General features: G+C 39.3%; 2 protein-coding genes across 19 annotated transcripts; one reads left to right on the top strand and one right to left on the bottom strand.

Moving 5' to 3' along the window:
* Positions 1–1,130: 1,130 nt before the first annotated feature.
* DDIAS (DNA damage induced apoptosis suppressor) lies at positions 1,131–36,436 on the bottom strand. 11 transcript variants are annotated; one of them, XR_010946216.1, is made up of 10 exons: positions 36,082–36,436; positions 30,569–30,639; positions 29,974–30,098; positions 29,033–29,079; positions 28,567–28,695; positions 21,673–21,834; positions 20,031–20,148; positions 16,269–18,904; positions 12,702–12,985; positions 1,131–1,427 (listed from the first exon to the last, which is right to left on the bottom strand). XR_010946216.1 is itself a non-coding variant. In XM_067750508.1 (9 exons), the coding sequence occupies exons 5-8, from the start codon at positions 28,677–28,679 to the stop codon at positions 16,304–16,306; spliced, it is 2,994 nt and encodes a 997-aa protein (XP_067606609.1). In that variant the 5' UTR covers positions 28,680–28,695; positions 29,033–29,079; positions 29,974–30,098; positions 30,569–30,639; positions 36,082–36,436; the 3' UTR covers positions 1,134–1,427; positions 16,269–16,303. The 11 variants fall into 11 exon arrangements, 10 of the variants coding, with proteins under 10 accessions (XP_067606609.1, XP_067606605.1, XP_067606610.1 ...); XM_067750508.1 differs by lacking the exon at positions 12,702–12,985 and having other exon boundaries at positions 1,134–1,427; XM_067750504.1 differs by lacking the exons at positions 1,131–1,427; positions 12,702–12,985 and having other exon boundaries at positions 15,996–18,904.
* PRCP (prolylcarboxypeptidase) lies at positions 36,206–109,168 on the top strand. Of its 8 annotated transcripts, none has more exons than XM_067750522.1 (11): positions 36,206–36,273; positions 37,779–37,958; positions 75,458–75,598; positions 78,708–78,809; positions 81,892–82,073; positions 82,310–82,467; positions 83,150–83,322; positions 98,502–98,666; positions 99,609–99,796; positions 108,420–108,636; positions 108,738–109,168. In XM_067750522.1, the coding sequence occupies exons 2-10, from the start codon at positions 37,791–37,793 to the stop codon at positions 108,634–108,636; spliced, it is 1,494 nt and encodes a 497-aa protein (XP_067606623.1). In that variant the 5' UTR covers positions 36,206–36,273; positions 37,779–37,790; the 3' UTR covers positions 108,738–109,168. The 8 variants fall into 8 exon arrangements, with proteins under 8 accessions (XP_067606623.1, XP_067606621.1, XP_067606616.1 ...); XM_067750520.1 differs by having other exon boundaries at positions 108,420–108,641; XM_067750519.1 differs by adding an exon at positions 37,366–37,427 and having other exon boundaries at positions 36,251–36,273; positions 37,783–37,958; positions 108,420–109,168.
* Positions 109,169–121,896: the final 12,728 nt, after the last annotated feature.

The following is a 121,896-nucleotide window of genomic DNA, read 5'->3' as shown; positions in this document are numbered from 1 at the left end:
TAGCAGTGAACAAAGTTTAAAAAAACAAAACAAACACAACTTAATTTCATGGAATTGATTTAGCATGGGAGGGGTAGAATATATGAACCTGGGCAAGGAGAGAAGCAGTGATGGTAGAGTATTGATATGTCATATAAGGTGGTTAAGGGAGGCCCTCATTGATAATATGTCATTTAATAGTAGACCTGAAAGAAGTGACAGAGTGAATGGTGTATGCATTTTGGTGAAAAGTGTTCTAGGCAGAGGGAACAGAATGTACAAAGGCCTCAAGGCAAAGGGATGCAAACAAGGCTAAAACGAAATGAAAAAGTGAGGGGCAAAGGTTTGAGGGGAGTGGTGGCATGGATCATTGCACCTTGGAGTCCACTGCAAAGACTTTGGTTTTTAGACTTAGAGTGAGCTGGAGCCTTTGGAGGGTTTTGAGTAGAGGAGTGACTTTACTTACATTTTAACAAGATCACCCTGATGCCCTGTTGAGGGTAGATTATAAACAGGCAAAGGCAGTACCAGGGAGACTACTTAAGGAGATCACTGCTATAATCCAGGTGAAAGAAAGTGACTTGGGACATGGGAGTAGGTGTGGAGATTGTGGGAAGTGCTCCTATTCTGGCTCTATTTTATTTACCTTTTTAAATTTTTTAAATTTTTTTAAATTGAGCTGGGGCTTCCCTGGTGGCGCAGTGGTTAAGAATCCACCTGCCAATGCAGGGGAAATGGGTTCGAGCCCTGGTCCGGGAAGATCCCACACGCCGCGGAGCAACTAAGCCAGTGCACCACAACTACTGAGCCTGTGCTCTAGAGCCTGCAAACCACAACTACCGAGCCCACATGCCACAACTGCTAAAGCCTGTATGCCTAGAGCCCGTGCTCCGCAACAAGAGAAGCCACTGCAATGAGAAGCCCCGTGCACTCAACGAAGAGCATCCCCCGCTCACTGCAACGCCCATGCGCAGCACTGAAGACCCAACACAGCCAAAAGTAAAATAAATTAAAAAAAATAATTTTTTTAAAAAAATTAAAAATAAAATACTAAAAAATAGAGCTACTCATATTTTTAAAAAATTGAGCTATAATTGACATATAACATTGTATTAGTTTCAGGTGTGCAACATGATTTGACATATGTATATATTGCAAAATGATTGCCACAATAATGCTAGTTAACATCCATCACCGCACACAGAAACAATTTTTTGTGTGTGATGAGAACTATTTAACTTTTTATTATAGAAAATGTCAAACATAGGTAAAACATAGTAGACTAGTATTGATATAATGAACCTCCATGTACACATCACTCACCTTCAACAATTACCAACTCATGATCAATCTTGTTTCTTCTATATTCCCATTTTCTCCATTCTGTAGTTTTGCAGCAAGGCCCACGTATCATGTAATTTCATCTAAAAATACTTCAGAATGTATCACTAAAAGAATTTAAAAGACAACAATATTATAATCATGTCTAAAAAGTTTTAAATAATTTTTAATGCCCTCAAACATGGATTCTGTATATATTTTAAAGATAGAGCCTACAGGTCTTGCTCATGGTTTATTTATTTTTTTGGCTGCCCTGCACAGCAGTTTGTGGGATCTTAGTTCCCTGACCAGGGATTGAACCCGGGCCCTCGGCAGTGAAAACACTGAGTCCTAACTGCTGGACCACCAGGGAATTCCCATTGCTCATGGTTTAGATGTAGAGAAAGAGGAGCCAAGGATGACACTGAAGTTTTTGGCTTGAGCAACTGGTAGTGTTTTACTGACATTTATAAGGAAAACACTGTTGGAGGAGTAGTTATGGCGGGCAGGGTGAACCAGGAGTTTGGTTTAGGACCTGTCCAGTTTGAGATGTCTATTCGATATCCAAATAGAGATATTGAGTTGGCAGCTATATATATGTTTCTGAAATTTGGGAAGATCAGGCTGGAGGTAGAAATTTGGGAGCTGATACCACAATGATGGTACTGAAAGTCATAAAACTGTTTGATGTCACCAAAGAAGTGAATGTAAGTGGAAAAGAGGACTGAGGACTGAACCCTGGAGCACTCCCAACACTTAGTCAGGGATAAGAAAGAACCAGCAAGGGATAGAACACATGACCAGTGAAACAGGAAGAAAACAGAGTGGTATTCTGAAAGCCTAGTGAAGAAAGTATTTCAAGGAGGATGCAATCACCTGTGTCAAATGCTGCTAATATATTAAGAGAGGCAAGGACTAAGAGATGACCGTGGAGTTAGCAAGGGTGAAGGTCATGGATGATGCTGAAAGAGTTATTTTATCAGAGTGACGGGGATGAGAGAATGCCTTGCTTGGGTTCAGGAGAATCAGAAGAGAGATGAACAGTGGCTATAATATAAATCTTTTAAGGAGTTTTTGCTGATAAGGGGTGTTGAGAGGAATATGAAGTCAAAAAAGAGTTTTGGGGGCTTCCCTGGTGGCACAGTGGTTGAGAGTCCATCTGCTGATGCAGGGGACACGGGTTCGTGCCCCGGTCCAGGAAGATTCCACATGCCGCGGAGCGGCTGGGCCCGTGAGCCACGGCCGCTGAGCCTGCGCGTCCGGAGCCTGTGCTCCGCAACGGGAGAGGCCACAGCAGTGAGAGGCCCGCGTACCGCCAAAAAAAAAAAAGAGTTTTGTTTTTAAAGCAGGATATATTAGCACTGATGGGAATGATCATGGAATGAGACAGTGAGAATGTTAAATAATATATATGGGTACCTAACACATAGAAGGCATACAAATGTTAGTTCTTTTCTCTTCGGGCCTTTTTAATAAAGAGTTAAACAAGCTGGAGCCACAGACAGCTATTTTACTAATTAGTGGGCATCGAGAGCAGAATTATTTAGCTTTAGATAATTGTGCAAGGCAAAATGTGGGTGAAATACAGATATATGTGGCATATTTGGTTACATATAATAATAAACCCGAGAAAACAAGGCAGGGTTTCTTTTTCTCATGTGAAAGAAGTCTAGAGGTTGGAAGCCTGGAATGGGTAATACTGTGGTTTCATGGTGTTATCAGTGACTTGGGCTCTCTCTCATTCTGGCCTCTATTTTCAAGACCACCTTCCTGTCCAGGATAGCTGCTAGAGGCCTAGCCATCACGTCCCAGTCTCCACAGCAGGAAGGAAGAAAGAGAAAGGAAGGAGGAAGAAGGGCTTGATCCCTTCATTCTAAGGAAACTTCTTGGAAGTTCCACACAACATTTCCATTTATATCTTTCTGACCAGAACTTGACTTGCCAGGGAGGCAGGGAAATACAGTCTTTCAATAGGGCATATTTCTCTCCTGAATAAAATAGGGGTTTTATTACAAAGGAAGAAGCAGAGAATGGATATTAGGGTAGGCTGTTAGCAATCTTTGCCTTAGTATTTGTGGGAAGAGCATGGACAAAAGACCTATGTTTGAACCCTAGCTCTACCATATACTGGTTATGGCCTTGAACAAGTTATTTTATCTCTGTGCCTCAATTTTCTCTTCTTTAAAATTGAGCTAATACTAGTGCTCAGAATACTAGTGCTACTCTGAGGATTAAATGAAATAATACAAGTAAAGTGCCATTGTGTCTGGCATATAATAGGCACATAATAAATAACACTACATATATGAAATAAAAATTAGTCATCTAGCAGGCCATTGAGAGATGGTGTCTTAGTCTCTTCAGGCTGCTATACCAAAATTCCATAGATTGGATGGCTTATAAACATCAGAAATTTACTTCTCACAGTTCTGGAAGCTGGGAAGTCCAAGATCGAGGTGCCTGCAGATTTGGTATCTGGTGAGGGTATGTTTCCTGGTTCATAGATGGCCATCTTTTCACTGTGTTCTCACATGGTACAAGGGGTGAGGGAGCTCTCTGTGACCTCTTTAATAAGGGCTTTTCCCTCATGACCTAATCACCTCCCAAAGACCCTACCTCCAAACATCATCACTTTGGGGATTAGGTTTCAACATAGGAATTTCGGGGATGGGGGGGACACAAACATTCAATCTACAGCAGATTGTATTAGTTAATTGGGCTGACTGGCTGCTTAGTCACAGGTTCAATATGAGAGTTACCATATCCACTTCCCCTTTGTTACATAAGAAATACCCCAAGATCTAGGAGAGTTGTAACATACTGTCAATGGCATTTATTGACTCCAGTTAACTTAATCATGTCCCTTAAGCTTATGCTTTCAATGAATCCCTTTATCTGATACCCACCAAGCTGCAAGCTCTGAGACAAGTAATCTGGTTAAGGCCTGCTGAAAAAATGCCTGTTTTACCAAACACATGTATCTTAAGCTTAGATCTTCAAAGAGTGGGAAAATGCTTCTCCAGCTCCTGCTGATTTTTAGGTCTCTGTTTTAGCCATCTTTGATAACATCTATTTTGGTTGGTTGACTTTGTAATTATTGGAGTCATAGTCAATGGCCAGTGTATACAGCACCTGGATCTAATTATAGGTGCTATTGTGTCCATCAACCCAGGCCCTGAGCCCCTGTATTTGCTGTATACAAAATGAGAAAGCTGCTGGTCAGCCCTGGGTTTTGCAATGTCATGAGTTATCATTTCCCACCCAAGGCAGGCAAGGGATGGACAAACACTTGGCTCTTGGCAGAGCTGGTAGCTCGAGTTAGCAGAAAATTCTTCAGCCGGTGAAGGAATTGTGATGAAGGGAGATAGGCCAAGCGGTCATACACTTCAGCTTGGCACCTAAAGGGAACTGCAGGAAACAGATTGAATCCTATTAGGGAAAAGGCAATATTTTTATAGGTGAGTTCATTTCTCTCCCATGGAGATAATTTTCTCTTATCACATAACAAATTAATTTAGGCTGAAAGTGCAAGTGATGGATCAGATAAAAACAGTGCAGAATACTTCACCTGCCTTCAACCTTAAATTATTCAAGTGGCTGCAGCCACTGGTCAACAAGAAGGCAGAAGTTGTCTCACAGAGAAATGCCTGGCCTAAGAGGTGAGGGATCTTGCAGCATTCCCCTTAAGGCCTGAGAGGCGGTGCAGTGCACTGGAAAAATCAGAGCTTTGGCTCTGCCACTTAGTGATGTGGCCTTGGCCTTGAGTGAGTTACCTGACTTCTGTAAATGACAAAGTATGTAAAATAACTATGAGGACTGGCCCAAAGAGAGATGCTCCACCTGTCTGTGCCTTTTGTTTCCCTCGTTACAATGCACCTACTTACATTCAATTATTTTTAAAACATTAAAAAATATAAACTAAAACATAAATGCAGGAAAACAAGTGTATCATTTAGTAAACTATTATAAGGTAAACACACTTGTATTTGAGTCAAGAAATAGAACTTTGCCAACCATTCCTGAATCTCCTCTCCTTCTCAAAGAAACTATCTTGACTTCATAGTGATCAAGGAATTGACATACACAAGTGTGCATCTCAAGGCACTGGAGTTTAGTCTTGCCCATTAAAAAAAATTTCATGCGCCTTTTAAATGATTTACAGGCTCCTCCACCATCTTTTTCTTTTCCTTAAAATCATCTGTTGAAGAACATGCATTGTCTGATATGCAGTTTCCTAGTCTGGATTTTGCTGATTTCATTTTTATTGGTGTAGGTCTGCATGTTCTTTTGTCAGTTGTGTATTTTGCAAATTGACAGCTAGATACAGAGGTGAGATTAGACTCAGGTTCAATACTTTTGGCAAGATTAAAGGAAGTGATATATTCTTTCATCTGGAAGCATATAATATCTTGTCTTTTTGGTTTTTTTGAAGATCTAATTGACTTTATTGAATGATTCATGAATCAGGCAGCAAGTCATCTAGTAAATAGACAGATGCTCCTTGTCTCTTTTTGGAATATTAGCAGCCATTGATGCTCAATGAGCACATCCATTATTCATTGGGGATTGCAAAATGGTCATATTCCATTTCTATCATTTATGAAATGTATTAGTTGGAGTCTTTATAAGCAGAATTCCCTACAGCTATTTGGTTATCCAATGGTACAGTTTATATAAGAAAATTAAGATAAATGTTTAATTCTTTCCCTTTGTTTTTATAAGTTTTCAAGACAATGAACTGGTTCTCTATCATCATTTGAAGGCACCTAGTGTTTAAAGTATCATTATACTCATGAAAGATATATACATATATATGTCTATATGTGTATATATGTGTACGTGTATACATATAATGCCATACACTCTGATTTTCACTTTTTAAAAAAATTTTCACTGGTTTTTTTGTATCCTTCCAGTAATATTCTACACATATAAAACCATTTATAAATGTTGATGATTATTTGTTTCACTATTTTGCTATTAAAAACAATGCGATATGGAATATCTTTCTTTAATACTTCTTTATATATGAATATAATTGTGGGGTAACTTTTTACAAGTGGAAATGCTTTTATAATTTTCATAGATAATGCCAAATTATCTTACACAGAATTCATACCAATTACATTGCCATCAACAATGAATCAGTGATAAGGGATCATTTCCAAAAATACTTTGAGTTGCAAGGGGGAAGCAAGGGGTCAGAAAAGGATTGGATTTTAATAAAGGGAGAAAGATGGGAAGAAGCCATGGTGGAGGTGAGGAATTGGAATTGGTTAAAGGTATTACAACCATAGAGCAGATGCTAATTCAAAATGGTATCTGAAGAATAAAGGGGTAGGTGAAAGCAAACAGAAAATTCTGGTATTGGAAGGTGTGGTGGTGTAGAAAGAACACTGAATTTGATGGCAGGAACCATGTTCCACACTTATTGTCTTATTTAACTCTCACAGTAGCTTTAAGAGGTATTATTTCTGTTTTACAGATAAGATAGTAGAGGCTATGGGGATAACAATATTTTATAGGATTGAATGAAAGCTAAATGATATAATGTATGTGACATCATGTATTAGAGTGTGAGCTTCTTGATAGCAGTTATCTTAAGCCTAGCACGGTGCCAGGTACATTCTGGAACACAACAAACAATTTGCTGAATACTTTTAATGAATGATAGAACCTAACAAAGGTCTGCCACATAAGTTATGGTTATCAAGAAATGGTTATCGACTCTTTAAAGACCAGCAGCTAAAAGAAAAGTCTGGCTGGCCGTGGTATCACATTAGATTCTGGTACGTATGCATACATAATCAGTCATCTAATAGGTATAGATATGACTTTCACAACTGATAATTATCAAAGAAATCTATAAAATGAATAATGCTGATTGAGAAAACCATGTATCTAAAATTTCTCTCTTAGATAAATTTAGAAGTCTATATTTTATGTTTTCCTTGGTAAACACTCTAGGGAAATAAAAAACAGCAGTTTACATATATTTTACTCATTAAATGGTAACAATCTATTAATGAATTGAGGTTGGTTTTTAAATTTAAAAATTTACTTCACCACTTCCTTTCAAAACTAATAAAGGCATTTTTATAATAAAGGGCACTTATGCCATAATGTTAATAAAAATGGAAATAAAATTCAGATCACTTAAAAGGAGGGAGCAAACCATAAGACCCAGTACAGTGGCTATAACTGAGCATCATGTTTGGTTTGGAATTCTTTACAAGAAAAAGGAAAAACAGTCAAGGATGCAGTTCTCATTATTAGAAAATAATTAAACGTATCAGTTTTAATGGGAAGACAGGTTCTTTTGCCCCTGGTATTAAATTATAACCAAAACATTTCGTTGCACTTTAGGTAGAAGATCCAGACTAGGCAGTGACTTTAAAGAACAAATGCTAACTAGATAATCCTTCTAGTTTTCCATCAGCTTTTCTCTAACCTTAAGTTTCCAGAGTGTTTTTCTATTTAATAATCCTATCATTAGTGCCAAGTACCCAGAAAACACATGATGTTTGAATTCTTGAATTAAAAGAAATGTTGTTGCCAATCTTTATTTAGTATTCAATAATAAAGGAGGCAGAATGGGGCAATAGAGTCCTGGAGTAAGAGTTAGGGTACTTCACGTTCTAACCTCCACCTTATGTAAACGTGAATTTTGGGAAGACTTTTAGCATCTTTGGGTCTCAGTTTCCTCATCTATGAGGTTTAGACCAGTGCTTTGTAACCCTGGATTCACATTAGAATCACCTGGAGAGTTTAAAAAAACTACTGATATGTGAGATTTACCCTCACAAATTCTGATAAATCTGGTCTGGGATGAGATCTAGGCATCAATATGGTTTTAAAAGGCCCCAAGTGATTTAAATGAGCAGCCTATGGATGAGAACCACTGATTCAGATGTTTTCCAAGATCCCCTCCAGGTCTAAAATGCTAAGAACTGATGAGATCCAATATTTAGAAATTTAATAACTGTTTAACAGTCTAATAAGGTAGCTGCAACTTTGAGGGTAGTTTTTTTTTAATCATCTAAAAGGAGTAAAAATCCTGGGACGTTTATTATTAAATGATAATTCATGGCAGGTCAAATACTGTAATACAGTCACAAATAATTCAGCCATAAAAGATGGACAAAATGCTTTGGGGACAATCTTAACTCAGTTTTCATTGTTGTGTGAGGTATGGGGAACAGAAGATAACTTGCTCATGGTAAGGAATCTAATAGGATTAGGAATTGCCCATTAAGGCAGGACCTCAGAAGGTCTTCAGTGTAGGGGGAATCAGATATAAACCCTCAGCAGTGGAGGAAAGAAACAGTCCCTAAGAAGTTATAGTCATAATCTGACCCCTGTATGATTTAGCAACCCAAATTCAACTCATTTGGTGGATCTAAAAAACTCTCACAGTAGAAATTAACACAACATTATAAATCAATTATACTTCATAAAATAAATTAAAAAAATAAAAAGCCCTCAAATATGAATTTAGTTTAAGTTGTTTTACACTGGTAGTGATTCCAGGCACTTGGCAGAAGCAAATGGAAATCCTTCCCCAGAAAACATTTTCTTAGGCCTCAGAATTCTTATAAATAATTTTCCAAAGAAAACAAGTAGCTCCAGCTAAACTAGGCCTCAAGGAAACATGGCACTATGAGTGAGAACCAGCAGAAAAAAAATATGACAATAGGGACCTATCAAGACTTTAGTTACTGAAACTGTCAAACACAGAATATAAAACAACTATGCTTACTGTGTCTAAAGTGGTAACAGACAAACCTGAAAATGTCTAGAGGAAAAAGAAGACTTTAAAATGTGATCTAGCAAATTCGAAAAAAAAAAATCCAGCTTTCAGAAAATATATAATTTTTGAAAGAAAAACTCAATGGGTAGGTAGAAAAGTAGATTAGACACAGATGAAGAGGTCAGAAGAAATTGTATAGAATGCAGCACAAACAGATATAAAGAGGAAAACAATCAAGGAAAGGTTAAGAGAAATGAAAGATAGAGTGAGAATGCATAACATGTTTAATTGGAATTCTCAAATGAGAGTGAATGGAGTAGAGGCAATATTTTAAGATTATGGCTGAGAAATCTTTAGAACCGTTGAAAGGCACTAATGCACAGGTTCAGTAAACTTAATGAATCTCAAGAAGAATTAAAAGAAGAAATCCGAGGCTTCCCTGGTGGCACAGTGGTTGAGAGTCCGCCTGCCGATGCAGGGGACGCGGGTTCGTGCCCCGGTCCGGGAAGATCCCACGTGCTGCGGAGCGGCTGGGCCCGTGAGCCACGGCCGCTGAGCCTGCGCGTCCGGAGCCTGTGCTCCGCAACGGGAGAGGCCACAACAGTGAGAGGCCCGCGTACCGCAAAAAAAAAAAAAAAAAAAAAAAAGAAGAAATCCATATCTCAACACATCATTAATAGAACTGAGGAACACTAAAGGCAGAATAAAAATATCCAGAAAGAAAAATATCAGATTACTTAAAAAAAAAAAAAGGCAGTTAGCTGATTTCTCAACAGCAATGAGAGCCAGGGACAGTTGAATGGCGTTGTGAGTGGAAAGAGAATAACTCCTACCCTAGAATTCTACACTCAGAGAAAATATCTTTCAAGATTGAGAGTGAAAAATTGGGAATTCCCTGGTGATCCAGTGGTGAGGACTTGGTGCTTTCACTGCTGTGGCCTAGGTTCAGTCCCTGGTTGGGAAACTAAGATCCTGCAAGCTGTGTGGAGTGGCCAAAAAAAGAAAAAGATTGAGAGTGAAAATAAAGACATCTTCAAACAAATAAATAAATATGCAAAATCAAAAAACCTGAGTTTTCCATCAAGAAAATCTCAACAGAAGAAATAATTTTGGGGACTTCCCTGGTGGCACAGTCATTAACACTCTATGCTCCTGATGCAGGGGGCCTGGGTTTGATTGCTGGTGATCCCACATGCATACCACACACAACTAAGGAGCCCGCCTGCCCCAACTAAAGACCTGGTGCAACCAAATAAATAAATAAACAGTAAACTGCCAAAGCTAGGACACTCAAAACTCAAAAAACAACTCTGGATTAAAAGAAAAAACTACATAGATAAAAGTTAAAAAAAAAAATTCTGAAGGTTTTATTTCAGACCAAAGGAAAGTGATATAAGATCTAGGATAAAACATAAATTGAAGAGCAAAGAGAATGGTAAATATGTGGGTAAATCTAAAACAAAAACAAAAAAAAATATAAAAAACTGACTATAGAAACTATATCTTGTGGAGTTAAAAATATAGAATTAAAACTTATGACAAACATAATTAAAAGAAATAGTAAATGGATTAAAAAGATTTAAGGTCTTTGGGAAAGGATTATAAGAAAAAGAAGAAGTCACAAAACATTGAATAGACAGGATAAACAGGAAGCATGAAATATGATAAACTCAAATATATTTAAATTATTACATTAATTGTTAATGGATGAAATATTCCAGCTAGAGGACAAAGATTGTCAAACTGGACAATAAAACAAAACCAAACTATATGAGGTTTACAGGAAACATTTCTATGATGTAAAGCTACAGAAAGATTTAAAAGAGAAATGAGGGACTTCCCTGGTAGCACAGTGGTTAAGAATCCGCCTGCCAATGCAGGGGACATGGGTTCGATCCCTTGTCCAGGAGGATCCCATATGCCACGGAGCAACTAAGCCTGTGGGCCACAACTACTGAGCCTGCTCTCTAGAGCCCACGAGCCACAACTACTGAAACCTGCACGCCCTAGAGGCCACGCTCCGCAACAAGAGAAGCCACTGCAATGAGAAGCCTGCGCACCACAATGAAGAGTAGCCCTGCTTGCCACAACTAGAGAAAAGCCTGTGCACAACAACTAAGACCTAATGCAGCCAATAAATAAACAAACAAATAAAAGAGAAATGAAAAACAAAACCCACTAACCAAGACAAAACTAATGTAGTACAGTAATAACAATTAGATTTTAGGACAAAAAGCATTAATAGCAATGAAACGGGACTTTCCCCATGTCCATCAGGAAGACACAAGATTGAATTTGTGTCTAATAACATAGCCTCAAAATGAAATAAAAATTGACAGAACTAAAAGGAGAAATATACATATTCATAATCATAGAGGGAGATTTAAAAATCCCTCTTTCAATAATTAATAAAACAAGGGAAAAGTTGGTACAGATATAGATAATTTGAACATGATTAATATATTTAATATACACATATAAAATTCTGTGCCCAGTAACTGCAGAATATATGTTCTTTTCAAGCACACCTAGAACATTTACAATCTGGCTATAGATTGGGCCAGAAAATGTCTCAACAAATTTCAAAGGACTGAAATAATATAGAATAATTTTTCTGACCACAGTGTAATTCAGGTAGAAATCATTCATAAAGAGATAGCTAGGGAAAGAATCCTTTCTGTTTGGAAATGAAGAAATACATTTGTAAAAAAATTCAGGGGTCAAAGAACCCACATGGAAATTATAAAACATTTTGAGCTGAATAATAAAACACTAACATACAAGTTTGGTCTCAGGAGAGTCTAGATAAAAGACAGACTTTGAATTAAACAGCTTATGGGTGGTAACTACAGATGAGTGGATAAATTCAACCAAAGAGTACATGTATTGGGTTGGCCAAAAAGTTCATTCGGGTTTACAACAGAAGGGCCAATAACAGAACACTAAGAGGCACCATCTTTTAAAAGGCAGGCAAATGAAGCAGTCAAGGATAATAAGAGGGGATGATCAGACAGTACCTCTAAGAGCTGAGTAAGAAAGGACCCTGCCCAGCCCCATGCTTCAGGGAGACTGATGCTTTGGAGTGTCTTCCTCAAGATTTTCTGAATTCACCTCCAGTTCCTGGGACTAAGGAAGGCACCCTGAGCCTGGATCTGGTCCCCATGTAGACTTGGTCGCCAGAATGCCTCTCTTGAGATTTTCAAGTCCCACTTTGGTGCTGGGACACGTGCCATTTCTCCCATCTGAGGTACTCTCTGACCTTCTAACCCACTCACCTACTCTTCATGTGGAACAAATGCTCTAAGGAGCTCTGGGTCTTGTGCCTATGGAATTTCCCTGGATCTGAAGAGTGGACCATTTCTACTGGCCGAAGCAATATTTCCTTCACACAATAGTAGGAAACTGAGCTGCCAGAATGGTGCTTTTAGGTGACTCTCATATTAGACACAGAATGAATTCAGGGTTTTGGGTTACCAAACTACTGACCCTTGAGATTGAGTTGTATGTGTGGGTCTGTGCATTGGCTCCCACTGGTCTGTGTTCCAACTATGGGACTGTCTTTGGTCTGTAGACCACCAAGTTTGTGAGGATGGTGACATTGTTCTTAAATTCTGTCCACCTCCCACCACTGGCACCAGGGAGGTCCCCTTACCCTCTCTGCAGGTTCTGCACTGTGTGTCAGGACAGGCCCATCTAATCTGAGGCCTTTTAAGACTGCTGCTCTGCTATGCCAACTGGCTCTTCCAATCAACGTCCTCTCATTTCCAATTGACAGCGACCTTGTGCCCTCTAGGTATGGGCTTAAGCCATGCTGATGGAGGAATGGGCATTCCTTGCACAAATGAAACTATTCTTCTTGCTCCATCCGTGGGCCTCTTGACTATTCTTCCTGGGTGTGGCTAAGAGATCACAGTTTGGGAATGCAGTAATTACAGCCTAAAAAGTTCAAGAGAAGACACGGTTAGAATATGTGCTCTACGTTTATGCTAGAAAAGTCCAAATGCTAAATATAACCAGAAAATGAATTATTATTCACATTTTCCTGCATACTCTGTGTAAGATCTGCATTTTTGGTAATCATCAGTGAAGCAGAGTAACATTTGAGAGAGTTACTGGAAGCCAGTACTCACGGTGGCACAATGGATGCAGCATCATGAGTAAAGATGTAACCAGCATTAAATAAATGACATTAGGGAACTGTAGAGGTAAGATCTACATAGTTCAATACAATAGTAACTACATTACTACTCTTTAATCACAGTGGGAGATATGAAATTAGCCAGGAATGGCACATTTGACAATAAAGAACATGAAGAGACTATATCCTTGGCCTGAGAAAGGGGTGCTGCCTGTATACTATAAAGAATCTTCACATGCACTGACTGGTCAATAAATGCACATCTTTTTCTTATCCATTATTCTAAATCTTCATTGATGAACTCTACCTTACATGGGACCATGAATTTTGTAATACATCTTAAAATCAAATTGTTTATATAGCGCCCAGCAAAAAAAAAAAAAAATTGCCCTGCAGGCATACTTGATCAGAGACTAGGAGAAACCAGAAACCATGAAAATGTTACCTGTATATAGAGTGCAAAGAGATCAAATAAAATAAGGAATGACAAATCCATTGGATTTGAGGGTTAGAAAACTACCAACACCGTAGCCACTGGAGGTGGGGGAGAGAGAATAGATTGCAGCAGGTTGAATAGTGAGTGATGTGAAAGCTGACAGTGACTATTTTTTGATGGAGACTGGCTATAAACAACAGTAGCTGGAAGTGAGGGAGCAAGTATTACATGGAGTATCAAAAAGAATGCGTGAAACCGACTGTACATCACTGAGTAAGTAAAAATTCTTGAGCACATAGTGATAGAGAGCAGGAAATGGAAACTCATTGACACCACTGGTAGGCAACTATAATACTGACTCTTTACTCTTAAAAAAAGGAAAAAAAAGAAAAAAAGTACCTGTAGACTAGAGAGATCTGGTGGGCAACATCTTAAGCAAGCAATCTCACTTAGCATCATTAATAGTGGGATAACTTGATACTGTGTCTCCACTGATACAATATGAAGTGCACAACATAAATCCATGAAATATCTCTGCCCAAACCCTAAATCTAATCAAGTCTTTAGACCTTATTTACAGGAAATACTGGAGACAGAGAGACAAGGTAGTGATACTACAAAGAAGCAAATACAAAAATCTGTATGTGGGACATTCTACAAAACAATGGTCTGATATTTTCATAAACCCAATGTTGTGGGAAAAAAGAGGTGAACTTCTAGAAAAAGACATAGGAGACGTAACCAAACCCCATGGAGTCACCTTAATGAAATCCTGGTTAAACAACATCGACAACAATTACAACTTAGGGACAAGTAGAAAAACTTAAATATGGGCTAAACATTAGACAATGTTGTAGAACTACTGTTATAGTTTTTAGTGTGATAATGATATTGTACCAATAATTATGTAGAAGAAAGTCCTTATTTTAAGAAAACTCATGTTGAAGTATTTCAATGTAAAATGTCATATCTGCAGCTTACCTTAAAAAGGTTCAGTAAAGGGACTTCCCTGGTGGCGCAGTGGTTAAGAATCTTCCTGCCAATGCAGGGGTCACGGGTTTGAGCCCTGGTCCAGGAAGATCCCACATGCCGCGGAGCAACTAAGCCACATGCCACAACTACTGAGCCTGAGCTCTAGAGCCCGTGAGCCACAACTACTGAGCCCGCGTGCCACAACTACTGAAGCCCACGTGCCTAAAGCCCATGCTCTGCAACAAGAGAAGCCACCACAATGAGAAGCCCATGCACCACAATGGAGAGAAGCCCCCACTCACCGCAACTAGAGAAAGCTCGTGCACAGCAACGAAGACCGAATGCAGCCAAAAATAAATAAGCTAATTAAAAAAGGTTCAGCAGAAACAACTATATATATCTATAGACACAATGGAAAAAATACACCCATACACAAAAGGCAAAATGTTAAATGATTGAATCTAGGTCGTATGTATAGATGCTGTAACATTGTATCATTCTTTCAACTTTTTTGCAAGTTTTCAAAATTAAAAGTGGGGGAAGGGGAGAGAGCCAGTAGAGCAAGACGATAAAGATGGGTATAATGGATCAACAGCCCAAAAAGAAAGATTAGCACTAAATAGGAGGTGTGCATTATTTTTGAGGTTAGAGGAAGAAGAGTTGTGGGTGAGTCGATACAGACAAGTGGGTAAGTATGGGTGTGGGAAGGTAAGGGAATACAGGTGATCTCCGTGAAGTACGAGGCAAGAGTAGGTAGGTCAGTGGCACGAAGAATGGTGAGTATCTGGAATAGTTGCTGTGGGGAATGGCAAAGGGAGCTGACCAGAGACGCACAAATATTTTATAGGGTGCAGCTGAGGTGCTGCTAAGGACGTGAATGTCTAGAAACTATTCTTCATTTTTGCTCCTTATTAGCCCTTTGAGCTTATCTCCCTATCAGAGACCTGTTTACTCTTCTAGACCATGAGTTTCTGAGGTAAGAGCTTGACTTTCATTTTTGAATTCCCAGCATCTAGCATAGTGCCTGGCATGTAGTAAGCATTCAACAAATAATTACTGGATAAAATAGTGACAGTTTCACATTTACCTCTAAATTGTAAGGTTTTATTGACCTTTCTTCTTATCCCCAGCCCATAGATGCTGCTGGGTTAACTGATTCTCTGCCATGCTCCCAGAGCAACATAAATTTAATATCCGTTAAAAACTTCTATCATCGCATTTACTGCATTGTATTGAAATTGTCCATTGTATTTCTGTCTTACCCAGTAGACTAAAATCTTTTAAGATCAGTGGCGTTGTAGCTTTGTATCACAAACTCAGAACAGTAGTTGGCTTAATACATGGTAGACATTTTCTGATCTAAGCTGAACAATTAAGAAAGACTTTAAGTTTTGGTTTGCAAAGGTTTTATTTCTGAATGTATGTGTGATTTTAACAAATACTTTCAATAAGCAAAACTGACAATATTACATAAGTACAATCAATAATATAAGATAAAGTGCCAAATTATCTGAAATCAAAGTATTCTGGATAAAACACTGGGAAGAACAATGGCTTCCCCCCATATAAAAAGGCACAACAGCACCTCTTTTCTATTTGCTTCTCTTCAAGTGTTCAAAATGGTAAGAATGCTTTCCATGACACTGGAGGCAAGAGTTTCCAAACAGACTTACCTTTAAAAGCTCAGAAATTGGGTTCAGGTGACATTTTATGAGAACAATTCAGGAGACCAAGCACTTTTAGTTTCAGGCACTGAAGGTGACCAACCTTCTGAAAATGGAAGGCAACATTTGACTTCTGAATGCGAAGCAAGTCCCAAAACCGACTCCTTGAAAATCCAGCCTAACCCTGTACTGTTATAGTCAGGAGATTTCTGTTCTGCTGCTGTAAGCATATTCTTCAAATTTAACTTTTTCTTAATTAAGCATTTATCAGTTCTTTGTTTGACATATTTCAGTTTTTTTCTTGGTAACTCTTTTTGATCAGGAGAATTATAAGCAGCTGGGCATTTCCTTAGACCCATGGCCTGGAATCCAAGCATTTCTGAAGGAAATACTTTTTGTGTGGTAGGAGGGACCCATTCATCAAAATCAGTTTCAAGGTACTTAGCAACAGGACAGTTGTTGGAGATCTCTGGTTGTGTAATACTAGATATAGTAGGGCTTCTGGATTTCTGGCTGGTTGTCTTTATATTTTTTGGACAGCTTGGGGTGGTTTGCTGTGCATCATTTACAGTGGAAATCCTTGTCTTTTTATAGTTAGCATCAAGGTCCAAATAAAAGGCAGGTAATTTTTTGAAAGCTCCTGTCATTCCATGAATTCTAGTTTGGTGGAATCCTATAACTGGAGTTGACTGTGAACATGGAACAAAGTCTTGGCTATCTTCAAAATCATATTCTGAATCTGACTGAAAATGAGGTGGAGAGGGACATGTTTTTAGATACAGAGAGGCAGATGTGTTTTGCAAGGATAATTTTTGTGAAGACTGGCTGGAGTTCTCAGAGAATGATCTCAATGAAAAATCAGATTCTGTATGATGACTTTCTGCCAAAGACTTTCCCCACTGTAACAAAATATCCTGTGACTTTTGGGTCATTTCCGTTGCCATGTCCATTTCTTTAGGACTATCATCAAAGAGATCAGCAGAAGCATTGTAGCCACCTTCATGACCAGCAGAACAGTTTGCTGTTAGGTTATTACCAGTGTGCTCATAAGACATTTCTTTCAATGCGTTCGTACTTCTATTTGGCATACTGCAAAGAGCTTCTAAAGGATATGTGAGTTTCCTGCAAATTGTCAAACTGTCACCCTGGTTCTTTGGCCGCCTACAGTATTGTTTATTTTCTAAGTTGTGAAGGTTGGAAACATCATTATATCTCCTAGAACTCAAAGTTGTCAACTTTTCACTCATTTCGGATAGTGATTTTTCTCCACATCCATTAAAATATTTGCTATTGAGACAAGAATGGTCAGTCTCTGAAGTATCGTGCTTAATTGAAATTTCAGCCTCATGTGGTGGAATTCTGGTAGACTTAAAAGTAACTGTTGTGCCTGAGCCTTTTGAAGATGGAAACAGAACTGACAGATAAACATTTGGTAGAAGATTTTCAGAAATGCCTCTTTCACTACTACTTATAGAGATAGTCTCTACTGTGTTCTCTGGTTGTGACTCCTTATGAACGCTAGGACTTGGATTTGCTTCACAGTTGGAAAGGAAGTTATTTTTGCTGGAGTTTGCTTTGACTGTTGCTTGTGGTGATCTTAAGCCTACAGGTGGTGCATGCAAGGATCTAGTAGTTCTCTGTGGAGTCACGGATATCCTGCTGTGGTCTGCATGTAATTTACTGACGTCATTATCTAGATGACATTTCCTGCTACTGCCATCTGTCTGGGTTATAGCAATCTCACTTTCGATAGCTGCCAGAAATTTGTTTAGGCTTTCAGAGAGTGGAAGGTCAGCCCAGATCTCAGGGTCACAGTCCTGAGAACCCCCAGCTATCTCTTCAAGTCTGAGTGATGAAGGTGGACAACACACAGATCTCTCCTGAAAGCTAGCGGGGGTATCTACATCATGATACTGGTGACATGTTAGCTCACGCTGGGAATATATATTTTTAACTTCCACTGCACTGTGGAAGGATTTTGTATTACTTGGCTCAAGGGGCTCTTGCACTTTCAAAGGGAATAAATTAGAACCAGGAACTCCAATTTCATGATGATTGCTATGAACCGCACTTGGCTGATCAGCTTGTAAGCCAAGTTCTTCACCCAGCTTTTGTGCTGCACTATTTTGATCCATATAAGAAACAGGGCTCCATAAACCCTGAATGGTATCATGGCAGCTATTGGAACCAGTGGCCTCTGCAGAGGAGATGCACATTCTGTTCTGGTGAAGAGTATCAATGGCCTCGCTTTGTTCTGAAGCTGAAAAATCATCATCATCTGTTAGTTGTGAAACAACGGAAGTCAGTTCAAGTGATAGCTGCCAGAATCCTGAAAAATCATCGCTGCCATGGGACTCAAAACAACAAGAACTGCTGTCAGGGCCACATATGCTGCTGACATCGCTATTTGAATTTTCTAAAGCAAGTAGGTGGCTATTAGGTGCCTGGGAGCCACAGCGAAGTTTCCTGATATCAGAAAGCTGCAAAAGCCGATGGAAATAGTCAATGACAGTGAAGCCTACGACACCTGGGTCTGGTAGAACAATCTGGCAAGCTACTAGCGCTTTAACTTCTCTCTTGTGGTCTGAGCACTGCTCTAAGAGGTTACTGGAACCTGAACCTTGTCGATGTTGGCTTTCAAAATTCTGTGAAAGAAGTAAATGAATTTAAATCAGAATAATATTTTCTTCCTTTGACTCAAATGTGAAACAGGGTTTTAAAAGGTTAAAAACAGATGCAACTATAACCCCCACCCCTGTAATTTCAATTCCTCTAGAGTTATAGGGTTTAACGCTAGAGGAATTGAAATTATGGGGAAGTAAACCTTGGAGTAAAGAGACTTGTCTTTAAATTTTGGTTCTAAAATTTCCGAGTGTTGGGACTTTGGACAAGTTATTAGGAGCCTTAGTTTTCTCATTTATAAAATAAGGATAAAAATGCAGGATTACTGTATTAGCAATAACACACAAAAAACTATACTGCTTAGCAAATAGTAGTTGCTCAATAAATGGTAACTACTATTATATTTCTCATTAGCTTCCATAAGCTTTCAGTGTTTAAAGGAATGTTCTCACTTTAAAAAAAAAAAAAGAAGAAAAAGAGCCATCTGAGATTTTAAGAAAGAAAACCTCTGTAGCTTCTGATTTCATCTTCCCTTTGGGTTTTCTCACTGTTCAGCTGTGAAGTGCTGTATTCCGCTTTTTAAAACACTGACTGCAGTGTAGGCAAAATACTGATTTTGTTCCCTTTAGCATACAAGAGACAGATAACGATTACTCCTTCAGTCAGCACATTCTCTGGACTTTTTCTATAGTCACTTTTATAATTATTTAAGATGATCCTTCCTAACCTATTCTTACAGTTATCAACACTCAGTTACTTTGCCTTCAAGGTTAGTTCCCTCTTTCTCCTTTCATAGATAAGATTAAAAAGCTAGAGTTGACGAAAGTTTTACTACAGAACCTGAACTGAATTTAGAGGGTACAGTAAATACCAAATATCAAAACAAAATATCTAACACTTGTGAATTTATAATAAATTTAGATTTTTAAAGTTCTGAATGCATTTGAATGGGGCTCTTCTAACTTTTGAAAGAGGAAGTTGTCATACATGGTATTTTAACAGATCACCTATAGCCTATTTTTACAAAGCTTAAAGTGCTTCCACAGGCTCTCACACTTATGACTCCTAAAAACTATTTAGAAAATTAAAATCATTTCATTACAATGGAAATGTTAGCATAATAATAAAAAGAAAGCTAGTCTCAATTACCGTCACTCCAAAAATAAAGCTTTGTCCAACAAAGCAAGTTTCAACTGCTTTAGTTAATAGGGTCTGAGCTGCATCACTGTCCAGTGTTTCTGGAATTTCATTACGATCTTGAATGTACCTTGATTGGAAAGAAAATAAAAAATGGGAAGAGATAAGCTTTGAAATTTTAACTTTCCACAAAGACGACACAATTAGTTTGAAAATACAGCATGAAACTTTTGAGTTACATATAGGGGGAAAAAAAAAGTGACTTTAAGAGCTAAGCATTTTGTTCCCTCTAGGTTCTTATAGCCTAGAAAGACAAAAACAACTGATCAAATGTGAATAAAGTAGATGCCTGCCTAGTAATCAGGCCCAGCAATTATTCTAAAAGTGTCAGTGGGAGTAGTGCTGGGATCTTTAACCCTTCTCCTCAAAGCAGAGGGGGAAGTCTTTCCTCGTCGCTGGCAATCCTCGCTGTGGTCCCTTGGCCCTCCCTTTCTTCAAATCGCTTTGCTCTCAACTATAAGGAGATGAACAGAGATTTCCTCTATTAAGTATTAGGGGAGGAGGGCAGAAGATTGAAGGGGAGAAAAAGCTTCAGTTGCTTACATATCTCCTTACATTCTCAGAACATCTTAACAGGTCAAACTATGCAGATGAACTTGCAATGCAAATGAAATAAATGACAAAATTCAATTTCTGATATGCAAATATTCCTTCAAATAGCTTCTTCCACCTCAAAAGACCTTAGCCACTTGATTTGAAAAATCCTTCAGTTTGAAACAATTTTACTTTCTTTTTTTCTTTTTTCTTTTTTGCGGTATGAGGGCCTCTCACCACTGTGGTCTCTCCCGTCGCGGAGCACAGGCTCCGGACGCACAGGCCCAGCCGCTCCGCGGCACGTGGGATCCTTCCGGACCGGGGCACGAACCCGCGCCCCCCGCATCGGCAGGCGGACTCCCAACCACTGCGCCACCAGGGAAGCCCTACTTTCTTATTATATATTTCTCTAACTTGGATTAGAGTTTTGTAATTTAATAGTCTAATTACAGTTTGGTTGGAGCATGGTTTAACATCATCACAATAGGTATTCAGTAAATAAACATCTTTCTATTTCTCACTTGATTATCTTTTAAATGAACTGATGATCTGAGGTCGAGTGATCATCTGTTTTTACTAAATGCATATTACCTTAAAAACACATATCTTTGGGGGCTTCCCTGGTAGCGCAGTGGTTAAGAATCCGCCTGCCAATGCAGGGGACACGGGTTCGAGACCTGGTCCGGGAAGATCCCTCTACCGCGGAGCAACTAAGCCCGTGCGCCACAACTATTGAGCCTGCGCTCTAGAGCCCGTGAGCCACAACTACTGAAGCCTGCGCGCCACAACTACTGAATCCCGTGCGCCACAACTACTGAATCCCGTGCGCCTAGAGCCTGTGCTCCGTAACAAGAGAGAAGCCACCACAGTGAGAAGCCCGCATGCTGCCACGAAGAGTAGCCCCCACTCACCACAACTAGAGAAAGTCCACAAGCAGCAACAAAGACCCCACACAGCCAAAAATAAATAAAACAAAAAAACCCAAAAAAACCCCACGTCTTCAAATTCTATTGATGTACTAAAGTAGTAGCTAGGAAAAAGAATGTTTAAATATTCTTACCTGTGCAAACCAGTGGCTGTAAGACCAAAAAATGCATCTAAGCAGCTTCCAAATACAGTAATACCAAATAATTTGTTTGATTCTGCAACTTTTAAGGCAAGCTTATATCTGTAACTGGCATTTTCAGCTTCACCAGTAGAGCCACATTTTGGACAATTAGACCTGGAAAAGTGGAGGAAAAAAAGCATAGAGACGTTCACTTACTTTTTTTTAATATGATGTAAAACAAATCTGGAAAAGTAAAGATTAAAAATAATATTTTATGTACAAAATGTACAAGTTACATCCTTCTTAAACGATTTCAGATCAAGCTCTTTTGAATTTTCTCTACTCATAACAGTTACTTTACTGATTTAAATTAAGTAGCACCAAATTGATAGAAATTGAAGGAAAACTGTGTGTGTGTATGTGGGGAGAGAGAGGGGTGTGGGGAGGGAGGGTGGCTGGTTGGTTGTTACTGGGTAGCTAAGTCATCATTAACAAATGAGGCATATTATAGTCTGTGGTTGGGGGTGGGGGCAAACTAGATATAATGAAGCAAGCACCACACCAACAGAAGACCTGAGTCTATCTTCTGTTAAAAGGACAATGAATAATCTCAAAACATTTAATAAATATTTATACACAAAGTACCTAGTCATATTTTTCTCACTATTATAAGAATAACTTTACTTTCTTTAATTTAGTTCATTGAAATATGCTCAGAATTTATTAGATTACAAAAAATAGGTACAAAACATCTTGTTTAACTTGTTTGTAAGGCAATTATGGCCAAAGGCATTCTTTTTTTTGGGGGGTGGTGGTGGTGGTTCATGTTTAATAGTGAAGATGGCCTAGGTCATGTTTAGACATTAGTTGGTTTTCTTTTTTTCAAGTTTGAATTCTATCAAACACTTTTTTTTTTTTTGGGCCAAATTCTTTCTTATCAAAAATTACTGTGTATGGGCTTCCCTGGTGGCACGGTGGTTGAGAATCTGCCTGCAAATGCAGGGGACACAGGTTCGAGACCTGGTCTGGGAAGATCCCTCTACCGCGGAGCAAATAAGCCTGTGTGCCACAACTACTGAGCCTGTGCTCTAGAGCCCGCGAGCCACAGCTACTGAAGCCCGCAGGCCTAGAGGCTGTGCTCTGCAACAAGAGAAGCCACGGCAATGAGAAGCCCGTGCACTGCAATGAAGAGTAGCCCCCGCTCGCCACAACTAGAGAAAAGCCCACGCACAGCAATGAAGACCCAACACAGCCAAAAATAAAAATAAATAAATAAATTTATAAAAAAACAAAACTACTGTGTGTCAAGTATAACACTACTGTTATGTACTAGCAGTCTGGTCTTAGGATAGATACTAAATCCCTTAAATTTAGATTTCCTCACCTGTGAAATCCAGGATTGAAGAAGGATAAAATGAGACAAAGTATAAGAAAAGAAAGTAAAGAAAGAATCTAGTACAGATCTTGTCAAATTAATGTGTTTAGCCTGCTTCTCCCTCATAATTATATTAAGTATTGTGATGGTTACCGTCACTTCTACTTATGCTTCCCCTCTTTTCTAGTTGTTTGCAATATCTTAGAACTCTGCTATCCATTTTTCACATTCTTAATTTAACAAATTGACCCCTTAAAACATCTTATGGTAATGGTTAATCCTAGAACTGTTTTTTCTTCATGTCGCTAATGATCTGGCTTAAAAATGTGCATAGAAAATGTTAGAGACAGTTGTATAAATTTGATTGCTCCCAGACAGCCACTAGGGGGAGCCTGAATTCCATGGCTCACAAGGTGACTCTTGAACAAAGGTTAATCCTTCATATAAGAAGTTACTGGGGCTTCCCTGGTGGTACAGTGGTTAAGAATCCGCCTGCCAATGCAGGGGACACGGGTTCGAGCCCTGGTCTGGCTAGATCCCACATGCCGCGGAGAAACTAAGCCCGTGGAGAAACTAAGCCCATGTGCCACGACTGCTGAGCCTGCACTCTAGAGCCTGCAAACCACAACCACTGAGCCCGCATGCCACAACTACTGAAGCCCATGCGTCTAGAGTCTGTGCTCCGCAACGAGAAGCCACCGCAGTGAGAAGCCCGTGTAGCCCCCGCTCGCTGCAACTAGAGAAAGCCCGCGCGCAGCAATGAAGACCCAACGCAGCCAAAAAAATAAATAAATAAAAACAATAAATAAATTAAAAAAAGAAGTTACTGATTCATCATCATTACATCTGCGCTAATTATTAATTTTTTCTTCCACACTGATGATGGATCTGTGCCAATCCATTCATAGAATCTTAACCAAATTGGCTGGAGTTTGTGTTGTAGTCTGGCCATAGAAGGAAGTGAAGGTAATCGACTTACTGGGGCATAAAACCTCATTAGTACCAAGCTCTAGTGAAATGAATTAAGTGTTTTAAATATATATTAGAACTTCTTTAAAAATTATGTACTAATAACGCATTCAGATCTAATGTAAAATTCTTAGCAAATCTTACAATTAATGTGCATCAGTGTTTTACAGTTTACAAATGTTTTCAACATACATTATTTCCTTCTGATACATAAACAAGGCATTTACTCCCATTCACAAACTGGGAAATTGGGGTGAATTTTTGCCCAATGTGACAAAGTTAGTGATTTTTATGACCAAATCCAAGGCTTTGGATTCCTTGCCTGGAGTTCTTTCTTGTATAACTGTAAGAACAGTATGGTTAATAATGAACTACCTTACAAATACAGAGTATCAATGATAGCCTAAGAAAGACTAGTATTAATGCATTATTAGCATTAATGCATATATACACTAAATTATTTATACTTTTATGTTATATATAAAATGAAGATATTTATGTAGTTTCCTTTAATCCTTTTGGGAATAAGTCTGAATTGAAATAAATGTTAGTATGGAGTAATACAGATCACAGCTTTTCAAACTTCAGTATGTATACCAATCACCTAGGGATCTTCTTAAAATGAAGATACTGATTCACTAAGTCTGGGACAAGGCCCAAGATTCTGCATTTCTAACAAGCTCCCAGGTGATGCCGATGCAGCTGCTCCTCAGACCACATTTTGAGAAGCAAGGGTAGAGACAACACATTGAAATCACAGTCCTCTGATTTAACTTCTAGAGGCACCCCTATTTCCAAAATGTCATTTGTTATGGAATAGCAGTTTTCAAACATATTTGGTCTCAGGGACCCTTTATACTCCTAAAAATTATTGAGAATACCAAAGAGCTTTTGCTTATGTGGGTAATATCTATCTATATTTCCAATTGAAAATGAGAAGTTAAATGAAAGTGAGAATTCTAAAAAATACTTATTAATACCTTAAAAAATAGATCCATTGCATAGTTAACAAAAAGAACATATTTTTACAAAAAATAACTATGTGTTCCAAAATAAATCAGTGAGAAGAGAGTGGCATTGCTTTATATTTTGCAAACCTATTTAATGTCTGTCTTAATAGACAGCTGGATTCTCATACCTCCTTCTCTGCTCACTCTGCTGTGATATCACATGTCATGGAGCCTCTGGAAAATTCCACTATGCACTTTTACGAGAATGAGAGTGAAAAGGCAAATTATGCCTTAGAATTATTATGAAAAGTTTTGACCCCAAGAAGCCTCTGAAAGGATCTATCTAAAATAATACTTATATTTGCTACCTTTTTTGTTTGATACCAGTTAAAACATTCTTTCATTCATTTATTTTTCTAGGTTAGTGTACTTATATTTAGCCCCAAAGTAGAAAAATTGATGAGATTAGTAACTCTTTGAAAATCTGATGAAAGCAATGGACTCTCTTCTCTCCCAGAAAACTGCACACATAACCATAACACACAATATTTTACATATTTCACAGGTAAAGGTAATGAAAAATATTAAAAAATAACAGGAAAAGAAAGTTCTTAGTGCAGAGACAGATTTCTAGACCAAAGGGATAATGGGTTCCTTTAAGTGAATCAGAAGGGCAATTTACATGTTTGGCCTGGCCAGATTGCTTATATGGACAAATGAATCCCCTTTCTTGCTCATAATTTTTGGGAGTACATACACCTCCCCCATACATATATAAAACCATATATATATGTTTGTTCCTTCATATGAGATTACCATATTCACATATACAAATGTGTACATATATATATATACATATTCACATATATATGAATATGATAATGAAGGACCAAACTAACTTTTATACAGCTGACCCTTGAACAACACAGGTCTGAACTGTAACAGGTTCACTTATACATGGATCTTTTCAAGAGTAAATACTATATAGTACTATATATTCTGTGGTTGGTTGAATTCTTGGATGTGGAACTGTGCATATGGAGGAACCACAGGTATGGAGGACCTGCATAAATGGAGGAACTGCACATATGGAGGGCCAACTATAAGTTATACTGTGTAGAGGGTTGGCGCCCCGTGTTGTTCAAGGGTCAACTGTACATATAGTTTTTACATTTTTATTTCTTTATCTGTATCTTTATGTCATGGAATCTTTTTTGAAAAGAAATCTAATTTGGAACCCTAATTCAAGGCTGAGAATGGAGCTGTTGTTGAAACTAAAGTGGGGGCCCTAAAGCCCTACCTACTAGTCAGCACAATCCACTATTACTTCTCTTATCCTATCTCCTTCTAGAAGCATAGAACCCTAAGGCTCTGCAGAACAGTAATTTGAAAACCACCACTGCTCTAATCTTGGAGGTTAAGAGAAAAAAGTTAATCCCATAAAACACAAAACGTATTATGGTGGTTGTCACTAAGGATTTGGGGTTCAAGAAAAACTTTTAGGGAGCAGTCTTTTTGTTCTTCACTGTCTCTAAAATCTTCTGCAAAGGCTACAGTGTGGAATTCCTCTGTCATAAACTTGCTGTGCTGCAGCAGTGAGGAATTTCTGTTTCCTGTGCTGGCTTACAACTGACTCCAGGTAAGAAAAAAGGAAAGCAGAGATAACAGTAGAAAAGATAAGCACTGGAAATTATGGGAATAGACTTTGTGTAGCACTGTTAATGTAATATCTGTAGAGGAGAGGCTATATTTTTGTGGACTACATTTCCACAGGCAAGGACAAAGTGCTGTGGATTTTATGTGACTAAATGGTCCAATTAGAGCTCAGTTTTCTGAGGGCATCTTAAACTCTGGGAAAGAGAGCGGGAGGTATCATTCTGGATACAAATTTCACTGCTAATTTAGAGGTAATATAGTAATTATGGATCTAGATAGCAGTCAGACTGTTTAGGCTTGAATATGTTTCTGCCACTAACTATCTGGCTTTGTGATTTGGGGCAATTTATTTTACTTTTCTAAGCTTTAATTTTCTCCTTTGAAAGTTGGCATTAACAGTAGCATCACCTCACAGGGCTGTTGTATTAAAAGATATAATGCTTACAAAGTTCCTAGTACCATGTGTAGCATATAGTAAACATTCATTAATGTTATCTATTGTTATTACCAGTCTAAAGAGGTAAAAATGGCAGTATTGTTCAACCTAAATGGTTGTTATAGATTATCTTTAAAAGAAATGACTTGGGGGAAAAAACTCAGTTTTAAAAATGTTTCACATTTATATATTACTTATTATGTATCACACAATGTTTGAAGCATTTATTAATTCACAACAATCCTATGAAGCAGATATTATTAGTTTCCCCATTTTGAGATCCAGATAATTTAAGTGACTTGCCCAAGGCTACAAAGCTTTAAGTGGCAGGGTTGAGAGTTGAACCCAGGCAGTCTGGCTCCAGAGAACTGTGCTTTTTAATCACCAGGATATAATGCAATAGGTAAAGTATACTTGCCCAAGATCATACAACTATCAAGTGCCAGAGCCTATCTACAACCCTGTTGTGTTTTCCGAAGCTTGAAATCGTTCCATTTTACCACACTGCTTCTAAGAATAGGTCCTGATCAAAGGAAAACAGTCCCTGTGTTTTAGTTTTTTCAGAAAATAGGTAGGAACCTGAAAATGAGTGAAGCTAAGTCTAGATCGAAGACAACCTAGACACTATCACATTGTCATTTATTCATTCATTTAACATTTATTGTGTATTTTCTATGAACTAAACCATAGGCTGAATGCTGAGGATTTAATGATGAATAACACAAATAGGTTCTTTCTCTCAATTTACAAATGAGTACTTGAAAGAATAGCTTAATAAAGAAATAGTGAAAACTACTGGAAGGATGACTTAAGAGTCCAGGTGTGGGTTGGAACTGTCAATTCCTCCCCATACAATGCTAACTAGACAAAAAAGACTAGTTAAGCATATTGCTGGCCTACTACTCTACTTACATACTACTAGGTACTTACTAGATATTCTCACCCCTAGGAAGAGAGAATGTATTCTTAAGGAACTCCAACCCTAACCTCTCACCTGTACTCTATAAAGATCAGAGAAGAATCCTAGGCTCTCAGGTCTAGTTGGCCTGAATCTGGGCACCATAATAAAGTATTATGTGCCAAGCACAGTTCTAGGTGCTGAAGGATACAGAGGTTACAATAACAAAGTCCCTGTTCTCAGGGAGTTTATTCATTTATTAAAAAATAATCTGGAGATTATGCAAAAATAAGCAAACAATGAACAAACAAAAAACCCCTACACTATTTCCAGGGATATCCCAGAAGTGTATTAAGTTTTTGCATCAGGCTCGTGACTTCCTCTCTGAGAAATTAGTTTTCTTCTCTGAAGCAGGTACTTAGTAAAGACTTGGAGATAATGTGAAACATCCCTCTAGTAATAGAGGATTACCAGCCAATTCTATTCCAGGATTTACAGAAGAACCAATCTAAGAGAATCTTACGTCCTGATACAAATTTAATCCTTACTTGCCTTTGAGCCATAGGAAATCTACAGTGTACACTTGCATTTTCTTTCTCACACTTTCAGGCTTTATTTTTACCTTTTGGAGACCAGGAGTATTCGAGAGCAGCACTTTTGACATGAAGGATATATAAAACTAGAATTCTGGAGAGCAAGAACGGAGGCAAGAAGAAATTTTCTTCTTCTATTCATGTGTCCTCACAGTGGTCTGAAAAACAAAATAACCATGGGATGAATGGCAAATCTTTAATTGCATGTGTGTAATTCATTTCTTAGGAAAATCACTTAAACTTCACTGCAAAGTCAATAGATGTTTTTTTTTTGTAGTAAATGTTAGTGTATCGGAAAACTAATTTTCTTTTTCTGTTTAATTAAGAAAATAAGATTTAAAACAGAGTAGTTCAAGCAAATATTCTGTTTTTGAATAAATGCTCCACCCCAGTAATTCAAGAAAGGTATCATTTAATTTCTTTCAACATCTTTATAAGAAGAGCTATATAGAACTTGTTTCCACTATTAATAGAAAGGAACTTAAATGAACTTACAGGAATGTTTAAAAGAAACGAAATTGGTGGGAAATAGTTCTTTTCAGCTGGAAAAAAAAATCACTTCATTAGATTTCAGTATGTACATTTCTACACAGCTTGAAGAGGGAAAAAAAGACAATTTAGAGTGTACAGATAGAAAAATAAAAATGTTGCATGGTCAAATGAGAGTTCAAAGTGCTTTATGAGCCTTGTATAAAACACGTCAGAGAAGTAAAACAATAAAATAGCAGTTCGCCTCTTTTATACTTTCCTTTTAAAAACTCAAATGTTGGTTTATCAAAATTTTTAAAATTGATTAGCTTATTTATAGCATAATATAAATGCTCTGAAATAAAAATCTCTGTACATGTTAAAGATAAAGCTATACCAATAAATTTTCATTTGTAAACACATGGCAAAAGCTTTCAATTTCTGCAAATGGGTGAAACTGTTTCTGAGACTGGCATCAGCAAATTTTGACAAAGTGTAAGTCATCAGTTTCAAAATCATAAAAGAATCTTTTAGGTATAGCTCCTCCTGAGGATGATCACGAATTTAGAAATGTGATTATGGAATGGGTATCTTAAAATGTTTCTAATCCTGTCTACCAATCAAAATATTCCTGTGAAAATAAAATCTTGCCACCTAAGGCAGTAAGATGGAAACGTACAAAGATTATAGATAAATGGATTTACATAAATCACCGATCTATGTTATTAAAGCGGGCATAGAAAAAAAAATCTAACTCTGCTTAATTCTTGTTGTTATCCTTGTTTTTGAACCCTTAGGTATACATGACTCATAAGGTTCTACCAAAAGCAGATATGTCTTCCTAGATTTGGCTGTCACTTTAGGCTACATGGCAATCTCTAAGGACAAGGTAGAGAAGGTGATACAGGATACAAGGAAAAGGCAGAAAGAAAAGGCCAGAGAACACTGCTATTTTTAGTGCTACTTACCTCAAGTTCCTTTTACCAATGCAACAAATGATGGAATGTATGTCAGCAAAGGCATCCTCCCTCTACACTTCCTCTAAAATCCAGTTTGGGGTAGGGTGTAACAAGGTGGTACACCTGCCTATGAGCTAGGAGAGATAAAACAGGGCAAAACTCCCTCCTGAAAATGTCGTCTTTTACCTGATTAAAATCTTGCAGTTTAGAATGAAGCCTCAATTCCTCACAATGCCTGTCAGGCCCTAGCTCATCTAGCCCCACCTCCTTGACCTCACCTTGTACCACTCACCCCCTTAATCACTGCACTTCAAGCCATGCTAGCTTTCTTTCTGCTCCTCAAACACACCAAATAATCTTTCTTAGGCTTCTGTGCTTACCTTTCTCTTTGTCTAAAATGCTCTTCCCTCAGTACTTCAAATAGCTGGCTCATTCTCATCCTTCAATCTTTAATGTTACCCCTTAGAGAGCCCCATTTCATCTCAGGTAAATACTTCCTTCCTCTTAGTTTCTATGATATCACACAGTTTACTCCTTCATGGTACTAATCGTGCTCGTGATATATGCAATCATGAAAATTATATATCAGATGATACATGCTTACTTGTTTTTGTTGGTTCTACCCCCATTAATCTTAAAGTTTCATGAAGATGGAGACCTGGTCTATCATGTCACCTATAAATGAAAAACATATATAAGCAGAAATATTTGCGAATTAATTTCTAAATTAATTGTGCAAGCACTAACTGCTGTTATTTTTAAAGGAAGGAAGGTTAAATTGTCATTATTTAAGGGTTTACTGCCCTCTAGTGGAGAAATAAATAAATTTGAGAACTGAAATGAAAAAGGTCATTGAAGTATTTTTACTATTTGCGTTTCACTTGGTAAATTCCAGCAAATGGCTAAAAGACTTTCCATTCATTGGCTGGTGAAAAAAATGCAATAAGATCCTTTTAGACAGTCACTATTAGTTATTCCTTTTGTTATTTTCATAGTATTTCCTTATGATTCTTGTCATCTAGTTTGTTTTGCCTCTCTCTCTACTGCCTGACTTAAAGTATGTTGAATTAATGTTTGATGGATAACTGAATGAAGCATCAGGAATGAGCGAATATTAAAGTTAGGAAAACATGATCACAGACTTAGGAACAATTCCATATGTGGTATCTATTGCAGTTTATCTTTCTTCTTGATTTTGTTGGGAAGGATGGTGATATTGCATTACATTACTTTCAGTTCCATCACAGTCAGCAAACCATATTCCAATTTAATAAGTCCAATATATTTACTTATGTATCAATCATTTATTGTACAGCTGATAAATACCAGGTGATGGGAATAATATAAGAGATGGACAAAATATACAAGGTCCCTACCTGGTCACTAGACTTATAGTGACCAATAATCACACCAAAAAACTGAAATTGTGGAAAATTCTATAAAGAAAAAGTACAGAATACCATGAGAAAATACAACAAGGGGACTGATCTAGTCTTAGCTTGGCGGGGATGGGGAGAAAGAGAATAGTTAGGCACACAGATAACCTTCTTTTAAAAAGTACTTTCTCTCAGAGTTGTCAGATTAAAGGTGATTTTTATTTCCATTTTAAATATTTCTTATTTAAATATTTTAAATATTTCATAAATGTATTACTTTTTAAATTAGAAAAATCAATAAATATAATAAAAACCTTGGGTCCTCTTAATCTCTCACATATAGAAGTAGAAACAGGAGAATGAGATGGAGAGAGAGGGAGAAAAGTATAAATGTTAGGGAATTAATTAGGACCTCAGTTGGCTGTTTTGACGGCCAGAGATTGCTCAAGTCAATGTCCAGGACTGAAGACTCTGATAGACTTATGCTTATGAAAATATGCTGGGTCCAGGTGGACATATTATAGTGCATTTTTAATTTAACATGGAATACTCTGGACTACTTGCTTTCTCTGTTTCTAGCCATGGGAGATGAACTATAATCCAAGATGCTTTACTAATTTATCACAAAAAATTACTGTCACAAGGAAGGAACTCATCTTAAGCCCATATCTTCTTTTGGATAAAACTAGATGTTAAAAAAAAACATACTAAGCTAAATTATAAACAAAGTTACTTGAAGAAGGGGCATTAGGTGAAGCAAATATTTAATGGAATCATGCTAACACAGGTGATGCACCCTTTTCACACTAGAGATGCTTTGGGTTCTCAAACTTTAGTGTGCATCAAAATGACCTGGAGGGACTGCTAAACCACAGATTTATGGGCCCCAATGTCAGAGTCTGATTTCATTAAGTCTGGGATGAGGGCCTGAGAATTTGCATGTCTCACAAGTTTCCAAATAAGGCTTACGTTGCCTACACGTGAAAACTACTATTAAGGCTTTTCAGCTTAATTCCCTCATTACCAAGTTTTTAGAAGGTAACTTAATAGCCTATAAAAAAATCACGCTCATATATGCACACACACTGATACAGTTTTTTCCTCCTTTGGACTAGATTAGAAAATCCAAAATAATTGGTCTACTAGAATAATTCTTCTTAAATGTTAGATCATGGAGAAAAAATTTAATTAAGTATTTAATGTGAATTAGCCTATGGGGAGGGTGGTGAAAAGAAGTGTAAGATGTGGATTCTATTTTAATGAAGTTTATAACCTGGTTGGGCTCATAAATTCTTCTGAATGCTTTACAGTTCTCTCTCTTATACGATTATCTGATCCACTCAGAGAAATTAAGTAACTAATTAAAGGTCAAGAAGCAGGTAGCATCAGGTCTGGAATTCATACCTTCTGATGAGTAGCTCACCAGTCTTTCTAGTCCATTACATTGTTTGCTCAAGCTTCACACAAACTATTTGTATTTGTTTCAAGGCTGTGACCAAAGGATGAAATCACTCCTTTAAAAAACTACTCCCCACTTCTAATGGCATACAGAAAAGGAGATATGACTAACTCTTCTCCCTTTCTTCATTCCTTCCCAAACTGTTCTTGCTTTGCAAGAAAATCTTTGTCACTTTGCTGCTCTCAGATTTCCCGTTTCACATTTTACAGGACAGAGTCCTCAGCTATGGAAAGGGTGGGTATTCTGAATTGCTTTATTAAGACTAACTAATGGTCTCCTCAAAGGGTACATACTTTGTCTAATTTTCTAAAGGCAGTCATAACAAGTCCCTGAGAAATGATTTTCTGACGTTAACATGAAAAATCTGGAAAGGGGAGAGGCAGGCAGGAGATAAGAAAATTAAATAAGCAAAAATCAGACAAAACCTCTTTTATTTGGAGAAATACTGGTGAAAAATATTTTTAAAACATTAGCCAGGAAAATCTTAGTGAGTATAATGCACAGTTTGTCCACTGCATTTATGATAGGTAAAGTACTATTCTAGGGATGGGGAAGGGAACAGGGTTACAGATAGAAAAAACAGGTTCTCTGTTCAAAGAATTTATAATCTATTGGCTAAGACAGACAATGTAGAACTACCAACAAAGTGACACAAAGGTACACAATATGTGTAAGTTCCAGACTTCCATATCTCAACTGCTTATCTGACAGCCAAATGTATTTGGATATCTCATAGTCAACTCAGGGCTTAATAGGCTAAAAAAAAAAAAAATCTGAATTGTTAGTTTCCTTTCAAACCTCTTTAATAGTAATTTTCTCCATCTCAGTAAATGGCAGTACTCTCCAACTAGTAATTCAAGCCAGATACCCAGGAGTCAAGTCATCTTTCATTCCTTTCTTTCCCTCAAGTCCCACATCACATTCATCAGTCTTTTTTGACACCCTTCAGTCTATTTCCGCATCTAAAAACCATCATTCTGGGACTTCCCTGGTGGCACAGTGGTTAGGAATCCGCCTGCCAATGCAGGGGACACGGGTTCGAGTCCTGGCCCGGGAAGATCCCACATGCCGCGGAGCAACTAAGCCCGTGCGCCACAACTACTGAGCCTGCACTCTAGAGCCCGTGTGCCGCAACTGCTGAGCCCACGTGCCACAACTACTGAGGCCCGCATGTTCTTGGGTCCATGCTCAACAAGAGAAGCCACTGCAATGAGAAGCCCGCACACCGCAACAAAGAGTAGCCCCTGCTCGCCGCAACTAGAGAAAGCCCACGCAAAGCAAGGAAGACCCAACGCAGCATAAATAAATAAATAAATAAATAAGAACCGTCATTCACTCTTCCCCTAATATATTCTACCACCAGCTTAATCCAAACCACCATCATCTCCTGCTTATGCTGCTGTATTAGAATCCTAACTGTGTGATCTGGTCCCTGAACATTTCTCCAGACTCATCTCATAAAACTGTTCTTTCTGAACATGATCCAGCCACACTGGTCTTTTTTTAGGTTCTTGAACACTAAGATGCCAAGCTCTTTCCTGCTTTAAGGTCTTGGCATAACCTATTCACTCTAGAATGTTCTTCCTTTCTTCTGTTGCATGGCTGTCTTTTAGGTCTCAATTTAACTGTCAACTCCTCAGAGAGGCCTTCTCAGACCAACCCAAATCAAACAAATTCCACTTTACTCTTCTTAAGTCCACCCATAAAAGGTTTAAGTTCCATTAGAACAGGAATCTAGGACTGCCCTGGTGGCATAGTGGTTAAGAATCCGCCTGCCAATGCAGGGGACATGGGTTCGATCCCTGGTCTGGGAAGATCCCACATGCTGCGGAGCAACTAAGCCCGTGCGCCACAACTACTGAGCCCGCGCACCTAGAGCCTGTGCTCCACAACAAGAGAAGCCACCGCAATAAGCCCGTGCACTGCAATGAAGAGTAGCCCCCACTGCCCACAACTGGAGAAAGTCTGTGTGCAGCAACGAAGACCCAATGCAACCAAAAATAAAAATAAAATTAAAAAAAAAAAGAAAGAACAGGAATCTCACATCTTGGTCACCATTGTAATCCTAGTACCTAGCAGTTCTTGGAACAGAGAAGGGAGGCATTTAAAAACTATCTGTAGAATGAGTAACTAACTACTGGGTGCTTTGTGACCCAATCTTGCAGGGTTAGGAAAGGCTTCTTAACTTAGAAGGCTTCATAAACGGAGACCCAAGGAATGAGTAAGAATTAGCTGTGTTGGTGATGGGATTTAGAAGAGGTCTGGAGGTGAGGGATAATGGTGCATTTGAGGAACTCAGAAAGACAAGAAGAGCCCTGTGAACCATGTTAAACTCAAACCTGAGGGCAAATAGGAGGGGCTGAAGGAAAGGTTTTTAATGGGGCATGCCAGATCAGATTTGTGCTTTATCAGCCTCCAATGTGGTGTCTGGATTGAAATGTAACAGGATTGAAAGAAGAAGAACCAGCTGGGAGGCTACTGGCATAGTTATGTAGTAGTCGTGCTGAACCAAAGTAATGACAGTAAAAGTGGCGAGAAGTGTATGGATCTGAGATATTCAAGAGGCTGGTATGACTGGCTGGATGTGAGAGATAAGAAAGGCACCTAGAAAACTTTCAAGTTTCCCAAGGGGGAGGGGGAATAGGGGAGAAAAGGATTGCGAGTTTGGGATTAGCAGAGGCAAACTATTATATATAGAATGGATAAACAACAAGGTCCTACTGTACAGCACAGGGAACGATATTCAATATCTTGTGATAATCCATAATGGAAAAGAATATGAAAAAGAATATATGTGTATAACTGAGTCACTGTGCTGTACAGAAGAAATCAACACAACATTGTAAATCAAGTATACTTGAATAAAATTTTTTTTTTTAAAAAGTAAACTTTCAAGTTTCTGGTTTGAGCACACTGCTCAGTTAAGCTCTTTCCCTCTGGGTCGTCAAAGCAGTTTGGAAAAGCCAGCTGCCTACTTATCTCCGAGCAACTCAAAAGTCGCAAGTAGCACCTTTTCCTCCCTGTATGTCCGGTTCCAGACGCTCACCCGTGTCCACCTGATGGCACATACAAAAGCTAGCTGAGTGACTGCAGCAGCACCATCTCAAATTAAAATAATTGACCTTCTTACTCTTTTACGCTCATAACCGCCCTTTTCTAGAAGAGACTGACTCCTGAAAAAACAACATAGAATGCACTGAGTCTCACTCAGAACGACGTTAAGGGTCTCGTTAGGAGTCTCCGGCCCTTGCTCCCCGAGAACCACCTCTCCCAGCTCCTCACCTGAGGCACAGGACGGGGATCCTTGCCCGGGCGAAGCACAGTGACGCAGATCCACAAGACTCAGCGGAAAACGAGCGCCCTCCAATCGAATCTCCCGCGCTTCCTTCCGCCGGAAGTGACGCTATAGCCGTCCTTCCTCAGAGCCAATCAGAAGAAGGAGCCGCCGATGGTGGAGATTTAGCACAACAGCCTGTGAGCTTTTGCGGATGACCGTTTTTGTCAGACAGGGTTTGACGAAGGTTCTTTACCGACTGGGGGAGCACTAGTACAGTCTGTAAAGTTGGTTTTCGGGTAGCGTTGAGCCAGCTGGGCGTAGGGACCCCAGGAAGGGGTGGGGGTGGGCGGGAGCGCCCCTTGGACCGCGGTTCAGCGGGCTGACTGGAAGGAGAAGCGGACGTGGGTGCTGGGGGAGCCGCGAAGACAAAAGGGGCCTCTGCCGGCCAGGGATGGCACTGCCGGGGGGCGGGGGGAGGGGAAGGCGGGGCTTGAAGCGGTTGCGGGTTGCCGGAAGAAGAAAGGAGGCGTAACGTGGAAGAAGGGCCCTGGATCTAGTGGGATTCCCGGGCGACCTCCGTTGTCGGTGAGGGATGGCCTGTGTGGGCTACACGGAGGTTTGGGGTGACCCACCAACAGAGTACCATAGGAGGTGGTTAGGCTGACATCATGGAGGTGGGGTGCAAAGGAGCCACACTCAGCGGTCTGCGAAGCCAGTGCTCCACCGCCTCCTGAGTGACCCTAGTGCAAGTCCCAGCACCTCTCGAGTTTCCTCAGTTTCCTCAGCTATAAATGGGAATAACAATCATACAGGACCCACAAAATAGGTGGGATGGTTGAGTTAGATGAGATGGTGTGCCACGAAGCCTAGTGCTGTAGTGAACCATCAATATATTGTCATGGTACTGCCCACTGGGAAAAAAAGAAAAAGCACACAGTGAGAGTTGTGAGTTAACTTTTATTGGGGACAAAATGAGGACTAGAGCCCGAGAGACAGCATCTCAGATAGCTCTGTGGAGCTGCTCCAAAGAGGTAGGGGGGAAGGTCAGTGTTACATATGATTTTAGTGAAAGGGGGTATGCACAGTCAAGCACACATTTTGGCAGAGGCTAGCTGCTAGTCACAAGGAGCAGATGTCACCATTGATGATCTTAGTGCTTTTCTAGATATGAGAAGATGCAAGAATTTGGGCTCATAAAACCTCCTGAAACTATATCTGAAAGGCCTGACCTGCTAGTTTTTCCCAGAGCACAGAGTGCCTCATTCCTGATCACCCTGAACTCCTTTTAGGGTGTGTTGAAGGTCAAGGCTGCAGTGGCTAGTGACTTAATCCTTGTAGAGGCTGATGGCAAGTACCAATTTTTAGTTGGCTATACTATTATCGATATTATTACTATTATATGGAATTTGTGGAGGACAAGGCTGTGGCAATGGAATTAGAGTGCGACCGGAATAAAGGTGGACTCTAAAGAGGGGATGGTACAAGAGAGAAGTAAAATCTGGTGGCACCTTCTGGGACGGGGACGGGGACGGGGTCTGTATGGCTTGGGCGACCCGGGTTTGTGCGGAGTTGCTGAGGGGCGGGGTGTGGCTTTGGGTTTCCCCCGGGGAGGAGGAGCTTGTCTGCCGCGGGCGGAGCTGCGGGCGGGCCCGGCTCGGGCTGCGCGCATCTGCCAGTCTCCCTTTTACCCTCTCTGCAGCAGCCAGCCTGAGCCATGGGGCGTCGCTCCCTCCTGCTCCTGCTCCTGGCTTTCCTGACTCCTGGGGCCGCCACACCCGTACCGCCGGCCCTGAGGGCCCTCAGCAGCCTGCACTTGTCAACCAGCTTCAGATCCCGTCCCGCTGTTGCCATGAAGTACTCGATTCACTACATCCAACAGAAGGTAAGGGGGAAGGGGTTTGGGGTGGCGGAGCGGGTGGCGAGGACTGGCTTCGTGGTTCCCAGGCACCAGAGCTCACCTGAAATTTCGGACCCCTAATGCCTAGGACTTGTCTGAACTTTGGCTTACACTTTACAGATGGTGGCCCCAGGTCCCCAGTCTGTTTAAATTCTGTCCTCCCATTACCAATGATTTATTATCAGTTCTGGCTCTACACTCTCTTCTGTGATTGGCCACAGCAGTGACTCCAACGCCTTCTGCTTCCAGAGGCTACCCTAATGAAAACTCCTTTGGCCTCCCGCCAAATTCAAATTATTTAATCCCAACTCTGGCACCTACTTCAAGGTGACAGTCATCCTTTGTCCCAAAGCAGCCCCTAAATTCAAACTTCCAATATCTTATTAGATAATATCTAGTATTTATTCAACCTAAATTACCAGCCTGTTGTCTCATGTTCAGCTCAGAGTTGATTTTGTAGACCTTTTTAAATTTTTTTATTTTTTAAAAATAATTAATTATTTTATTTTTGGCTGTGTTGAGTCTTCGTTGCTGCATGCGGGCTCTCTCTAGTGATGGCGAGCGGGGGCTACTCTTTGTTGTGGTTCGCGGGCGTCTCATTTCGGTGGCTTCTCTTGTTGTGGAGCATGGGCTCTAGGTGCGCGGGCTTCAGTAGTTGTGGCACGTGGGCTCAGTAGTTGTGGCTCGCGGGCTCTAGAGCGCAGGCTCAGTAGCTGTGGCACACGGGCTTAGTTGCTTTGCGGCATGTGGGATCTTCGCGGACCGGGGCTCGAACCCGTGTCCCCTGTGTTGGCAGGCGGATTCTCAACCACTGCGCCACCAGGGAAGCCCCGTGTAGCCCTTTTATTTAGAGTTTTTAACCTTCCCTGTTCTCCGTGAAACTGAACATATATGTAGCTCACACTTGTAAAAGAAGTTGTAGGATTTTCTCAAGATTTGGGGAGGGGGGTGGGGGTGAGCATCTCTATAGTTCTGAAGCCTGAGTTTAGGGGTTTAAGGTAGGCATAATGCCTTTGTGCTTGGCTGAAGCATGAGGTAGGTATTCCCTGAGAAGCCTGGATGAAGAAGTACATCCTGTGTGAAATGACAGGATCCCTTACAGTTCTGTATTTCTGGGAGCCTGTGAAAAGATAGGCAAAGATTTGGGAAAGGTTGGGATTAGAAGTGCAAGAGTCTGAGGTTTGGCTTTAGGAGTCAAATAGACCAGGATTCCAATCTACTACCTCTGTGACCTTGGGAAGTTTCAAGTACTTCTCTGTGCCCAATTTCTAGATCTCCAGAGGATTTGGTGATGGTTAAATGACAGCAGATCACATGTCCCTAGCAGAGTATCTGGCCTCAAGTAGGCACTTATTAAACTCATGGTTACTGACCTATGAATTCTGAATAGGAATTTGAGATAGAGGGATGGTGTGAACTTATAGAATAATTTGTAAGAAATTGTTTTTAACCCAGAAATTTAGAAATTGTTTTTAACCCAGAAATTTAGAGATTATGAGGAAGAGAAAGCATTCTAGTTTTAGCAGGAGTACTAGGAAACAGGGGTCTTTTTCTTAGGCAACTCTCTAGGCTACAGTTTCCTCATTTGTAAATTGAGAGATCTGGACAAGGACCAGTGTGTTTCACATTTTACTGAGGAAAATTAAGGGCTCTTTATGGAGCTGTCTCAAAGGGATGGGGAATACCTAACTTGGAATCCAAGTTAGGGTACCCCAGAACTCCCTCTCTCCCTGACCTCTTTCAGCCTGAACTTTATGTTTTTATCTGTTTTATATACTGGGATATTGCAGAGTTCCATAATTAAAGTGAAATTGAAGGGGAACTATTGGAATGAAGATCTCTACAATCCTTTTAGGAATGATGAGAGAGAACTATCAGCAGAAAAGCGGGGTAGGGAATGAAAGGGTAGAAGAGACTGAATGATCTCTTAGGTCCTAATTTATATTCCTTCACTGTGGATTCCTTTCTTGACCACTTCACTCTTTAGATATATAAGTTGAGGCCAGTTCTTTTTCCATTTTTGGTGATTTATAAGATCTGGCCTTAGCCATGTTTTGCCCTCTGGTTTATATTTAGTTCATATTTTAGGACACAGATTCTACAAATGTTTTATTACCATGATAATTTTCTTTACATCAACTCCAATTGAGTTTTATTTCATTTTTTTGAGAAAAACTTTCACATATGTATTTGTTGCATAATAATGGTTTTATAGTAATTGCCAACTTTTCTGGACCATAGATTTTTAGTTGGGACTGAAAAGTATGTGTAAACTCAACTTTAATTTTTTTAGTTAGAGCACATGAAATACTTTTATGCCTTTTAATAATAAACAGTTATTATTATAACTAAGGTTTAGTTTTTTTATTTTTATTTTTTTTTGCGGTGTGCAGGCCTCTCACTGTTGTGGCCTCTCCCGTTGCGGAGCACAGGCTCCGGATGCGCAGGCTCAGTGGCCATGGCTCACGGGCCCAGCCGCTCTGCGGCATGTGGGAACTTCCCGGACCGGGGCATGAACCCGTGTCCCCTGCATTGGCAGGCGGACTCTCAACCCCTGCGCCACCAGGGAAGCCCCTAAGGTGTAGTTTTTATTCAAGGTTTAATTTTCATCAAACATTAAAATAATTTTATTTATCTGTGGTTATATCTGTCCAGCTGACCAAGCTATTCCCAGCTGTCCTTATATGCACATAAGCTCCATGAATGGTCTTGGTAAAAAAGCTGAACCCTCCTTCATAACTCTGATTACTTGCAGAATGAAGGGCCAAGTCCTTGGTATTGTTCCTCATTTCATAACCCCAGCTGGTCTTTCAGCTTCATATCCTGCCATAGGCCCCCGCCTCCCCGCGCCTTCCCTGTACACATATACTTTTAGCAACATAGAACATAGAATTGAAGTTGACTGTGTCAGAAATTGTGTCTGGAATACCATCCCTCTTCTCCGCTAGTTAAACTCATACCTCTATCCCAGCTGAAATGTCACCTCTTTTGTCTGAAATACCATCCGTCTTCTCTGCTAGTTAAACTCATACCTCTATCCCAGCTGAAATGTCAACTTTCTTGACTTTAGTTGGTCTTTTTTCACATGTACTATTTTGTATGTGTCTCCTCAGCTAGATAGCACTGTCCAGTACCCAGAAGAGCCCATAAAAATATAAAGTACAAAATAAATATTTGTTGAGGGAGTGAATGGATGACTATCCAATGAAAACCCAAACAAAGCAAAGTCTACCATTATTTAATTGACACAAATCATTTTTTGTTTATTTTTCTTTTTATCTTTTAATTCTGTTCTTTACCAATTATATTTTCTTTTCTTTCAGCGTCTTCAAATGTTGTTGATTTAGTAGGAATATTTGATATCTTTTATCCAAAATAACTGAATCAGGAGACCAGACAAAGGATAAGCACATCACTCGGGCACATCAAGGCTCTGGGTACATGTGTGATGCCAGTGTTGTAAAAGGCTCCTTGGGATGCATGGCTTGTGGTTATGAGGTTTCCCTGCTCTTCATTACCCTCCTACTCCCACCCGAGCCCCTCTGACTGGAATGTGAATCCTGAGGGCATTTTTCTATGTGATGTAGTGAGGAAGGAGAATGAGTCCTTTCAGGCTGTCATTTTCCTCACTGGTGAAAGTAGAAATCAGTGTTTACTGAATTAGTCAGGGTTCTCTAGAGAAACAGAATCAATAGGATGTGTCTGTGTGTGTGTGTGTGTGTGTGTGTGTGTGTGTGTGTGTTTATGTATATCTTTCTCCACAGAGAGAGATTGATTAATTTTAAGAACTTGGTTCATATGATTGGTGAGCCTTGTAAGTCCAAAATCTGCAGGGTTGGCCAGTGCGCTGGAGACCCAGGGAAGAGTTGCAGTTTGAATCCAAAGGCAGTCAATTTGCATAATTCCTTGCTCAGGAGAGGTCAGTCTTTTTTTTTTTTTTTTTTGGCGGTACGCGGGCCTCTCACTGTTGTGGCCTCTCCCGTTGCAGAGCACAGGCTCCGGACGCGCAGGCTCTGGACACGCAGGCTCAGCGGCCATGGCTCACGGGCCCAGCCGCTCCATGGCATGTGGGATCTTCCCGGACCGGGGCACAAACCCGTGTCCCCTGCATCGGCAGGCGGACTCTCAACCACTGTGCCACCAGGGAAGCCCCAGTCTTTTTTACTGTTTGGGCCTTCACCTGACTGGATGAGACCCACCCACGTTATGAAGGGTGAAGCTGCTATACTCGAAGTCCACTGATTTAAATGTTAATCCCATCCAAAAAACATCTTCACAGAAACATCTAAAATGTTTGACTATTTTGGACACCATGGCTCAGCTGAGTTGACATGTAAAATTCACCATTACATCTACCAAGGTTGTTGTGAGGGTTAAATATGGTAATTCAGGAAAGCACATGCATGGTGCCTGGAACATTAGGAAATTAAGGAACTTAATAGAGTAAATGCTGGTTCCTCCCCTGCTCTCTCTTAAAACCACACTCTCTGTAGTGCTATACCTTTCAGGTTGATCCAGATGCTGACAGTTGTGGTAATGTCTGTTCTAGAAACCTAGTGGTCAGTCATCTACACTCAACTATTCTTATTTAACTACTGAGCAGTGTTTATGTGAGAGCTCTGCATCTTGGCCCAGCATTGAACTCATGGCTGCTGACTCCTGCAGGGCCTTCCCACAGCTCCTTCCTTATCTACTGTGAGACCATCACAGTGGACTAAGCTATTTTGATTTATGTATGTCCCTTACAGTTCTACTTTCAATTCCTTTTCTGGGTTTCCCTTTCTTGTCATGGTGGCCCTGATGTCTAGTAAAATGGAGCTGTGTCAGGCCTCTTGGAAGGGCCTATTGCTTTTTCTCCTCCTCGTCCTCTTTTCATTTTTCCCTTCTTCTCTTTTTCTTATTGGTTCATCTGTTGATGGCCTTCCCCTGAGGCCTGGAGCATACCGTCACAAATATTATGTGAATTCTGAACTGATTTCTGTTTTCGCTCACAGAATCATTGTCAGAAGGGGTCATTGTAGTCCACCCCTTAGATATGATGAATTGACTGTGATCAGAATTATGGAGGGTTAAGAACTTGATAGAGCTTGAATACCATACAGGTTTGAGAATGAATTCTGTTTCTAACACTACCTGAGTAACTTCAGACAAGTTACTCTGAGCCTCCATTTTTATAATCAGCCAAATAGGGATAATTATACTACTCATCTCACAGACTTCTTGTGAAATGAGCTGATATGTGTAAAGTGCTTATCAGGCACAGTTTAGATCACTTGGTAAACACTCAATAAATGGTAAATGTTATTTTTATTTTATCTTGCAGTTTCTTAATATGGCTTTTAACTTACCTCCTCTCCACTCAGAATAAAATATTTAAGTCATTCCTTGTCATACCTAAAATAATTATTCTTGAAAATCTTTGTGAATTCTTTTCTGTTACATAAGTAGTACATATGTGTCTTTTTACCAGTGGGATATAATATAGTACACTTGTAAATAAGGCATAGAAATTAATTGTTTTCCTCACTTGAAATCATTTTCTTTCACATAAGACTGATATATAAAGAAAGTCATCTGAAGCTATTTCTATTTTTTTTCTATGCTATTTTGAGTTTTGGTAAATTGTGGAGGGGAAAATATATGATAATAAATGTATCCTTTTAGGTTTTTGCAAATACCATCTCTTCTTGATAATAATACTAAATCTAACCTGTCTTTCTGATAGAAGAGTTTTGAATATTTTATCAGTTAATGCTAAAATGTAATTTCAGCAAAAATTTTAGATTTTGTACTGTCATGTTTGTATCCATTCAGCATACAGGGACTTTGTGCTTTAGCCACATAAAACACATTTTCAAAATTTGAGTGCTAGTATCAGCCCTGCCACTAACTTGTGTTAATATTGATACCTTGGGCAAATTGCTTCGCTCTAGATCTCAGTGTACTAATATGTAAGATAAGAAGATTAGATCTGCTGATCTCTGATGCATCTGTAATTCTGTTCACAACTGCCTCCTGTCTATAGGGCATTATATCAGGAGCTGTGGAGATGTAAGCACAAGTTCTATTTTTTGCCCTACCCATTAATTGCCTTCGGTAAATCAGACCTAAACAATTTTTCCATGTCAACTTTGAATAAGTTACAGACTCAAATCATGTAAAATGTTTTTTAAATTAAAAATTAGCTCTCCCACTGATACCATATTTATAACATAGAACATTGTATTTATGTTTATGATTTTAAAGTTTGCTTGGTTGAAGGTGGATTGGAGAAGAAAGAAGAATCAGAGGTAAGAAGAATAACTGATGATATGTGTTATTTGTTTTCCTTCCCAGTGCCTTGCATGGTACCCTCTACATAGTATTTCTTAATAAAGATTTTTTGAATAGAAAAAATTGACTATAAATTAAAATGAATATGGAGTAAGGGGGGAGAGTAAATTGAAATATGCAGTGCATAAGTGTCTAATGCATTAATAATAATAATAATCTGCTACCATTTATTGAAATATTTATATGCTCTAGATACTGTGCTAAATACTTAATAGACATTCACTTATTTAATCCCTATAGCCATCCTACAAGGTAGATGCTATTATTGTCCAGCTTTATAGGTGAGAGAACTATCATACAGAGAGGTTAAGTTACATGTTCAAGGTAAACCACTTATCTGTACCATTTTGTTTTTCTAAAAATAAACTCATGAGTTCTAAAATGAATGTCATTACCCTGCTTGTTGTAGTAAGCAGGATAGGCTAGGTTGTGCTGCAGTAACAAAACTCCAAAATTTCAGTGATTTAACCCAATAGAAATTTGTGGCTCACAGTGTATTTCCATTCAGGTGAGCAGAGGGTTCTGCTCATTACATTCACTTAGAGACTGAGGGTCTGATAGAGGCTTCCTCTCAATTTATGCTTTCACGATCAATGTAGCAGTGGAGAAAGAACATAGAAGGCTTCTGCTAGCATGTAAATGCTCCAGCCTGGAAATGATAGGTCACTTCCTTTCATAAGTCATTGGCCAGAACAGGTTACATTGCTTTCTCTAACCACAGGGTGGGGAGACAAAAAGTATTGACTCTGGAGTGCCTAGGAGAGAAGGCATTAAAGACTGCCATACTTAATCAGTCACTTACTCACCTACCCATCCACTTACTCAATGTTTATCTAATTCCTTTTATATTTCAAGCACCAGGCTAGGTCCTGGGGAGGCAGAGATGATTACATCCTGGAGGACTTCACGTTACATTTTTTGACCATTCCAATAGCACATACTTAAGTTGTATCTGAAAAATATGGAAAAGCACTAATAAATTTGTAACGTCTTGGCATTTATTTGATGTTACAGAAAAACCCGAACGAACATTTTGGCCAACCCAATATATGGCTGCAGCTCACAGATTGCTTCAAAAAATAGCCCTAAAGTGAGGCTGGTCTACTTAGTATTTTCTTGCTCAGCTTACCATCATCATATATATGTACATATACACATATATGTACACATTGAAGCACATAATAAAAAAGGGAATTAATTTATTCATATTGTCATTCAGTAATTAAAAATAATTGTTTTGGGGCTTCCCTGGTGGCGCAGTAGTTGAGAGTCCGCCTGCCGATTCAGGGGACACGGGTTCGTGCCCCGGTCCGGGAAGATCCCACATGCCATGGAGCAGCTGGGCCCGTGAGCCATGGTAGCTGAGCCTGTGCGTCCGGAGCCTGTGCTCCGCAACGGGAGAGGCCACAGCAGTGAGAGGCCCGCGTACCGCAAAAAAAAAAAATAATAATTGTTTTGCTTTTTTTTTTTAATAAAACAAACAATATATAGATTTATACAAAAAATCTTACTCGTGCTTTGTAGGTATTAGATAATTGTCCATCAAAACAGGAAAATTCTGCATTGATAATATATATTTTATTGGGGAATATATAAAAATCTTTTTTTCTTCTAGTTCACAATTTAAGAAAAGTCCTAGTTATTGTTTATGAGCAGCGAACAATGAAATTTATCGATTATCTAATCTGGGCCAGATATTATGCTAAAATCTTTTACATACTGGTTAATTATTACAATCACTTTTAAAAATAGATGGCTTCATTGAGGTTCATATAGGCTAAATGTCTCGATCAAGCTATTAAGGGAGAATATTGTGAGTTATATTTTAATCTGTTACTTCCAAGATCTATGACCTTTCATTCAGTTGACACCATGATGCCTCTATGTTGTAAGCAGTAGTAACAAAACTCACATCTCTGTATCTATTTATATTCCACATTCAGTCTTTACAACAATCCTGTGAGGTAGATATCATCCTCATTTTTAGATGTGAAACTACCAAGGTTCAAAAAGATCAAAGAAGGAAACATCCAAAATATCCTACTTGTAAATCTACTGGTTTTTCACTGTAAATATATCATTGTAAGTGATTTGTGGTGTATCCATTAAATGGAATATTATTACCTGTTAAAAATGATGGTCTTGAAGTATATCTGATGATGTGGAAAAATAGTCATGAATTAATGATGTGAAAAAAACAAAATGGAAAACTGAATGTACAATGTATTTCCAGATTCATTTACTCAATTTTTTTTAAGTGCCTACTATGTGCCAGGCACTATTCTAGGCAGTGGGGAAAGAGCATTAAAAGCATTGGGAAGAGCAAGTACAAAAACCATGAGGTAGGTGTGTGCCTGATGGGAAAAACTGCAAGGAGGCCAGTATGGCTGGAGGGATGTGCCCAAGGGAGAGAGTAGTAGGGGATGAGGACAGTGAGGAGGAGAGAGAATGTACATACTCCTCTAGTAGAGAAGGAAGGCAAATGAACTAGGGAAATAGAGTTTGACTGCAGGGCCGTTGTGAAGTCTCATGCAAGTTAGTAAGACCACATGACATGGCTGTATGTTTCTATAGCTACATTTAGTTTCTTGGGTATGGGTGTGGGGTTGGTGGAGAATTCTTTTCAACTAGGATTTTGCCCTTTTGCCAAATGAGTAAAACAAAATGAGAGAGAGACATGGAAGCTGAGGGGTGTATCCAAAGGAGTTATGGACCACAGAATTTAAGCCAAGTAGGGAGGTGAGTGAGGATGGGGTGAGGGACAGTGAAAAGGTGGATAATGTGAGGTTGAAGGATTTGGAGAATCATAGTAGAAGAGGGAATGAGCTGGAAAGATAGAGGAAGTAGAATGCTTAAAATTGAGGGTGTGGCAGGATTACAGTTACTGGGAGTGACAAGGTCTAGGGTTTGACCATGGGTTAGTGACCAAGGTAGGTGAAGGACAAGGTCCTTGGAGGAGAGGAGCAAAAGGAACTAAAGGGCCAAGATACTGAAGTCACTAAGAGTTTTTTTTTTTTTTTTAGTAAGTATTTATTTATTTATTTATTTATTTTTGGCTGTGTTGGGTCTTCATTTCTGTGCGAGGGCCTTCTCTAGTTGTGGCAAGCATGGGCTACTCTTCATCACGGTGCACGGGCCTCTCACTATCACTGCCTCTCTCATTGCGGAGCACAGGCTCCAGACACGCAGGCTCAGTAGTTGTGGCTCACGGGCCCAGTTGCTCCGCGGCATGTGGGATCTTCCCAGACCAGGGCTCGAACCCGTGTCTCCTGCATTGGCAGGCAGATTCTCAACCACTGCACCACCAGGGAATCCCATCACTAAGAGTTTTGAAAGGAGTTACGTTGGAGCGACAGTGAACAAGGAGCTAAAATCTTCAAGGCATGAAGGGAAGTGAACCAGGGGTCAGTAGATGATTGTAGTGAGAAGGGTAGTGGGCTGTTATAGTTTGATGACATAATATTTAAAGGTAGCGAATTGGGGAAGACGGAGGAAGAATTAGGAACAATGGAAATACCTATTCCACCTCCAGACCCAGTGGTGGGAGAGGTTTGAGAGAAAAATCAACTACCAATTGAGAGGGTCAGATATGTTTAACAATATGTTTATAGCTGCACAGAGAAAGAGTAGAAGAAAATATACTAAAATAGTAACAATGGTGGAAAGATGTGTGATGTTTCATTTTATTCTTTATACTTTTCTGTATTTTTCACATTATCTGTGATGAATCTGCATTGTTTTATAATCCATTTAAAAAGAGTATTATTAAAAAAAAAAAAGCAGTTGCCCTGTACTGGCTCACACAGGCAGTATGTGGCAGTGTCAGAACCTGGGCCTCAGGACTCCAGACTGCACTACCCAGCACCACATCTCTGGGTAAACGCTCAGACTACTCTTGTTTCTCTTTCGTTGCCTGGCTATGGCTGCTTTGCCATTTTTTCCTTGAATATTTTACATCCTTATCTTCCATACACAGCTGAAACAAGGATGAAGAACTCATTTGAGTGGAGATAGAGGAAAAAAAGAACAATGGCCCTTTATAACCCCATTTCAACCTAAGGTTTTACTGAAAGGAAGGGGAGAAGAGGGTGACAGGAAAGAAGAAAGGTTTCCAGAGGAATTGTACATGTTTCAAACAGACGGGGGGGAATTCAGGCCACCTAAGTAGAACCAAGGCATATATTTTCCCTAAGTCTCCAACCCCTCCTATCTGTGCTTTTCACAGATAGGAGCCCATGGTTCCTCTCATGGCTGCTTTGCAGATCATTCCCAAATCCATAATTGTAGATCGATCTGTCTCTGTCTCACTTTTGGCATATTTCTCTAAGAATAATCATAATAGTAATAATCGAAAATATTTATTGGGCTCTTACTATGTACAAGGCAGTGTTCTAAACACTTTACATATATTAGCTAATTAATTCTCACAGTGACCTCACGAGGTCTCGGTACTGCTATCCCCAATTTATAGATGGAGAAACTGAGGCACCAACTGCGTTTTAATTACTACCTCATCTGCCTCCTTATATTTCTACTTGGATCTGTAGTTCTAACTCAAAACCAGACTTACCTGGTTAAGTGGTGACTTTCTCCTGGTGGCGCTATTATCATTTTAAAAAAATTATTGAGGGCTACATATATGCCAGGCATGGTTCTTGGGACAATAGTTGGACTGCTCGTGTGGAGCTTATTTTCTGGTTAGGAAGTAGATAGTAAGCAAATAAACATTAAATAAATAAGATAATTATAGATTGTAATGATTGCCTTGAAGGAAATAAGCAAGGTGATATGTATGTGTAAATATGGGGTACAGCGGATGGGAAAGGCTTATCTCAGGAAGGTTTCCCTGAGGAAGGGACACTGGATCAGAGAGGGAGCAGAAAGTATAAAGTCCCTAAAGCTTGAAACGTCAGGTATTTTTGGCTCTTCTTTCTCCCATATTCTTTATAACAACAAGTTACGTTGATTCTATTCTCAGAGTATATCTGTTATTTTCACTTGTATGGCCGTCATGCTTTGTTGCAGCTTCTATTACTGCCTTCTTGGACTGGAAGAGTCTCTTAACTGGCCTTCCTTGCAACCTACAGTTCCCCCTCCACTGCAGTCCCCATGGGCCACATTAATCACCTCCCCTCCAGTCAAACCACTCTTCCGCTCAGGACCTGCAATGATTCCTGATTGTTTGCTTTATTAAGAACAAAATCCTGTATGTTTGAGGCCTTCCACCCTTTGGCTGCAACCCACCTTTCCAGTTTGCTAATCTGTTCTCCACACATGCCCATTTCTTTCCTGTTTCTATGCTTTAATCCACATTGTCCCTTTGCCTGGAATGCCTCTTCTCTGGCCCTTCCCTCCTTTATCAACCCCTTGCATTTTTTAAGCCCCATCTCAGACACTGCCTCCTCCAGGAGCCATTTCTTAATCGCCCAGAAAGTGTGTGATTGGTCAGATCTTTCTTTGTACTTCTCTCATGGCATGTGTCTTACTCTAGCCTTGTGTTAAAACCTTTTGTTCCCTTTTTAAAGCAGGAAGCCTGTCTTGAAGGATCCATACCCCTCCACAGCATACAGCACGCTCTTTTACTTAGAGTGTCATCTGCACAAACGTTTTTTGAATCTATATCTTCCCCCTTCCCTTTTTCTGCTTCTCTGCACATTGCAGTAAGGAAGGGGTGTGTATGTATAGGGAAGGAAAGAGTGTGGAAACTTGATTCTCAACTGTCTAAAAGGCTTTGGGGGAAGAAGGTAGGAAGCCAGGCAAATAAAAACAGGCTTACTTGTTCTCATCCTCTTATTTGGATGATCTGGAAGCTGGTTGTCTGTACTGACCCTTCTCCCAAAGTATCTACATAGAAGGAGTCGTGGGAGGGAGTGCCGCAGCCCCTGTTTTTTCTGCTTTGTGTGAGGATGTGGGCTAGGGGAAGGGTGAAGAATGAATGTATCAGGAACAATATCTCCTTAAAAGCTGCTTCTGTGGTGGCTGTGTACTGCCTTTGTTTATTAGAGAGCTAAAGTAAAGGGAGTACTTTTTATGGTTTTGGCTTTTCATTTGTAAACAGAGGCTAATTAACTATGTGTATTTGTAAATCCTTGCTGTCTATTGTGTATGAATCAGTTAGTTCCAAGTTGCCCTTCAGTGCTGTGACTGGAGAGAAGCAGCTGACCTGTCTCTGTCAGGCTCATGATCTCTTTCTTGCTGCTTGTATTGTGAGGACTGCCCACGTGGGGTTAAGATAAGGCAGATTTATTAAAGTCAGATTTCTTTAGGAAGTTTTCCCAGAGCAGCCCTGCAGTTTGGTTATATGATACAATTTATATGTGTGAAAGTATAACTATTACAGAAGTTATGATAGCTAACATTTATAGAGTAAAGCAGCACAGTTATATATTCATTCAACAAATATTTATTGAACTCTCCCTATGTGCCATATACTGTGTCAATAGCTAGGGATAAGGGGAAAACAAAAACGTACATCATGAAGCTTACAGTTTAGTGGGAAAGAAGATAGTGACAAGTAATTACAAGTGTGATGTGTGTTTTAAGGAAGTAGTTTGCTGCGGAATCTACGGTACGGTCCTAAGTCTTGCGTATTAGGGTTTAGTGGGAAAGAAGATAGTGACAAGTAATTACAAGTGTGATGTGTGTTTTAAGGAAGTAGTTTGCTGCGGAATCTACGGTACGGTCCTAAGTCTTGCGTATTAGTAATGGTGTTAAAGCAGAGACAAGAAGCTGAGTAGGAGTTGGCAAGGAGAAGGGAGGTGATGGAGATTTCTGTCCAGGTAGAGGATGTATCATGTACAACATACTAATTTAGGAAAGAGTAGGAGGAATTGAAAGGAGGTCAGTAAGACTGGGACAGGGGGCAGAGATGATGAGGCAGGAGGTGGGCGATCAACACTGTGAAGTCAGTGTTGTCACTATTTCCACTTACACACTCATGATGTGGGTATTCCTTCTTTGAAGCTTTCATTGACTTTAAGAACATAACTTGGTGTTGAGTTGGTGCTGGGACAGAGCACTGCTCTGTTCACCATAGTACGACATGTTCACCTTGTGACAGGTACTGCATATGTGCTCTTCATATAATTATCTTAAACCCTGCATGAAGGTACTACATCTCTTTTACAGAGGAATAGAGGGCTCAGAGATGAAGTAATTTTATTCATGATCACATAGCTGATAAATGATAACACCAGGATTTAAACTGAGCTTTTGTGTCATCAGAACCCATACTCCATGTTGCCTCTGTAATAGCTGTATTTCTGGAATAGATAGAAGATTTCGTAATTTATGGTCTGATTTAGAGATAGTTGTGGAAGTCATATTATATTAAGGAAATCCAGATTACACATTAATAAAGTTGAGGAATAAGAGGAGTTTCAATTCTCTTTTTAACAGCAAGTTGGGTGATTTTGGAGAGTAAAAAGAAACATAACAGAGTTTTTAACAATACAGAGCTTTCTTCTGGCTTTGGTTTTCTGTTATGGAAAGAAGAATTTAAATGAATGGGATTATAGGATTATATGGTAGCTCTAACTATCATATGATCCTGCATTCCCATTCCTAGGCGTATACACAAAGAAAACCATAATTCAAAAAGATACATACACCCCAGTGTTCATTGCAGCACTATTTACAATGGCCAGATATGGAAGCACCCTAAATGTCCATCGACAGAGGAATGGTTAAATATGTGGTATATATATACAATGGAATATTACTCAACCATAAAAAAGAATGAAATAATGTCATTTGCAGCAAGATGGATGGACCTAGAGATTGTCATACTGAGTGAAGTAAGTCAGAGAGAGAAAAACAAATACCATATGATATTGCTTATATGTGAAATCTAAAAAAAATGTTACAAATGAACCTATTTACAAAACAGAAATAGAGTCACAGATGTAGAAAAAAAACTTATGGTTACCGGGGGGGAAGAGGGGGCAGGGATAAATTGGAAGATTGGGATCGACATATATGACTACTATATATAAAATAGATAACTAATAAGGACCTACTGTATAACACAGGGAACTCTTCTCAATACTCTGTAATGACCTACATGGGAAAAGAATTTTAAAAGGAGTGGATATATGTGTATGTATAACTGATTTACTTTGCTGTACAGCAGAAACTAACACAACGTTGTAAGTCAACTCTACTCCAATAAAAGTTAATTTAAAAAAATGAATGGGAACTACGTTAGTAGCAGAAGGGGACTATGACACCTGAGACAAAATGTACTATGAAATATTTTTGGGTGGCTCTGTACATTCTAGAGTAAAGGATGTTAAGAGACCTCCATTGATGATCACAAAAAGGCATTCTCCATGGGGAATAAAGTAATGAGGTCACTACTGTGGAACTTTGTCCCCTTAAGCTTGGTGCTTAATACAGTTTACCATAAATACATTAGCGAATCCTCCATTTTAAGCTTTCCCAGCAGTCCATGTACAAAATTTGGCTTGGAATAAGTTAATAAGAATTCATATAAAGGTCCCTAATCTATGCTGCATGGACTAGTCCCTGCCATATCTTCATCTTCCACTCCACTTGCAGAGGGCCTTGCATGTTCCCCCTCCTACCCAGTAACTCCAAAGGACAGAGGTCACTGTTTGGCACTCTGTTTTTGAAAGTCTCCCAGTCTCTGGGTTAGGGAGTCAAGTCCAGTTAACTCTACCCATGTATTTTGTTTTCTTTAGAAGTCTGGATATTGGTCTCATCTTTAAACACACTGTTTAGAATAATAGTACTAGGCTCCTGTTTATTTAATAAAGTGTTATTGTTTTAAAGAATATTAGACTGAAAATTTAAGCTAATCTCTTTAACCAGTTTTATGAGAAGGCCGGTTATTTGAACCATTGTTTTGCCACCTAAGAGGAAATAAGTAGTTCCTTGAGATGTGGATTTATAATCTTCAGCATATGAAGTGATGAAGGGGATATCACAGATTATTTTAAATTTCTTTATAAATAAGATATCCAAAGCCACCGTGTTTCATTGCTGCAGTATGTACCTTTCCTCAGAGCTACGTAGTTTATACAGCAATGAATGTGTACCAAAAATATATTGCACTGTCCTAGCACTGGTAAGTGGGCAGAAAGTCAAAAGCAAAAGCATATCCCATACTAGACCACAACATATTTGGTGTGTGAGATGCTCTCACTGTCACCAAGTCATTACCTAAGAGAGCTGAAAAAAAATTTATTTAAAATTTTACTTTGCAAGGTTATGGCTTTTTAAGTGAACACTCAGAACAAATTGCTGAGGTTTCATATATTAATTTCTTCCTTCTAAGTGGCAATATTAAATACATAATATAAATTGTGTATGTTCGTGTGTGTTTTTGGAAGTCGTTTCAGACTTGGGAGGTGCATGCTAATAATACACTGCAAAATATATTAATAATACACCAAGCTCTCACTTCCTGCCAGCCCTTGCTGGGCACTTGCATGAATGTATTATCCAAGTTAATCATCACAAGACACATCTGGGATAGGTATCATTATTATTATTTTTTTTTATTTTACGGATAAGAAAACAAACCCAAAGACATGAAGTACCTTGTTCAAGTTCAGATAGCTCTAATAGATAGCAGATTTGGCACTCAAACTCAAATCTGTCTTCAAATTCCCATCTCTTTCCACTACATCACAGAACATTTGTGGTTTTCAGGAGGAAAACAAAAAACAAAGTGTTTGAAAGATGCCCTTGGTACTGGTTAGATTTTATTAGTGTAAAAGCACGTGTGTGTTTTGTGTGTGTGTGTGTGTATTTAAGCCTTGACACACTTTGGCATTTTTGATAAGTTTTGCTGATAGCATATGACTAGCATGTTTGGCCAGCATCATTGTGATTTAATAACCTAATTTAAACAAGGAACTGCAACCCAAACAATGGCTGATTCATCAGATAGGAAAGTGAGGAAGTACTTGTTATCATTTGTCAGTTAATTTTTATTTTTATGCAGTTTGAACCATGGGTCACACTGCAGACACTGTGCTTTAAAACTGTCGGAAACCTCTGTCACTTCCTGAGCGCTGATGGCCTCTTCCTTTGAGGGAGCCGCTCATACAACAATTTTGGAAAGCAGTGATGATGACTTCCTTCTCCTTGGCGTCGGATGCTTCCTTTCTCTTGAACAATTGGCTTTAAATGACCATGACTGGTGCAGCCAGTGCAGACCAAAACAGGCTTTTTGTTTGCCTTTTTATATAGTCTAGACTATATAAATATCTAGAAAATGACCACACTTTAAAAGAGAAGGGAATTCATATTTACCGAGCATCTCTCCATGATCTCCTCAAAGGCAACAATCTTGGGTTTCACTCATCTGTGGTTCTGGGAGGCCACAGCACCAAGCTCTGTATATGTGGAACTGAGCTGATGGAATGACACTGCGTATTATGTCCTGTTTTATTGCAGACATTAAATGCAAATATCTGACCTTAGGCAAGGTATAGAAGAGCCTATTCCTGTTACTTATATACCCCCAGTGCTTTGGTCCATCTCTGAAGAATGTGAGTGTTACCATGGTGAAATGGATGTTGGCTGAGATGCTAGGGGAGTTACTTTCCAAAAAATATGGATCATGGTTTTTAAAGATTTCCAGAAAGGCTTTTTGCAGTCAAATTCTATAACATTGCCAAATCCTTTTATTAATTTGAATTTATAGTCATTTGTCTGTAGTGTCTATTCTTCATGTGACCTTTCTCTACTCCACACTCAAGACAAATATATATGTACACTTTTTCCTGTTGGTCTTCCTGCAAAGCTTTATTCTTTAAATACTTCAATTTTCGAGGTGTCTGGCTTGTTTTAACACTCGCATGTTCCCTTCTGTTAAAAAATGTCTCCCTCTAGGAAGCCCTTTTTTGTTAATTGGAAAAGTAGTGAGGTCTTCTGTTGGTCTTTTGCTCCTAATTCATACTCCAATTCATTTACTGTCCCTCCTTCACCTTTGATTACACATATCTAACAAGTGCAGGCAACTTTAGTTGACGTGCAGATTCCATGTACTTCATTTAATTCCAAACTGACTGAATCCATGCCTCTCAGGATATCTTGACTGCCCCATTCCTGGCTTAGCTAGTGTAGGCTTAGGCAATGGAAATACATTTTAGGATCAACCTTTACAAACATAAATGTGCTAGGAAAAAAATCTCTAACACTTGTTATTTATTATTGACACTTTGTGCCATGCATTACACATTGGTCATCTCATTGTTTTGTACACACTATGCTGGGATGTGGTTTATACAGTGCTGGTATCTCTCTGCTTGGAATGGTTTGTCTTTCTCCTTTCTCTGCTTGGCACGCTCCTGTTCATCCTTTGCTGCTCATGTCTTGCACCACCTTCTCTGTGAAACTTTATGGGACTGCTTTTCTTCTTTCTGATGGGCTGGGTAATTGACTTCATCCCCTTTGTGTCTCCCATTGCACTCTACAGGTACTTCTGTGCTACTACTCTGGATTGCAATGATTTGTTTATATGTTTGTGTTCCCATTAGCCTGTGAGCAGCCTGAGTCCTGGGACCACATCCATCAGTGTATCTTCAGTGTATGCGCTCAACAGCTGTTTGAATGAATAACTGGCCCAAGCTGAAGTGGTTACTCCGTCTTCTGAACGCTGTTAACACTTGCTTTTATTATATTTTGCCTAGTGCTACCAGCGTGGCATAGACACTGCCCAATCAAAGCAGAAACTGGTCATAGAGCTGAGGCCTCTTAGAGTGCTGTAGGTTAGTTCTTTAGGTCTGTAGGTGTGGAGAAGGGACTGGGGCAGCTGGGAAGTTAGGCACAGAGAAGGGGATGGTGTCACTCAAGGTGCTAAGGTAATTATTTGCCAACAGGTATGGAAGTGTTTTAATATTTTAAGAACTGGCTGAGTGTCAAGCCTTGGTTCTTCCAGGTAATGAGTGCCTTAAGAATAGGATGCTACTTACATTGCTTAGTATCCCTCATATGGCTACCTAGGTACAACTCAGAGGTATAAGCATTCAGAATAAGATAAACTTTTATAACAAATATTAATGTTTTATTACATTTTGCATGAGACTCCCGTCTAAAACGCCTTTGATTTTTTTCACATTACTGTTAATGGCACTACTCTCTTCTTGGTCACCCAGAATAGGAAACTTTAGAATCATTTGATTCCCTCACCTTCACCTTCATGCCAAAAATCCAATCAGTCATGAAGACTGTCCATGATTCCTTCCTAGTTTTTGCCCCTTCCTTTACATTCCCAGAATTATTACCTTGTGTAGGCCCAAAGTAAACTACTACAGTAGCCTCTTGAGTTCCTCTGTTCTTTAGGCTTCTGTCCAGGCTAGCTGGCACTGTGTTTTTTTCTCTTCTCCTCTTTTCCAATCCACATCTTACTGGGCCCTGCTTAAGCCTCACTTCTCAGGGAAACCTTCCCCAACTGACCTAGCCTAGCATGAGCTATCCTTCCCTGGGCTTCCCTAGTACTTGATGTCTGTAGCATTCATTTGACTGTTAACTGTGCTCTACTTTGTGAAATGGCTCTTGTTGCCTGAATTATAATTACATCTTGGAATGTGATTTAATAGATAGCTATCCCTCAAGTAGAAAGCCTTAGAATTAATACACCCATAGGAGCATAATGATTCAGGCTATTAGATTTTAAAAATTTCTTGGTAGACATAGATTCTGTAGCTAGCTTGCTGAATAATGTGCAATTTTGTTAAAGAGAAATGCTGACTGTGACCCACTAAATGGAGTTTATAACCCACTAATGGATCACAACCTCCATTTTATAAAACACTAATCTAGACTAGATGGACCTTACAAAGATGAATCTTTCTCCTGTAATGGAGAGATTAAGTCCTGGAAGCAAAAATCTTTACTAAGGGTGAGTGTAAAGTATTGCAGGAGAGGTATATAGCATGAGAGTTCAAAGGAGAGAGACCTGCACGGTGAAAACTATTCCTACTGTAGGGAGATGATTCTGTTTGGGGAAGAAGGGACTTGGGGACTTGGGTATCCCTTAGTAGTCTTACAGATTTTTCCTTTGGTAGTTAAATCATTCCTTTCAGGGATTTTTCCTTTCACAGGGGCAGGTGGGAATAACACACATTCATTTCCTCTTTACTTGTTTTCTTCCTTAGTGTTTATGTGCTTGCATAATAGCAGGGCTTGTAATTGAGATTTCCTGACTTGGATTGTATTTCTAAATACTAAGGAGCAAAAGCAGGATACTGTAAGGGAGAAGATTTATTTCTTGTTTAATACTCATCCATTTTGAGAATGAACAAAAAAGACTTTTTAAAATGGGGAACTTTAAGAGGTACTATGCTATGAGATGAAAACACCATCACTTACAAATGGTGGTAATTACCTTTTCATTGTAGCCTTCTTGAATTATAGTTTTTTTTTTTTTTTTTTTTTTGCGGAGCACAGGCTCCGGACGCGCAGGCTCAGCGGCCATAGCTCACGGGCCTAGCAGCTCCGCAGCAATGTGAGATCTTCCCGGACCGGGGCACGAACCCATGTCCCCTGCATCGGCAGGCGGACTCACAACCACTGCGCCACCAGGGAAGCCCTTGAATTATAGTTTTAAAGGAAGAGGATATTCTTTTTTTTTTTTTTAACATTTATTTATTTGGCTGCGCCAGGTCTTAGTTGCAGCATGTGGGATCTAGTTCCCTGACCAGGGATCAAACCTGGGCCCCCTGCATTGGGAGTGTGGAGTCTTAACCACTCGACCTCCAGGGAAGTCCCAAGGGAGGGGATATCCTATAGTAAGTAGTGTTGACAGACTGTAATTCTTACCCCTGAATAATTTTCCTAAGAATGTGCTGTTTCTTTTCCACTGATTTTTTCCTTCCCTTCCTTTCTTTCCTCCCTTCCTTCCTTTCTTTTTTAAATGAAATAAGCCTTTGAGGCGAAGCTTTTCTTGGTTATATACTTCTGGCAGCTCTTTTCTCTTGTAGAAGATCCTTTATGTAAAGGCTATCTTGCATGATTTTTTTTTTTTTTTTTTTTTGCGATTCACGGGCCTCTCACTGTTTTGGCTTCTCCCGTTGCGGAGCACAGGCTCCGGACGCACAGGCTCAGTGGCCATGGCGCACAGGCCAAGCCGCTCCACGGCATGTGGAATCTTCCCAGACCGGGGCACGGACCCGTGTCCCCTGCATCGGCAAGCAGACTCAACCACTGCGCCACCAGGGAAGCCCCTATCTTGCATGATTTTTACTGCCTTAGTAAAGACAGAATTATACCTGGGGAAAATGCATTGTCAAATTGCTTTTTAGGTTCCCCAGGGTCACATGTTAAATGTTGTAAAAATATCCATATGGTTGTAATGTACTTTTGTGTGTTTTTTTAAATACAAAAAATAAAATTATTGATGGCCATCAATCCTCAGGGGTTATTTGCTATAATTCAATAAATTTTGAGCCTTTACTGTGGTCAGGGATTTGTATACATACTTGAATCCTGGCAACCTTGTCAGGAAGATATTAGTAGCCCCTTTTAGAAATGAGGCAACTGAGGTTCATAGATGTGAAAATATTTGCTGGAATCTACCTCACTGGAAAGTGGTACAATCAGCATTTCAACTCAGGATTGCCAGACTACAAAGCAGGGCTTTTTCCACTGGATAAGGAGCATTTTCCTCTGGGCCTAGGGTTGTCTTGGAAGGATTTACAGAGGGGACAGTGCTTGAGTGAACACCTGGATGCATGGAGGGTGAAGTAGGAGTTTTCTGTAATGACGTGAGGGAGGAGGACATTCCAGGCAGGGGTAAATCTGTGTGCAGCATATTATATCCAGATGATATAAAAAGGCATGTTATATCCAGATGATTTCTGAATTTTGAAGAATTGAGAAAGCATATTATATCCAATGATTTCTGAATTATGAGAGGGGCGAGTGGCAGAAGATGAGGTTGGAAAAGAGGTGGGCATGGTCCCAGCACAGGCATTGTCAGCTTCTCTGAGTTTGCCTCTTCTCTAGCCTCCTCTACCGGCAGTTAGTTGGGTTGTGTCTCCTCTTGGCTGCCGTAACAAGCATCCTGTGCATAATGTGCATCCCTTGTGTAGAAATAATTTCTTTACTCACTTGTTTCCACTAGTCTGTGTCCTCTTTGAGAGCAAAGACTGTGCTTTTTATCGTATCTAGTATAGCCAGACACATGCAGTAGGCACTCAGGAAGTGATGGGGTATGAAAGGGCCTTGTCCTTGCTAAGGAGAATCAATATTAATCATGGTCACCTCTGTTTGCCACTCTTCTACTCTTTCACAGTTGAGTAGGATTTTAACTTGGTAATTTTAGGATCTCTTCACATTTCCTGAGGCTAACACACCTGATAGAAAGCTAACAGAGGGGCTTTCCCTGGTGGCGCAGTGTTTGAGAGTCTGCCTGCCGATGCAGGGGACGCGGGTTCGTGCCCCGGTCCGGGAGGATCCCGCGAGCCGCAGAGCGGCTGGGCTCGTGAGCCAAGAAAGCTAACAGAGCCTTACTGGTGGCCCCAAGGGCCCGGAGTAGAGTTAACTGGTATAGCCTAAGTCCAGCCTGGGTTACTTGGTCTCCTGGTGTCACATCACACTTCTCACTTTTTCTGCTCAGTTCAACTCAGCAGTCATTGATGGAGCAAGTCCTGTGCCCATTGTACTTTGTGCTATGAGGATTCAGACATGAACAAGAAAGGGGAGGCAGTATGGCACGGTGCAGCCTCTTCACTTCATAGGGTTCCTGTGACGAACAAATGAGAGAATGTACATTTAGCCCTTAGTGCAGGCCTTACATTATTCACAGGGCAGGTGGGAATAATACACATGGTTTTGATCAATAGATTCTAGCATCTTATTATATAGGGTTACTTTAGGGTTTATAATAGTATAGCAGGTGTATGACATGTGTAAATAGGTAAATACAGTGCAAAGGCTACATTTGAAAAGCACTATAATAGAGCTGAAATTACCATGGAAGCACAAAGAAGGCAGGAAGACCAAGGAATGCTTTGTGGAAGAAGTGGCATTGAATAGAATCCCCTTTTCACACAGTTGACATACCTAACTAGAAGGCTGTGGAGATGAAAGGCTTAATTAACTATTGCCTGTTCTGAGACCCCTTCTCTGATCACCCTATTAAAATTAGGTCTATCTCTGTTATTCTCTGTCAGAGTCAAACCTGCACAATTACAGTTTCTAAGTGTTTCTGCTTTTTGAAATTTATTTTATTTTATTTACTTATTTTGTCTGCGTTGGGTCTTCATTGCTGCACACAGGCTGTCTCTAGTTGTGGTAAGCAGGGGCTACTCTTCGTTGTGGTGCACGGGCTTCTTATTGCAGTGGCTTCTCTTATTGCAGAGCACGGGCTCTAGGCGTGCGGGCTTCAGTGGTTGCGGCACGTGGGCCCTAGAACGCACAGGCTTCAGTAGTTGTGGCCTGTGGGCTTCAGTAGTTGTGGCTTGCAGGCTCACTAGTTGTGGCTCGTGGGCTCTGGAGCGCAGGCTCAGTAGTTGTGGCGCCTGGGCTTAGTTGCTCCGTGGCATGTGGGACCTTCCTGGACCAGGGATTGAACCCGAGTCCCTTGCATTGGCAGGTGGATTCTTAACCACTGAGCCACCAGGGAAGTCCCTCTAAGTGTTTCTTTATTTGTGTATTTGCTTGTTTATTATCTGCTTCTTTCATTAGACTATAAGCAGTGTGAGGGCAGTGACCATATCTACCTTGTTCACTGTTGTATCTCTAGCACTAACCCCTGGTAGGCACTCAAGAAATACTTGTGAAATGAATGAATGACTGTAAACAATGACTGTCATTTATCTATATATCGTATTAGCTCTGGGCAGTTGCTATGCAGGACTGTGGCCTAATGACAAAAGCACCTGAAAGTAATCAAGGAGCAACTTGGTCCTGTTTGAACTTGCTGCCATTGTTCTGAGCTTTTTGATTTCAGTTGAGGATATCCTTTTCCCTTCCTTTATCTTTCTTACAGCGCCCTTATCATTCAGACCGGATGAATGCTGAAAACAATGAGCAGTCTATAGAGTGTATTTTTAAGATGATGATTAAGAGTCTCTAGAGGCCATTTTATAGTGAAACCAGGACTGAAAATTGGATGTTGGAGTTCCCCAAAAGGAAAAAGCTCAGGCTGCTACTTTCTTCAATGCTTCCTTTCGTGTATGATCTTCATGTGGGCATTTTGTAAAGTTTAATTTTTTGGAATGCTAAAAGCCTTTAAAGTCATTTATTAGTATAATAAAAAATTATTTCTTTAAAGCAATCACTAAAGAGAGAATGCTGTAAGTTTTCTGTTTCAGCAGTTCTCACGGTATGATTCACAGAAGGTCCTTTGTGGGGGAGGAAGAGGTGCATTTTAGCATTGTGTAGTAGTATCTTCTTTGTATACACTACTTTTTAAAAATGTAGTTTATTGATTTGACAGAGGTAACCAGGTAAAGATTGTGGTCCCTGATGTCTTTTGTCACACCAGAGAGGAACAGAGACCATCAGCTTTGAGAACAATTACATTCTCACGTTGTATAATTTCTTTAGTTTCTGGATGAAAAGGGTAGAAGTAAAATCTGCTTTGTTCACATCCATTAAATGCTACTGGGAGCCTGATGGCCTTGGAACTCTTTCACCATTTTAGCAGGGCTCTTGCTATTTAGAATGCCCAGAGTCAGGGTCAGTGCAGAATCAGTTATTAAAGGACAATAGTGGTGGTTATAGCTATTCAAAAGACTTCCTTTTGTTGATTGCTGTTATGCAAATACTACTGATGTCATACATTGGGTCTTTTTTCATTGTGATCTTTCCTGGGTGTATTATGATTTTAGAAAGTGGTGTATGATGTTATATATATTACATATATAGTGACTGAAGAAACCTGGCTTATTTTTCAGTCTTACCATGATCTCTTACCTGGACCTTTCAGTAGCCTTTTGTTTACTCTTCTCCCTTTCTTTATCATCTCATTCTCCAGGCCAGTCTCCACAGAGCAGCCAGAGCGATCTCTTTAAAACATAGATCAGAATAACTCCTACAGCTCTTTAAGGCTTTCTCACTGCTCTTTGTGTTAAACTCCCTACTGTGGCCCACCTGGCCCTGAGCCTCATCCCATACCACAATGCTTCCCCTTGTTCACCATGTTCCAGACACTGTGGTCTCCTTTCTGTTTTTACAACATGCCAAGTCTCTGAGCCTTTGTATTTTCTGTTCCTTCTTTCTAGAGTTCTTCCCCTGGCTGGCTTCTTCAGGCTTTACCCCCAGTGCCACCTCCACAGAGAGGCCATCTATGTTAGTTTCTTAGGGCTGTTGTAACAACGTACCACAAACTGGGAGGCTTAAAACAACAGAAATTTATTTTCTAACAGTTTTAGAGGCCAGAAGTTCAAAATCAAGGTGTCGGTGTGATTGGTTCCTCCTAGGGAGAATTAGTTCCATCTCTCTCCTAGCTTCTGGTAGTTGCTGGCAATCCTTAGTGGCTTGCAGTTGCATAATTCCAGTGTCGTCTTCTGTCATCACGTGGCTGTCTTTCTTTTGTATAACTGTGTCTTCACATGGCCTTCTCTTTGTATCTGTCTCTGTGTTTCTTCTCTTCTTATAAGGACACCGGTTATATTGGACTAAGGGCTAACCCTATTCCAACATGACCTCATCTTAATTAATCATATTTGTAATGACCCTATTTCCAGATAAAGTCACTTGCTGAGGTTCCAGGAAGAACATGAATGTTGGGGGAGACATTATTCAACGCAGTACACTTTCCCTGACTCTCAATTTAAAGTAGGCTGCATTAGTGGATCTATATCTATAAACATACTCACAAGTTATTTATTTCTAGCCATTGGTGAGCAAGGCACTTCATTAGACCACATTTCATGCATTGTGCTCAATTCTGGGCACACCATCCATGAAAGGGAAGATAATTGAACTAGGATGTGAATGGGGTTGTGAAGATTTTAGAAATCATGTTATATGGGTAAGAACTGGGGTTTTGCTCAGTTGGAGAAGAGTAGATTTGGGAAGTCATCACAGCCCTCTGCAGGAGGACCATCCCTTCAGAGGAGGGGGAATATGGACAATTGGATTGTAAATTACATACATACACAGGTCTGTATCCTGTACTTGAGAAGTATGGTTTTGCCTTTTTGGGGGTGGGGGTGGGGGTCTTTATCGTTTTACCTTTTACCAGATACCAGCCTCCATCTCTTCCATCATAAAGGAAGAAAAACATTAGTTTGTCCCCCTCATCTGCGGTTTTCCTTTCCACAGTTTCAGTTACCTGCAGTCAACCTTGGTCCAAATATATTAAATGGAAAATTACAGAAATAAACAATTCATAAGTTTTAAATTGTATGCTGTTCTGAGTAGTGTGATGAAATCTCACGCCTTCTGCTCTGTCCTGCCAGGACCTGAATCATCCCTATGTCTAGCGTATCCACGCTGTATATGCTACCCATCTGTTAGTATAGGAAAAAACATAGAATATATTCCCTTTGTACCCACAGGGAATTGGTTCCAGGACCCCTCCGCGGATACCAAAATCCACGGATGCTTAAGGCCCTTATATATCGTACCATACAATGGCATAATACAGTTGGCTCTCTGTATCTGTAGGTTCTGCAGCCAAATATATGGGTAAGAATATGGAGGGCTGACTATATTGGGTTTGCTGACCGTATAGGGTTCAGCACTACCAACAGTTTCTGGCATCTGCTGGGGGTCTTGGAATGTACCCACCATGGATGTGGGGGGGATTACTGTATATGAGTTCTGGCAAGATTTTTCACTTTTTAAAATGGAATAAATATAACATAGTTTAGATTCCCTTGCAATTCAGCAAGCAGATTTCAGCAGCATTTGCCTGTGATGGAGAGGACCTCATGGCTTTGGGTATTCATGGCTTTGGGTATTCATGGCTTTGGGGATGCATGGACATCAGGGATGACCTCAGCTCCCTTGCCTCCTGTTCTCTGTCACAGCCTCTTTATGAAATTCCTATCCTAGTTTTATCTAGCCATTAAACTTCTCTACTCCTGTCCTGGGTGGTGGATGTCTGTTGAAGCAAACCCACAACTAGGTAGATTTTTGTACCTGCAAATTTAGTCTCTAAACTCAGGGATCCTATGAAGGCCTGAGCATCAGTTCCTTCTTCCATGCTGCACTTTCACCTCTATCTTCAAATCATTGCCACACTATGCCCTTTTACTCTCTTTTAGTAGATAGCCTTGCCCCCTACTTCAGTGATTAAAAAACTTAGTTGTTGTACGAGAGGCGTTTTAGCCAGAACCCCGTCAGTGTTCTCCTTTTCCACCTAGAGATGTAGTTCCTTCTGTACCCATCTGTTTCCCAAAGGAGGAGGGGTTCCTCCTGTCCAAATCAAATCCCTCCATATGTGTCTTGACCTCATTTTCTCCTGTCTCCTCAGAATCTCCCAGCATCACTAATCCCCCTCTCACCTATAGTCTCAACTATTCCCTCTAATCACTTTTTGCCTTTGGGCATTATACCTCTACCATGTTTCTTTCTTCTTCATAAAACTCTTTGTGGAAAAACGTATCTTACACATTGCTCAAATCGACATTTTGCAGCACATTTGGGTGTACTGAACACTAGTATGCTGCTGAATGATCCAGTATAATATACATTTTACAAGAAGCTGTCATTCAGGTTAAATAACTGTGCACTGCCAGAGAGCCACAGGTTTAAGTCCTTTACAGCCCTAAAAACTGTGACTATAACCCTGTCACAAGGTCATACCTGACCTTTTAGGTTATATACTTCAGTAAAATGCTGATTAGTCCTTCCCCTGCTCCTCCACCTAGATGCTGGCCTTTTGTCTATATTAAATCTTCCTGTTTCTCCTCCCAGCAGAGGGCATGCAGTTCCTGGTTCCTCAGCAGCCTGGATAACGCTAAACTCTTGTGAGTCGGGTTTAGGTTTTATGCTTGGGTTCTTCCTCAGGCACGTGATTTGTCACTGGGCAAAAGGCACATCTGACTACAGCATTCTGCAACTCTTCCAAAGCCAGTAACAGACCCATGCAATAAATGAATCCTCACAAACTTGATCGTGGGAACTTTGATTTCTATTCTCATTGCTTTGAGTCATGCTATTCTCTGAAGCTGTGTTGGGTTTATTTTAATACCATCTGCAGAGCTAGGATGTATGCATGCGTGCATTTATTCTGTGTATGGTCATTGATCTTTTACCATGTGCCAGACATTATTCTAGTCACTGGGGACTTAGCAGTGGACACAACAGATGAAAGTCTCTGCCTCATTAAGGCTCTATTTCTAGCGTACCTATTTCATTCACTGTTGGTTTAGAGAGGCAATCTCAGATTTCAGTTAGGTTTCTCTTTATAGGGAGATTTTCCTATGTACATCAGGTGGCAGCCTGGTGAATCTAATCTCATCTCCCATCTCTTCTCCTCATGAATTATATATCTTCTGCCACAAACAACAACAGTTCCTGAATATGCTTGTTCTGCAGAGTTCCTCATGCTCCCTTTGCTTGACATGCTTTTCTGTACTTGGAAAAATTCTTGTTACTCTTCTGAGTTCACCTCAGATATCACTTCTTTGGTGAAGCCTTGCATGATTCCTGCAGGTCGGAACGTAACTTCTAAGCTCCCACAGCACTTTGTATATAGAACTTAAACCATACCATCTTGTGATTGTTTATTAGTATGCTCATCACTTTTTTTACATTCAAAACTTGAGAGATTGAATTGTATCTTACTCCGTTCTCCTTCCTAATGCCTGTCACTAATGAATACTCAATACACATTTTTAAGTGAAAGAAAAAAAATTTTTTTTAAACATCTTTATTGGAGTGTAGTTGCTTTACAGTGGTGTGTTAGTTTCTGCTTTATAACAAAGTGATTCAGCTATACATATACATACATCCCCATATCTCCTTCCTCTTGGGTCTCCCTCCCACCCTCCCTATCCCACCCCTCTAGGTGGTCACAAAGCGCCGAGCTGATATCCCTGTGCTATGTGGCTGCTTCCCACTAGCTATCTATTTTACATTTGGTAGTGTATATATGTCCATGCCACTTTCTCACTTTGTCTCAGCTTACCCTTCCCCCTTCCTGTATCCTCAAGTCCACTCTCTATGTCTGTATCTTTATTCCTGTCCTGCCCCTATGTTCTTCAGAACCATTTTTTTTTAAGATTCCATATATGTGTTAGCATACAGTATTTATTTTTCTCTTTCTGACTTACTTCACTCTGTATGACAGACTCTTAGGTCCATCCATCTCACTACAAATAACTCAATTTCGTTTCTGAGTAATATTCCATTGCATATATGTGCCACATCTTCTTTATCCATTCATCTGTCGATGGACACTTAGGTTGCTTCCATGTCCTGGCTATTGTAAATAGAGCTGCAATGAACATTGTGGTACATGACTCTTTTTGAATTATGGTTTTCTCAGGGTATATGCCCAGTAGTGGGATTGCTGGGTCATATGGTAGCTCTATTTTTAGCTTTTTAAGGAACCTCCATACTGTTCTCCATAGTGGCTGTATCAATTTACATTCCCACCAACAGTTCAAGAGGGTTCCCTTTTCTTCACACCCTCTCCAGCATTTATTGTTTGTAGATTTTTTTTTTTTTAAGAAGATGTTGGGGGTAGGAGTTTATTTACTTATTTATTTTTGCTGTGTTGGGTCTTCGTTTCTGTGCGAGGGCTTTCTCTGGTTGCGGCAAGCGGGGGCCACTCTTCATCGCGGTGCGCGGGCCTCTCACTGTCGCGGCCTCTCTTGTTGTGGAGCACAGGCTCCAGACGCGCAGGCTCAGTAATTGTGGCTCACGGGCCCAGTTGCTTCACGGCATGTGGGGTCTTCTCGGACCAGGGCTCGAACCTGTGTCCCTTGCATTAGCAGACAGATTCTCAACCACTGCGCCACCAGGGAAGCCCCTGTTTGTAGATTTTTTGATGATGGCCATTCTGACTGGTGTGAGGTGATACCTCATTGTAGTTTTGATTTGCATTTCTCTAATGATTCGTGATGTTGAGCATTCTGTCATGTGTTTGTGGGCAATCTGTATATCTTCTTTGGAGAAATGTCTATTTAGGTCTTCTGCCCATTTTGGGATTGGGTTGTTTTTTTTGATATTGAGCTGCTTGTACATTTTGGAGATCAATCCTTTGTCCGTTGCTTCATTTGCAAATATTTTCTCCCATTCTGAGGGTTGTCTTTTCATCTTGCTTATGTTTTTCTTTGCTGCGCAAAAGCTTTTAAGTTTCATTAGGTCCCATTTGTTTATTTTTGTTTTTATTTCCATTTCTCTAGGAGGTGGGTCAAAAAGGATCTTGCTGTGGTTTATGTCACAGAGTGTTCTGCCTATGTTTTCCTCTAAGAGTTTGATAGTGTCTGGCCTTACATTTAGGTCTTTAATCCATTTTGAGTTTATTTTTGTGTATGGTGTTAGGGAGTGTTCTAATTTCATTCTTTTACATGTAGCTGTCCATTTTTCTCAGCACCACTTATTGAAGAGGCTGTCTTTTCCCCGTTATATATTCTTGCCTCCTTTATCAAAAATAAGGTGACCATATGTGTCTGGGTTTATCTCTGTGCTTTCTATGCTGTTCCATTGGTCTATATTTCTGTTTTTGTGCCAGTACCATACTGTCTTGATTACTGTAGCTTTGTAGAATAGTCTGGAGAAAAATTTAATATAAATGTGATTTAGTATAATATAATTTACATATGACTATAGTGAAATAGAAATATAAACATCATATGTACATAATATGTGTATCTTAAAGGAAATCTTAAGTGTTTACAAATCTATTTGCTAATTATCTTATAGGTATAGAAAAATGCACCATCCTAAATCCAGAATCCTCTCATTCTCTTTTAGAGTGACTTTCCCCCGCAAGGGTAACCACTAGTCTGACTTCTAACAACATGCATTTTGAACCCTGACTTTAAACTATGTGAATATATCTTTATTTAAAAAGAAAGATGTAAAATAATTGACATTTTTGTATCTCAGGTTTTTTTCATTTAAGAGTTTGGACTTGAGATTTAAGTTCCCTTACTGTCCTAAAATTTTATGTATCTAATATTTAAAATCTAACGGTTCAAAAAAAAAAAAACCTAACGGTTCTCCTGCTTTACTATTGGATTGGCCAAAAAGTCGTTCGGGTTTTTCCCATAACACGGAAAAACCCGAACGGACTTTTTGGCCAATCCAATATTTATACAACAGCGCCCTCTGACGATGTAACATTTACTAAAATTTAGATATTTAATAATTGCAGTGACACTTTATCTCTAATTTGCGAGCTTAAATTGTGCTCAGGTAATTCTAGTGGTACAGAGCTTCCTGAAGCCACAGGAAGTTATTGATCGTGTGGTGCTCTCACAGAGCTGTTTAGTCAGTAGATGATGCCAGAATTTTCCTCTGCTGAAACACCTGACTATTGTTGGACAAAACATGTTATTTCTTGATTTACTGGAATGTTTTAGGTGTTCTTAAGGGCAGGATATCTTCACCTTTGTTTTAGTAGAGCAGAGAATATTTTGATGTCATAGAATTTTGGTAATTTAGAATGGGATTCTCCTTTTGGGGTCCAAGTCTTTGGTCAGGGGAAAGGAGGCTTCCTGAACACTGTAGAATTGTGTTGAATCCATTTTCCTACCAAGTATATACTATTGAGAATAGTATATACTGTTTTTAGATGCTGTTGTGATACTTATTTATACCACTATTCAATTTATAATAGCTTCTCTTATATTTTCTCAAGCACTGGCTTGATATAACACGATATAAAGTGTCTATGAGAATTTTAACATTAACAAGAGGACCTTTTACACAGAAATGTGGGGGACCACATTAGGAAGATTTGGACTGCATTCATTTAATAATTATTTATAAAGTATCTGTCTTGTACAGGGGCACTGTGGTAGCTATTGTGTTCTTGCCTTTCTAACAATTCATTTGTAGGTGTAGGAAGCTGGATAGCCAAACTTTTTCCACAGTGGACTCTCTCATATCCTTTTATTCCCTTCCCAGTTTGTTTTATCTTTAAGTAAATAATTTATATCTAAGAGTTTCTTTTTTGAGACTAGGAGCAGGTTACAAATAATATACAGAAGGAAGGAATACAGTTTTCTCTCTTATATTAATATGGACAGAAAGATGTGTGAAGATATGCAGCATCTTATTACATAGAAGGATGATTTCACTTGAAGGTTATCTCTGAGGAAACTTCCACCTTCCTTGTTAAAATGGAAACTAGACCTGCTAAGGTTGGCTATAAAGGGAGCATCCCTGTGGGAAGGGAATGCCATTCCTGTTTCTTGGATTCACCTTCCTCTTGGAGAGACTTGTGATTCTTTTCCTTATCACCACCACCACTCTCATCAAGGGATACTGTTTCCCTTTTAATTCTTTTAAGTCAGATTTACTCTCCAATCTTTCCTGGTATCTTTGTAGTACAGATGAACAAAGGTAGAACGTTCAAAAGATTCTTGAAAGGTTCTGACATAATAAAGTAGAAATAAACCTAGTCACCCATGATCTGACTCATAAGATATGGCTTGCTCTCCCGTCTTGACCCAGTTCTGTGGCTACTCCTGGGTGAGGGACAACTTAGTAGGACCCCACTCATAGGACTTTTCTCCAACTATAGACCCAGATCCTGCCTAAACCCCACCTTCCTTTCAGGTTTTGGTTCCTTCTTTGACAAATTGTGTCCTTCTAACATGAAGGTGTCTACCCCTTCAGGGGAGATCAAGCTTGCCCAGAAACAATGTCGGTCTCCATTTAGGAACTCTAATAGAATGTAATGCCATAATTCCATAATTAATACAGGGTACATACATCAAATGGAAGAAAGAACATCTTATTTCATTTTAACATCTCTGGATTAGAATTGGAGACCAGAGAGCCCTCTTTCAAGGTGCTTTAATGTATTGGAGGTGTGAGTCTATTTTTTTGTCTTGTATATCTCTGAGTATACTTTTCATATGTTTAGTAAAATTTCAATTAACTATTATCATATATCTGGGTATGTAAATGAAACCAACTGTATACTGAGTTTCTTAAAACTAAAAGCTACTAAGAGTCAACGTGATTTTTTTTTTTTTTATCAGCAGCCTGATTAAATGAGTTAAAAACAATATAGTAACAATTCTTGAGTCAGGTCAATGAAAAGACCATATGCTTCAGTATAACTGTTAGTATGTATTTGGGGATATGTACTTCATTTTGCAAATGAAGATACTCTAGTGTCCCCTGCTGAAGGTTGCAGTTTGTAGCCAGCCCTATCTGCCATAGTGTGTTACAGTGAAAAAAAGCAGGCTGGATTTTGTCAGAAGTAGGATTGGGTAGTGGATAAAGCACATGAAAAACAATTGTATTTGACTTTTATTTATTAGTTATATTACCTTGGACAAGTTATCTGACCTCTCTGAGCTTCAGTGTCCTTATTATGTAAGACTGGTATAATGAACGTGCCCCCAGAGGGTAATGGGGAAGATGGTGAGGTGATTTGTGTAAAGCACCAGCACAGTACCAGACACAGAGCAGGTGCTCTGTGTTAACCCTCACTCCAAGTTGCCACCAAAACTGTTTCTAATAGATGTGATGTTCTTACAGGCTTTTCTGGGTGTAAATTTTATTTTTGAGCAGTTTTAAAGTCCAAATAGTTATTTTTGCCACAATAAACTATTTAAAGGATGTTGTTCTCTTTATTCCTTCTTGCCTACCCATTCTCATGGATCTCTTTATCCTCTACAAGGTGAAGAAGGGGAGCATCTCTTGGAATTTCTAGGACCACATTCTAGAAAGGACTGCTGTGTGTGACTAGAGGTGTTTTCACTTTTTGAGGTCATGCCTGTGTGGCTTTTACAGTGCTATTAATTATTTTAGTTATCTCAATACACTAAATTGAAAAAACAATTAAAAATTCCAGGTTTGCCTCTGACTTGTAACCTTGACCAAGGCACTTGACCTCTTTGAGTCTGGTTTCTTCAGTTGAACAACGCAGATCAAATGGCTTCTACGTCCCTGTCTCCTTTTATGTTGTGATTTATAAAATCTCTGTTCAGGAGCACAGGACTGTAAGTGGCGTGCAGGCCTCAGTTCTCAACAGCAGAGGGCATGCTGCACCTAGTATGCTGGGTCGTTAGGTATTGGAAAATATCTATAGCTGTGTAGCCCGAAGTTGATATCGTTGATAATTAGGAAGAGTCAAGAAAATTCTGCAAATTAATGTTTTGTAAATGATATTTCACTGCCTCTTTCTAGCTGTTTAATATTTAGGTGAAGCACTCAAGAGATAGGAGATTTTGACATTCTAAGGGTATGTCCTATAATTCTGTGAAGAGCTTCATCACTCCCTGCCTTATTTACCCCATCTAAGTACTCCATGCTTAGGATTGGTGTGCAGATGGGATGGAGTGGAGAGCTAACATTCACTGAGCATGTATTATATACCAGGGACTATACCTAATACTTTGGATATGTTTTCTCTAATCTTCACAGCAATCCTTTGAGTTATGTGTTATTATCCTTATTTTATATAGGACAACAGTGGGGCTCACAGAGGTTAAGTGACTTGCCTGAGGCCCCACAGTAGGAATTCAAGTTTAGATCTGTTGACTTCTAACCTGCTTTCTTTCTGTCATACCAGAGTTCCACCCGCTTTTCCCCAAGCTAAACAGTTAGGGATTGCTAGGAGCAGGAGTGCCCTGAGAGCAGCCACAGAAGGAAGTTTGGCTTTCTCTGTCTAAAGTTCTTGTGGCTCTTGTAATTCTAGATACAGGCTCTTCCTCTGGCGAGAATTTTTTCACCATATACATTTAACATGATATATACAAACACATACCCATGTTTTCAAATTTGAAACCTTTAGACTGTATTATTGAAATAGGTTTCTTGGTGGGCTGCTTTTAAAGGGAACAGTGATATCTCATTTTACAAGGCTAGGCTCTAAAGTCAGTGGGTAAGTTGAAAATCACTATGGCAGAATTATCTTTGAGAATACCAGGAGAAGGCATCTTGTTAGAGAGCTGTGTACTTCCTTCCTTTAAGTCCAACACAGCTAGTCCTTCCTCCTTTGTTGAAACAGATGATGGTTTTTCCTGTTGAGCTTCAAATGATGCAGTTGGCTTGTATTTAGGGGCCATGTTGGGTGGTAATTCACATCTTTAAACATCAGAGTTTCATTCAGCATACTGAGATGCTTACATATTAGAAGTATTCTGAAACCTAGATCAAGAGAAGGAATAGCAGATTCTTGTCTTATTTGGGGGCTTATGCTAACTCATTGTTCTCAAAATGTTAGCTGTACATCAGAATTACTTGGAGGGCTTGTTAAAACACAAGTTACTGAGTTCTACTCCCCACAGTTTCTAATTCAGTAGGCCTGGGATTCAGCCAGAGAATTTGCATTTTTAACAAGTCCCAGATGAAGCTGATACTGATATCTAGGGACCTCATGTGGAGAAACACTACTAATTTGAATGGAAGCAAGTGGAATCACTTGTCTATCTTCCCTTCACTGTTTGCCTATTTCTCTTGCTCTTTTTTACTTTTAGGCTTAGTGGGTATAATTGAATTAGTTTAAGTTAAATCAAGGAGCTGTGGCTCAGCTAATGCTTTATCCTGTTGCTTAGTTTACTACTTGGCCTAGAACAAGTACTTGGCCCATTCAATAGATGCTTGTTGAATAAGTGACTGAGAGAGTTAACATATGTCATGGGAGGGGTTTTTTAGCACATGGACATCATTATTATATACCTGTTCCATACAGACTGCTTATTTTACTGAAAGGTAGATAGTCTTTATATTAGAATAGCTTGTATTTTAGGACTATATATGGTGATGATCGTGGACATTGGGATGTGTGCATTAGGTGCAGTTTTGAGAAACTTGCATTTTGGGACCTCTGGTATGAATGTGAAGTATGCATGTATGTGTGTGTGTGTGTGTGTGTGTGTGTGTGTGTGTGTGTGTAGATGGAGTGGATGCAGGAAGTTCCATCTGTTTTAGAACAGCCAAGGGAAATCTTACAAGATCTGGATTAGGTCAGAACCAGCTCCTGCCCCAGGAAGGCTGGAGCAGTACTGGATCAGCCTATGTGTGCCCCAGAGCACCCTGCATTCTCACTCCTGTCCCTCCAAAGCACTGAAGAATTCAAACACTATGACCCTAAAGGCTCAGTGGGCTCTGTACTGTTGGGTAACTCTTTAAATTCAGATAGTTGTATATGAACTTTACCATATTATAGGGTTTAATAATTGTATTTTTTAAATGGTGAGTTTATTAAGAGAAGGGTGAAAAAGCTCAAAAAATATATTTAAAGTGCAATGTAAGCTTAAAATTGTGTCATTCTGACATGTTTTATATTGTATCTCACAAAGTCTCAGTATCCAGTGTGTTTTTTTCTCTCAGTGTAGATTATATTTTTTCCTTTAAATTCATTTTACTTTTTTATGCTGAAGTATTTTCAAGTAAATTATAAACTGCATGACGTTTTCTCTCTAAATCCTTCAATGTACAGCTGTAGAAAAAGAAAAACATTTTTTTATGTAGCCAAAACAATATGATCACTCTTAACAAAATTAACAAGTCCTTAGTCTCACCTAATACCTAGTCCATATTTAAATTAACCCAGTTGTCCCTAAATTGTCATTTATATCTTGTTTGTTCAAACCAAGATACCATCTGGAATCATGCATTGCATTTGATTATTATGTTCCTTAAAATTTATTTAATCTAAAACAGTCCTTTTATCAGGGTATTGCCTTGCCTTTTTCTTGTAAAATGTCTTACCTTTGGATTTGTCTGATTGCCTCTTCAGAGTATCTTCAGTTTGTTTTTCTACCCTTCGTATTTCCCAGAAACTGGAAATTAGATCTAAAGACTGGACTAAGCTAGAAGTCGAACATTTTTGGCAAGAATTCATCATAGATGAAATGTGCTTTGTGTTGTACCATGTGAGGAGATACATAATTCCTGCTCACACCACTATTAGTGATGCTAACTTTGATTACTAGGTTAAGGTGATGACAGCCTGATCTTGTGACAGTATTCTCTATGGTATTACTTTGGAAATAATATGAATGTTCATTTTCCTGTCATCCATTCTCCTAATGCTTTTAACACTATTTGGTAATTCTTGCCTGAATCAGTAACTTCACTAGGGTTTGCCAAATATCATTTTTCTAATTCTGTCATTCCTTCTGCATTAGCTGACATTTGGTAAAACAGAGCTCTTTTTCATCAACTGGGACTATTTGGTACCCTGAAATATAATTCTATTGGAAAGGCAGGTTAAATGTTGAGTTCTTTACTTTTTTATTTACAACTTCTAAGTGAGGAGTTGGTTTAATAAATAACTTAAGTGGTGGCGAACGAATATTTTTCTTGCTTTTTCTTTTTTGATATCCTTATGGAGTAATGGATTTTCATGAATTGAACGTTTCAATCAACTACAATCATTATTCTTATGTTCAATTTGTTTTATGTTCAATTTATTAAAACTTTAGCCAATGATAGTCCTTTGTAGTTGTCTCCTATGTTTGTTAGATATAACTCCATTAATTTTTGAGTGCTTCCTTGCACAGGAAGATGCATTGGTTTATCTCGTAGCTTTCTTGTCCCAAATGTCAGGCAGCCATTTCACTAACAAGCCCTATTCGTTTTAGTGGGGAATAGTATTAGATACCAAAATCCTGGCCCTTGGAATGTTAATTGTTATTGGGGTGACAATGTTTATAGACCTTTTCAGTGGTCTGTTTAGTCCTTGAATTTTGATATTAAAAGTTTCAATAATGAAAATTCAGGTAGTAAGGAATGTCTGTATTTTAAAAATGAATAGGTTCCAATTAATAGGTTCTACTGTTTCATTCAATTTTAACATTATTGTTTTTAAGTAGCTACTTGATTTTATAATTGTATCTTTTGTGTTACACTGAAAATCTTGACCACCAATAACATTGCTTTATCTTAAAATATAAAGAAAATAATTTCAAAATAACAATATCAATATTACTACTACTAATGAAACCAAGTGAAGTTTAAATTTTTTTGTGATTTTTGTAGCATAGATTGATTTTAATGGAAGAATAAATATAAATACTTGTTTGATATTTAATTACTTTCCTTTGAAATATGTCTTGTCTGTTTCTTTTTTGTCATAGGTTGATCATTTTGGATTTCATACTGATAAAACTTTTAAACAACGGTACCTAATAGCTGATAAACATTGGAAGGAAGATGGTGGATCTATACTTTTCTACACTGGTAATGAAGGGGACATTATCTGGTTTTGCAATAATACGGTATGTGCAGATTTGTGAAACTCTGGGCTCAATTTCCTTTTTATTATCATCAACTGGAAAAAATCTTTTGCAGTATATATGACTGAGTATTTCTGTATTGTGAAGTTCTTTAAAAAATAACAAAAAGATAAACTCACGAATAATAGAAAAACAGAAAAAGTACATGAATAGGCAGTTCACAAAAGAATAAATACAGATATCCAACAAGCCTGTTCAGCCTTAAAGAATTACACATGAAAAGAATGAAATACTGTTTTTGGACAATTGAATTTTAAAAGATTTAAAAAAAATATCCCAGCTTATTTAACGATTGAACAAGGATATGAGGGAAATGGGAGTGGGAATGTTATGGCATATAGTTTATTATTATTATTATGGTCTCTAGAATGTGAACACAAGGGCAGGAATTTTTGTTTGTTCAGTGTTGTATGCTCAGATCCAGGACTGTGCTAGGCATATAGTAGGTACTCAATAAATATTTGTTAAATGAATGAATTAATAAAATCTAAACAAAGCCAGTGCAAATAAGAAAAAATAATACAAGTTTGATTGTCAAATAGGAATGGACAAAGGTAAAACTGTAGCTATATTTTAGCTTCCCTGTTCTACCATTTTTCTTATATTTGTGAGGGTAAAAAAGTGTAGCTGTTATCTTGCTTCCCTGACTATATATTCTGTCATCTTTTATAGTAATGCTTGAATCTGTTAACAAAACTTAATTTAGGAGGACACATGGAAGGAAGAAATTTTCCTTTTTAATGTTCCAGAGCTAAGACTAGAAAATGGCAACTTTCTACCAAAAAGCTAGTCTGTGAACTACCTTAAAGTGAGGACTGAATCGTATTTTCTCCACTGCCAATGTCTGGCATGGTGCCTGGTATTCAGGAGGTCTTAGTAAATGTTGAACTGAACTGCACTGAAAGCAAAGATATGAACCCAATTATACTGTGTTATCACATTCCACATTTCCGATTATTTCCTTAGGAATGCTAATAGTCTAAATATGTTAGTTGAAAATAAAATAATTCCCTAAGAGCTGAGATCCTAGATATCTGTCTCTCTTAGATGAGTGACAGATGAAATCAGGACTTACTTTCCATCAGATTCCTGCTCTGTTATTCTGTGAAACAACTGAGGCTGCCTTGTCTCCCTTTCTCTTTCTAATGTGATTTCTCTTTTATGCCAAGGCCACGGGGCAGCTTCTCCTATCCAGTTATTTTCCCAGCTCCTGTTCTTTATCATAGGTAGGCAACTGTTCCTGCCTCCACAGACCCCACTGCTCTGACAGGCACTGCAGCATAATTTAATAAGACTTGCTGGGAATCTCTGACCTCTGAAGTGGTAGAAAGGAAGAGCTACTCAGGGTAGGAAGAGTTCCAGGTACCTGATAGAGGCAGATCCTAGAAGGACAGATCTTGACCCTTTCCCAGCCCTAGACACACCTTCCTTTACATACTAAAATGTTTGGGTTGCATATTTACATATTCTGGACATTTATTTATTGAGAGGCAGTATAGCATAGTGGTCAAGAGTGAAGATGTCAGCCAGTGATAAGATTTGAATTCTGGTTTTGCCACTATGCTTTGTGACTTTGAGTAAGTTTCTTATTCTGTGCCTTAGTTTTTATATATTAAACGGTTATAATAATGTCTAGTTAATTGAGTTGTTATGAGGGCAAATAAGAATTAGGAACTTAGAACAATGCTGACACATAATGTTATTTAATATTAATATGTTACATGGACCTCTTTTGAAAAATAAAACACCCTGAAATAGGTGCAGGTAAATAATCAATACAGTTGCTTCCTCTCAAACCCTGAGGTCAACTCCTCTGGCTATTTTGATGGATGATCCTTACCCTTAAGAAGCTCATAGTCTGGTAGGGTCAGACACACATGTAAGCAAATATTGCAGCAGAGTAATAGAGATCTATACCTAGCACAGTGGTGTTGAGCGGAGGGTGTGATCAGTAAGCCATAGTGGGGACAGGCAGAGGAGGGCATCTTGAGCTGGTGTTACAGAATCTGTAGATTCATGGCAGGGAATGAGCAAGGTGTTAAGAGAGAAAATGGGGGTTATTGAAACCATCACAGATATCAGGTTAAATTCTCTGTCCTCACATGCATACAGCCCTTTTAATTGTTCATTTATTGGTCAAGACAAACAAAAAAACCTTAGAGGTTCTTAGTCTTTGTTAGGGAGCAACAGCTCATTAAAAAGCAATAATGTACACAGGGAATGACAAATCTAGTCGATTTGTCTAGATCGACTGTGCTAAATCTAGTCGATTGAAGTTGGGCACCTAGAATGCTTTGTTAAGAAGGATTCTGAAGGCACAATTTGAGGTAAGTGAAAAAATGCAATGGTTGATTAATGACCAGCATTATGTGTGGAAATAAGGAGGTCTTACTGCACTTGATGTGGTTGTGTTCTGGAGCCAGATGGCCTGTGCTTGAATCTTAGCTCTGCCACTTTCTAGCTGTGTGACTGTCACAGGTTATTTAAACTCTTGTGCTTCAGTGTCCTTGTCTGAAAAATGGGTATAATCAAAATGCCTATCTCTTAGATTGTTGTGATAATTAAGTGAATACATATAAAGTGTTTAGAAGAGTATCTGACAAGTTGTAAGCACTCAATATTAGCTATGGTTAGCTACTATTTATCTTCATGTAAATAAGATTAACCTAAAACCCAAGGGAGTCCAATATGTTTATTTGTATTGTTCTCTTTCATGTTATAAATAAAAGTTATCTGTGAGTAGACAGATAACTTAGTTATCCGCAGGTCTTTCCTAGATTTTTTGGCACACAGTGCAATTTGAAGGCTATTTTAGACACAATGTTGATTCTGAGGCTAGAGTGTCAGAATAAGGAGAGTTGGAATGACTGGTAGTTGAGCAACTTGGGCTTATTTTTAATTGTTTCACTCTAATACAGTGTGAGATTGATGTGCAACAGTGAAACAGCAATTATATTGTTTACCTGTGGAACAAATATGAATTGTGCAGCTTCTCAGAGAACTCTTTTTGGTCCATTTCATGAGTTGCAAAGAGATTCAGACTTTTTTTCACGACCTGATTTTATCCTGTGAATTTGTAAATTCCTCCTAGGGGTTCATGTGGGATGTGGCTGAGGAACTGAAAGCTATGTTGGTGTTTGCTGAACATCGATATTATGGAGAGTCCCTACCCTTTGGTGCCAACTCCTTCAAGGTAAGTGTATTTTCTACTTTTAAGTTTAGAACATTTTCTAATTACATGTCCCACTGTAAGAAAGAAATGATAGCTTTAAGTTGAACTGCCTGAAATTTCAGTAATTTGTATTTAATCTTTACTTTTTATGTATAATGATCAGCCTTTAACTCAGTGTGATGAGGCTAGCCTTCACCAGGCAAATCTTAATCTATGGCTGCAGAGATTGGAGGGAACTTTTCAGTGTTTAAAAAATGTCAGTAAATAATCTGCTTTATAAATTATACACTTAAATTATTGGGTCTACCACTGGAAAAAAATGTAATGAGTGCGCAAATGTTTGCTTAGTAAGGTGTTTTTCAGTACAATAAGGACAAATCATCACTGTGATTCAGTGAGGCCAACTGGCCACTTGGATTCCCTTTTGGCCTTTCTGTTCTCACAAGGAGCTTTGGCCTCAGCCAAAGCTACAAATCTACACTTAATAAGCCAGGACACCTTTTCCTCAACTGAGTCACTCATGTACTACCCTTGTGATTCTGGCTATATGAATTTGCCATCTGTATTATTATTCATTGACTATTTTTCTTTAAATAACTCACTTTTTTTTTTTTTTTTTTTTTTTTTTTTTGCGGTACGCGGGCCCCTCACTCCTGTGGCCTCTCCCGTTGTGGAGCACAGGCTCCCGGACGCGCAGGCTCAGCTGCCATGGCTCATGGGCCCAGCCGGTCTGCGGCACGTGGGATCTTCCCGGACCGGGGCACGAACCCGTGTCCCCTGCATCGGCAGGCAGACTCTCAACTACTGCGCCACCAGGGAAGCCCCTTTTTTTTTTTTTTTTTTTTTTTTTTGATGTGGACCATTTTTAAAATCTTTATTGAACTTGTTACAATATTGCTTCTGTTTTATGTTTTGGTTTTGTGGCCCCGAGGCACGTGGGATCTTAGCTCCCCACCAGGGATCAAACCTGCACCCCCTGCATTGGAAGGTGAAGTATTCACAACTGGACTGCCAGGAAAGTCCCACAACTCACTTTTCAAACTTAGTGTTATCTTAGTAAGGCTTTATGTACTATTTTTCTCTAAATTACATTGAAATAAAACAAGTATTACATTAAAAATGTTTGCTCACTACCTAAGATCATCATGCATACCACTGTTATACACATACCATGCTTTTGGAGAAATATGAGTTAGAAATGATTGGGGTTAATCATTTTCTAGGCTTCCTGTTTTGAAAGGACTTTTTATTTTCAGAGGTTTTATTATCTCATGTTATAAATAAATAAATAATAAATAGTCCTTGTTTTATAAATGAAAAGCAGAGCAATTTGCTGATATTTGTTAGGCTACATGGGAAACTCTATCCTTTAGCTTATTATTTTGCATAATTATCTGATTAGGGGAGTTGACAGGTCCTGAAACCATTGGGAGGTAGTCAGCTTGTTGCAGGTAGAAACATAACCTCCTCTCCTAGGTCCCTGTGGTTCATATGTTGCTAGCAAAATGGCGGTAAGGGCTGTCTTTGATATGCTTCCTTCCCTTCATGTACTCACAGAATTTGTCAGTAGCGTAGGGGAGTATTACAGATATACTGTGAGAATTGGGAAAAAACTGCACTCAGCTATACATAGTGCCATGAAAACTGGAAGTAAAGAATAGTGACAGACAATGAGAGAGAAGGTAAGAAGCCAGAAAGCATACATCTTGGATAAGAGGGAAGGTTAAAGGAGTAGGAAAGAGGAAAGATGGAACTCTGGTTCCAAAATATACCAGGTGATGGGAGTAGTCAGAGTGGTGAGACTAAAGTATGAAGGTCAAATAGGATAGTCTGATACGGGTATGTAGGTGTGTTAGTCATCTATTGCTACATAACAGTTTACCTTAAACCTTAGTGGCTTAAAACATTTATTATCTTACAGTTCCTGTGGGTAAGGAATTAGGAGTGGCTCAGCTAGGTGGTTCTGTTTCAGGGGATCTCATGAGCTTAAGATGTCAGTTAGTGCTTCAGTCATCTGAAGACTTGAGTGAGGCTGGAGGACCCTCTCTGCTCATATGGAAGATCCACATGAGTGACAAACTGATTCTGGGTATTAGTAAGAGGCTTCAGGGTATCCCCTCTTGGGTTTTTCCAAAGGCCTGCTTGAGTGACCTTTTGACATGGCAGCTACCTTCCCTCAAAGTTGACAATCCAAGAGAGCAAGGTAGAAACTGCAGTGCTTTTTATGACCTGACATTGGAAGTCACATATCACTTCTGCCACATTCTATTCGTGTTAGAGCCAAGTCACTAAGTCCAGCCCAAGTTCAAAAGGAGAAGAATTAGTTTTCACCTTTTCAAAGGAGACACTTCATTAGCCTTCTCAGCTAAGCAGGACTCTCAGTTCCACCTCCCTATACTGCAATGAGGAAATTCTCCCTAGGTAGAGAACTAGATGATCATGGAACTCACTTGCGGAGTATCCTTCTCTCAGGACTCAAAGTCTTGTGTTGCTTGTTTTCCAATGTCTGAAAATAGTTGTTCCATAGGTTGCTGTTTTTCTTTTTTTTTTTTAACTCCAATTTTATACTTGTACATCAGGCAGGCTGATTTGTTCCAGTTGTTGGTATATCAGACGTAATAATCATCTTTCTGATGAGGAAGGATGAGTTTTATTTTTACTGATGATTCTTACTTCAGTTTTCCACAGGGTTTAGTTTACCTTTGCCTATATGGTAGCCATTGTAAATGTTTCAAGATTTGAAATAAAATTAGAATAGAGTAGTTGTCTGTTAAGATTAGTATTGTATTCTATCACATTTGTTGTTAACTGTTACTTACAGTTTGTCTCTGCTGTTTCTACTACCTCAACAAGGTCTTTGGTAAATAGCATTTAATAGAAATTACATTGAATGCAAAATACCTTATCTTCTTCCCACAAACTTAAAGTCACTTTTTCATGAGTTTAAATCAGCATTGCTATTGCTTTGACTGGGCGTTTTAACTCAGTTGCCTAGAAATTCTATTTGGAGAAAAGCTTATCTGGCTTTTTTCTGGATCTATGCTATGCCTAAGCTGCTATTATGTGCACATTTATACCCATGTTCTTTGTTATTTTTCTTTAGGATTCCAGACACTTGAATTTTCTGACAACAGAGCAAGCTCTGGCTGATTTTGCAACGTTAATCAAATACTTGAAAAGAACAATCCCAGGAGCTAGAAATCAACCTGTCATTGCCCTAGGGGGCTCTTACGGTGGCATGCTTGCAGCCTGGTTCAGGATGAAGTATCCTCATTTGGTGGTTGGGTAAATGCACTTACGTTGGATGTGAGCACTTTCTTAATAATTGTCAAGGCAACCGTAGGGATTTGTTTTGGGTAAAACATGTTCTATTCTGTTGTACTGAGATTTTTCATTTCTATTTCATTAACAGCTGTTATTTTTCTCACCATTTTTGTTCAATATAAGTTTCAATTTTAAAACTTGAATTCGATGAGTTACATTTTTTTCTTTTCTCCTTCCTTGGACTTCTTACCATTTAGAGCTCTTGCATCCTCTGCCCCCATCTGGCAGTTTGAGAATATGGTACCTTGTGGTGTATTTATGAAGATTGTAACTACAGATTTTAGGAAAAGTGGCCCAAATTGTTCAGAGAGTATCCGCAGGTCCTGGGATGCCATTAGTCGACTCACAGAAAAGGGTAAGCTTTAATTAAGAGAATGGAATCTTGGGATTTTTTTACCTTTTAAGTATAAAATTTAACACTTCCCACTTTCTAAGTAAACTTTTTATATATTTAATTATAACATATGTATTTAAATATAACATATAGAAAAGTACACAAATCAAAATACACAGCTTGGTGAATTTTTGCAAGGTGAATATATAGTGTAATGAGTATGCAGATCAAGAAATCTCCTCAAGCCCTTTTCAGATACTACCTCTGCATTTATCAGGCTACACTATCCTGCATTCTAGAACCATAGATTAATTTTGCTTGCTCTTGAATTTTTTAGTAATCAGAATTGCATAGTATGTATTTTTTGTCTCTGCTGTCTTTTGCTCGGCACTGTCAGATAAATCCATTTGTATTATTTAGTTGTAGTTTATGCATTCTCATTGCTCTATATGTTCCATTTATTTATTTACAAAAGGGAATGATTCAGAATACTAATTCTGGTAAGCTTCATGAAGATAGGCAACTTATCTATCACGAGATTAACCAGTTCTAAAAATATTTTGTTCAATGTTGAAAAAGCATTCTTGGAGAAACTGTATAGAAGACTGAGTTTTCTAAAATACCAAGTGAAGAATGAATGATCTGTAAAGCCCTTCTGTTGAGCAGTGCTTATTAGATTCCAACAATTTGATTCTATTCTCAGGTACTGGCTTGCACTGGCTTTCTGAAGCCCTTCACTTATGCACTCCATTAACAGAATCTCAGGATGTTCAGCATTTGAAAGACTGGATCTCTGAAACCTGGGTGAATCTGGCAATGGTGGACTACCCTTATGAGTCCAACTTTTTACAGCCTTTGCCTGCTTGGCCTATCAAGGTAATAGGAAAATGTCCTTTCATCACTTTTAATCACATACTTCTCTCTCTCTCTCCTTTTTTTTTTTTTTTTTTTGGTGCATTCTCTGACTTTCAACATCAGAGGAAGTCCTAGTGACAAAGGGGCTCTGAAGTTAGTCAAACCTCAAACCTAGGCAAATCCTGGCTTTTGTCACTTTCTGGTTCCTCAAACTTGGACATGTTACCTAGCTCTTCTGGACCTCAGTTTTCTCATTTGAATAATGGAGATAAAATGCAGAGATTACAGAGCTGTATGAATTACAACTCTTAGAACTAAGAACCAACTCTTAGAAATAAGACCAATAGTTGCTGTTAATGGAATAATTACTATGTACCAAATTCTGTGCTCTGCACTTCATATACACAGTTTATATATGTGAGACACATAGAGCTATATAATACATGGTCTGTGCTTAATAAATCGCAGCTGCTATCAAAGTGCTATGATTCAGTCAACTGCTAACACATTCTAAGTGCTACACATATCATAAAGGCATGATCCCCACACAGCAAGGTAGAGTGGAAAGAGCACTGACTCTGGTTCCTTGTTCAGAACTACCATTTACCAGCTGCGTGATCTTGGGCAAGTCTGTTCTCTTCTTGGGCCTCCGTGTCTTCCTCTGCACAATGGGATAACAATACCTATGTTCTCAATAGGGATGTGCTGAGGATCAAATAAAATATTGGATGTGAAAACACTCTGGAAAATTTAAAGACACTTGACACAATAAATTTTAAGGTTCTTTTCATGCCAGAATTCTTTATTGTATGTGTTCTTTTTAAGCATTCCTTTGTAAAGAGCATTCCTCTTAGTTTTAAAAACAAAAGCTGGCCAACTTGATGGTTATTAAATTTAGAGAATACAGCAGACTCTACAGCTAGAATGAATGCTGTGAATGTAGGTAGAATTGGTAATACAAGAACCAGGTTTCAAAAGCACTTTTAATTTAACTGTCCCTTTGAATTATTAAATGCACACCTTGTTTAAAACTTTGTAGCCTAAATGGAACAAGATCATTTGCTATTAGAGATATTTTTCTTCATCTAAAAAGTAGAATGACCAGTGAGTACATTGCACATAGCAAGCCAGAGGTAAATGCATATTGAATTAAATTGAATTTTGACAATACAAAGTTATTTTAAAGAACAGATCTCTCTCATGGTAAGAAAACCTAGATCAAAATAATGAGAAAAAACTAAATCCGAACCGATGAGTCTCCATAAATGTCTATGTGCTAATAATGTCTTATCTTTCTGTATTATTTTACTATTTACAAAGCACTTTCATATATATTATCTCATTTAATCCCCACAAAAATACTGTGGGAAAAAAGAGTTATAATTCCAGTTTTATGGAGAGGATATTTAAGCTCAACTAAGAGGTAGTAGAAGTGGGATTTGAACTCAAGTCTACCATTGTTCAGAGGCTATGATCTTCTCCCACATTGCACTGAACTAGAAGACTTGACTGAAGATTTGGGTAGATTGCTGGCCACAGTGTGACAACTATCAGATTTAACTTTGAACTCTGTGTACAAAGTGAGAATTACATTTGCATCTTTATGCCCACTTGGAGAACAACTGAGTTGTCAGATGATAAAAACATATGGGCAATTCCCTCATTACTTAGAATAGGGGTTGGCAAACTTTATGTGTAAAGAACTATATAGTAAGTATTTTAGGCTTTGTGGGCCATGTAGTTTCTGTCACAGCTACTCAACTTTGTAGTTCTAGCAGAAAGTAACCATAGACGATATTTAAATGAATGAGGAAGACTATGTTCCAACAATACTTTATTTATAAAACAGGCAGTGGGCTGGCTTTGGCCTGGGGCCTGTAGTTTACTGCCCTGACTTAGAAAAAATGCCAGAGGAATACAGCTTTTTAATATTCATTTGTTTATGATTTGGAACAGTGAACAGTCTAACTGGTTTTATCTCCGCTTCTTTAATGTTCCTTTTGAGATATTTTGCTGTTGAGTCTTAAACGTAAATATATATTCTATCCTCTCTCTCTCCTAAATAATCACTCAAAATTAGTGGAGTATATCTCAAATATTTTGTCATCTGTTTTTGATTTAGCACAATCTTTCTTTTATCTTTTGTGTACATATGTATTTTAAAAGTTTATTTTATTTTATTTTTTTTTTATTTTTTTGCGGTACACGGGCCTCTCACCGCTGTGGTGTCACCCCGTTGTGGAGCACAGGCTGCGGATGCGCAGGCTCAGCGGCCATGGCTCACGGGCCCAGCCGCTCCGCGGCATGTGGGATTTTCCCAGACTGGGGCACAAACCCGTGTCCCCTGCATCCACAGGCGGACTTTCAACCACTGCGCCACCAGGGAAGCCCAAAAGTTTATTTTTAAGGCAAGATAACTTTGTGTCTTTGCCTCACAATCACCTTTCACTTCTTTTTTTTTTTTTTTTTTGTGGTACGCGGGCCTCTCGCTGTTGTGGCCTCTTCCGTTGCGGAGCACAGGCTGCGGACGCGCAGGCTCAGCGGCCATGGCTCATGGGCCCAGCCACTCCGCGGCATGTGGGATCTTCCCGAACTGGGGCACGAACCCGTGTACCCTGCATCGGCAGGCGGACTCTCAACCACTGCGCTACCAGGGAAGCCCACCTTTCTCTTCTTTTATCCAGGACTTGTTTTTGTCATTTCCTCCAGTTAATATTTTTTTTACCAACTTTATCCTTTCTTTTGACATACTAAGGAATTCTTTATTGCTTATGATATATTTATAATTCTGTTTCCTGCCTGCACCCCACCGAAAGTAATCTCTCTTTGACTTTTGCTTGAGAAACTTCCATTGCCTACATCTATCTCTAATTTTATCCTATCTGATTTCAGAATTTTTCCACTACATGCCTCTCTTCCCAACTCTTAGCTTCAGATCAATTTCTTTCACTGTTCATTCTGTTTCTCCTTTCTTGACCCCCTCTCTGTTCTCCCAACCCCCTAATCCCTGGAACACTACCCAGTTGGGGACTGCTCTTTCACTTGGATAGTTCCATTTAACCAGGACTCCTCCTCCCTCTGATACACTTCCTCCTTTTTAAAGGGCTGACAAACAGTCGTCCTTTTCTGAGCCTGTAACTCAGGCTTAGGATGGTGAGATAATATGTAATAGTTGGGTTATGAAAAAAGCAGATGATTTCCAATTCTGCCTGGACCTTGTACAGTTCTGAAGTATCCACATGCAACAACTGAATGCCATTTTCCATGTCAACTCAAATATCATTCTTTCTAATTTATCTTTGAGCCATGCACACTCAGACTCCATTTGCTTTTGTTTACTGTTAACAGAAGCTGCAACATTCATGCAGAAATAATCATGGACTTGGCTGATAGAACACAAGGAAGAAGAGAAAAGGGAAATAGAAAACCTCTGTGTCATTTGACTGCTCTGTCAGCATAAAAACTGCTAGTTCTCAGTTCTCAGCTTAATGACCAGTTTTAAAGGATACTGTAGAGTTTGTCTATTTTGGAATCATTTTTCAGCTGATAACTCACCAAATCTTTTGGCTTAGCCTCCTGAGCATGCAGATAGATACAGTGAAATAATAAGATATAAGATGGAAAATCTCTTCCGTTTGTCTTGGTGTTTGATAATGTATGCGACCTCTCTGGGTGGTTTAAGCGGTTTAGGTGCATTCTATGAAAAGGGAGCTTTTAATGACAAAACTAATGTGATTATCTGAGTGAGGGTGAGAGGCGTATTGAAGCCTTAGAGAAAGAAAATCTGTTAGAAAAGCTGAATGTATCTGCTTAATCCTTTCTCTAATGTGGATGGACCATACTCTCTGAGAAGAGATGGGTTTTTTTTTTTTTTTAAACCTATCTTCTTTCCTTCTCCTTTAAAAACATTTTCTTTGCCTTCTTTTTCTCTCTTATTCAAATGCTTATCCTCATAGGTACAGGGACACTTAAAGCTTTTAAACAATTCATTATCTTCACTTTCTCTGGTGTACATGGGTCAAAGAGCAGAACCTAAATATTTGGGTACAGAGTTGATTAGTTTGGTACTAAGATTACAATGTTCTACTATCTCCATAATTTCTACACTCTTTAACACAGAATTATTAAAATGGACCTCTTATGCTCTTTTTACATTTTTCCTGAATGTTCACATTTGTTCTAGGAAGTAGAAAGTGAATTAAGTCTGTCCATTTCCTGAACCTCATTTTGCTCTACTCTTTTACAGTTTCCTTTTCACTATTGCATAATAAGAAGTTTTATAATTTTATATTGCCACAGAATCCCTTCTATCTAAGTTTCTACCTAAAACAAATAAACTTAGAAAAATGTAATCTAAGAATAAAAAAATATTTGTTTAAAAAATTAAGCATGAGGCTACAGGTATGTTTAGGTACTGTACGTGTTGTTATTTTTCTCTTATATTATTACTTCTAGGTTGAGTGTGTGTAGTGTAGTGGTTACAAATGGAAACTTCAGAGTGGGTCTGCATTTGAATCCCCGTTCTGCTACTTCCTAGCTGTTTGACTTTGGAGAAGTTTCTTAACCTCTCTGTGCTTTAATTTCCTCAACTGCAAAATGGGGATAATAATAATTATAGTGCTTCTTAGGGTCATTATGAGGATTTAATAGGACCTGGTGTATAGTAAGCACTAAGTTGATGCTAGTTATATGCATATAATTGTTATTATATGATATCAAAGAGATATTCGTATACCAGGACTTTGTAGCCAAAGTTTGGGTTCAGAACTTATATTCACAGTTTTAAATTTGTGTGTCTGTAGCAGACCTCTCTGAGCTTATTTCCTTCCCTGTGAAATGCAGATGGTTATTATATGTTTCTCCCCGGGTCATTGTAGGGAAAGCACCTGACCTCAAGGAATAGTCAATAGTTTTACTAGCAGACTCAGCCCCAGCTGCCCCCTTATCAGTAGATTTATAGTCTAAGTAGGAATGCTGTGCCTTTTGTAGAAATTGTTTAGAAGATACTGTTTGCTAGTGTCTACAAAATAAATGGAAAGTGTAGTACAGGGGCTACCTCAGTGCTGAGTATTTCGGATGGCAGTGGTTGGCAGAGAAGCTTTCCTTGTCTGATTAGATGACAGTCCCTAAGTAAATAATCAACAAACCAAGTGCTTGCCCTCATCAGATGGGTAATACCTGCAAATTATCAGGCGTAAGCTGAAGTGTTATATGAGGTTGAACCAAAAATGCCAATATTTGTGTTTGACTTATAAACATGGCAATTTCATATGGTTCGGCTTAACATTTACATATTTTGTGTATCCTATAGATCTTTAATAAAAGTATATGAATATATCCTGTTGAATTACTAGTCTTTAAATAAGCATGGGAATAGTGCTGAGGTTTTGCTAGTATAATTTAAGTATTTTGGGGAAAACTTTATTTACTCTTGGCTACTAAAATTCTTAATGGAATTCCCTCAGTATCCATGGTATCCTCAGGGGATTGGTTCCAGGAGCCCCTGTGTATACCAGAATCCATGGAAGCTCAAGTCCCTTATGTAAAATGGTGTAGTATAGTCAGTGGGCCTCTGTATCCATGGGTTTCCCATCCGTGAATTTAATCAACCTCAGGTGGAAATGTCCATGCATGGATGCCAAACTTGTGGATATGGAGGGCTGACTATATATTTATTGAAAAAAATCCGTGTATAAATGGACCCACTCAGTTCAAACCTGTGTTTTTCAAGGGTCAACTGTACATAGAGAAATGTAGAGAGTGTGTCTTTTATCTAGAGGATGATGCTTAGACTCACAGAACCTTTGAGTTAGAGAGGAAATTTAGAAACACCTAAAACAACAAAATTCTCTTATTTTAAATATTTGTAAACAAATTTTAAGTGATATTTTTCAGGCCTACTGTCTATCTTACTGGTAGAATTATCAGCTGGTACTTCCTTCCTATAAGGCAGTTTGACATGATGTAGCAAAGGCCTAAAAAATGTTTATTTCCTTCAATAATTCCTCTAAGAATTTATCTCAGGAAAACAACGGTAGATAGGTAGATAGATAGATAGATAGATTTAGCCCCAAGGATATTTATTGTAGCCTTACTTGCAATAGTAAAAGATTGGGGATGATTCAAATGACCAATTATAGAGTTTCTTCAACTGTTCCTCAACTCCGCATCCTGATTGCTCCCCTGTGAATTTCCTCATGTTGGTCAGTGTCCTTATTAGAGTGTGGTGCTCAGAATTGGACACAGTACTCCAAGGGTGCTCTGACCTCACAGAGGACAGTGGGCCCAGGATTGCCCTTAATCTGGACATGGAATTTCTATCAGCAGAGGCCAAGTTTCTGACCAGGATGTTCTCTCTGTGTAAGTGGGGCTGCCAAAACCCAAGTATTGTCAGCTGGTGCCAGTCCCCAGCCATGCTTGTGTCTCTTAGGGAGTGACAGTAACTGCTGTTTGCAGAGATGGCTATTCATAGGGACTCCTTTTCTTTGCCTGACAGAGGCCCAGTGTTCTAGCTCTGAGAGGGGATCTGATGCCAGCATGTGAGTCACACTCACTTGTTACTGTTCTCTTCGAGAGTATTAGGCCACTTGCTGCTGCATATCAGCACTCCCTTCTCCCCCTGCCCAGCTTGCACTGTCACCCGGCCTCATCTACCATGCTGTGCTTGAACGTAATGCTCTTCTCTGCATTGCATGGGTCTACTCCGTAGTTTTGTGCTGCATTTTGAAAGAGCTAAGTCCAGTGGGGGTGTCCACATGCAGGAAAGAATGCTGATCAACTGTTGGCATTAGATAGTTTAATAAATTCTATGATTGGTTCTTGATTTCCATATATTCTTGAGTATTTCTAATTGGCATATTTCTCAGGAACATTTTCTGAGAAAAGGGCTATGCAATTAGGTATTTTTGACTTACCATGAATAATTGAGAGTTGTCAGAATAGCAAAACAATCTTTTGCCTTTTCTCTTCAACATGCATTTCCTTATTGCTTTAGGCTTGATAGGTTTTTGCAGCTTTCAGTTTAGTTCAGTTCTGTTTCTTTCTTTTTTTTACATGTAAATTAATTTATTTTTAGCTGTGTTGGGTCTTCGTTGTTGCACGGGGGCTTTCTCTGGTTGCGGCGAGCAGGGGCTACTTTTTGTTGTGGTGCGTGAGTTTCTCATTGCGGTGGCATCTCTTGCTGCGGAGCACGGGCTCTAGGTGCATGGGCTTCGGTAGTTTTCACGCACAGGCTTAGTTGCTCTGCGGCATGTGGGATCTTCCCAGACCAGGGAAGGCATTGGCAGGCAGATTCTTAAGCACTGCACCACCAGGGAAGTCCCAGCATGGTTTTTTAAATTTAAAAAAAAAAAAATTTTTTTTTTTTGGATTCTACATATAAGAGAGATAGATCATATAGTATTTGCCTTTCTCTGTCTGACTGATTTCACTTAGCATAATGCCCTTAAATTCTACCCATGTTGTCACAAATGGCAAGATTTCATTCTTTTTTATGGCTTAATAATATTCCATCATATACATGTACCATATCTCCTTTATTCATTCATCCGTTGATGAACATTTAGGTTGTTTCCATATCTTGGCCATTGTAAATAATGCTGCAATGAACATGGAGATGCATATATCTTTTCGGATTAGTATTTTTGTTTTCCTTGGGTAAATACCCAGAAGTGGAATTGCCGGATTTTATGGCATTTCTATTTTTAAGTTTTTGAGGAAGCCTCCATACTGTTTTCAAAGTGGTGTACCAATTTACATTCCTACCAACAGTGCATAGGGTTCCCTTTTCTCCACATCCTTGCCAACACTTGTCATTTTCATAATAGCCATTCTAACAGATGTGAGGTGATATCTCATTGTACTCTTGATTTGCATTTTCCTTTTGATCAATGATGTAGAGCATCTTTTCATATACCTGTTGGCCATCTGTATGTCTTCTTTGGAAAACTGTCTATTCAGATCTTCTGCCCATTTTTAATAGGATTTGTTGTTGTTGTTGTTGAGTTGTATGAGTTCTTTATATATTTCGGATGTTAGCCCTTTATCAGATATATGATTTGCAGATATTTTCTCCCATTCAGTGGGTGGCCTTTTCGTTTGTTGATGGTTTCCTTTGCTATGCAGGACGCTTTTAGTTTGATGAAATCCCACTTGTTTATTTTTGCTTTCGTTGCTTCAGGAGTTGTGGCTCACAGGCTCTGGAGCGCAGGCTCAGTAGTTGTGGCACACAGGCTTAGTTGGTCCGCGGCATGTGGGGTCTTCCCAGACCAGGGCTCGAACCTGTGTCCCCTGCATTGGCAGGCGGATTCTTAACCACTGTGCCACCAGGGAAGCCCCCCATTGTATATTCTTGATTTGTCATAAGTTAATTGACCATATATGCATGGGTTTATTTCTGGTCTCTCTATTCTGTTTCATTGATCTACGTGTCTGTTTTTATGCCAGGACCATATTGGTTTTTTTTTGTTTTGTTTTTTTTTTTTGCGGTACGCTGGGCTCTTACTGTTGTGGCCTCTCCCGTAGCGGAGCACAGGCTCCGGACGCGCAGGCTCCGCAGCCATGGCTCATGGGCCCAGCCGCTCCGTGGCATGTGGGATCTTTCCAGACCGGGGCACGAACCCGTGTCCCCTGCATCAGCAGGCGGACTCTCAACCACTGCACCACCAGGGAAGCCGCATATTGTTTTAATTAATACAGGTTTGTAATATAGTTTGAAATCAGAGAGTGTGATGCCTTTACCATTGTTCTTTCTCAAGATTGCTTTGGCCATTTGGGGTCTTTTATGGTTCCACACAAATTTTAGAATTTTTAATTTTATTTCTGTGAAAAATATCATTGGAATTTTGATAAGGATAGCATTGCATCTGTATATTGCTTTGTGTATGGATATTTTAACAATATTAATTCTTCCAATCCATGAGCATGAAATATATTTTCATTTATTTGTGTCTTCTTCAATTTTTTCATTAATATCTTGTTTTTTTTTTTTTTTTTTGCGGTACGCAGGCCTCTCACTGTTGTGGCCTCTCCCGTTGCGGAGCACAGGCTCCGGACGCACAGGCTCAGCAGCCGTGGCTCACGGGCCCAGCCACTCCGCGGCATGTGGGATCTTCCTGGACCAGGGCACAAACCCGTGTCCCCTGCATCGGCAGGCAGACTCTCAACCACTGCACCACCAGGGAAGCCCAATGTCTTGTATTTTTTAATATATAGGTCTTTCATGTCTAAAATACCTCCTCCCAGGTATTTTATTCTTTTTTGTTTGTTTGTTTTTTGTTTTTTTGTTTTTTTGGTGGTACGCGGGCTTCTCACTGCTGTGGCCTCTCCCGCTGTGGAGCACAGGCTCTGGACGCGCAGGCTCAGCGGCCATGGCTCACAGGCCCAGCCGCTTCACGGCACGTGGGATCCTCCTGGACCGGGGCACGAACCCCTGTCCCCTGCATCGGCAGGCGGACTCCCAACCACTGCGCCACCAGGGAAGCCCTATTTTATTCTTTTTGATGTAATTGTAAATGGGATTGTTTTCTTAATTTCTCTTTCTGATAGTTCATTATTAGTATATAGAAACACAGAAGATTTTTGTATGTTGGTTTTGTTTCTTGCAAGTTTACTGAATTCATTGATTTTTCTTAATAAATTCATTAATTTTTCTAACAGTTTTTTTTTTGGCCACACCACACGGCTTGTGGGATCTTACTTCCCTGACCAGGGATCGAACCCATGCCTCCTGCAGTGCAAGTGTGGAGTCCTAACCACTGGACTGCCAGGGAATTTCCTCTAACAGTTTTTTGATGGAGCCTTTATGGTTTTTTATATATAATATCATGTCATCTGCAAATAGAGGTAGTTTTACTTACTCCTTTCAGATTTAGATGCCTTTTATTTCTTTTTCTTACCTAATTGCTCTGGCTAGGACTTCCAATAGTATGTTGAATAAAAGTGGTGAGAGTGGGCATCCTTGTCTTGTTCCTGATCTTAGAGTAAAAGCTTTCAGCTTTTCACTGTGAGTATGATGTTTGCTCTGGGCTTGTCATATACAACCTTTATTATGTTGAAGTATGTCCCCTCTATACCCAGTTTGTTGAGAGTTTTTATTTTTAATCATAAATAGATGTTGAATTTTGTCAAATACTTCTTTTGCATCTATTAAGATGATCATTTAATTTTTATCCTTTATTTTGTTAATATGGTGGTTCACATTGACTGATTTATTGATGTTGAACCATCCCTGCTTCCCTGGATAAATCCTACTTGATCACGGTATATGATCCTTTTAGTGTATCATTGAATTCGGTTTGCTAATATTTTGTTGAGGATTTTTGCATCTATGGTCATCAGGGATATTGGCCTGTAATTTTCTTTTCTTGTGGCATTCTTATGTAGTTTTGGTATCAGGGTAATTCTGGCCTTGTAAAATGAACTTGGAAGTGTTCCCTCCTTTTCTATTTTTTTGGAAGAGTTTAGGAAGGATTGATATTAATTCTTCCTTGAATGTTGGTAGAATTCACCTGTGAAACCATCAGGTCCTAGACTCTTGTTTTTTTGAAGGTTTTTGTTTACTGATTCAATCTCCTTACTAGTATTCAGCCTGTTTGGATTTTCTGTTTCATCATGATTCAGTCTTTTTTTTTGGCTGTACTGCACAGCATGTGAGATCTTAATTCCCCAACCAGGGATTGAACCTGTATCCTCTGCAGTGGAAGTGTGGAGTCTTAACCCCTGGACTGTCAGGGAAGTCCCCCATGATTCAGTCATGATAGGCTGCATGTTTCTAGGAATTTATGCATTTCTTCTAGGTTGTTGAATTTGATGACATATAATTGTTTATAGTACTCTGTTATGATCCTTTGTATTTCTGTGGTATCAGAAATACATAGGATCTGTAGTATCTGTAGTATCTCCTCTTTCATTTCTGATTTTATTTGTTTGAGTTCTCTCTCTTTTTCTTGGTCACTCTGGCTAAAGATTTGCTAATTTTATTTTTCAAAATCCAGGTCTTAGTTTTATTAATTTTTTTTCTATTGCCATGCTCCAGACTGCAGTGTTTCCTGGAGGGGAGCTTTACATGTGTCTGGTGCCCTGGCTTTTATGTCTGGCACCCCAGTTTTTGTGGCTCCCACCCAGGGGACACCCCTTGATCACCTGGCTCTGGTGGCTGGGGGGTTGGGTCTTACATTCCTGAGTCCCATGGGACTGTGCTATTGGAGCTCTGGTTCTTGTCAGGCTGCCACCCTCAGGGCACTGCATAGACAGCAGACTGAGGTACACCCCCTAGTCTTTTTGTGAAGGAGACTTCTTTGCTTGTTTGGAGCTTCTGCCTGAGGGGCAGGCTTCAGGTTTAACACGTATTTAGTGGCCTGCAAAGCTGCTCTTAAGGGATGTAGGCCATGGATGTCATCTTGGTGCTTTCCCTCTGCCTTGCTTCAGCTTGCTGATATCACCTAGAAAAGAGCTTATACACTCATCTGGAGCCCTGTTTTTTGTGACTGCCCAGTGGACACTTCCAGATCACCTGACTCTGGTGGCCAACAGGGCTTATGCTTGCAGTCCCACAGCACTGTATATATTTGCATACTTTTAAAAGCTAGTGCTTGAGGGTCTGGCTTCTAGTCATCCTGAATGAAAGGGCTAAGATCCTCCCTTTTGGGATGCTGACAGGTTTTGGCATGTCCTCAACTACTTGGAGTTATTAAAAATATAATAGGCTGCTTGGATAAGCACAAAGGTTTGAAAGACACCCAAGAGCTAAGGCAGGGTTGAACAACAAGGGTCATCTCCTACACGAGGCCACTCCTTCATGACTGGGAGAGGTGGTTTTTTCTATTATATAGAAACTAACACAGAGAGTCAAACAAAATGAAGAAATAGAGGAATATGTTCCAAATGAAAGAACAAGATAAAACCTCAGAAAAAAATCTTAATGAGAGAGATATTAATTTACCTGATAAAGAGTTCAAAGTAATGGTCATAAAGATGCTCACTGAACTGGGGAGCAAGAATGCATGAACACAGAATTTCAGCAAAGAGATGGAATATCTAAAAAAAGTACTGCATAGAAGTCACAAAGCTGAAGAATACAATAACTGAAAAAAATTACACTGGAGGGGTTCAACAGCAGATTAGATGAAACAGAAGACAGGATCAGTCAACACAAAGACAGGGCAGTAGGACTTACCCAGTCAGAGCAGCAGAATGAAAAAAAGTGAAAATAGCTTAAGGGACTTATAGACTAACATTTACATCAGGTGGTCTAACGTTCACATCATAGGGTTCCCAGAAGGAGAAGAGAGAGAGAGAAAGGGGCAGAAATCTTATTTGAAGAAATAATAGGTGAAAGCTTCCCTAATCTTCCAGATCCAGGAATCCCAGAGTGTTCCAAATAAGAGGAATCCAAACAGACCCATACCAAGACACATTATAATTAAAATGTCAAAAGTTAAATACAAGGAGAAAATATTAAAAAACAACAAGAAAAAGCAATTTGTTACAGGCAAGGGAGCTCCCATAAGACTATGAGCAGATTTTTTAGCAGAAACTTTGCAGGCCAGAAGGGAAAGACACACTATATAAGGTGCTGAAAGAAAAAACCTTTCAACTAAGAATACTCTACCTGGCAGTTATCATTCAGAAGTGAAGGAGAGATAGAGTTTACCAGACAAGCAAAAGCTAAAGGAGTTCATCATCATTAAACCAGCCTTACAAGAAATGTTAAAAGGTACTTCTTTAAACTGAAAAGAAAGGGCACTAAGTAGTAACAAGAACTCATATGAAAGAATAAATCTCACTGGAAAGGCAAATATATAGTAAAGGTAGTGGATTAATTACTTACAAAACTAGTATGAAGGCCAAAAAAATCAAAGGTAGTAAAAATAACTACGATTACAGTAACTTGTTAAGGATATACAAAAGAAAAAGATGTAGAATGTGACTTCAGAATTATAAAATGGGGGAGTAATAATGTTGAGCTTTTCAGTGGGATCAAACTTAAGTTGTTATCAACTTAAAATAGACTTTTATCGATATAAATTGTTATATGTAAGCCTCATGGTAACCAGAAAACAAAAACTTATAGTAAATATACAAAAGATAAAGAGAGAGGAATATAAACATACCACTAAAGAAAGTCATCAAGCCACAGAGGAAGAGACAAAGAAAGAAAGGAGCTAGAGGAGCTACATAAACAGCCAGAAAACAATGAACAAAATGGCAATAAGCACATATATATTAATAATTACTTTAAATGTAAATGGACCGAATTCTCTAATCAACAGACATAGAGTGGTTGAATGAATAAAAAACCAAGACCCATCAATATGTTGCCTATAAGAGACTCACTTTAGATGTAAGGACACGAACAGACTGAAAGTGAAGGGATGGAAAATGATATTCCATGCAAATGGAAACCAAAAGAAAGCTGGGGTAGCTATACTTATATTAGACAAAATAGACTTTAAAATAAAGACTATAATGATATACAAAACAGTGTGTTACATAATGATAAGGGAGTCAATTCAACAAGAATATATAACATTTGTAAATATTTTTGTGCCCAACATAGGAGAACCTAAATATGTAAAGCAGATATTAACAGACCTAAAGGGAGAAATAGACAGCAGTACCTGAACAGTAGGGGACCTTAATACCCCACTAACATCAATAGATAGATTATCCAGGCAGAAAATCAATAAGGAAACATTGATTTTAAACAGCACATTAGACTAGATGGACTTAACAGATATTTATAGAACATTCTGTCTCAGAGCAACAGAATATACATTCTTCTCAAGTACACATAGAACATTTTCTAAGATAGATGAAATGTTAGGCCACAAACAAGTCTTAGTAAATTTAAGAGGATTGAAATCATATGAAGCATCATTTCCAACCACAGTGATATGAATCTAGAAATAAATTACACAAAGGAAACTGGAAAATTCACAAATATTTGGAGATAAAGCAACATGCTATTGAACAACCAATGGGTCAAAGAAGAAATTAAAAGAGAAATTTAAAAACTACCTTGAGACAAATGAAAATGGAAATGTAACATACCAAAATTTATGGGATGCAGCAAAAACACTTCTGGGAGGGAAGTTCATAGTGATAAATGCCTACCTCAAGAAAAGTCTCTAATAAACAATCTAAATGTACACCTCAAGGAACTAGAAAAAGAACAAGTGAAGCTCCAAGTCAGTAGAAGGAAAGAAATAAAGATTAGAGCAGAAATAAATGAAATATAGACTGTATACTTCAGCTTTAACATCACTATCTAGAGTTCAATATTTGTTTATAAATTTTTTGAGGTAAAATTTACATACAAATTGTGTGTTGTTTGTTGTATAGTCCAGACCCCTATGAAGATAAGAAATATTTTCATAACCTTGAAATTTCCCCATGTCCCTGACTAGTCAGTCCTGCCTTCGCTCCCAACCCCAAGTATTACCTGTGACTTTTAGCTCTGATTATAGTCGAGTGTTAGGAGTATTTTGAACTGGGGAGCTGCCTGATATGCTTCTTATAATGTTACAGATGTAGGAGCTTGGTGTAGTTTTTCCAAAAGAAATTTCATAAATTTTGCATTTTCATAAAAATATAGTCATTCATTCAGCAAACATTTAGCTGCCAGATGCCTTGCTAAGTACCATGGGAGACATTCTGGAATCAAATGAGTGCGGTACCAGCTCTGATAGAAATAAGCACAGGATGAGGAGGCACAAAGAAGGGAGTGATTTAGTTCTCCCTGACTTGAGGGCATAGGCAACAATGGCCTCATAGAGGAGGTGACACTTGAGCTGCGTTGAAGAAGATGAGTTGGTGTTTGCCAGGCAATAATGGAGTGGGAAAAGGGCATTTCAGTGTGAGCGAAGGCAGTGAGGAGGGAAAGAAGTTGGTGTGGTGGGAATGGTTTTGCTAGGCTGGAGCAAAGGCTGCAGAAGATAAACCTAGAGTGGTAAGTGGGGAGGACTTTGCATACCATGCAAATGACTTTGGTTTATTTCTGTAGTTTGGGGAGTAATTTGAAAGGTTTATTCATTTATGAAGGTGGTTATATGCAATAGATAGAAATTGTCAGGCAATGCCGTTAGATGCTTAAGATTGTTTTATGATCAAATCAAACTCATATTTCTTCTTTGTTTTATTAAACTGTAATTTTATATTTTTATTCGACTCTTCTCCCTTTTATCTCTCTAAAATGACAGGTAGTGTGCCAGTATTTGAAAAATCCCAATGTATCTGATACATGGCTGCTGCAGAATATTTTCCAAGCTCTGAATGTATATTACAATTATTCGGGCCAGGCGAGATGCCTGAATATATCAGAGACAGCAACCAGCAGTCTGGGAGCCCTGGGTTGGAGCTATCAGGTAAGTGTGTATATTTCCCCAAGCAGAACTTACTTTTCACTGATATGGTTGTGCTATAACAGAGAATTTGCAAGATTTTATCACCTGGATCCAAATCTGAGTTCTATTACCTTATACTTTGAGACTGTGGATAAGTTTCCTCATTCATACATTCATTAAATACCAATTCCATTTTTTTTTTTATTTTACTGAAGTAAAGTTGATTTACAATGTTGTGTTAATTTCTGCTGTACAGCAAATTGACTCAGTTATACATATATATATTCTTTTTCATATTCTTTCCCATTATGGTTTGTCACAGGATATTGAATATAGTTCCCTGTGCTATAGAGTAGGACCTCGTTGTTTATCTGTCTTATATATACTATATATACTAGTTCAGTTTGGTATTTAATCATCACAGAATATATTCTGAGTACTTACCACAAGTCAGGCACTTTTCTAGGCTCCAGAGACACAAAGGTAAATGAGATACGATCTAATCATCAAATATAGCTTGGTGGAAATGATAGGTAACTAAACTAATGGTTACAATAGATCTTGGTAAGTCTCATAAAGGTAGCATTTTATGGACATAGAAAAGAAGGGGGAGTCTAACTTGATTCTGTCTGAGCCTCCATTCATTCCTTCATCTGTACAATGAGACTAGTAATAATAATAGTAATACTTTCCTCCAGAGTTGTTTTGAGGATTAAATGTGATAATAGATGTGAAATGAAGCAGTTTGCAAAGAAGGAATGTATAGCCCCAACTTCTGTGACTTCTCAGCTGAGCCTTTCCAGGAATAATGAGAGGTGGTATGGCATAAAGAACAGGGGCTCTGAAGCCAGACTCCCTTCAAACCCTGGCTTTACTGCTTACAGGCTGTATGATCTTGGTCAATTTCTTTAACATTTTATGCCTCATCTTCTCACTGGAATCTCTCCTGGTTTGCTTTTTCAGACCTGCACAGAAATGGTCATGCCCTTCTGTTCTAATGGTATTGATGACATGTTCGAACCTCACTCGTGGAACTTTAAGGAATTTTCTGATGACTGTTTTAAACAGTGGGGTGTGAAACCAAGGCCCTCTTGGATCCCTACTATGTATGGAGGCAAAAACATCAGTTCACACACGAACATCATTTTCAGGTGAATTTTTGCTGATCCAAAGAAAACTTTGGTTGACGGAGACATTTTTAGAATAGCTGAGAAAAGAGAACCAGGAAAATGCTGCACAGTTACAACAATATAGAATACAGCAGTGGTATCCATAATGTTTTTCTACTTCTTGAAAGACAGAGGATGCTGAGAGGTGATATGAATTTTTGCTCTATTACCAGTATGCTTAAAGGCTTAAAAACAACAGCAGCAAAGTTAAAATATTAAAAAAATACTCTCCAACACAAAGTGAAGCATCATCTGTTGTTCTCAATTTGTGTTACTATTGTTATCAATGATAATAAAAAATTTTAATATATATTTAACAAACACTTTTGAAGTGCCCACTCTGTTCTGTCCCAGGCACTGTATGAGGCACTTTAAATAAATTACTTAATTCAATTCTCACAACAACCCTTGGAAGCAGTTTTTATAGTCCCTTTTTTACTGAGGAGAAAAGTGAAGGTCACTGTGAGCAGTCACTTGCCAAAACTCATCCAGCTTTGTTTTAGTTACCAAGTGATAAAGTCAGTTTGCAACCTTGGTGTGTCTGACTACAAAACCCGTGTTTGTTCTTCTGTTACACTGCTGCACTAGTAGTGTCATATTTGGTATTGGTTCACATTGGAGTTAATTGAGTAGACTCTATGTGTCTGATTGCAACTTCAAAATTTCCATGTTTTGGCTTTAATATTAGGTTGTTAGTTATTAAAATAGCAACCATTTAATTAAAAATTTCCCCAAATCTATATGGAGATAGTAGAGAGATACCTGTACATATCCCTTAAACGGGACCTATTGTTTAAATTGTAAATGTCATTCTTTTACAAACTCTTCTAAACAGAGTTACATTTGACCTTCTAGACATGGCCAATAGCTTTTAGGAGTGAGGAATGCTGTTTTGACTGAAGGATCACTCTCTGGGTTTAGGCCAGTGGCACTGCCCATTTTGCAAAAGAGCCTCTGTCTTATTGGGTTCATGCTATTTTCTCACTCAGTAGGGTACCTGCCCCCACTGTATGGAAAACTTAAAGATTCTTTTTAATTTCCTGAAATTGTTTTCCTTGTCCTCAATAGGAGTCTGCAAAACTATACTTTTCATCTCAACCTTATGAAGTGACAGTTGAGCAAATAAGTATATTTAAGGTATTTAAGGAAACTGCCAAGTTAGGATGTTTGAAATCAGGAAAACATGAAAGGACTGAGAGGACTGAAAAAGGCTTACGTATAAGCCTTGGGTGTCCAAGGTCATCTTTGTTGCCTCAGAGGAGGAAGTACTTTGTCATGTTCTTGTTTTTCTTTAGGACCTTACCTCCAAGTAGTATTTGTATGGATTTCTCTAGCGTGCTGATGCTGTAAGCTCAAAGCTGAAGTTCAAGTTGAATTGTAAAGTGGAGTCTTTAAATCCTTATATAAAGGTTTTAATATCTGAGTTTTCGTCAAATACATTATCCTTTTTTATTGGATTCATCCATTACAGATGAGTATTTTAGTGATCCATTTGTCCTTTTATACTGTTTTCCTCAAAGGGAAACAAAGGGTATCAAAATAACAATCATCATCATCATCATCATCATCATCATCGGTGGAAAGGATAGATTTTGTGAAAAAAGGTTGAGGAGTAGAACTGAAGCCAGTAGGTGGAAATTATGGCTCAGTGTTAAAAACTTCTAGCTCAGTGTAAGAAAGGACTTCCTAACAGAGTTGTGCAAAGGCAGAATGAGCTGTCTTAAATTACTTAAGCTCTTTGACCCTCAGTTTTCTCTTCTGTAAAATCACCCACAGAGTTGTTGTGATGCTTAAAAAATTTAACCTAGTGAAGTACTTGGCCCAGACCTAGCAAATATATATGCTCAAAAAATGTACGTTGAATGAATAAATGGAAGTATACTCTCAGCCTGTACTTTACCTTCTAGCCAACAGGGGACTTATCTGTCCCTGAATGTCCTTTCCTTCCCCTTTTTTCTTTTTCCTAAGGTTCGGGCATCCTCCAAGAAACCTTCCCTGACACCTCCAGGGAGGTTAGGTTTCCCCCACACACTTAGCTCCGCTAAGGCCTGTGACTATCCCTTAGCGCCCTGTGTGGAAATTATCTGTTCGTGTTTCTATCTGCCCCATGAGACTGTAAACTTCTCAAAGACAGAGACTTTGTCTTAATCATCTCTGTGCCTTTAGCACCTGCTACAGTGACTGGCACAGAGTGAATGCCTAATATGTTTGATAAGGATGAGGAATGATATAAAGCTCAGAAAGGCTTCAGAGGCATGTGAAAGTTTAAAGGCAGAACTATATGAAAATGCTGGTTTATCTTTGTGCAGTGGCAAGACTACTTTTAAAAAGAAATCTTTTCCCATATGCTGCTAGGTGTGAAGAATTCAATGTAAAACTTAAGTTATTTAAAAATTCAAAATTCTACTGCTTTTCTGAAGAAAGCATATTCTGAAAGTAAAAGAGCAGCTTTAGGTGTGTCTGTTCTGTCTACTTAGTGGCCATCAGCTAGAAAACATTACTGGTTGATGAGTAAGAAAATGTCCAAGGAACCATGTGGAAAGTGTATTTTATGTTCATGCTTCTCTCAAGTCACCTCACACAAATCCAACTGTGACTGCTTTTCTGGTTAGAAAATTCAGTCTGTTTTTAATGGTTGGATTAGAGATTTGCCAGTTAAGAGCTTGGGCTTTGAAGTCAGGGAGACCTGGGTGCCATTCTCCTTCTACCCTGAATTAGCTGCGTGGCCTCAGGCAAATTGCCAATTTTTATGAGTTAGAAATAATGACTACCTGCCAGAGTTACTTCGAGGAGTAGATAGATTATCATAGAAGTGAGCACTGTGAGGGCAGAGGTTTTGTCTGTTCATGGTTAAGTCACCTGTACCCAGTCAGTACCTGACACATAGTAGGCACTCAGTAAATGTGTTGAATGAATGAGGATTTAATAGTAGCTATTAATAGTTCCATTTCAGCAATTTTCTTATTCCACAGTGGTTTTGTTGGAAGGATTTATTTTTTTCCCCAACTCCAGTTGGTAAGAAATTATCTTACAAATGGTCATTTTCAGTTATTTAAATATAAATCAAAAACAAGTCTCTGAGAAGCTGGTTACTTTAACATCATTTCTCAGGCAAATTAATTGTTGCCAGCAATTAAGTGAGGCTCACTGTTGGGAATTTTATCCAGGCATCTAGATTCTCTCATGAAAGCCAGTATTTTTTCTCCTGTAAATTTCCCAGTGACTGGTTTAGCTTTCATATGTCTAGAACCAAGAAATTCAAGTCCATGTGCATCTTAGGTCTCTCAGCAACTCCAAACACTGTTGCTAAGCCACTAGGCTGATTCAGATGACCTTTTAAATCAAATGCAGTTTGCTTATTATGTGGCTGTTGGGATAGCTTTTTTGTTTTGCAAATAATGGAGAGTTTCCTATCTGGGTTGGTCCTGTCAAATTGCAATAATGATAAAGGCCATTTGTTCACTTAAGAGAATCCAACCCCTTGTGTAGTTTACTTTAAAAATTTATCTCATAGTTGAAAACTAAGGCTCCTATTTTGCATGTGAGTTTTTCCTCTTGTTTTTAACAAAACCCGCCAAAAAAAGTACATTTTTGGAGTGATTTTTTTCCCCCAAGAATGATGTTGTTAAGTTGCAATTGAATTAATTTTTTTAAGAAGAAAAATGTGGTTAAAAGTGTGGTGAGGGTAGAACAGGGGTTTTAAACTTGTATTTCAAATACACATGTATTTAACGTACCTAAATGCATATTTCTTTTTTAATTTGTACGTTTACCTAGAAAATTGATTGCATTAGTTTTCTGACCAAATTTCTGTGAGAAATGCTATTGCATCCCTTTTCATTATTCATTTACCTCTCAGAAGTATTAACACTTCTTATGCTTACAGAATATGATAATAACTCTAATAATGCTGCACATTCATGTGTTTTATAGTTTATACCTGATTTCCACATATATTATTCAACTTGGGCCTCACAATATCTCTGTGAGTGAGGGGCTTTATCTTTCAAAAAATTTTTTTTGGTAATACACATGAGAATTGAGGTTCAGAGGGGTCAGGTGACTTACCCAAAGTCATGTGGCTTAATAGGGTATAAAACTTAGGTCTGCTGACTTAGTTCATTGTTTCTTGCCAGTATTACACATAACTGAAGGTCAGTCTCTCTATATTTATATGAATCACTTAGGTGAACTCTGCTTTCCCATGTAAAAAGTACTGAAGTGATTTACATGTTCCTAAACTTGCATGCATGTATTTATAGATCTCTTTTGTGTAGGGCATCTGATGTAAGGCCACAAATAACTACATACATTCTTTTTTCATTCATTTGATAAATATTTGTATGGCTCCTACTGTGTGCCAGGTGCTGAAGATACAGTAATAAAACAGACAAAAAGCCCTGCCCTTGGGGAGTTCTAGTTTGAGAGATGGATAATGAACAAGATAGCACTTATAAGCATGTTAGAAGGAGATAAGTGCTAAGGGAAAAAAAAAATAAGGGGAAGAGGGTTATGAAATCTTGGTGGGGGTGGGGAGAAGTTTGAAGTTTTAGATGAGGTGACTAAGGAAGACCTCACCAAGGGGTGACTTTTGTTTTTGTTTTTTTGTTTTTTGTGTTTTTTTTGTGGTATGCGGGCCTCTCACTGCCGTGGCCTCTCCCGTTGCGGAGCACAGGCTCCGGACGCGCAGGCCCAGCAGCCATGGCTCATGGGCCCAGCAGCTCCGCGGCATGTGGGATCCTCCCGGACTGGGGCATGAACCCGTGTCCCCTGCATCGGCAGGCGGACTCCCAACCACTGCGCCACCAGGGAAGCCCAGGGGTGACTTTTGAATAGTGATGTGGAGGAAGGAGCTAGCTAGCCACGAGTTCGGTGGGCTAAGAATACTCCAAGCAGAGAGGTAAGCAGAGGCAAAGGCCTTGAGAGGTAAATGTCCCACAGCATGTTCTCCTCCAGGTAGGAGGAGAAGGTCAGTTGTGAGAAGGTCAGTGTGGCTGGAGTGGAGTTAAGGAGGGAGAGAGTAGCAGGAGATGAAATCAGAGAGGCAGGAAGGGCCCAGATCATTTAGAGACTTGTAGGTCCTGCATGTTTGGTTTTTACTCTGAAGGAAATGGGAAAACTTGGAGTGTTTTAAGCAGCGGAGTGACAGAATCTGATTCAGATTTTAACAGCATCAAATTGGCTGCTGTATTGATATTAGATCGCAGGGAGACAAGAGTAGAAGCAGGAAGATCAGTTAAAAGGCTCTTCAGCTGGGTTTCCCTGGTGGCGCAGTGGTTGAGAGTCCGCCTGCTGATGCAGGGGACACGGGTTTGTGCCCCGGTCTGGGAAGATCCCACATGCCGCGGAGCGACTAGGCCCGTGAGCCATGGCTGCTGAGCCTGCGCATCCGGAGCCTGTGCTCCGCAAAGGGAGAGGCCACAACAGTGAGAGGTCCGCGTACTGAAAAAAAAAAAAAAAAAAAAAAAAAAGCTCTTCAGGCTAGAGATAACGGTGACTTAGACCAGAGCAGTGGCAGTGGGGTGGTGAGAAGAGTTCAAATTCTGGGTATGTTTGAATTTATAGCTGACAAGATTTGTCGACAGATTAGATATGAAAGAGAGATTAAAAAGTAACAAGTTTTTGGCCCAGCAACTGGAAAGATAAGGTTGCCATTGACAGAGATTGGGAAGATAGTGGCAGGGCTGGTTGGGAGTTGGAGAGTATAAAGAGCTCTGTTTTGGACCTGAAAGCTTGAGATGTCTCGTTAGACTGCCATGTAAAAATGTCAAGTATATAATTGAATATTGGTCCTGAAGTTTAGGGGAAAGGTCCTGGCTAAAGATATTATTTGATAGTCATTTGTGTATAGATCGTACTTATAGATGATAGGGTTTTTCTTAAATGATTATGCAAATTATGGAAATAATTTCATATGTCTGATAATATGACCTTGAAGATTTGTTATTTCAGGCTTTGTAACAATATCAGCAAAATAGAATGTGCATTAAACAAATGTCAGAACACATTAAAATGTTCTGTAAGTGATTTCAAGTGATTTATAGGTAGACATACCAAGAGGTGCTGTACAGGGAAAAGTGACCTAATACCTACCATGGGCCAGGTACTTAAATCCAGCTGTTTCAGCCCCTGTTATATCCTGAGGAATCTAAGCTTCCATGAGATTAGTAAAATGAGACGCAGACCTGGGACTGGAACCCAGGTGTGTCTGATCCCGAAGTTTGTGCTCTTCTTACTCTGCACCACACAAGCCAAGATGGTATGTGCTGTTGATTTCCAACAGCAATCATGTGTCCATGAAATGCAATGTGTAGTAGAAAATGAGCGTTGGAATAGGCTTACAAGATCTGAGTTTGTATCTCAGAGGCTTGATTTGAGTAAGCCGTCTAACTTCACTAGGCATTAGTTTTCTCATCTCTAAGAGTTGTAATTAAACCTACCTCACATGGTTGATATAATGTGAGGTCAAATATGAAAGGCTTTGTAAACCTTAAACCAGTCAGAAATTGACAAACTGATCTTAAAATTCATCTAAAAATGCAAGGGACCCAGAATAGCTAAATCAATCTTGAAAAGGAAGAACAAATTTGAAGAACTCATACTTCCGGATTTCAAACTTTGTATAAAGCTACCGTAATCAATACAGTGTGATACTGGCATAAACATAGACATATAGATCAGTGGAAGAGAATTGGCAGTCTAGAAGTCAGCCCTTATCTGTGTGGTTAATTGATTTTTGACAAGAATGCTAAGACAATTCATTGAGGAAAGAATAGTTTTTTTTAAGAAATGATGCTGGGAAAACTGGATATTCACAGGCAAAAGAATAAAGCTGGATCCCTATTTCATACTATACAAAAAAATTAACTCAAGATGGATCAAATGATTTAATTGATAATTCAATTTAAAACTGAGCAAGGATCTGAGTAGACATTTTTTTCAAAAAAGATATACAAAAGACCAGTCAGCACATGAAAAAAATTCTCAATACCATCAGTCATTTGGGAAATGCAAATCAAGACCACAATGAGATTCCATTTCACACCCAAATAGGATGACTATAATCAAAAAGACACATAATAAATGTTGGTGAGGATACAGAGAATTTAGAACCCTCAGATGTAGTTTGTGGGAGTATAAAATAGTGCAGTCACTTTGGGAAACAGTTTGGCAGTTCATCAAAAGGTTAAGTCATTATATATCCCAGAAATTCCGTTCCTAGTTATATACCCAAAAGAAATGAAAATATTCATCCATGTGAAAACTTGTACACAAATGTTCATAGGAGTAATATTCATAATAGCCAAAAAGTGGAAACAACACAAATGTGCATCTGATGAATGGATAAATAAATGTGGCATATCCATATACAATAGAATATTTTTGGCAATAAAAAGGAAAAATGTACTGTTACGTGCTACAACATGGATGAAACGAAAATATGTCAAAGTGAAAGAAGCCAATCACAGAAAACACCCATTATATAATTCCATTTATATGAGATGTCCAAAATAGGCAAATCTATAGAGATAGAAAGTAGATTAGTGGTTGCCTGGGGCTGAGAGTGAGGGGAAGTAGTAGAGGGGAATGGGGATTTGACTGCCAGTGAGTATAGGTTTCTCTTGGGGGTGATGAAAATGTTCTAAAATTGATCGTGATGATGGTTGCACATCTCTGAATACACTAAAAAACATTGAATTTGTACGATATAAGTGTCCCTTTTGTGGGAGATGAATTATAGCTCAACAAAGCTGTTAACAAATATTATTAAGGATGCTGTCTGTGTTTGTATTGGCTTTTTTTCAGCTAAACTAAATATCCTGTTTCAATAACTGATCCTGTTTACATCATTCTGAAATGTGTTGTGTGAACCAGCCAGGACTAATAACCTAATAGCATTTCCTTAATTTTAAAGCTAATGTAAAATGAGTATCTTGAGTAATGCCCAAAAGTTCTGATTCTAGATTCAGAGCAGTTTTTTCAGTCCTACCGCCCTATTTCCCAAAGTACTATACTAAGAGGGACATTTTTTTAAAAAAATGGTTTGTTTTCTTAAAGAGCCAAGAGATAATTAACATTTTTAAATATGGAAATTTTTCTTTATCACTTTGGTATTTGGGTCTTAGGAAAGAAGGAGACTGGCTTTAATTGAAAGACTCCTATGTGCCTGACATTTATTAAACATATCCACATGTAGCATCTGATTTAACCCTTGAAGCAACCTTATGAGGTAGGCCTTGTTAACTCTACTTTACAGATAAGGAGACTGAGTCAGGTAACTTGTGTAAGGTCATACAGCTTTTGAGTGATGAAGCCAGGATTGGAATTCAGTCTTCTAAATTCCAAGTCCCAGTACAATCTAGGTTGATTCATGGGGTATCACCTTCAGTCTTCTCTGGTCCTATTTCTGTACCTGCTTGCAGAAATATTGTCAAACTCCAGGATAAAGCACCTTTCTATATGACAGATTAAATCCTCAGATCAAATCCCCCAGGTTATAAGCTTATAATTTTAGGTGTTATGCCTATAGTAGGTTTCTCCTATCTTATATTTGTGTAGATATAAAAAACTAATAATCTGTTTTCTTTTTCTTTCCCTCACTTAGCAATGGTGAAATAGACCCGTGGTCAGGAGGTGGAGTAACTAAGGATATTACAGACACCTTACTTGCGATCGTCATCCCAGAGGGAGCGCATCATCTAGATCTCCGAGCCAACAATGCCTTTGATCCCGTCACTGTGCTATTAGCCCGCTCCTTGGAAGTGAGACACATGAAGCAGTGGATCAAAGATTTCTATGCAAGTCTGGGAAAGATGCACTGAGTAACGTTAGATCATTTTCAGTTTCTTCTTTTAAGTTCATTCCACCCACACTTCCATTCACTTTGGTTTTCTGTACATAATTACTTTCCCTTGTTTATTAGATTTGGTGTGGTGAAGGTTGAGACAGAAGAGAACGTGATGGTGGTGATAGCAGCCATCCAATGACCTGAGTCCTTGCCATCTTTGTGCCACCTCCAGGAAGAATTTCTTCATGACAGCTTTCCCACACCATCAGTGGCCTTGATAACTAGAGCAGAGTATTGACTGCCTTTCACAAGAGGGGGGAGTCACTTCCTTGGTTTCTCTGAAAGCAGGGATTTATTGGTTTCGAAGTTGAAGTCTCTTTGGCCCATTTGTCACTAGCCCCTCTTCTACTTTCCCAAAAGGAAAAGCAGAAGATGGATAAAAATGATGTAATTGCAGCTGGTAGGAAGGATATCCAGTGCCAAACCAGGAAATGGGAACCATTTCTTTTGTGCTTGATTTAATGACTTTGAACTGTGCTGTAAATAAAGAATAGGGCTGGACCTTATACCTGTGTGTTGCTTCTGAAGCTCACTCCAGCTGTTGGGAATGCTGTGTGCGCTGGGCTTGGCTGTTTTTGTAAAGTCCTTTAATTTTCTCTCTTCTATTTGGCAGCTTTTCTTAGTTCTGGGATATTTGCCACCATGGTACTGCCAGTAAGAAATCTGGCCTTTTTCTGCTCCATTTCTCTTTGTTTCTGAGGTCAGTTTTGTGGTAGTTTGGTCAGGTTTTGCCAGTTTAGGAAAATGACTCTGTTTTCCTTTTCTTTTTACATCTGAGCAGGTTATATTCTGTGGTTACTGATGATACTTCAGTAAGAAGCCTTTAAAAACTGATGAATCAGCTATTCAGAAGGCAAAATATAATTATGTTCAGCATTTTGGTTTTTTAATTTTATTTTCTGGTGATTGTTATGCTGTCATTAAAGCCAGAAGTGTCAGGACACTAAGAGGCAGGTGCACAAGAACTTTTCTGTATGGCTTCCAAAAGACAAGCTGACTAATTCATGCAGGCAGCATATTTGACATTAATAAATGGCTGAGCCATTCCTATTTCCAAGGGGTTGGCTTCTTTCAAGCAGTTCTTACACTGAGACCTTTCTTCAGAAGAGCTTTTCTAGGATAACAAATAGGGTTGGATCAAAACCTTTCAGGGACAGAGAGAGAGACTAACAGTTTCTACTCTGTTGAAAGATTTCTTTTCCCTTGTTTCCTTTTATTTTCTCTCAGTTTTTTTTTTTCTTCACTCTGCCTTGGGAACATTTTCTGCTTCTTAAAAACTGTATCTTGAGCTTGAGTATTTCTAAAGCACTTATTTTTTTTTATAAAATGCAGATATAATGTTCATTCTCGGGTGGGAGACTGAAATATTCCCCTTACTTTCCCTGGCATCTGGGAGATACAGAAAAATCTTTGTCTGGTTTCGGAAGCCTTCAGTTCTCATTGTGATAAGTTGTCCATCAAAGCATTTGGTCACTATTTTCATTTCAGCATCAGAGAAAAAGTCTGCTGGGGTGGGAATTTAAGGGTCAAGACAATACTAGTTTTTATTCTTTGTCAACTAAGAAGTTATATAATGCAGGGTTTATGGGCTTAATGGAGAATATTCTTACTATTTATTTTAGGCTATATTGATTTTAGGATATTTTCATTGAAACCTTTTTTACTTAAAATCTTTAAAATACTTTGCCACTTCATTTAATATTGATTGTTTGGATGAGTTGCATTTTTGTGAAGAGAAAAGTTGTCAAAAAATGACTGTTTTTTATGTACATGTTTTTTCTATGTACATTTCATGACAGATAGCAACCTTAACTAAAGTTGGCCTAATTATAATATGCTAAAATTTAATTTTAAATTGAAAAATAATTGAAGCATCAAATAAGCCTTATTTAAAGCATCCATCTAATTATTAGATGATGCTTTTGAAGACCAGGAAAGAGAGACACAGAGAGTTGGAGTGTTTTTTATTCTGTGTCTTTGTTACTCTAACTACCTAGAGTCAATGGGCAGAACTAAAGAAATTTAGAGATCTTTCTTAAGGGATCTGTAGAGTCAAGAGATTATCCAGAGGAGCCAATGTCTAGTCTAGTATATTAGAGAGTTCTGAAGGCAACTCTGATGTCATCCAGTCCAACCACATCATTCGTAGGTGATGGCATTGTGGCCCACAGAGAAGGGACTTGTCTAAGGCCTCACAGCTCATTTTTAGCAGAACCCAGCTTTGCATCCAAGTTTGTTTGTTGTTGTTGTTTTGTTGCTTTCACTTTATTGGTGTAGCTTAAATCTTTGTTTGAATTCAAGCAACAAAACCTCATTAAACCAGCTTAAGCAAAAGAGGGAATTTATTGAAGCTATGTAGTAATAGCTACAGGACTTGGGTAATGAGGAATTGTGAAAGAATGGAATTAGGGTCTGGAAAGTCATTAAAAGTCAAAGACTGCTACTTTCTCTCGCTTACAGCAGAGGTCACCAGTTGTCAACCAGTGCATACGATTTGCTTCTCTTATTTGTAGTTTGGTTAGCAGTCTAAAGTGTGCATGTGCATCAGAATTACCCGAGGGGCTTGTTAAAACATTGATTGTTGAGCCCCATCCCAGAGTTTGTAATAATATGTCTTGGGGTGGATCCTGAGAAGTTGCATTTTTAACAAGTTTCCAGATGACGCTGGGGAATCACACCTTGAGCACCACTAGTTAAGAGAATTCTGAATTTGAATTTCCTCAAACAAGGCATGTGCCTTCAGTTCTCCTCACTCCTGTTGTCCTACCTGATCCCATTTGAGTAGGGGAGCCCTGCCGAACGCTTCCTTTCCCATGGCTGCTTCATCTCTGCAGATCAGTTTCCTCTTCTCTGCTCACAAAAGGCCTGTGACGACTTCCCAGAATGGTGTCCTCAGGCTCCTGAGGCTGCACCATCTCGCAAGCCCACAACTCTCAGATGGTTAGGGAGGGATAAAATCATAAACGCATGGCTTCAGAGACACACTATTTAGGATGAGCGTGGAGGAAGAGCATCTCAAGCAATTCAGTGTATATCTATCAAACAGTGTTTCTTGGAACATAGGTGTCACAAAATGCCAATGACTTACGTAATAGAAAGATCCATAGTTAAGCAAGGTTGGAAAATGATGGGTTAAAGTTAAGTAGTTTTTTTTTAAAACTGTAAATATGCAGTGTGACTTTCCGAAATGGTGATCAAGAATACAACTTTTGGGCTTCCCTGGTGGCACAGTGGTTGGGAGTCCGCCTGCCGATGCAGGGGATACGGGTTCGTGCCCCGGTCCGGGAAGATCCCACATGCCGCGGAGCAGCTGGGCCCGTGAGCCATGGCCGCTGAGCCTGCGCGTCCGGAGCCTGTGCTCCGCAATGGGAGAGGCCACAACAGTGAGAGGCCTGCGTTACCGCAAAAAAAAAAAAGAATACAACTTTTGCTTACAGAAATGCTCTTACTTACAGAGCATTTACAAGGCATAAGATGTTGTTCTGGAACCTGGAGGATACAATGGTGAAAAAGCAAACACAGTGTCTCTACTAATAAGGTTTACATTCCAGTGGGAGGAAGGCACGAAATGTCAAATTATACAGACAGAGGGTACAATTATAAGTGTTATGAAGAGTGGTGTTATTAGGAAATTTAGCAGGGAATAGTCTGAGCTGGTCTGTGGGAGCAAGAGAATGCTGTTCTGAGAGGTGATGTTTTAGGTTATCTAAACGGTAAATGGGGGCTATGCTAGAAGAGGAGTGGAGAAAACGGCATGCGCAAAAGCCCCGAGTGTAGTATACTCAAGGAACTGAAAGAAGGCCTCTGTATGGGACAGCAGATGACCACATGACCACAGAGAAAGTGACATAAGATGAATCTGGAGACCTGGGCAGGGAGGAAGCTCATTCAAGTAGACCATGATAAGGAGTCTTTATAAGGAATGAAAAACCGTCGACTGTCCTTATTCAGGGGAGTGACATGAACAGATTTTCATTAAAAAGATCACTCTGGCTATAAATTGTAGAGTGTATTGGAGGGGGTAAGCATGTAATATAGGAGGCCACAGTTGCAGTTGTCCAAGTAAGAGAAAGAGAGCTTTGACTAGGGTGGTAGAGGTGGAAATGAGAAGTGGATGAATTTGAGAGAGATTTGGTAAGGAATGCCAGTGGGATTTGGTGATGAGTTTTATATGAGATATGAGTTGGGCAGGAGATGTCAAGGTTGATGATTTCTGACTTGTGCGCTTGGATAGATGGTGGTGTCATAAACTGGAAAGAAAGCCCCACTGGGTGACCAGGTTTGGCAGGAAGATTATGAGTTCAGTTTTGTCATGCTGAGTTTTATATACTTTTGAAATAACCAAGTGGAGCTAGCTGTCAGGTAGGACTGTTGGATGTAAAGATCTGTAACCCGGTCTGGGCTGGAGAGCCATGGTCAATAGATGGTAATCAAAGCATGGGATGTGAGCTCAAGGAACTAGTGTTCAGGAAATACACTTCAGGAGCTGCTACTATACTGTACTTACCACAATACATTCTTAAGAAGACCCCAAACATCCTAATTCTCCTACAACTGTAGTACATTTGACTCCACTGAGCCAACCCATCACTTGATCCCTGGTACAGCCTTTGCTAAAATTGGGATCTACCTCTCTGCACTCATTTCCCGTTCTTACTGCTGCCTTTGACTTTCCTAACAACCTGCACTTCAAACACAAAAATTTCTGTTATTCTAAAATACTGTTCCTGGGCTTCCCTGGTGGCGCAGTGGTTAAGAATCCGCCTGCCAATGCAGAGGACACAGGTTCAAGCCCTGGTCCGGGAAGATCCCACATGCCGCGGAGCAACTAAGCCTGTGCGCCACAACTACTGAGCTTGCACTCTGGAGCCTGCAATCCACAACTACTGAAGCCCACGTGCCACAGCTGCTGAAGCCCGCAGGCCTAGAGCCCGTGCTCCACAAAAAGAGAAGCCACTTGCAATGAGAAACCCACGCACCGCAACGAAGAGTAGCCCCCGCTCGCCACAACTAGAGAAAGCCTGTGCGCAGCAGTGAAGACCCAACACAGCCAAAAATAAATAAAATAAAAAATTAATGTATTTATTTTAAAAAATAAATAAAATAAAATACTGCTTCTCTGTCTGATTCCCTTCTTATCACTACCCTCCAATGTGTTTTCACTGGCAAACTTCTTTGCATACTTCAAAGCTCAGATCAACTTGATTACCTATCTGAGAGCAGGGACTATGCCTTACTTCTTCTAGTAATCAGCATCTAGTAATGGCGTGACGCTGGGCAGCTGGTCTCAGTAGGCCCTCGGTAAATTTATACGAATGGATACTTCCCAGGGTGGAAAGGCCAAGCTTTCTGTTCATCTCTATAGCCAAGCATCTTTCACAGCTCTGATGTGCTCACATGACCTCCTGTCCTGGGCTCCCCTGGATTTTGGAAAGTACTTCCTACCCTGGGCTTCCCTAGGTCTCCAAGTACTCAATACCTCTAAAACTTGGACCCACAGATTTTCCCTCACTTCAACTGCCCATGCCCAGCCTCCCTCTCCTACTCCATCAGCCTGGCACTTTTTATCAAGGGAGCTGAATATAACTCTGCCTTGATGTTAGGTGGGAATAGAACACTGACTAGAAATAGCCATTCAAGTGGATAGATTCTCTGGAGCCACTTTTCAATGCAAGGGGGTGAAGGAAAGGGCTGGTTCTAACAGATATTGCTGCCTAATAGTGGAGACACATAAAATTGCAGAGCTGAAAAGCAGTCTTGGGATCAAACACATGTGTGTTTAACATGGCTAACGTCTTTAATAAGAAACCCACGGGCTTCCCTGGTGGCGCAGTGGTTGAGAATCTGCCTGCTAATGCAGGGGACACGGGTTCGAGTCCTGGTCTGGGAGGATCCCACATGCCGTGGAGCGGCTGGGCCTGTGATCCACAACTGCTGAGCCTGCGCGTCTGGAGCCTGTGCTCCTCAACAAGAGAGGCCGCGATAGTGAGAGGCCCCGCGCACCGCAATGAAGAGTGGCCCCTGCTTGCCACAACTAGAGAAAGCCCTTGCACAGAAATGAAGACCCAACACAGCAAAAATAAATAAATAAAATTAATAAATTCCTATCCCCAACATCTTCTTAAAAAATAAATAAATAAATAAGAAACCCAGGCCTGGAATGTGAAAGTTACTTGCCCAAGGTCATACAGCTCACGTGTTTATTTATTATTTATTTTAAGATTTTTGTCACACCTGGTTCTGAAAGGATTTCAGGTGATCTAAAGATATACAGTAAGCACAGCATAAGTGGGACAGAAGAGATTTAAAAGGGATAGGGATGTAAAATTTATCTAGGAATGCAAATCATAAAGCAGCATTTATAAAACAGTTTCCACAGAATGCTAGTAAGGCCAGATGTAAGTGGGTGTTATATAAAAAAGAGGTACATGATCAAACTGTTTGAATATGGTTAAAATAAATTTAAACAGATTATCTTTACTACAGAATCTCTCAAAACTTTGATATGCCACGTTCATTGTGAAATCAACAAGAATGTGACATTTCCCAAACTGATCTCGAACCCCTTTTTCAACAACATTTAAGAACTAATGCTCTGCCAAACACACACTGGGAAACGCTGCCATGGAATTCTAGATGTTTTCTGATGATAGAGGCCAAGAAAATTTGGCTCTAAGCTTTTTATCAGCCATCTACAAAGAGGAAAACAAAGTCAAACAGTTCACACTGTACTTAAGATCAGTCAGCCTGGAGAGTCCCAGGCAGGAACTTCCTGAAAGAGCCTCAGAAAGTGGAAAAATGTAATGTAATGAATAAGATTTTCAATTTCTCTATACATATTGCTAAATTTCACTGTATTCATTCTTATATGACCTTTCAGTATAAAGGAAAGTCATAACACCAAAGTATAATGATTAAACTGTAATGAACTAATGAAATATACTACTGGTATGTATATATATTTGGGGGGTGTGTGTGTATTTGCTGATCTGACTTAATCTAGAAATACATGGATTTTACAGTGTCTGGAGGAACACGCTCAGTCAAAATTTTTCTGAATAGATGTTCGTTGGCCAGTTTAAATGTCATTGTAGATAGTTGAATAAGGGGAAGAATGATGTTTTGTAACAAATGAAGTAGTTTGAAAAACTGCTTCTGAATCTACTCAGACATTTGTATCTACTATTACACTACTTGGCTCACAGATGAACTATGGGACCAGTAGCAGCTCACCAGCCATGTGGAGGCAGAGCAGAGATAGGGAATCAGGTGATTCTATGCAGTGATGTTTGCATCTGTTAACAAACTTCCTCCTTAGCTTTGGGAGAGTGGTTTTAACTGCTTTTCTTTGTTTTGTAGCCCCTGAAATCTAGATGCAAAGAGCCAAAGAAAGGCGTGCAGAAAACCATCCATCAGTAACTCCAAGATATTAAACTCCAAGTGAAACTTTTTGCTCAGGTGATATGTAAGGCGCTATGACACTGAGGATGTATAGTAAATGCCCTTGAATAAGTGCAGTACAGTGGAAATAGCCAGATGATTTGATAAATGGCCTCCTTTTTCATTGACACAGGCTATCAGATTATTCTTGTTTCAGAAATCTCACGGTCGACAAGGGGACATTTCATGTGTTATCATGATGTCAATTCATTTAGTTAATCATCTGCCTTCAGAATGGAAGGTACAATATAAAGCAGTAAAGTAAATTTTCTGCTTTATCTCTAAGGAACTCATGGTCAGTTACACTACCTGTTTTGTCTTCTTTTCTGATGCCACAAAACCCTCACCTGCAGGAGTTTATTCTTTAGGTCTAAGCCAGTGGTTTTCAACTGGTGTCAATTTTACCACCCAGGGACATTTGACAATGTCTGGAGATGTTATTGGTCATCACAAGTCGATGTGTATGTGTGTGTGTGTGGGGTGAGGGGGTGGGTTGTACTGGCATCTAATTTAGTGGACATCCTGCAGTGCAAAGGACAGCCTCTCACAACAAAGAATTGTCTGGCCCCAAATGGCAATAATGTTGGTGTTGAGAAACTCTAGTCTAACCTAAATCTTCTCCATTATAATTTAAGGCCCTTTCCTCAAGTTTTACCCAGCAAAGGAGATGAAAAACTGATGGTTTATTCAGCTCATCCAATAGTCTTAAACTCTAAAAATAACAATAACACAGTGTGTAGTACAGACACATTATCTTCTCTAAAATTTAATAACCTTTATTTTGAAGTCTGATTCTTAAGTTACTCCTTGAATTTCTCTTCACTGGGCCAAATAACTGCAATTCTTTGGATTGTTTGTTCATTTATCATTTGTTCATTCAAACGTTTATTGAATGGCTACTCTATGCCGTACAGTGTTAGGTAGTAAGAATTCAAAGGCAAAGCCCTATTGTTTTCAAGAAGCTCACTATTAAAGGGGAGAGACGGTCACAATGTCAGACGATTAAATACTTTGGGCTAAGAATTTGGGTTGCATTCAGAATGCTGTGGGAGCATGAAAGCTGAAGTGATGAATTCATCCTGAAAGTTTGAGGAAGGCTCTAAAGGAGAAGTAACATTTGAACTGAGACTTGAAGGATGGAAGTTTGCAGGGAGGATGGAGCTTGGTGAGAAAGGCAATAAAAGCACTATTTAAAAAAAAGTCTTAAGCACTCATCATGTACCAAGGGTTAGGCACCCATCATGTTATTGTGAAAAAGATAGACATAGCTCCTATCATCATGGGGGTTATAAAAAGAAAGCCAAAAGATACCTCCCCTGTAATGCTTGTATCATAGTTTACATGAACTCTGCTGCCTGCTTTTTCTCATTTTGAGCCCCTTAACATCCCTGTGCAGGAGGCAAGGCAGATATTACCTACCTCCATGTTATAAAGGAGGACCATAAGGCCAAGAAAAATGAAGAAACTTTTCCACCCCCAACCACTAACCACAGATCTAGTAAATGGCATGTTCTGATCCCAAATCCTGTGCTTTTCTATCATTCCTTGGTTCCAAATGCAATTTCCTGTGGCAGAGAGGCAAGCACACTCTTTCTACCCCCCTCCTTTCTCTGCTGTCTTCATCCCTGGCTAAACTTTTGTTTTTTTCTGGCCCCAGCGCAGAAGTTTTTCAGTCTTCCCAGTTCTGATTGCTAAGGGACTTCCCGGGGAAGGAAGGAGTGAGAATTGCTGTCCTGCCACTATCCATTTGCAAAATAATTTCTACCTTGATTTCCCAGATTTTTTGAGGAATAAGGAAAACTGAGATGTGGAACAGAAAATCCCTTTTGTTTGTCTTGGTGTTTGATAATGTATGCGACCTCTCTGGGTGGTTTAAGCGGTTTAGGTACTTTCTACAAAAGGGAGCTTTTAATGACAAAACTAATGTGATTATCTGAGTGAGGGTGAGAGGCGTATTCAAAGCTTAAAGAAAATCTGTTAGAATAGCTGAATGTATCTGCTTAATCCTTTCTCTAATGTGGCTGAACAATGCTCTGGGGAGCCATTGGTCCGTTCTTTCTTCTCGTAAATGCCTGTCTCCAGAGGTAGGGACTGTTTGCAGCTTTTGATACCCTTATGCTTCACCTTCTCAGCTGCACAAAAGTACAGGAAAAGCCTGGAGGAGCTCAAAGCACTGGCAGAAACCAAGTGTCTCCTGAATGCTGAGGGCAAAATGTACAGCCCATGCATGCTTTCTCCTCCAGCGTGCGAAGAAGTAGGGGCCGCAGTAACCAGCGGGAATGGCATCTCGGAGAAGGGCCCTGTCTTTGTGCCTGCTTTCATTGGGTGCTGGGTGAGGGATAACTTGTGGAAGCTTAGAATCTTACACCTGAGTTTTAAGAGTGGTTGAGCTGCTCCTTTTTGGGGGGTGGGGGTGGGCAAGAGAAGCATAAGAGGGGAGAAAAGTGATACAGGTTTGGGTTCTGCAAATTGCTCTGTGAATTTGAAGCAAAATCAAGGTCCTTTCTCTCATTTGTGAACTCAGGATAATAATACCTGCCACATAAATTCACTGTGAAAACCAAAGTGAAAACCTGAACGTGAATGTGAAAGTGTCACAGCCAGTCTAGAGCATGATCAGATAACATGTTGTACACTTTTATTTTACCTTTATTTAAAGTATTATTTTAAATTCTTGTTCTTTTAAGAATACCTTTCTTTTCTAAATGTATAATTCAGTTTATCTTAAAACATTTATTCGTTACTTACTATGTGCTGGGCACAGTTCTGGGAATACAGATATGAATAAGTCTCTGAACTTTAAGGAAGTCATAATCTTGTAGGGAAGACAGGCCTGTAAAATTCAGCTTGATAAGTATGCATCAGAAGTGATTAATTTTAACCTGGAGTCAATAATAATAGCTAAATATTATACAATACTTATTATTTGCCAGGAGCTGAGTCAAATGTCTTCCTTAGGTTACCTCATTCAATCCTTGTAGCCCTATGAGGTAGGAACTATTATGCCCATTGCACAGATGAGGAGGCTGAGGCTTGGTCAGATCAATTAAGTCAGTTTTCCACCACCATAGGTGGTGGGCCAAATTAGAGTCCCAAATCTGTCTGACTTTACAGTTTAAACCCTTATTCATTGTGCCATGCTGCATCTCAAATCAAGGAAGACTTCCCTGAGGAGTTAACCACGGCTGGGTTTCAAAACAGAATTAGAAGTTTTCCAGGTGTATAGAGGAGAAAGGCAGATGGAATATCATAGGTAAGAGAGCACATTGGCTAGAAAAGCATTTGTGCAGAGAGGAGTTAGAAGCAGTTTGTGATGATAATGGAGTGGGCAGGTTGGATGAGTAAGTTGGGGCCAGATTATGATCTTTCACACTGCACCTTTGTGGAAAAAGTATGTAAATTATTTACTTTAATTAATTACTTGATTCATATTTTGTTTATCAAAAAGGGTTTTACAGGACTTCCCTGGTGGTCCAGTGGTTAGGAATCCGTCTTGCAATGCAGGGGACGCTGGTTCGATCCCTGGTCAGGAAGCTAAGATCCCACATGCCGCAGGGCAAATAAGCCTGTGTGCTGCAACTACTGACCCTGCGTGCCACATCTGGGGAGCCTGTGTGCCACAACTATAGAGCCCATATGCTCTGGAGCCTGAGTGCCACAACTAGAGAGGCTTCATGCTGCAACTACTGAGCCCACATGCCGCAACGAAAGATCCCACATGCAATGCAGCCAAAAAAAATAATAATAATAAATAGTTTTTAGAAGGGTTTTGCAGAAAGTGGGAAGGGTAGCCACTTTTATGGTGCAGAATCACAAAATATACTTCAAATTTTAGAATCAGAAAACTTTCATGATGGAAGGCACTTAAGAGATCGTGGACTCATTCTATGCAAGAGGAAATCAAGGTTGAATGCGTGTAAATGTCTTAATCAAGGTTATAGAGCAGTTTAATCAGCTGAGCCAGGAATATCTGTGTTTTTCAGATGGATTATGGAGTTAAAGTGAACAATAAATGATAGTTACAGGATTATCTTCAGGTGCATTTATAGAAATTGGTGAATTGAAAAGAGGGATAGATAAAGTAGATAATTGCAGGGAATGGGAATAAAGTCCTTAGCTGAAGCTGTAGGTTCCCCACTGGCAAACTTCATGACAGCTCTCTTTGAAGAGTGGTGTTGGATATGTAAGTGAGTGTCTTGGCTGAGCTGAAGCTGGGAAACGAGTTTGCCGGAAAACAGAGTTAAGGTATATCTTCCTACGTCTACTTATTACATTTTTTTGGCCACTTTAAATGGGGACCTGGAACAGATGTGAGCTGGTTCTTGTTCTCATTGAGCTCACAGTCTGAAAGATGGGACAGACAAGAAAACAGGTAATTGCAACCAACTGAATTTAGTAATAAAAATAAGGTATAGGATGCTATGGCAGCCCAGAAGGGGCATGAGTAACTGTGTTCTGGATGGGCAAGGAAAAGCTTCCTTGGGTCGGGGTGGGGGTGCGGGGTGCAGGTAGTGACATCTAAGGTAAGACCTGAAAGATGAGTAAGAGTGCAATGCAGGAGAGGGCAAAGAGTGCTCTAGATAAAGGGAACAGTTTAGGCAAATACCCCAAGTAATTTGGGAAAGTTAACTTGAATGTACCATTCCCATTTGGTATAGCTGAAGTGTAGTGTGTGAGGAGGGAGTGATATGAGTTTTCTTCTCTGACCTCCCCTTCCCCAATATGCAAGTTTACATATACAGGCGGTTTACTAGAGAGTGTCACAACTCTGACAAAAAAGATAGAAATGTGTTTGGGAGTACCACAGAGAGCAGGTGTTGACGTGCTAGGAGCACACTAAATGATTGCAGAAAACAAAAACTCCAGTATTCCCCCCTCCCTGTGTCACTACAGCTATCCCACTGACCTGAGAACCAGCCTTCCTAAAGAAACTACTTCTCACCTCTAAGACAGAAAACAAAAGACATGAAATCAATGCTCTGAATGTAAACGAGACAAATAAATGTCAGTGCAGCAGGAGGGGAGAGCAATAAAGTGAGCAGGCCTGAGTGATGGTGGTAACCTGCTGAATTCTCAGGTCACAGAGTAATTTACTGACTGGTCCTAGGCCACTAGATAATTATCCAGACAGCCCTGATTCTGGTGCAAAGCCTCCTGCTGCTTATGTTATTAATACCAGCAGCAATCAGCGGGCGTTGGTGGGAGCAAACCGAGTCCCCAGGCTGCTGAGTGAATGCACAGGCACCTTCCAGGGCCCTCTGAGCTGGACCTCACCAGGAAAACTGGTCGGCTCCAACATTCAGCTCTTTGCCCAGCTGCTGTGCGGTCCCCAGGGAGAGGCTCCCCAAGGGTGGCTGAGGGCTTGGACAAAGGAATAAGATACCCAAGGTTTGGAGTCTGACCACCTTGTGCAAAGAACCTCTGTCCTGTCCCCCCTTGGATCTGACTGGAAAGTGACTTTGAGGCCTCCCCAGAATAACTTAAATTAATATCCATGGAGCAATGTCAAACACTTCTCTTTGACATGGCGTGGGAATTAGACTCCACCGCGTTTCTATGGGGCCAGGGAAAGTGATGGTGTCTGTTTTAGGGTTTAATCATTTGGGAGCTTGACCTCAGGTAACCCTGAAGGGATTTTAGGGGGCAGTTGGTATGGGAGTAGAGCTCTCTTATCCCATATCCCTCTTTAAAATATGATAATATATGCAAAGTGCCCAGCACATAGTAGACATTTTCAATCAATGTGACTGTACTCCCTCTTCTTCCTCCTATGACATTATGTGGTGAATGGCCT

Source organism: Pseudorca crassidens, chromosome 9, assembly GCF_039906515.1.
Source record: "Pseudorca crassidens isolate mPseCra1 chromosome 9, mPseCra1.hap1, whole genome shotgun sequence".
Lineage (NCBI taxonomy): Eukaryota > Metazoa > Chordata > Mammalia > Artiodactyla > Delphinidae > Pseudorca > Pseudorca crassidens.
Note: the sequence above shows the minus strand (reverse complement) of the source record. Positions and strands in the feature narration are given on the sequence as shown.

Coding starts and splice junctions, on each gene's coding strand:
- PRCP (XM_067750523.1), top strand. CDS start 37,616: ATGGCTTGGGCGACCCGGGTTTGTGCGGAGTTGCTGAGGGGCGGGGTG. Junction 37,959..44,219: donor TTCACTACATCCAACAGAAG/GTAAGGGGGAAG, acceptor ATGATTTTAAAG/TTTGCTTGGTTGAAGGTGGA. Junction 98,667..99,608: donor CCCTGGGTTGGAGCTATCAG/GTAAGTGTGTAT, acceptor TTGCTTTTTCAG/ACCTGCACAGAAATGGTCAT.
- DDIAS (XM_067750508.1), bottom strand. CDS start 28,679: ATGAATAGAAGAAGAAAATTTCTTCTTGCCTCCGTTCTTGCTCTCCAG. Junction 20,149..21,672: donor ACAGCCACTGGTTTGCACAG/GTAAGAATATTT, acceptor TTTCCAATCAAG/GTACATTCAAGATCGTAATG. Junction 18,905..20,030: donor GCTTTATTTTTGGAGTGACG/GTAATTGAGACT, acceptor CTTCTTTCACAG/AATTTTGAAAGCCAACATCG.